The 137,716-nt window shown below is 42.9% G+C and overlaps 5 protein-coding genes across 7 annotated transcripts; 1 reads left to right on the top strand and 4 right to left on the bottom strand.

The window, feature by feature from the left end:
• Nucleotides 1–15,976: 15,976 nt before the first annotated feature.
• On the bottom strand, nt 15,977–29,358 carry LOC106564179 (oocyte zinc finger protein XlCOF6). 3 transcript variants are annotated; one of them, XM_045690695.1, is made up of 4 exons: nt 29,185–29,358; nt 27,907–28,034; nt 21,402–22,153; nt 15,977–18,646 (listed from the first exon to the last, which is right to left on the bottom strand). In XM_045690695.1, exons 3-4 carry the CDS (start codon nt 22,081–22,083, stop codon nt 17,091–17,093), a joined length of 2,238 nt encoding a protein of 745 aa, XP_045546651.1. In that variant the 5' UTR covers nt 22,084–22,153; nt 27,907–28,034; nt 29,185–29,358; the 3' UTR covers nt 15,977–17,090. The 3 variants fall into 3 exon arrangements, with proteins under 3 accessions (XP_045546651.1, XP_013985690.2, XP_013985691.2); XM_014130215.2 differs by lacking the exon at nt 27,907–28,034; XM_014130216.2 differs by lacking the exon at nt 27,907–28,034 and having other exon boundaries at nt 29,107–29,188.
• Nucleotides 29,359–52,051: 22,693 nt separating this feature from the next.
• LOC106564181 (zinc finger protein 883) lies at nt 52,052–65,442 on the bottom strand. Its single transcript, XM_014130219.2, has 3 exons — nt 65,180–65,442; nt 61,504–62,255; nt 52,052–54,474 (listed from the first exon to the last, which is right to left on the bottom strand). The coding sequence occupies exons 2-3, from the start codon at nt 62,183–62,185 to the stop codon at nt 53,087–53,089; spliced, it is 2,070 nt and encodes a 689-aa protein (XP_013985694.2). The 5' UTR covers nt 62,186–62,255; nt 65,180–65,442; the 3' UTR covers nt 52,052–53,086.
• Nucleotides 65,443–75,427: 9,985 nt separating this feature from the next.
• LOC106593468 (zinc finger protein 239) lies at nt 75,428–96,595 on the bottom strand. The gene is made up of 4 exons (XM_045690696.1): nt 96,591–96,595; nt 94,954–95,142; nt 93,977–94,090; nt 75,428–77,054 (listed from the first exon to the last, which is right to left on the bottom strand). Exons 2-4 carry the CDS (start codon nt 95,078–95,080, stop codon nt 76,186–76,188), a joined length of 1,110 nt encoding a protein of 369 aa, XP_045546652.1. The 5' UTR covers nt 95,081–95,142; nt 96,591–96,595; the 3' UTR covers nt 75,428–76,185.
• LOC106593438 (zinc finger protein 883) lies at nt 96,277–102,313 on the top strand. The gene is made up of 2 exons (XM_014184774.2): nt 96,277–96,805; nt 97,257–102,313. Exon 2 carries the CDS (start codon nt 97,367–97,369, stop codon nt 99,203–99,205), a length of 1,839 nt encoding a protein of 612 aa, XP_014040249.2. The 5' UTR covers nt 96,277–96,805; nt 97,257–97,366; the 3' UTR covers nt 99,206–102,313.
• Nucleotides 102,314–114,045: 11,732 nt separating this feature from the next.
• On the bottom strand, nt 114,046–131,015 carry LOC123725408 (myosin heavy chain, fast skeletal muscle). Its single transcript, XM_045690689.1, has 39 exons — nt 130,788–131,015; nt 130,271–130,417; nt 129,904–130,060; nt 129,450–129,477; nt 129,091–129,199; nt 128,845–128,937; nt 128,337–128,397; nt 127,895–127,993; nt 127,468–127,571; nt 126,941–127,079; nt 126,565–126,683; nt 126,264–126,413; nt 125,999–126,169; nt 124,868–125,171; nt 124,073–124,137; nt 123,892–123,979; nt 123,659–123,776; nt 123,380–123,503; nt 122,801–122,937; nt 122,072–122,327; nt 121,643–121,885; nt 121,151–121,327; nt 120,912–121,057; nt 120,646–120,736; nt 119,951–120,340; nt 119,701–119,827; nt 119,397–119,515; nt 119,004–119,200; nt 118,684–118,867; nt 118,409–118,574; nt 118,125–118,249; nt 117,656–117,964; nt 117,341–117,544; nt 117,068–117,193; nt 116,759–116,929; nt 115,265–115,369; nt 115,067–115,162; nt 114,533–114,664; nt 114,046–114,178 (listed from the first exon to the last, which is right to left on the bottom strand). The coding sequence occupies exons 1-39, from the start codon at nt 131,001–131,003 to the stop codon at nt 114,158–114,160; spliced, it is 5,814 nt and encodes a 1,937-aa protein (XP_045546645.1). The 5' UTR covers nt 131,004–131,015; the 3' UTR covers nt 114,046–114,157.
• Between the last annotated feature and the right edge of the window lie 6,701 nt (nt 131,016–137,716).

Here is a 137,716-nt window from a genome sequence, read left to right as displayed (position 1 = left end):
TTCAATATATTCAAGGTGTTGAGCGGCACACTCAAACGAGAGTGCTCTGAAATCGGAGTAGATAGCCAGAATTTTGTATTCGATGGTAGCCAACTAACTTTAGGGAACTAGCTAACATACCGGTACGTACTGATGTAATGCTATGCGGTTCGTAAGGATAGTGTAGCTAAGAAATTGTCAGCCAACATAACGTGTAACTTATTTGACAAGTCATTACTTTATTACATTCATCAACATTTTGCATTTACTTTTACGTCATTTAGCAGATGCTCTTATCCAGAGCGACTTACAAATTGGATTTTCTTAACATTTGTCATAATTGGTTAAAGCAATGAATTTGTATCCACTCTCATCGGACTTTGGCTGCATATTTTATTTAATTTTCTTAAAATCTGAAAACATTGAAGCCACGCCCATTTTCGGAAGAATTGCATTATGGGCCCTAAAAGCACGGAAATAGTGTCCACTGCTTGTATAGTTCGTATTTTGGCGAATTTAGTACGACATCTGGGAACTTTTAGCATACTAACTATATCCATACTATGACCAAAAAACATACTACATACTCAATTTACATCGCAAATAGTATGGTTAGTGCGGTTAGTATGAGTATTCAAACAAAGCTCACGTTTGACTCCGTTCCATTGATTCCAGTCCAGCCATTACAATGAGCCCGTCCTCCTATAGCTCCTCCCAGCAGCCTCCACTGGTATCCCACAATTTCATATTATATAACTCTTCTTTAGTAAAATGTCATACACCCATGTAATTCCCTGCAGCTTCCACTTACACTCATTAAAAACCATTCAACTACTTTGACAATATCTGCTCCTGCACCATGCCAACGGCCTGGGAGGACGGGACACTACCTCTCAACACACCCTGTAACTCTTTGGAAGTCAAATCTCATTCACTCCCTCTCTCTAGACTGACACCCCTCCCTCCCTCCCTCCCTCCCTCCCTCCCTCCCTCCCCCTCCTCCCTCTCTCTAGACCGACACCCCTCCCTCCCTCTCTCTAGACTGACACCCCCCTCCCTCCCTCCCTCTCTCTCTCACTAGACTGACACCTCTCCCTCCATCTCTCTCTCTAGACTGACACCCCTCCCTCCATCGCTCACTAGACTGACACCTCTCCCTCCATCTCTCTCTCTCTCGACTGACACCCCTCCCTCTCTCACTAGACTGACACACCTCCCTCCATCTCTCTATCTAGACTGACACCCCTCCCTCTTTCTCTCTCACTAGACTGACACCCATCCTTCCCTCTTGCTCTCTCGACTGACACCCCTCCCTCCCTCTCTCTCTCTCTCTCTAGACTGACACCCCTCCCTCTCTCTCACTAGACTGACACCCCTCCCTCCCTCTCACTAGACTGACACCCCTCCCTCCCTCTCTCTCTCTCTAGATTGACACCCCTCCCTCCCTCTCTCTCTCTCTAGACTGACACCCCTCTCGCCGTCTCTCACTAGACTGACACCCCTCTCTCCATCTCTCTCTAGACTGACACCCCTCCCTCCCTCTCTCGACTGACACCCCTCCCTCCCTCTCTCTCTAGACTGACACCCCTCCCTCTCTCTCTCGACTGACACCCTTCCCTCTCTCTAGACTGACACCCCTCTCTCCCTAGACTGACACCCCTCCCTCTGTCTCTCTCTAGACCGACCGAAACCCACCCCTCCCTCTCTCGAACAAAACCCACCCCTCCCTCCCTCCCTCTCAAGACTGACACCCCTCCCTCTCTTTAGACTGACACCCCTCCCTCCCTCTCTCTAGACTGACACCCCTCCCTCCCTCTCTCAAGACTGACACCCCTCCCTCTCTCTCTCTCTCTCGACAACAAAGTCCTTTCCCATTATTGATGTGTATTCTATTAACTATCTGTGTTGATTGTTGTATGTGTTATCTTGTCCACAGACTTATTACAGTGTAAGGAAACCAGTATGTCATTTTGTTATTAGGGTGAACTAACTTTCTTAAAACTACGTCTTTGTTGATTGTAATTGTGTTATCATAATCTGATGGCTCGTAGAAATTGTTACTTTGTTACTTTTTTAAATTGTTATAAATTGTGTCTTTTCCACAGCAGTACAAGTGAAAAAGAAAAAAATCTGTACTCACAGAAATATCCTTTATAATAATAATAATGTTAATAATATATAATTATAATTATATTATAATAATATAATAATAATATGTTATTATTATCTATAGTGTGTGTCTAATGGCAGGGTATTCCAGAAAGGGGAAGCTCTTAAACTGAAAGCAGATTGACTAAAGGTGGTTGTCCTTAAGGGAACTATACAGTCATCTCTCATGGCGGACCTTGTGGATCTGCGGCTATAAGGTTTGGATTTTCCGTCTAACAAAAGTTCTGAGTGGAGGGGAGCCTGGACATTTAGAATCATGTATACAAGACATGCGTCAGTGTATTGCCTAAGATTTTTTTTCAATTCAGGAGGTCATGATTTTTGAGAATGTAACAGTGATGAGGGCTATGGGACTTCCTATCAAGCACTTTGAGAGACTGTTTGCCGATTGAATGGGTTTTAATGTTGTAAAGCAAGCTTGGGCCAAATTAGTCAAGTAGTATGTTAAGTAGGGGAGTTTAATAGATTTGAAGTACAGTATTGTATCCAAGGGTAGCGCATGTTCAATTAAGTACACATAACCATTGAGGAAGTTTAAAACTAATGATTGGAGGGAGTACAGTGAAATTATCATTATGATTAGGTTTTGTTTGTAGTCAACTTTTGGGGTTCTGAATCAGTGTAGTATAATGAATGCTGACTTTTTGGGGGGATTGGGAATGCTGGGGCTATAAAGTATAGAAAAGCAGTGTTTAGATATATAAAATGCACCAAAAAAACAACAAAACAGTCGGGCAAGGCTAAACACAGAACAATCTCCCACAAATGACAAACACAAACACACCCTAATATATGGGACTCTCAATCAAAGGCAAATAGATAACACCTGCCTTCAACTGAGAGTCCCAACCCCAATTAACCAAACATAGAAACAGACTCACTAGACTAAACATAGAATACATGAATATCAAACAGTGCCCAAACACCCCGGAATACTTAAATCAAATGCCCCTTCAACAGACACACCACCCCGAACCACATAAAACGAATACCCTCTGCCACGTCCTGACCAAACTACAATGACAATTAACCCTTATACTGGCCAGGACGTGACAGTACCCCCCCCCCCTAAAGGTGCTAACCCGGAATCACCTCAAGAAAAACAAAAACCCCGAACAACAACAAAAATCCCCGTAAACTAAAGGGAGGGAAGGGAGGGTGGCTGCCGTCACCGACGGCACTTGTGCTACACCCCCCCTCCCCAACCCACCTATGCAGGTGGTGGTTCAGGCTCCGGCCTATTGTCCTCCAGAGTGCCGACCGACCCGATCAGCCTCGGACCGTAGGCAGACTCCCCCTGCTCCGGATCATGGGCAGACCTCCACCTCTCCATCCTGTATGCAGACTCAGAAATTAAACACTTAATCTCTTTAAGTTCTGAATTGTCAGGCTTACTCAGTTCAAGGTTGCTGCTAGACTCCCTTGGGTTTTGGTCATCGGCAGACTCTGGGCAGATGGGCCACTCTGGCTGATCCTGGCCGCTGGGGCAGTCTGGCAGCTCCGGGCAGTCTGGCCGCTCTGGCGCTCCGGGAAGTCTGGCCGCTCTGGCGGCTCCGGGAAGTCTGGCCGCTCTGGCGGCTCCGGGCAGTCTGGCCGCTCTGGCGGCTCCTGACTAGTGGGCGGCTCTGGCGGCTCCTGACTGACGGGCGGCTCGGGCGGCTCCTGACTGACGGGCGGCTCGGGCGGCTCCTGACTGACGGGCGGCTCGGGCGGCTCCTGACTGACGGGCGGCTCGGGCGGCTCCTGACTGACGGGCGGCTCGGGCGACTCCTGACTGACGGGCGGCTCGGGCGACTCCTGACTGACGGGCGGCTCGGGCGACTCCTGACTGACGGGCGGCTCGGGCGACTCCTGACTGACGGGCGGCTCGGGCGACTCCTGACTGACGGGCGGCTCGGGCGACTCCTGACTGACGGGCGGCTCGGGCGACTCCTGACTGACGGGCGGCTCGGGCGACTCCTGACTGGGATGACGCACTTGAAGCCTGGTGCGTGGTGCTGGTACTGGACGTACCAGACTGGGAACACGCACCTCCAGGCTAGTGCGGGGAGCGGGAACAGGACGAGTCAGACTGGGCTGACGCACTAAAAGCCCGATGTGTGGCGCTGGTACTGGAGGTATCGGCTTGGGAACACGCACCTCCAGGCTAGTGCGGGGAGCGGGAACAGGATGAGTCGGACTGGGCTGACGAACTGGATGCCTGGTGCGTGGTGCTGGTATTATCTTCACCAGACAGCTAGCACGCACCTCAGGACTATTAATAAACGCTACTCCAGGTGATAACATTAGGACACGCTCTGTAGGGCGAATGTCGTGCCTAAAACCCCAACACAGTAGCTCTCTCATCCTTTTCTCCTCCAATTTTCCCATCAACTCCCTTATAGTCTCTGTTTCTCTTTCCTCCACTTTTCCCCTCACTAGCTCTGGTTCCCTCCTCGGCTCCGCCGATCTGTCCGTGTGCCCCCCCCCCAAAAAAAATTATTGGGGCTGCCTCTCCGGTTTAAACGCCAGTCACGTTCCTCGGTAGCGTTCCCGGTCCTCACCGAATTCCCCTTGCTCCTTCCTCTGCTGCTTGGTCCATTTTTGGTGGGAGATTCTGTCACGGTTGTCGTAGACATGAGGCCAAAATGCAGCAGGTACGTTTATGCTCATCTTGGCGTTTGATAAATTCAAAATGAACACCAAAATAACAAAAGAACGAACGATCAACAAAACAGTCTGGCAAGGCACAAGGCTAAACACAGAACAATCTCCCACAAATGACAAACACAAACACACCCTAATATATGGGACTCTCAATCAAAGGCAAATAGACAACACCTGCCTTCAACTGAGAGTCCCAACCCCAATTAACCAAACATAGAAACAGACTCACTAGACTAAACATAGAATACATGAATATCAAACAGTGCCCAAACACCCCGGAATACTTAAATCAAATGCCCCTTCAACAGACACACCACCCCGAACCACATAAAACGAACACCCTCTGCCACGTCCTGACCAAACTACAATGACAATTAACCCTTATACTGTCAGGACGTGACAGTACCCCCCCCCCCTAAAGGTGCTAACCCCGGAATCACCTCAAGAAAAACAAAAACCCCAAACAACAACAAAAATCCCCCTAAACTAAAGAGAGGGAAGGGAGGGTGGCTGCCGTCACCGACGGCACTTGTGCTACACCCCCCCTCCCCAACCCACCTATGCAGGTGGTGGTTCAGGACGTGACAGAGGGAGATAGAGGCATATTTCTACCAAATTGAAAAAGACCTGGAAATGTTTTGTTTGTTTTTAACTAGGGTTAGCAAATACTCACACACAACAAATAGTGTATAACTATTTGTTGGTGTTTTTAAAATACTATGTTTGGGTTTGTGTGTACTATTTCTTTTGGGTTTGGTGAGATTTCCATTTGCTGAAGGGCCATATGGAATTTTAGAATTTTATTTTCTGAGTTTCAATTAAATACGTGAATGTTCTGGGAAACTGGGATCCAACATGTAGAAAATGTGATGTTTTTTTCTTTAATTTGTCTAATATAATAAGAAACACTGTTTTGAAAGGGTGGTAAGACTTTTGACCTCTATCATGGCTCTCCTTTGTGATCTGATCAGCCTCATGGGAGGGCCATTTGGATAGTGAATTTAAGGTCATTTGTAATACTGGTTTTAAGGTAATTTGTGTAAATGATAATTATGATGGAGTTTATAGTTCTTTGACATATTTGTAATTTGAACCAATGAGAAGAAAATGATAGAGCCATAGAGAAAGCAGAAAGAAACTTTCAAGCTAGACACAGGGATACCGGAAATGTTATGGTTAAAAGGAGTGACAGATGTGGGATTTATTAAAGCAGTTTTACCTGTAACTGTTACTCCTAAATATATTTGACACTGACTGTTATGGGAAAGAAAAGATACGTAAGAAAGATAGAGAGAAAGGCAGAAGGAGAAGGGCTCCCCCGCACTAGTAGGAAGAGGAGAGGGGGCCAGGAGGAGAGCAAGATAGAGAGCAGAAGGTAAGAATCTCATAATAAGCCAGGATTGAGAGAAGATAGAAGTGATACAGAATGGTTAGATAACAGTTACTGATTGGAGAGCAGCATAGTTAAGTTATAGGCAGGTATAGATGAAAACTGAATTGTAGAAGCGAGAACTTAACCTGGGGTCCACTTAGACGTGGGCCCCAATTAATGACAGGATGATTTGTTTTTAACTTAGGAACAGGAAAAAGAGTTAGAAGCGGTACCCTCCGTGTTATGGTCCCAAGGACCCGTCGATGTGGGGTTAATTAAAGGAGTTATTTTAGGATAAGTAATCCTGAAGTCAAATTATAGATTTTATTAAAAGTAATTATTAGTAATTTAGGAAAATTTGAGCCCCCAGAGGGAAGCTAAATTTTGATTTATGAAAATGATATTTTAGTGACGAATCCTTCTCAGGAGGGCTGTAAGGCAGATACGTTAGGACTATTAATGTTTTTGGCAGAACAGGGACACAAAGTTAGAAAGATGAAGTTGCGACTATGGAAAAGGGAAGTTATCTATTTAGGACATACCATAGCACAGGAAGGGAGAACACTTAACTCTAACAGAAAAAGCTGCCATTTTAGAAGTACCTAAACCACTTACTAAGAAGCAGATGATGAGTTTTCTTGGAATGATTAACCTCTCTTGGGCAGGTGGGATGCTAGCGTCCCACCCACGGTTCACACTATTCAACAGCCAGAGAAAAATCAGACCGCCAAATTCAAAAACAACAAAATGTCATAATTCAATGTTCTCAAACATACGACTATTTTACACCATTTTAAAGGTACACTTCTCCTTAACCTGTTTAGGATAGGGGGCAGTATTTTCACGGCCGGATAAAAAACGTACCCGATATAATCTGGTTACTACTCCTGCCCAGAAACTAGAATATGCATATAATTAGTAGATTTGGATAGAAAACACTCTAAAGCTTCTAAAACTGTTTGAATGGTGTCTGTGAGTATAACAGAACTCATATGGCAGGCCAAAACCTGAGAAGATTCCATACAGGAAGTGCCCTATCTGACAATTTGTCCTTCTGTAGCATCTCTATCGAAAATACAGCATCTGTGCTGTAACATGACATTTTCTATTGGCTCTCAGAAGGTGCCAGAAAGTTTAATGGGGTGTCTGCAGTCTCTGGGCGAAAAACAGCAGGAGTATTTGTGAGTGGTCAGGCTGGGAACAGTGACACTGGAGATGCGCGTCCACGAGACTACTCCATTTTTTTCTTTCAGCCTTTGAATGAATACAACGTTGCCCGGTTGGAATATTATCGGTATTTTACGAGAAAAATAGCATACATTTATTTTAAACAGCGTTTGACATGCTTCTAAGTACGGTAATGGAATATTCTGAATTTTTTTGTCACGAAATGCGCTCGCGCGTCACCCTTCGGATTGTGACCTGAACGCACGAACAAAACGGAGGTATTTGAATATAACTATGGATTATTTGGAACCAAAACAACATTTGTTGTTGAAGTAGAAGTCCTGGGAATACATTCTGACGAAGAACAGCAAAGGTAATCCAATTTTTCTTATCGTAAATTTGAGTTTGGTGAGGGCCAAACTTGGTGGGTGTCAAATTAGCTAGCCGTGATGGCCGGGCTATGTACTCAGAATATTGCAAAATGTGCTTTCGCCAAAAAGCTATTTTAAAATCTGACACCGCGATTGCATAAAGGAGTTCTGTATCTATAATTCTTAAAATAATTGTTATGTTTTTTGTCAACGTTTATCATGAGTAATTTAGTAAATTCACCGGAAGTTTGCGGTGGGTATGCTAGTTCTGAACACAACATGCTAATGTAAAAAGCTGGTTTTTGATATAAATATGAACTTGATTGAACAAAACATGCATGTATTGTATAACATAATGTCCTAGGAGTGTCATCTGATGAAGATCATCAAAGGTTAGTGCTGCATTTAGCTGTGGTTTTGGTTTTTGTGACATATATGCTTGCTTTGAAAATGGCTGTGTGATTATTTTTGGCAGGGTACTCTCCTGACATAATCTAATGTTTTGCTTTCGCTGTAAAGCCTTTTTGATATCGGACAATGTGGTTAGATTAACGAGAGTCTTGTCTTTAAAATGGTGTAAAATAGTCATATGTTTGAGAAATTGAAGTTATAGCATTTGAGGTATTTGTATTTCGCACCACGCTTTACCATTGGATATTGGTGAGGCGTTCTGTCCCTAACAGGTTTAATGTAACCAAATTGTCCGATTTCAAAAAGGCTTTACGGCGTAAGCATAAAGTTAGATTATGTTAGGACAGGTACAACACAAGAAAAACCACACAGCCATTTTCCAAGCAGGAGAGGGGTCACAAATACCAGAAATTCAGCTAAAATGAAGCACTAACCTTTGACGATCTTCATCAGATGACACTCCTAGGACTCAATGTTACACAATACATGTATGTTTTGTTCGATAACGTTCATATTTATATCCAAAAACAACCTTTTACATTGGCGCGTGATGTTCAGAAAATATTTTGCCGTTGATAAAATATTAAACTGTTATTCAAAGAATTATAGATAACCATCTCCTTATTGCAACCGCTGTGACAGATTTCAAAAAAGCTTCACGGGGAAAGCACACTTTGCAATAATCTGAGTACGGTGCTCAGAAACATACACCAGGCAATACAGATACCCGCCATTTTGGAGTCATCTAAAATCATAAATAGCATTATAAATATTCACTTACCTTTGATGATCTTCAGCAGAAGGCACTTCCAGGAATCCCAGGTCCACAATAAATGTTGTTTTGTTCGATAAAGTCCATAATTTATGTCCAAATACCTCCTTGTTGTTTGTGCGTTCAGTAAGCTACTCCAAATGTAGGAAGCGCGCCCAAAATTTCACGACGAAAAGTTAAAAAAAAGTTATATTTACGTTCGTTGAAACATGTCAAACGTTGTATAGCATCAATCTTTAGGGCCTTTTTAACATAACTTCAATAATATTCCAACCGGACGATTCCAATGTCTTGAAAAACGTTTTGGAACACAGATACCTCATCACGTGAATGCGCGCCACAAAACTCATGTCATTTTCTGAGTCACCAACTTCCCAGCCTTCTTGTTTGCTCTGTTCACTGCAAAAGCCTGAAACTAGGTTCTAAAGACTGTTGACATCTAAGTGGAAGCCTTCGGAAGTGCAAAATTAACCCTAAGTCACTGTGTGTTAGATCGGCAATGACTTGAAAAGACTACAAGAACCAGATTTCCCACTTCCTGGTTGGATTTTTCTCAGGTTTTTGCCTGCCATATGAGTTCTGTTATACTCACAGACATCATTCAAACAGTTTTAGAAACTTCTGAGTGTTTTCTATCCAAATCTACTAATAATATGCATATTCTAGTTCCTGGGCCCGAGTAGTAGGCCGTTTAATTTGGGTACGTTTTTCATCTGGCCGTGAAAATACTGCCCCCTACCCTAGAGAAGTAAACCAAACCCGTATGTCCGAGGTTGTGTCCAACAGGTGAATTACAGGAGAAGGTGATTCACTCAATCCAATCAGGAGACTGGGTGTGGATCCAGTCCCTGAGGAGAAAAGACTGGAAGCAGCCACGGTGGTAGGGGCCATACCAAGTACTTCTGGTGACAGCCTTCGCGGTGAGAATAGCTGAAAGAGCTACCTGGGTGCATATCACACTTTGTAAGAGGGTAAGACACACTGACACTGTCGAACAATCACAGAGTTAGGAGAAAAACCGAATACCAATAAGGTTCGGGGGTTACCTCTCTAACGAAGATTCCCTAACCCGCCCGATCCTCACTGTGTGCGTTCATAGAAGTGAAAGTATGGGTTGGCCTCTAGCCAGTGATATGTTCTCCGGGAGGGAGTGGGGCTTTACAGGGGTACTGGTCAGTCTAAGCTGTCTGATTGTGGGAGCCATATTCCTAATACACCATGAGCCACTCAAGAAGTCAGAAAGTGGTAACTTGACCCGTAGTGTAGAAGAGGAGGATTTTGTATTACCTAAGTACAAAAGGTTACTCGATCTGGATAAAAAGGAAGTGAGAGTAGAGTTAGGGAAGGATGTCTCAATAGAGTTATATGCAGACCAAATGGGGTCCCTAACCTCCTGGCAGTCTAGGACTCTGACTTCATGGGGAAGATATGTGTAAATCCCCATGTAACTCATGGAATCAGGTCATAGCTCACACAGAAAGAGAGGGCTATGTCAATCCACACACCCAATATAGAAACAGATGGAGCATAGTAAAGGTCAGGGTTTTTGACTGCAATCCAGAGCAAGGGAAGTATTGCTTAAAGGTAGGAATTACCATTAAAAGTGTAAAGAAAGAGGATTTAGGGTTATGGTATGTTGGCCTTGACCAGACCAGTGTCGACACTACGGTACCATTCCGAGTAGTAGAGGTTAGGACAGGAGATAGTTCTACCGCCAGCCAGAATACCAGTAGTACCCCTGATTAAACGGACATTACCCGTGTAGTCATCCAGAGCCAAGGACCGGTGAGGATAGTTCAGACAAACAATCTTAAGGAAGTGATTGAGGTGGAGACTGGGTTTGGGGATTCCAACCTATGGCTGGAATGGATTCAGTATACAGCTAGATCAGTAGCTAAAGAAGAATGTTATGCCTGCGCAACAGCCAAACCTCAGTTGACAACTATCCCCTTTCCAATCGATGGAATTAATTTACCAAGGGGAATGGCCTGAATGGTAAAGCTGTTATTGAAGGCAGGGAAGCCAGACAATAACAGTTGCACTGATCTGCATTATCTGTATCCTATGTGCCCATTAGATCCAGACTTCCCCCTTTCACAGTCGCAGGAGAAGACTATTATTGTATGGCTCGACACAACACACACGGACGGGACGTAGGGGAAGTAAGAACATGCAATAGGACAGAGAATGTTACAACTGATGAGACAATGAGGGACCTGACTGGGTGGTTGAGTTCTGAGGACTTTAGTAAGATAAAAAGGCCGAGAGCGGATGTCTGGTGGTTGTGTGGAGGTATGAAGCTGTGGCCTAACCTGCCTGCAAATTGGACTGGTATTTGTGCATTGGTACAGTTAGGCATGCAATTCACCCTTATACAACACAAAGACCTAGTGCCAGGTAAAAGAGAGTGGAGGAGTGCTCCGTCAGGGTCCTTTGACGATAGAGTTTACATTGATAGCATTGGGGTTCCAAGGGGGGTGCCTGATGAGTTTAAAGCTAGGAATCAGATATGGGCTGGATTGGAATCAAGCATCTTCTGGTGGTCAACCCTCAATAAGAATGTGGATTGGATCAGCAACTATACCAGAGATGCGATAAAAGGATTAGCGGAAAAGACAGAGGCAACTAGTTTGATGGCTTGGCAGAATAGAATAGCATTGTATAGGTTACTGGCTGAGGTGGTGTGTGTGATATTCGGATCAATGTGCTGTACTTTCATCCCAAATAACACAGCTCCAGATGGATCAGTGACCAAGGCCCTGGCAGGTTTAACCACATTGGCTAATGAGTTAGCAGAGAATTCAGTGTTATAATCACTGTGTTGTGGGCTTCTTTCACCTGTATGAGTGTGTTGGTGTTATGTGGATGTTGTTTGATCCCTTGTGCGAGAGGTCTCATTTCCAGGGCTCTGGAGAGATCGATGGCGGAGCAGATGGTGAGGTACGGACCGATCCCAAGTTCAGACCAGTGGGACGATAAATACATGCCGCCGAGTCTGGTGGAGGATTCATTCAATTACGAGGAGCCCATGTTAGATGAGACCATATTTTAATGTTTAGGAAGACTTTCTTTAAATGAAGATCATAGCAAAAATCCTAATCCGAAGAGTTATGACTGGATACAGGCCTAGAACAGTCATTGATAAGTATGTGATGAAAGTACATGTATTTGTTTTCTTTGATCTAGTTTGATTTTGTGACATTTCTGAATCCAATAAAAATAGATGTGTTATAGTGTATGTGAAATATTTAGCCAATAGGGTGGATTGTAATGGAAATTATATGATTAAAGGTTTGACTAAATGATTTCACCCTGAAAATGTATAACCGAGTGATTATAAGATGAATGTACTAATGTGTGTGTGTAGGAAAAGTTTAAGCTTAATGATTTAGCAATGTAAGCAAGACATTCAAGGAAAAGGGTAACTGTTAACAGACAGCAGACAACTTGTGACTACTGTGAAACTGATAAACAGGAAGGTCTTAGGCTTGCAGTAGATTATGTAACATGGGGCAGGATATGATAAGCAATGTATGTGTTGGAGAAGACTTGTAAATAAGCATTGACAGTGTTAAAGAAGAGTTTTAGTGTTATCTTGTCCACAGACTTATTACAGTGTAAGGAAACCAGTATGTCATTTTCTTATTAGGGTGAACTAACTTTCTTAAAACTACGTCTTTGTTGATTGTAATTGTGTGTTATCATAATCTGATGGCTCGTAGAAACTGTTACTTTGTTACTTTTTTTAAATGGTTATAAATTGTGTCTATTCCACAGCAGTACAAGTGAAAAATAAAATCTGTACTCACAGAAATATCCTTTATGTTTGAAGGTCTTTTTAAGCAGCAGCGGTCATAGGAAACGGCTGTGTTTCTGCGACAGCCTTCGTCAGACATGAAAACTTAAAGAACAGCCTTTCCAGTATATATATGCCTTTTAAACCCAGCAGCCGAAGACATTTTGTTACTGTATAGTTTTGAGTTGAGCACGCCAGTTCCTCATTCTAGTACAAGTGATGTGCAATGTGATGGATGCTGCCTCTCATAGCTACAGTAATATTGGTTTACACCTCAAATGTTAACATTGATATCGACTGTATGCAGATATGACCTGTATTTACGGTTTGTCTGATGTTCCCGTTCATACAGGAGAGAGACGTGACTATTGTGGGTCCTCTGGGGAGCCTCAACAACATCATGAAGCCGACAAGGCAGAGAAGAGTCTCTCGATTCCCACCTGGGACCTGTATGAAATATTGTGAAAAATGTATGTACTCACTACTGTAAGTCACTTTGGATAAGAGCGTCTGCTAAATGACTTAAATGTAAATTGTAAGCCTGACCTCTGCTCTGTCTGTGGGGAAATTATTTGCTCAATCAACCCATTTTTAAGTACACCAGCGCACACAAGAGAGAAGACATAAGGTTGCCATAGACACCATTGAAAACACACGTGAATTTTGTAATGATTTGGGGGTGAAGGGGGTCACTGGGTACTTACACATCCATAAATCACTTACAGTCCTCATCTTATTTAATGTAAGCCTACTGAAATGTATACATATACACAATGTCAGTCCGGAGTTCACACCAGTCAAACTCAATCAAGCCCAGATAAAGTATTTGAAATGATTTCAGTCACAATGTACACAATGTAATACTAAGTATGTTTAAGCAATGTAAAAAAAACAAATAAAAGCTTGTACATCACAGAATTGTTATCAGTAATTATGAGCTGTCTTTTGCCATGTGCTTTCATTCTTTAATTGAGTCTGCATGTACGTGGTGTGTGCATACATGCATGTTTATGTGTGTGGTTGCGTGTACATGCATGTGTGGTGCAATGCATACATGTGTGCGTGTTCTCTGATATATACAGGTAACTGCCAAAATAAAGGAAACACTAAATGAGGCAAGGTATATAGAAAGCAGGTGCTTCCACAGGTGTGTTTTTTTGAGTTAATTATCATATAAAAATGACCATCATTTTGGCTAGAAGAGATCTCCGTGACTGTGATAGAGGGGTCTCCAAGGAGCACGGGGGGGGGGGGGGGTTAAAGTGTGTGTGTCAGTCATCAGATCACAACCGAATTTAACACTTACAGTGGGGCAAAAATGTATTTAGTCAGCCACCAATTGTGCAAGTTCTCCCACTTAAAAAGATGAGAGAGGCCTGTAATTTTCATCATAGGTACACGTCAACTATGACAGACAAAATGAGGGGAAAAAAATCCAGAAAATCACATTGTAGGATTTTTTATGAATTTATTTGCAAATTATGGTGGAAAATAAGTATTTGGTCACCTACAAACAAGCAAGATTTCTGGCTCTCACAGACCTATAACTTCTTCTTTAAGAGGCTCCTCTGTCCTCCACTCGTTACCTGTATTAATGGCACCTGTTTGAACTTGTTATCAGTATAAAAGACAACTGTCCACAACCTCAAACAGTCACACTCCAAACTCCACTATGGCCAAGACCAAAGAGCTGTCAAAGGACACCAGAAACAAAATAGTAGACCTGCACCAGGCTGGGAAGACTGAATCTGCAATAGGTAAGCAGCTTGGTTTGAAGAAATCAACTGTGGGAGCCATTATTAGGAAATGGAAGACATACAAGACCACTGATAATCTCCCTCGATCTGGGGCTCCACGCAAGATCTCACCCCGTGGGGTCAAAATGATCACAAGAACGGTGAGCAAAAATCCCAGAACCACACGGGGGGGACCTAGTGAATGACCTGCAGAGAGCTGGGACCAAAGTAACAAAGCCTACCATCAGTAACACACTACGCCGCCAGGGACTCAAATCCTGCAGTGCCAGACGTGTCCCCCTGCTTAAGCCAGTACATGTCCAGGCCCGTCTGAAGTTTGCTAGAGAGCATTTGGATGATCCAGAAGAGGATTGGGGAGAATGTCATATGGTCAGATGAAACCAAAATATAACTTTTTGGTAAAAACTCAACTCGTCGTGTTTGGAGGACAAAGAATGCTGAGTTGCATCCAAAGAACACCATACCTACTGTGAAGCATGGGGGTGGAAACATCATGCTTTGGGGCTGTTTTTCTGCAAAGGGACCAGGACGACTGATCCATGTAAAGGAAAGAATGAATGGGGCCATGTATCGTGAGATTTTGAGTGAAAACCTCCTTCCATCAGCAAGGGCATTGAAGATGAAACGTGGCTGGGTCTTTCAGCATGACAATGATCCCAAACACACCACCCGGGCAATGAAGGAGTGGCTTCGTAAGAAGCATTTCAAGGTCCTGGAGTGGCCTAGCCAGTCTCCAGATCTCAACCCCATAGAAAATCTTTGGAGGGAGTTGAAAGTCCGTGTTGCCCAGCGACAGCCCCAAAACATCACTGCTCTAGAGGAGATCTGCATGGAGGAATGGGCCAAAATACCAGCAACAGTGTGTGAAAACCTTGTGAAGACTTACAGAAAACGTTTGACCTGTGTCATTGCCAACAAAGGGTATATAACAAAGTATTGAGATAAGTATTTGGTCAATAACAAAAGTTTATTTTCCACCATAATTTGCAAATAAATTCATGAAAAATCCTACAATGTGATTTTCTGGATTTTGTTTTCTCATTTTGTCTGTCATAGTTGAAGTGTACCTATGATGAAAATTACAGGCCTCTCATCTTTTTAAGTGGGAGAACTTGCACAATTGGTGGCTGACTAAATACTTTTTTGCCCCACTGTATGAGAGATTCTGTAGTGGCGCCTGAGAAAGCATTTTCCACCACCATCAACAAAACCCAAATGATGGAATTTCTTGTGAAAGAACGGTGTCACATCCCTCCAATAGAGTTCCAGACATTTGTAGAATCTATGCCAAGGAGCAGTGAAGATGTTCTGGTTGCTGCAAAGCCTTATGTTAGTGTTTCCTCAATTATACCTGTATATGTACTACTACTACTACTACTGTTCTCTACATACATAAACAATGTATATAACAACATATTTATACAACCATATAGAATTAAGAGGACTGGAGCCTAGGGCTTTAACATGCCATAGACCTAGGCTACACAGGTTACCTATAACATAATTCCACTTGTGACCTATAAAACAGATTCCAGATAAGACATGTATTTTCATTTAATTACACCTTTAAACTTCACATTTTATCCTGGTTAGTTTCATTGATAAAGATTTATGTCTTGCAATAAAGGAATTTATCTCAAATGTTCACATGAAATCTGCATGAAGATTTAAGTTACCATGGAAACATATTTAGTCCTAAATATTCTGAAATAACTTAACCATACTGGTAAAAGAATATAAGGACTTGAAATTGGCATGGTGGAATTGACTCTTGCGTTACTGTGACTGGGAGCAGCGGGGAGTTCCAGAGACCAGATCCTTAAAACCATTTGATCTCTTAAATCAGGGGTTTATTTTGAAAGCTAAACATGAACATGTGTTGCTGGTTTCAAGTTAATGACACCATGCCAATTTCAAGTCTATATTTGTCTAAAAAAATATGATACTTCAGAATATTTAGTAGAGTAACTCAATGAATCTGCCATCTGGAACAGCCCCCAGGGAAGGGGAAAGTGTTGGGTGAAGTTGCCCCTAGATGCTGATCTTGTAGCATTTTTGCCACTAATGCTTAATAATAGGATTTGCGGAGGAGAACCTGATCCTATACCTGTCAGGTGTGTATGCATAAAACACAACACTGTGATTTCAGACAATTTAAAAGCCACAAATCCTTGTTTTGTGATTCAGTCCAATGCGGAGGAAACATAGTAACTACTCTCAAAAACCGTAGTAACCACTCTCAAAAACCACTCTGTGCTCCCAATTCCTCTGGGTGGAAAATAAATTAGGGATAACTAGCCAGTTGCACAACTAAATGCCTTCAACCTTCCGTATCTGAACCCTCTGAATCAAAGAGGTGTGGCGGGCTGCCTTAATCCACTTCATATGTTCCCGGGGAGGAGTTGTCGGGGGCTAACTGGCTTGCTCAAGGCCAGAACAGCACATTTTTCTTCTAACCTTTGCCGGCTCGGGGATTCGAACCAGCGATCTTTCGGTTACCGGCCAAACGCTCTTAATTGCAAGGCTACCTGCCGCCCTCTGGGTTTGTCTGCGTGTGAGAGTGTTTGTGTCTCTCTCTCTCTGGGGGTTAGATTGTAAGTAAAACGACAAATTGATGAGGTCTTCTGCAAGTTACAACACAAAGTTCTCTCTATTCATAAACAGAGCTAGAATCATCCTGAGGCCATTCTGCACAGAGTACATCACCTGCAGGATGTCCATGTCCTTTCTTATGTTTCAACATGGCTACTAAATAGGTGAACCTCTCCTTGCATATATCACAGCTGTAAGGCTTCTCTCCAGTGTGAGTGCGCTTGTGTACAGCCAGTGCGTCAGTTCGGGAAAACCTCTTCCCGCACTGATCACAGGCGTGAGGCTTCTCTCCAGTATGAGTTCTCTTGTGTGCAGCCAGGTTTTGTGACCGACTGAAGCTCTTCCCACAGACAAAGCATGGGTAAGGTTTCTCCCCAGTGTGTGTTCGCTGGTGAATCACCAAAGAATTGTACTGAGAAAACCTCTTTCCACATTGATCACAGACGTAAGGCAGCTCTCCGGTGTGCACACGCTGGTGTGTTGTTAAACCTTGGCGGAATACAAAGCTCCTGCCACAGTCGGAGCAGTGGTACGGTTTCACTCCTTGGTGTATCTTCATGTGTGTTCTGAAGTTGCTTGGATGGTTGAAGGTCTTCCCGCAGAGGTCGCAGACAATGGACTTCTCTTTACTGTGCCTTTTCTGGTGTTTCTTCAGATATATCGGATGAGAGAAACAATGCCCACACTCAGAACAGCGGTAAGTTCTCTCTCCCCGGTCGTGGGTCAGCTGGTGAAATTTAAGATTACCTTTTGTAGTAAAACATGCCCCACATTTAGAGCAGTGGAAGGGCCTTTCGGCAGAGGGCTTGTGTTTATGTTTGTGTGCTTTCAGTAAACTGGCGTGAATGAACCGCATTCCGCAGACGGAACATTGGAATGGTTTTTCTTCAGTATGCATTCTCATATGGAAATTAAAGGATGCCGAAATACAAAACTTCTTCTCACAGAATAGGCATTGGTAAGGCCTTTCTGCAGCAGGCATGTGTGTTTGCTCGTGGGCTTTTAGAGTGGATTTCTGAGCAAAACTTTTCTCGCACTTGGAGCATTGGAATGGTTTCTCTCCTGTGTGTTTTCTTTGATGGTTTTTGAAGGTTGATAAAAAACTGTAGCTCTTCCCGCAGTCAGAGCAGTGGTAAGACCTTTCTGCGGGAGGCTCATGTACCGTTTTCTCATGTATTTTTCGATAGTGGTTGTTTGCAAAACCTTTCCCACACTTGGAGCATTGGAATAGTTTATTTTCAGTGTGGGTGCTTTGATGGATTTTCAAGCTTGATAAAACACTGAAACTCATTCCGCAGTCAGAGCAGTGGTGAGGTTTCTTCCCAGTGTGCATCTGCTGGTGAATCTTAAGAGTAATTTTTTGACTGAAAGTCTCCCCACACTGTGAGCAGCGGTAAGGTTTCTCTCTTGTATGGATTCTTCTGTGCATTTTGAGAGTCGCTGGACAGCCGAAAGTCTTCCCACACTCAGAGCAGCAGTGGTGTGGTTTCTTCCCTGTATGTCTCTGCAGTTGTTTATTGAGGTGTTTTGATGTGGGGAGACTCCAGTCTGTGTTGTCAGCATGAGGTTGTTGTTGAGGCTCCCCAGAAGATCCACGGTTGCCACGTCTCTCTCCTGTGTGAAAGAGACAAACAAACAGTGAATACAGTTTGTCCAACAGAAGAAAGTGACATATTGAGGTATTAGTCCCTTCCAAAAGTATTCCCACCCCTTGATTTTTTCCCACATGTTGTTATGTTACAGCCTGAATTTACACACATATTACGCCATAATATCAGTGGAATCATCTTTTTAGAGATTTTTACAAATTAATAAAAACAAGAAAAGGTGAAATGTCTTCAGTCAATAAGTATTCAACCCATTTGTTATGGCAAGCCTAAATAAGTTCAGGAGTATAATTATTATTTTTTAACATAAAACAGACCTTGAATAACCCTTGGAGCCTGGTGAAGTTATTAAATACACTTTGGATGGTGCATCAATACACCCAGTCACTACAAATATACAGGCGTCTTTCCTAACGCTGTTGCCGGAGAGGAAGGAAACTGCTCGGGAATTGAAGACTTTAATGGCTGTGATAGGAGAAAACAGAGTGAAAAATAGGGACACTGTACAAGGCTCTGCATCTGTCCTCGTGCTCCTAGACCTTATTGCCGCTTTTGACACCGATCACCAGATTATTTTGGAGAGATTGGAAACCCTAATTGGTCTAACATGGACAAGTTCTTGCTTGGTTGTCAGAAAGATATCATTTTGTCTCTGTGGATGGTTTGTCCAATTGACAAATCAATTGTAAGTTTCGGGGTGTTACTGAAGGTTTTGTTTTAGGACCATTATTTATTCTACTTCTTGGTGATGTCATTGGGAAACACAATGGCAACTTTCACTGCTATGCGGACAACACATAGCTATAAATTTCAACGAAACATGTTGAAGCATGAAAATTGCTTACCCTGGAAGCGGATGGTGGCAAATTTTTTACTTTTAAACTGTGACAAAACGAAGATGCTAGTTCTAGGTCCCAAGAAACAAAGAGATCTGCTGTTTGATCTGACAATTAATCTTGACGGTTGTACAGTCATCTCAAATAAAACGGCAGGACCTCAGCGTTACTCTAGACTCTGACATTTCTTTTGACGAACACATAAAAAATATTTCAAGGGCAGCTTTTTTCCCCCCCATCTTTGTAACATTGCCACCCAGATAAGCACTAAATGCACTTCAATTAGTGCTGTTAATCACTGTGGTGGAAATGTAATATTCATTATATACTATACTGTTTAATTAGACATACTATGCTGTTTTACTTAGAGATTTGTCCATTGTTATATGTTAATATTTTTACCGATACAGGCTAGTCTTGTGTGACTTCGTCATTAATCTGAGCGTACAGCTTAATGAGCTGCTTGGGTGCAACCGCATTATGCAACCTCCTGTGTTTACGATCGGCAGGAATTTAGCTATGTGGGAAGTGCAGGGAGGAACAGAGAATGGTGGCGATATCAGCCATCTTGATCTACACAGACAAGCTAAATTACTTTTTACAACTCTGTTCCCAGGGCCTGATTCTGCACATCTGCTAACTGTCACAAAGATAAAAGGATGTACTTTCTTTAAGAGGAGAGAGACAACTTTGTTCATTGAGCTTTCAACTCTTAACTATTCTTAGTGATGGTTGATTGCTTCATTTTTGCAAATCTTATACTAAATATTTTTTTAAGAATCTGCAGTATCTCTTCCAATAGAATGTCTGCGACACCACAGCTGCTAGAATCTTGACTAGAACCAAAAAAATAACTATCATATTACTCCAGTGATAGCCTCTACACTGGCTTCCTGTTAAGGCTAGGTAATGGAGTGACGTGAGACAGAGAGGATAGACAGAGAGATGGGACAGAGGCAGAGAGAGAGGTAATGGAGCGACGTGAGAGAGCGAGGATAGACAGAGAGATGGCACAGAGGCAAAGAGAGAGGTAATGGAGTGATGTTAGAGAGGATAGACAGAGAGATGGGGCAGAGGCAGAGAGAGGTAATGGAGTGATGTGAGAGGGCAGAGGGGTGCATTGCAAGTCGCTGTGCTCTATGTTTAACGATTCTACAATGAAAAAAGGTATTGATGCAACTTACAAAACGTTGATATCAGACTGCACTGTAATGTTAGACAACAACACCTCACACTTCTGATCCCTCCTGTCTCAGCCTCCAGTATTTATGCTGCAGTAGTTTATGTGTCGGGGGGCTAGGGTCAGTCTGTTACATCTGGAGTATTTCTCTTGTCTTATCCGGTGTCCTGTGTGTATTTAAATATGCTCTCTCTAATTCTCTCTTTCTCTCTTTCTGTCTTTCTCTCGGAGGACCTGAGCCCTAGGACCATGCCTCAGGACTACCTGGTATGATGACTCCTTGCTGTCCCCAGTCCACCTGGCCGTGCTGCTGCTCCAGTTTCAACTGTTCTGCCTGCGGCTATGGAACCCTGACCTGTTCACCGGACGTGCTTGTTGCACCCTCGACAACTACTATGATTATTATTATTTGACCATGCTGGTCATTTATGAACATTTTAACATTTTAACATCTTGACCATGTTGTTATAATATCCACCCTGCACAGCCAGAAGAGGACTGGCCACCCCTCATAGCCTGGTTCCTCTCTAGGTTTCTTCCTAGGTTTTTGGCCTTTCTAGGGAGTTTTTCCTAGGGAGTTTTTCCTAGCCACCGTGCTTCTTTCACATGCTTTGCTTGCTGTTTGGGGTTTTAGGCTGGGTTTCTGTACAGCACTTTGAGAATATCAGCTGATGTACGAAGGGCTATATAAAAATAAATTTGATTTGAATGGTACATAGAACCAAAAGGTATCCTGCTGCACTTACTTTGATGAATCACGTCTCCTTCCTCCTCCTCATCTCCTCCAGCAGTTCCTCTCAACCCTGGTGTTTTCCTGCAGTCGACCAGCTGCACAGACACCCTCTTCAGACCCAGCAGTAAGGCATTACCAGGAGAGGACAGAGAGGGGGACCCACTCACGCTCTCCTCCCTCTGCTCTGGTGTGTGTCTCTCTGGTGCTGGTTCTGCCTCCAGCCCTTTGCTAGGCAACAAATCCCTGTCCTTCACACATTCTTCATCGCAGTCAACAGCATCCTCGTCATCAAAGGATTGGCTGGGACTCATGGGTTCCCCCTCCAACCTTTTGCTAGGTAACCAATCCATGTCCTTCTGGTTCCCTTCTTCATCACAGTCTACAGCATTATCATCAATGGATTGGCTGGGACTCAAAGGTGCACCGATACAATCCTCCTGTATCTTTCTGATGTCCTCTTTCAGTCGGAGTAACCAAGACATTCCCTGCTCCTCCGATTCCATTGAATCTGCATTTTTCCCAAGTTCCTCCAGGATTTTACGGCACAATGAGTGATGGTGATTCTTTCCTTGAACATCAGAGCCATCCTTGCCACCTATTCCACTGCGTTCACACAGGCAGCGTAAACTGTCGTTGGTTAAAGTGTATAAACTCTGTTCCATTTCCTCCATCAACGTTTCCCTCTCTCCACTCATATTGTCCTGCTCACGTGGCAACAACAGCAATGAAGTCAATGTCAAGACAGATATAGTTCAGTTAGATGACCTGTAATGAAAATAAAATGAAAAATTAGAACACATTAGCGATTGCATCTGTCATTTCACCCTAAAATGTTGTTTCTTTTTACTTTGAGTGTTAAATTGGTTTAGGAATATTCAGGCATCTTTAAAATTAAATATTCACGTGGGTATAGTCACAAAATGACATGAAAAGGCTATGCATGTCAAGATGAAATGGTGGTTTACGTCTATTGTGTTTTGCCTTAGTTTGATTAATACCTAGGAACTAAGATGACATCATATAGGGAGATCTGTGGAAGGGAGCCATTTCAATTACGGCGGGCATGGGGTCCCTACTTGCAGATCTTCACAGAGGAACCCAGGCAGTGGGAGAGCAGAGTTTGGGATACATGTTCCCCGGTTTCAGATACACCAGGGGAGGCAGATGTCTGATACAGTTTCAGTCTTCTCTGCTGTGTTTTTGGCACTAGTGTGGGCATTGGGGTGGGTGGATGAAGTGGGGCCTAAAAGGGTTACTTTGTGTTCAGACTGCCGCTGCCCTGGTCACGCTGAGAGAAGGGAAGTCTAGAGCACAACCAGACTTGTTAATCGAGCTGTTGATGGCGCTTAATAGGGTGGAAAGCTTCTCTGTCAAATGGCACCTCCCGCTCTCTGCTGCAGCAGATATTTGAAAGGTCCATTGGATTTACTCATATTTTCATCATGGACAACATGCAACGTGTAGCTACAGCTTTCAATACCAGTGTTGTCCTGAATACAGCTGCTGGTATCGACGCAGCTCTGTCTTTTGTGGCTAAAGCAGTCTGGACTGGTTGAAGCCGAGTGGGAAGGATTATTCTGAAAGTGTTTCAGTCTGCCGTGAATCATCATTATCCATAGTTCGCTATATAGCTAGTTAGATAGACAGTTGCATACAGGTAAAGTTATAGCCAACTAGCTAGCTGAGCTGGCCAGCCGCATTCTGCTGTTAAGGTTGATAGCTGATGTGCTATAGCTGCTGTGCTAAGCCCTGCATGACGATCCTCTTTTTCATGTTTGTCATTTTCAACTAGCTAACTACTGAAAATAGCCACTGTGGTGCGAATGCTAATCGATTAGCAAGCTAATCAAACCCCATTTTAAGTGATTACGGACACATGCTAAGTTGATTAGTTAGCGAGCCACAATGAAATGATCGCTAAATAGCTAGCTAGCTATTGGACAATAGATTTCAAGGTCATTTTTCCTTGCATGTTCAACTAGCTAGATGAATACCACTTACATCTAGCCAGCTGGTAATTATGAAGCTAAATGTTTGCTAAATCTAGCTTGTAATCTTGTTTCTGCACTGCCATTGTTGGACTGGAAGCAGGTTAAGTGTGTACAGGACGTTTTAGTACAGCTGTAGAGGTCAACAGGAAATAACAATCTATAAGAGATTAATTCACTGATGTTTCAACACCCTTTTCTGTAATTTGTCTTTCAGCATAAACCTGCTCTCCACCATCAGTACAAGGAGATGATCGAGGGTGAACAAGAAACACTTCAGCTATTTTGTCTTTGTACTTCCCTCTTAGGCCTCCCTCCCCCCATCTGAGATATCTACCCTCATCCTCCACATACAACACCCGTTCTGCCAGTCACATTCTGTTAAAGGTCCCCAAAGCGCACACATTCATGGGTCGCTCTTGTTTTAAGTTTGCTGTGCCTAGCAACTAGAACGAACTGCAACAAACACTCAAACTGGACAGTTTTATCTCAATGTCTTCATTCAAAGACTCAATCATGGACACTCTTACTAACAGTTGTGGCTGCTTTGCGTGATGTATTGTTGTCTCTACCTTCTTGCCCTTTGTGCTGTTGTCTATGCCCAATAATGTTTGTACCATGTTTTGTGCTGCTACCATGTTGTGTTGCTACCATGTTGTGTCGTCATGTGTTGCTGCCTTGCTATGTTGTCGTCTTAGGTCTCTCTTGTCGTGATGTGTTTTGTCCTATATTTAAATGTTATTTATTTTTAATCCCAGCCCCCGTCCTCGCAGGTCTTTTGCCTTTTGATAGGCCGTCATTGTAAATAAGAATTTGTTCTTAACTGACCTGCCTAGTTAAATAAAGGTTCAATTAAAAAACATAATGCTTGGACTTGGGGGTTAATTAATGTTATTTCTGGTATGCAAGGTTTGAATGTCTTGTCTATTTCGTCTGCTTTCGTCCTTTACAGCTTTAATTGTCTGGAGCCTGGTGTTGTTGTGGCCAAGGAGCTTTCACTCAGATGGAACCAGGTTTCAGCTGCTGTGCAATGTTGACGTCCTTCCTCCCAGAGATGTGAAAACATCCCCAGGACTGGACACAACCCGGCAAACATTTGAGAAGATCAGGACTTTTGCAATGAAAATGCCATGGACATTACATGTCCTGCTCCAAAAGGGCAGGACAGAAATATGCTCTCAGGCTAGATTCCTTTGTCCATATCATAACCTTTAGTACTTGAAGTTCATACAGGAAGGCTGTATAGTTTAACACCATCTGTTCTAATTTGCTCACAAAACAGTAATTCAATCAGATCTAAATGCATATGTAAATGCTGCCAAATGGTTTTATTCATGTAGGCTACACTGTTCCACAATTTACCTGCAAAATCATCCTGTTGTCCTGCATGTGGGTATTTTAAATGTGGTCACCCTAGGCATGTGGGTATTTTAAATGTGGTCACCCTAGGCATGTGTCTGTACAGTTTCGCTCAGACACATGAAAGCAATTGAAGTTAAATTCATCGATGGGAGCGGATCAGGCTGTAATTTCATAAAGTAGATGACTCAACTGTTGACTCATTTATACTCGCTTGGGTAACCGATTAGTAGTAATTTATACCCGCGTGTGAATTTTTGATAACCAACATTACCTTTTCTGTAGGCTACAGCAATAACTCGATGGAACCGAAACTTGGAAATTTAAACTTTCTGTCCGGTAGAAGATTTGGTCAGTGCCATTAGTATTGATATGATACAGTGCACTCGTATGTGGGCAATGCACTGCCTTTTGACGTGAGGCAGGTTGGCAGTGCTTGCTGTGACTTGCAGTGCAGCGCATCGCAGCCTAATGGGGGAACTTGAGATAATGTTCAGAGAATCAATTTTGGCAAAAGTATTCATTTTCTCATTTTTTTTACCCACCTTTTTCTCCACAATTTCGTTTATATCCAATTACGATCGAGTCATGAATGCTCCGAAACATGACCCGCCAAACAGCGCTCCTAAACACGCCAGCCACACCAATGTGACGGAGGAAACACTGTTTAGCTGACAACCGAAGTGGTGGGCCACAAAGAGCCACTAGAGCGCGATGAGACCCGGGTTTGAGCCAAGTAACAGCTTTGTATCAACATTAAATCTTATTAAAATCTGTTCATATACAGTCGTGGTCAAAAGTTTTGAGAATGACACAAATATTAATTTTCACAAAGTCTGCTGCATCAGTGTCTTTAGATATTTTTGTCAGATGTTACTATGGAATACTGAAGTATAATTACAAGCATTTCATAAGTGTCAAAGGCTTTTATTGACAATTACATGAAGTTGATGCAAAGAGTCAATATTTGCGATGTTGACCCTTCTTTTTCAAGACCTCTGCAATCCGCCCTGGCATGCTGTCAATTAACTTCTGGGCCACATCCTGACTGATGGCAGCCCATTCTTGCATAATCAATGCTTGAAGTTTGTCAGAATTTGTGGGTTTTTGTTTGTCCACTCGCCTCTTGAGGATTGACCACAAGTTCTCAAGGGGATTAAGGTCTGGGGAGTTTCCTGGCCATGGACCCAAAATATTGATGTTTTGTTCCCCGAGCCACTTAGTTATCACTTTTGCCTTATGGCAAGGTGCTCCATCATGATGAAAAAGGCATTGTTCATCACCAAACTGTTCCTGGATGGTTGGGAGAAGTTGCTCTCGGAGGATGTGTTGGTACCATTCTTTATTCATGGCTGAGTTCTTAGGCAAAATTGTGAGTGAGCCCACTCCCTTGGCTGAGAAGCAACCCCACACATGAATGGTCTCAGGATGCTTTACTGTTGGCATGACACAGGACTGATGGTAGAGCTCACCTTGTCTTCTCCGGAAAAGCTTTTTTCCCGGATGCCCCAAACAATCAGAAAGGGGATTCATCAGAGAAAATGACTTTACCCCAGTCCTCAGCAGTCCAATCCCTGTACCTTTTGCAGAATATCAGTCTGTCCCTGATGTTTTTCCTGGAGAGAAGTGGCTTCTTTGCTGCACTTGACACCAGGCCATCCTCCAAAAGTCTTTGCTTCACTGTGCGTGCAGATGCATTCACACCTGCCTGCTGCCATTCCTGAGCAAGCTCTGTAATGGTGGTGCCCCGATCCAGCAGCTGAATCAACTTTAGGAGACGGTCCTGGTGCTTGCTGGATTTCTTGGGTGGCCTGAAGCCTTCTTCACAACAATTGAACCGCTTTCCTTGAAGTTCTTGATGATCCAATAAATGGTTGATTTAGGTGCAATCTTACTGGCAGCAATATCCTTGCCTGTGAAGCCCTTTTTGTGCAAAGCAATGATGACGGCATGTGTTTCCTTGCAGGTAACCATGGTAGACAGAGGAAGAACAATGATTCCAAGCACCATCCTCCTTTTGAAGCTTCCAGTCTGTTATTTGAACTCAATCAGCATGACAGAGTGATCTCCAGCCTTGTCCTCGTCAACACTCACACCTGTGTTAACGAGAGAATCACCGAAGTGATGTTAGCTGGTCCTTTTGTGGCAGGGCTGAAATGCAGTGGAAATGTTTTTTGGGGGATTCAGTTCATTTGGATGGCAAAGAGGGACTTTGCAATTAATTGCAATTCATCTGATCACTCTTCATAACATTCTGGAGTATATGCAAATTGCCATTATACAAACTGAGGCAGCAGATTGTGAAAATTAATATTTGTGTCATTCTCAATTTTTGGCCATGACTGTACACCCCCAGGAAGAATGACACTTTTTCAATTACAATTCTGACAAGCGAGCACTTTGATATGATCATTTTCATTGCCTGGTTCACCAACTACTTCGCAGACAGATCAGTGTGTCAAATCGGAGGGCCTGTTGTCCGGACCTCTGGCAGTCTCTATGGGGGTACCACAGGGTTCAATTCTCGGGCCGACTCTTTTCTCTGTATATATCAACGATGTCGCACTTGCTGCGGGTGATTCCCTGATCCACCTCTACGCAGACGACACCATTCTGTATACATCTGGCCCTTCTTTGGACACAGTGTTAACTAACCTCCAAACGAGCTTCAATGCCATACAACACTCCTTCCGTGACCTCCAACTGCTCTTAAACGCTAGTAAAACCAAATGCATGCTTTTCAACCGTTCGCTGCCTGTACGCGCCCGCCCGACCAGCATCACTACTCTGGATGGTTCTGACCTAGAATATGTGGACACCTACAAATACCTAGATGTCTGGCTAGACTGTAAACTCTCCTATCAAACATCTCCAATCCAAAATCAAATCTAGAATTGGCTTTCTATTTCGCAACAAAGCCTCCTTCACTCACGCCGCCAAACTTACCCTAGTAAAACTGACTATACTACCGATCCTCGACTTCGGCGATGTCATCTACAGAATAGCTTCCAATACTCTACTCAGCAAACTGGATGCAGTCCATCACAGTGTCATCCGTTTTGTTACCAAAGCCCCTTATACCACCCACCACTGCGACCTGTATGCTCTAGTCGCCAGACCCACTGGCTCCAGGTCATCTATAAGTCTATGCTAGGTAAAGCTCCGTCTTACCTCAGCTCACTGGTCACGATAACAACACCCACCCGTAGCACGCGCTCCAGCAGGTATATCTCACTGGTCGTCCCCAAAGCCAGCACCTCCTTTGGGCGCCTTTCCTTCCAGTTTTCTGCTGCCAGTGACTGGAACGAATTGCAAAAATCGCTGAAGCTAGAGACTTACATTTCCCTCACTAGCTATCTGAGCAGCTAACCGATCGCTACAGTTGTACATAGTCCATCTGTAAATAGCCCACCCAATCTACCTACCTCATCCCCATATTGTTTTTATTTACTTTTCTGCTCTTTTGCACACCAGTATCACTACTTGCACATCAGCCTCTGCTCATCTATCACTCCAGTGTTAATCTGCTAACTTGTAATTACTTCGCTAATTTGGCCTATTTATTGGCTTACCTCCTCACGCCATTTGCACACATTGTATATAGACTTCCTTTTTTCTATTGTGTTATTGCTTGTTTATTCCATGTGCAACTCTAAGTTGTTGTTTGTGTCGCACTGCTTTGCTTTATCTTGGCCAGGTCGCAGTTGTAAATGAGAACTTGTTCTCAACTAGCTTAGCTGGTTAAATAAAGGTGAAATAAAAAATAAATAAAAAATAGAATGTTTGGGAATGATGTAGAATAAGGCATATGTGAACATTCCTAAGCAATATATTCAGCTGGTGTTGCGTGTTGGTAAAGCCATCAACTATTCTGCATCAGGCGCACACACACCAGAGTGCTCTGAAATCCAAGTAGATAGCCAGAGTGACTTTTACGACCGCAAGAGATATGCTAACTGGATAACAGTCGTTCAAGTTCAGCATAGCTAACTAGCAAAGCGAATCACATTTCTTGCTAGCTAACCAAATGACACCTGGATCTAGTTGTAGCCACCGAAAAACGATATGAGGAGTTAAAAATCACTCGCCCACTCCTCCAATGACATGTCATCCTCCCAGCAGCTAGCTAATATGAGGCGCCGTGCTTTCAGCTTGCCACACAAACAGAAGCGCTAGACTATTAGCCACGTCATAACTGATTTGTGATCATTGCCCTTGCTAGTTTGATTGTATTGACATTCCCAGCCTTAGTTACATTCGTCCGTTTTTGTCCAAAATATAGAGTAATTGAAACTGAAACGGTGCATTTCGAATAAAGGCAGCAAACAATGTACCAGGCCAGCTGTGATTTACAGAACATTTGCTAACTACCAGGTACAGTAGAAAGGCTAGCTAGCTAACAGGCTAGCACGTCTCTGTCCAACATGACCAAGTGGGAAAGAAGTATACCTCGCTTGATGTTCCTTCGATAACGTTGTTTTGAGATCAGTTTTACGCTGTATTTTGGAGATTGAATGTAGAAATTCCGACAATGTTGGAAGACTAATCTAGTTAGGGCTAGCTCCTCATTCTTTGCTTGCTTCCAATGTATGCTATGCCCGTCATCACAGACAGACCAGACCAATCGAGTATCGATATATCAATGGTAAACTCTATTGCTAGAGCAGTTGTGGCTGATGATGCTTCGCGTAATCTCACTTCAGGATACATTTTTGGTGCATTTAGAATGTTCTCAGGCAAATGTAAATTGTGATGAAGTTCAGATGAGCTTTTTCTGTGATTTTATTAACATACAGGCTTAGTTGTCTAAGGCTTACTACGCACTTCTTAACATGAAAAAAAGGCGTGCACAGTTAAAAAATGTAATCAAAACACTAACATATTACTCAATTATACCTTATAGATGTTTTCTATTGAACCTTTATTTAGAGATCTGGAACCCACCACTAGTTGTTTTCTGTCAGGTGGATGGATTATCTTGGCAAAGGAGAAATGCTCACTAACAGGGATGTAAAAAAAAAAAGTTGTGAATAACATTTTAGAGAAATAAGCTTTTTGTGTTTGGAACGTTTCTGGGATCTTTTATTTCAGCCCATGAAACATGGGACCAACACTTTACAAGTTAAGTTTATATTTTTGTTCAGTGTAGATCACAGCTATAAGGTTTCTCTCCAGTGTGTACACGCTTGTGTTAAATCAGCACTCTTGTATGAGCAAAGTTCTTCCCACAATCAAGGTGGGCTAAGGCCTCTATCCCCTGTATGAAGTCTCTCAGATTAGATTTTATGGTGTTAGATGCAGCGAAACTATTCCTTTGCTGAGAGAGTCTAAGGTTTCTCTCCTGTATGGATTATTCGTTGTACTTCAAGATCCGCTGGGCTGGAAAAATAACCCCTCTCCACAGTCAGAGCAGCAGTGAGGGTCCTTCCCTATACGTCTCCGCAGATGCTTCTTTGGGTGTCTCTGACCACATCGTTATGTTGAGGCTCCCCAGAGGGTAAGCCCCTCCCACTGAGAGAGCGAAGGCTAGAGCTGTCTCCTATGACACAAAGACAAAGACTTCTGCAAATATGGGCCCATGAACAAAACATGATGGTCAGTCTCGTTGAGATAAAAAATATTTTTTTAATAGAGACCTGGACCTAGTAGGATCTTATTGTGAAGGACAATAAATCTAGAAAATTAATACATTTCTACTGTCCAACCATTTAAAATTGGGCGCAGAGAGCAATCAAGCATTGATCCTGTTGTCTGCTATCATCTACTTTTACCTGACAGCTATACTGAACAAAAATATAAACGCAACATGTAGTTGTATTGGTCCCATGTTTCATGAGCTGAAATCAAATGTCCCATAGATTTTAGACACACAATAAGCTAATTTAAAATATTGTGCACAAATTTGTTTACATCCCTGTAAGTGAGCATTTCTTCTTTGCCAAGATAATCCATCTTCCTGACAGGTGTGGCATATCAAGAAGCTGATTAAACAGCATGATCATTACACAGGTGCACCTTGTGCTGGTGACAATAAAAAGGCCACACTAAAATGTGCAGTTGTGTCACACAACACAATGCCACAGATATCTAAAGTTTTGAGGGAGCGTGGAATTGGCATGCTGACTGCAGGAATGTTCACTAGAGCTGTTGCCAGAGAATTGAATGTTCATTTCTCCACCATAAGCCGCCTCCAACGTCGTTTTAGAGAATTTGGCAGTATGTTCAACCAGCCTCACAACCGCTGACCATGTGTAACCACGCCAGCTCAGACCCTCCACACCCGGCTTCTTCACCTGCGGGAGCGTCTGAGACACTTCAAAACTGTTTTGACATTGGGCAATTTACCAAAAGTTATTGTCAATGGGAAGCACCAACAGCATCATTTTCAAATTATGTTAGAGGAATATAAATGGATCTTTCAACATTAATTTCCAATAGAATTCTACTTAATTAGGTAAAAACTACTGAATGAGTCCAAAAACGTGTTGTAATTTATTTATTTTGATGATCTATCAGGAATCATAAAAACGGGTTGGACTTGCCTATAATAAAAGGCAGATATATTTAGCGATAACAAATAAGATAAACATTTGTCATCTGCAATAACAATAGTGACAAAAAAATAAACTCAAATGGCTATAACTTAGCTAGCTAGTCAGCTGACAGGCAACATGTGTCTAACAGTAGTTTCTTAGTTAGCTAGCCTATCCGCTGACTGGCAACGTGTCTACCAGTAGCTGACTAGCTAGCTAAGAACCTGACAGGCAACATGTGTCAAACAGTAGTTTCTTAGCTAGCATAAACACTAGTGCATAAAATGCTATACAATGACGAAAATTTGACAAATCAAATTATATTTGTCACATGTGTAACAGTATAGCTTCCGTCCCTCTCCTCGCCCCTACCTGGGCTCGAACCAGGGACCCTCTGCACACATCAACAACTGCCTCCCACGAAGCATCATTACCCATCGCTCCACAAAAGCTGCAGCCCTTGCAGAGCAAGGGGAACAACTACTTCAAGGCGAGTGACGTCACCGATTGAAACGCTATTAGCGTGCAAATAGTCTGGGTAGCCATTTGATTAGCTGTTCAGGAGTCTTATGGCTTGGGGGTAGAAGCTATTTAGGAAGCTCTTGGATCTAGACTTGGCGCTCCGGTACTGCTTGCCGTGCGGTAGCAGAGAGAACAGTCTATGACTAGGATGGCTGAAGTCTTTGACAATTTGTAGGGCCTTCCTCTGACACCGCCTGGTATAGAGGTCCTGGATGGCAGGAAGCTTGGCCCTGGTGATGTACTGAGCCGTATAAACTACACTCTGAAGTGCCTTTCGGTCGGAGGCTGAGCAGTTGCCATACCAGGCAGTGATGCAACCCGTCAGGATGCTGTCAACAGTGCAGCTGTAAAACCTTTGAGGATCTGAGGACCCATGCCAAATCTTTTCAGTCTCCTGAGGGGGAATAGGTTTTGTCGTGCCCTCTTCACGACTGTCTTGGTGTGCTTGGACCATGTTATTTTGTTGGGGATGTGGACACCAAGGAACTTGACGCTCTCAACCTGCTCCACTACAGCCCCGTTAATGAGAATGGGGGCGTGCTCAGTCCTCCTTTCCTGTATTCCACAATCATCTCCTTTGTCTTGATCACGTTGAGGGAGAGGTTGTTGTCCTTGCACCACACGGTCAGGTCTCTGACCTCCTCCCTGTAGGCTGTCTCCTCGTTGTCGGTGATCAGGCCTACCACTGTTGTGTCATCAGCAAACTTAATGATGGTGTTGGGAGTCGTGCCTGGCTATGCAGTCATGAGTGAACAAGGAGTACAGGAAGGGGCTGAGCACGCACCCTTGAGGGGCCACTGTGTTGAGGATCAGCGTGGCAGATGTGTTGTTGCCTACCCTTACCACCTGGGGGCGGCCGTCAGGAAGTCCAGGATCCAGTTGCAGAGGGAGGTATTTAGTCCCAGGGTCCTTAGCTTAGTGATGAGATTTGAGGGCACAATGGTGTTGAACCCTGAGCTGTAGTCAATGAATAGCATTCTAACGTTGGTGTTCCTTTTGTCCAGGTGGGAAAGGGCAGTGTGGAGTGCAATAGAGATTGCATCATCTGTGGATCCGTTGGTGTGGTATGCAAATTGGAGTGGGTCTAGGGTTTCTGAGATAATGGTGTTGATGTGAGCCATGATCAGCCTTTCAAAGCATTTCATGGCTACAGATGTGAGTGCTATGGGTCGGGAGTCATTTAGGCAGGTTACCTTAGCATTCTTTGGCACAGGGACTATGGTGGTCTGCTTGAAACATGTTGGTATTACAGACTCAGACAGGGAGAGGTTGAAAATGTCAGTGAAGACACTTGCCAGTTGGTCAGCGCATGCTCAGAGTATCCATCTGGCCCTGCAGTCTTGTGAATGTTAACCTGTTTGAAGGTCTTACATGCTGACCACACCACAAAATAAATGTAAACGTACATTTTATTCAATTATTGCGTGCCAACGAGCGTCTGCGTTGCCAAGAGCTAAAATAGAAGTCAGTTCTATTTGTGACGTCGAACACGGTGCAAGTCCTGCCTCTCCCATCTCCTCATTTGTTTATAGAAGCAGATACCCACGTGCCATCTCCTCATTGGTTATACCCACGTGGGTGACTGAAAGATTAACTGAGTTTGGTCGGTGGTCGTGGTAACACCAATCACCATATAAAGTCCAAAGAAGAAAAGCCTGGAAGGAGGAGAGATGACTAGAAACGATTCGGTTGACCGTTTCATGTGTGGATTAATTGTCGGAGTAGAGGACCTTGTGCATTTCATGTAAAATAACAACTCAACGTTTTTAACCCAGGACAAATTAGCTAGCAACAGCAAGCTAGCTAAATAGGACAAATTAGCTAGCAACTGCAAGCTAGCGAGCTAAATTGCCATACATTTTTAATGCTTTTCGACCTGTCCCCAAATTAATATAATTTGTTTAGAGTTTGTTTTGATATTTTAACCTGCGTGTTGTGATTGCGTTTGATTTTGTCCCCCAACACCAATTTGTGCACAATGGTGCACACGCACGGCTGGTTTGGGTAAGATGTTCCTCACATCGGCTGCAGAGAGCGTGATCACACAGTCGTCTGGAACAACTGATGCTCTCATGCATGTTTCAGTGTTACTTGCATATAATTTATTTAGCTCGTCTGGTAGGCACGTGTCACTGGGCAGCTCTCGGCTGTGCTTCCCTTTGTTGTCTGTAATAGTTTGCAAGCCCTGCCACATCCAACGAGCGTCGGAGCCAGTGTAGTATGATTCGATCTTAGTCCTGCATTGATGCTTTGCCTGTTTGATGGTTCGTCGGAGGGCATAGCGGGATATCTTATAAGCTTCCGGGTTAGAGTCTCGCTCCTTGAAAGCAGCAGCTCTACCCTTTAGCTCAGTGCGAATGTTGCCTTAATCCATGGCTTCTGGTTGGTGTATGTACGTACAGTCACTGTGGAGACGACGTCCTCGATGCTCTTATTGATAAAGCCAGTGACTGATGTGGTGTACTCCGATGCCATCAGAAGAATTCCGGAACATATTCCAGTCTGTGCTAGCAAACTTTTCTATAGACCCAGTCACTGGTGCTTCCTGCTTTAACTTTTGCTTGTAAGCAGGAATCAGGAGGATAAAATTTTTGACAACTTCGTCAGGAAACAAAAGCTGTATTCACAGTTCTTGCATTCACGCACAGTGAAGGATAAAACACTTATAAAACCAGAGATTCTCTGTACAGCCACAGATAGCTAGCTGAACTTGGGGGTCAATTAACACTGCAAGCCTGTGCCAGCTGTGACTCTTAAAGAGACAGGCTTTTTTACAGGTGAATAAAACAGAAATTAATATAGGACTATTGTTTCCGATCAACAAAAATGCTGTTATTCATGTTGTTGTATTGTACTGGAATTTATGACAAAAATATATAATTGAATGGGTTCAATTTTTATTTATTTTCCCTTTATTTAACTAGGCAAGTCAGTTAAGAACAAATTCTTATTTTCAATGACGGCCTAGGAACAGTGGATTAACTGCCTTGTTCAGGGACAGGACGACAGATCTTTACCTTATCAGCTCAGGGATTCGATCTTGCAACTTTTTGATTACTAGTCCAACGCTCTAACCACTAGGCTACCTGCCACCCCCCAATTAAGAAACAATATTTATAGGATTCTGATTGCGGTGACTTATCAAAAACATAAGATCCAATTGAATTACTTTTGATTCGCAATAAGAAAAAAGTAGTCTAATAGGATTCTGATAGGGGTGACACAAAATCCTATAGAATTGTGAGAATCCAATTGGAAAAATCACTAATCCTATACAATATTTTGACTAAGGCAATTGAATACATTCCTACTATTGTTAAAACATAATCTACATTAACCCTATTTAATTAATAATAGGAGAATATGAAAGAAGATAGTGCTGAACAACTTGAACTTCCCTACACTGTTACAGTAATCTTCCATCATGTTGTGTGCCAGACCAGACAATGACCCTCACACGGGTGTGAATATGCAGCTGCTTACACAGGATAGAAGGCAGAGAACATAACATATTGACCATATAAGGCAGACATCTGAGCTCCTGTAACAAGAAGTTCATGTTTTATGACAGAAAGATTGATACACCACCCCAGGCCATAGAGATCGAGGAAACTTCACTTTGTACTAGTCTTTGCATCCTAATGTGACGGTTTGTACCCACTGTGAACGCACCTTGGATCCTTAACAGCTTCTATCCCCAAGCCATTAGACTGCTAAACAGTTAATCAAATGGCTACCCTGACTATTTGCATTGACCCCCTTTTTTACGTTGCTGCTACTCGCTGATAATTATCTATGCAGTTACTTTACCCCTACCTCCATGTACATATTACCTCAATTACCTTCACTAAACTGTAACCCCACAAATTGACTCAGTACCGGTACTCCCTGTATATAGCCTCGTTATTGTTATTTTATTGTGTTAATTTGTAGCAATTTAAAAAAACAATTTTTATTCTGCCTTGTTGGTTAAGGGCATGTAAGTAAACATTTCATGGTAAGGTCTACATCTGATTTGATTCACGTCCCATCCTTTAGTCAAAGTCAACTGGAAAATTGTGGTCTTCAGGTAAGCTATGTACTGAAAATTGGTGCTCGATTACTCAGGTCTACAGGACAGTACCCAATCACAGAAGAGACAAAACATTAGTACCATTAGGCAACTTCATCTGAACATAGCAGAGCAGTAGCCTCTAACGGAGGAGTGCGATATCTTCTGTCACACGGTCGAAGAAGGTTGAATTCAATCACTTTTTGACAGCACTCTTTTAGATTTGAACAAAATCTTCCATACATATACTAATGTTCAAAGTTTGGGGTCACTTAGAAACTTCCTTGTTTTTGAAACAAAAGCACATTTTTTGTCCTTTAAAATAACATCAAATTGATCAGAAATACAGTGTAGACATTATTAATGTTGACTATTGTAGCTGGAAATGGCAGATTTTTGGGGGAAACAGACACCTCACAAGTCCTCAACTGGCAGCTTCATTAAATAGTACCCGCAAAAAAAACAGTCTCGATGTCGACGGTAAAGAGGCAACTCCGGGATGCTGGCCATCTGGGCAGAGTTCCTCCAGTGTCTGTGTTCTTTTGCCCATCTTAATCTTTTTTTTTTTTTTGGCCAGTCAGATATGGCTTTTTCTTTGCAACTCTGCCTAGAAGGTCAGGATCCCAGAGTCGCCTGTCCACTGTTGACGTTGAGACTGGTGTTTTGCGGGTACTATTTAATTAAGCTGCCAGTTGAGGACTTGTGAGGCGTCTGTTTCTCAAACTGGACACTCTAATGTACTTGTCCTCTTGCTCAGTTGTGCACCGGGGCCTCCCACTCCTCTTTCTATTCTGGTTTGGGCCAGTTTGTGCTGTTCTGTAAAGGTAGTAGTACACAGCGTTGTACGAGATCTTCAGTTTCTTGGCAATTTCTCGCATGGAATAGCCTTCCTTTCTCAGAACAAGAATAGACTGACGAGTTTCAGAAGAAAGTTCTTTGTTTCTGGCCATGTTAAGCCTGTAATCGAACCCACAAATGATGATGTTCCAGATACTCAACTAATCTAAAAGCCAGTTTTATTGCTTCTTTAATCAGAACAACAGTTTTCAGCTGTGCTAAATCAATTGCAAAGGGGTTTTCTAATGATCAATTAGCCTTTTAAAATGATAAACTTGGATTAGCTAACACAACTTGCCATTGGAACACAGAAGTGATGGTTGCTGATAATGGGCCTCTGTACGCCTATTAAAAATCATTAATTTCCAGCTACAATAGTCATTTACAACATTAACAATGTCTACACTGTATTTCTAATGAATTTGATGTTATTTTAATGGACAAAAAAGTGTTTTTCTTTAAAAAACAAGGCAATTTCTAAGTGACCCCAAACTTTTGAACGGTAGTGTATATATGCATAGGAGGTAATGACAAGAGAATCGTTGACGATGCATACAAAGTAATAAAGGAGATTACAGAGTGTGTTTGGGAATAGTACTGAGTGAATGTGGACGTGAGTATTGTGTGATTGTGGGACTGACTAATATACTGAACAGACGTTTAGTCACGGTGTGAGAGTTCTGTGAGTGTGATATGATGTGTTAAGGTGGACGTTTTTTTATGAGTTCAACAAAGGATTTAGTATGGGCAAGGGAAATAGTAAGAGTAGGATGGAGGATCCGTGCTGGGAATCAAAAGGGCCATGTAGTCTAATGGCAACAAAACAAATTGGTAGGGAGGTACTGAACCAAACAGAAGACTGGAAAAGATGGAGATTTCCCTGCTGATGGGACACTTAGCACAGAAAAACTGGAGTCCGTGAGAGGCCAACTTGAAAGAAAATACAAAAAAGTTAAAGTGAAGTGGGACAATTTCAGGAAGTGGGAGAGAAGGACAAAAGAAGCAGCAGCCTGGCTGGCCTTTCTCCCTGTGGAACCCTTTCATGGGACCCCCCTTTGTATTCGCCACTGCCAGATCCTCCACCAGCAGTCGGAGATGGTGGGCTCCCACCCCCTCATAACCCACTTGGGGGTGGGCCTGTGCCAGGTGGAGGCAGCGTGGGATTAGGGGCTCGTGGAGGGGCTGGAGCAAAAGACGGAAGGCAACTAGCAAAGGCAAGGACCAGAGCAGACAAACAGAGAGAAAAAGAGGAGAGAGAACGTGAAGAAGAAGATGCAGAGGAAGAGATAGATGCAAAGGGGCCTCTGCTGGAGCTGACGGAGGGAGACACAGGAGCTGCTACAAAAGTGGGAAGTTAGGGAATTTCTCAAGACATTGTCCTGGAGCAGAAGGCCAAGGGAGAGTAGCCGTCCCCACCTGTTGGCACCTGTTGGCACCCATTTGGAAGAGGAGGTGGATGAGGGGCTATGAAACATAGGAGGCGAAAACAAAAGAAAAAAACGAATGAATAAAACAATGATGAAAAACCAGAAGAAACCTATCAAATGCTACAATTGACCACCTTGTCAACCCAAAACCCCCTTATTGACATTTTTTGTTTCTAAACATAGAATTCCATAATTGGTGGACACTGGTCACAGTGTTGAAAATATTTGACCCGTTTGTCTCCCCCCAAAGAAAACGCACACAGTTGCAGCATCTGGAATTCCCTCTGAAGAATGTTTTTTTTTTTACCTTTTCCCTGGACGTGGAGTGGGGAGAGGGCAAACGGAAACACCAATTCCTATACTCCTCTGCCTGCCCAGTGAATTTATTAGGAACAAATTTGATGTAAAATTAATTTCTGTTGCCTGTACTGAAGGACTGTCATTGGGATCGAGAGAAAATGGAATCTTCCCGTACCTGATGAACTGTTACTATTGTTGGATTCGGGGTGAAACTTTGAACATTGCTATACTACAGACATTGTTATACTCAGAAGCATAATATATAAAGGAGAGAAGGAGACTGGTTTTTACATCAGAAGTTAATGGTTATCTGTAGGAGACAGATGGCTGTGGAATGTGTTGGTGGAGATCTTTGGATTAGGCCTCAAGGTGGTTGAGGTCAGGTCAGTTTCCCTTAAGGGAGAAACAATGGTTTATTATCCTATCACTTGGTCTTCCTGTCAGACCATAACAGATGTAAGGATTGGAGAGAAGGAGGAGTGTCTAAATTGGAGTACATATACTTGTGGTGGTGGAAACGTGATGTCTGAATACAGCTGCGTCGACCCTTTGGGAAGAATTAAACTTGGTTAAGCTTCTCTAGTGTCCGTCGAGTTATTTACTCTAAAAATTAGAACCTAACTGATGGCGTTGTCGGCAGGATTCACCACGATTTGTAGTCAAACCAGAGAGTCCAGATCAGTGGAGCAGGAGCTGGCAACAAACAAGGTAGGCAAAGTTCCTATACCCGTTTCCACTCATTTTGACATCTTGAGGAGATGAGAATCGTAGGCTGAACAATTATAGGATACAGACCTGGAGAGCCTGAGTTCAATTTGGTAGGCCCATTGTGTAATGACCGGTCAAAAATATCTGGTATAGGGTGGGTTCCATAAGGATAGGTCCTGAGTGGAGGTTTTTCTCTGCGAGATCCAGGAGTGACAATGCAGTGGAGGGTAGGTTCCGTATTAGCATAGGTCCCTAGTGGGGGTATTCCCCTGCGAGATCTGTAAAAGGGACAAAAGTCCCAGTTGCAGAGTTTTTGTAAGATGAGAGTTCTAGAAGCTAGTGAGTTAAAAAAACAAAAAGGAAAAATAAGATATTCGAACACTGTTTGATTTACGTGTAGTCGCAGTATCAATACGAGAGAGTTGGTTTATGCCCTATGGGGAGGGGGGAACCATGAAAGATTATGTGGAAATAGGAAGACAAGTGTGAATACTTTTGGTATTGTGGGTTATCAATAATAGTGATATTTGAAGAATACTGGAATAAGACATTTAGTCATCCGTATTCTCCGGTAATACATTTGCAGACGCTATAGGATAGGTTCTAATACAAGGTATTAAGTGCCGTGACCAATTAATTATTATCCGGGGAATTGGGTAGTGCTACCTTGGAAAATAGTTAATAGATGTTGTGTATTATAGACAGGAGTGAAGAAATCTAAAATACCCTGAACACCGTCGGGAGAGGTTAGGGAATAATAACTGTTGATATGGCGACAGACGGCCCTGATTCTCCCTGTAAAATGGAGCTAGAGGTTCAATGGCCAAGGTAAACCAAAGAAATGTAGCGGAAAAACATCAAAGCGTAGGGAGACAGTCCTGTTTTAGGTGTGGGGCTATTGGTCATTGGAAAAGGGAGTGTAAAGTGGGTATGGTGCCTGCTGTATTCGGAGGAAATGTTGCTAGGAAAGCGTTTGTATCTTGTTCAAAAGAGCAACAACAAATCCTTTTGAGATGAGCAGGAGAGGAAATGTCACATATTGGTGTATAGCCTCGGTTTGATCGATAGTGGTTCATAGAGATTACAGTTTCTGTGTGAAGGAAGATGTATGTGATCACATCTTACCTAATTTTTTAGTAGAGGCCAGGGATCAAATATCGTGGATTCCTTACTATGAGAAATTGGCTAAATCTGCCACAGGAAAACTTATTTTGGGTTGAATAATCTAGGCAAAAAGCCAGGGGAATGTATTCTAAAGTTAACAAATTTAAATGACATGGCCAAACACTCGAAAACTCAGAAAGCCTTGTTTTATTTTTGATCTCATGAAACATTTTATGTCGTCTTATTCTGAAATGGATTTCTAAAATGGACGAAAGGGTGGAGGGGTCACGAGGAATTAGTATAGGGGTTACCAAACTTTAAAAAAAAATGTATGTGGTGCGGTGGTTACTTACTCTAAAAATTAGAACCTAACACTATGCTTGGCACCTGCATGACCAACATGTTGAGGGACAGCTGAGAGAGCAATCGCTTCCTTCCCTGTTGTATGTGTCATGACGTTGGCCTGTGGGTAAGGTTTATGACCCCCCCCCCCCATAAATACCTTTCTCCCTTCCCCTCTCTGACCCTACTGAAGGACTTGAATAGCCTGTGTTAAATATAGAGAGTCTGGGAACATCAAACAAATGGGGAAAGGAACCATATTTTGGTAATAAAAACAGTTGGAAATATGCTTTCACGTAATGAGTATGTATGTCAGGTTCGGTTGTCATCTGAGACATTATGACTGATGACAGGACGACATAAACTGTACCTGAGAAAGTATACACCCTCTAGTTATCAGAGTAACATGGAATTGTTATGCAATTGAAATGTTTGATATTGAAATTGTTTGTTAGGAGATTAAATGTAATTTTAGCTTCCAAATGAGAGAATTGGGTTTTCATAAGGAAAGTGCCCTGCTTGATCAGTGGCCCACCCCTGTGAAGAGGAGGGGTTATAAACGATGAAACACATCCTTCCCCCCTCTCCACTATATAAGCCTTTGACGAAAAGATAACCAGGTTGTTCCAGTACGTGAGGTCTGCAGCCTCTACATTAGAAGGACACACATGTCAACTAAGCCAACCTCGGCGTGAGCTATGGTATGAACTGGTATGAACTTTGAGCTTATTCACTACAGAAGTGCTACTTCCTAGCCGTTGAGTTAGCAGCGGCCGCTGTAGACGTGGGCTAGGAAAGGACGGACGACGGATCCAGTCTAACAGATGGACGAAGATACCACCACGTATCCAATTTACCACCAGAGACATTCTTCCGAGTACAGGAAGATCTGTTGGCCAACCCGGCCAGCATCTACGACCAATCTACCGAAGCGCAGCTCAGAGTAAATATTTATTGCATTTTCCTTTTCCAAATGGGCGGTAATTTAGAATGCATAAGATAATGTATTTACGATAGCATAGCTGCTGTTTCTTTGTTCCTAAATCTTCCCGCTCTTTCATTCAAGCCCAACCCCCTTTCCTTTGTGTAACCAGCCATGATACAGGTTCCGTCCACCAGGACGTTTTTGTATGACATCATATGTATTCGGTGTATTTGTAATTCTGTGTGATAAGTTTAGGTATTTAGTAAATAAATAATTAAACCCAATTTTGTATTGCTGATTCAACTTGTTAGCCAGGGTTCGTGAAGATAGCCAAGAATTTACAACTTTCATTATGAGACTGAAAATAAGATATGGGTTAATATTGACTGCTACCGATGTAAAGTATTACTAAGTATTTTAAGAGTTTATTCGGAAGATAACGGCTCTATAAACGTTCTTCCGTGGTGCCCCGACTTTCTAGTTAATTACATTTACATGATTAGCTTAATCAGGTAATATTAATTAGAGAAAGAATTTTATAGGTTAGCATGTCATATCACTTAATCCGGCATAGCCAAAGACACGACATATGGTAACTGGGAAGTGTCTGAATACCTACATTGTACTGCTGCTGTTCCCTCATGCGAAGAGGAGCCTGAATACCAACAGAAATGGTCAATACAAAAAGAGAAAGTTGAGATAACCATGAATGGGATAAGGAGACTTCGTAGCAGTTGGAGTGTCGTCTGTTCCCCATTGTCGCTTATAAGAAGCTCCTGGAACACAATGGAAAGATGTGGGTGTTTGGATGAAGAAAGTGATGGAAGCAACTGATTGGGTGACCTGGGAGGGGAGAGGGAAAGTGGTCAACTTCCACAGCAACTTTCTATTCCCCATACTGGGCTACTGCAATGACAATACCAAGAAAATAACCAATTCCCGTTGAAACCATGCCTGTGTTATTACAAGATAATTCACACATTGATTGTCTAACAGATATACCTGAATAACTGTGGGCTAGATCAAAAACCGACAATGGACGTATGAAAGGAGCTGCGCCTGTTGTGGTCGTTCCAAAAAAGCACCCACAGACCTTTACGAAGCTCAGTACCCTCTTAGCAAAGAAGCTGAAAAGGGTATCATTCCCATTCATAGTGCGTTAGTTGAAAGAGGCGTTCTGGTTCCCTGCCCTGTAACACACCAATTTCACCTGTTAGGAAATCATCTGGTGATTAGCGTTTTGTGCAAGACCTTAGAATAGTAAACGATGCTGTAGATGCTAAAGCACCCCTGGTGCCTAACACTGTTAGCATGTCATCCCAGGTGGCTCCAGTTAGTTGGTGCCAAACACTGTTAGCATGTCATCCCAGGTGCCTCCAGTTAGTTGGTGCCAAACACTGTTAGCATGTCATCCCAGGTGCCTCCAGTTAGTTGGTGCCAAACACTGTTAGCATGTCATCCCAGGTGCCTCCAGTTAGTTGGTGCCTAACACTGTTAGCATGTCATCCCAGGTGCCTCCAGTTAGTTGGTGCCTAACACTGTTAGCATGTCATCCCAGGTGCCTCCAGTTAGTTGGTGCCAAACACTGTTAGCATGTTATCCCAGGTGCCTCCAGTTAGTTGGTGCCAAACACTGTTAGCATGTCATCCCAGGTGCCTCCAGTTAGTTGGTGCCAAACACTGTTAGCATGTCATCCCAGGTGCCTCCAGTTAGTTGGTGCCTAACACTGTTAGCATGTCATCCCAGGTGCCTCCAGTTAGTTGGTGCCAAACACTGTTAGCATGTCATCCCAGGTGCCTCCAGTTAGTTGGTGCCAAACACTGTTAGCATGTCATCCCAGGTGCCTCCAGTTAGTTGGTGCCAAACACTGTTAGCATGTCATCCCAGTTGCCTCCAGTTAGTTGGTGCCTAACACTGTTAGCATGTCATCCCAGGTGCCTCCAGTTAGTTGGTGCCAAACACTGTTAGCATGTCATCCCAGGTGCCTCCAGTTAGTTGGTGCCAAACACTGTTAGCATGTCATCCCAGGTGCCTCCAGTTAGTTGGTGCCTAACACTGTTAGCATGTTATCCCAGGTGCCTCCAGTTAGTTGGTGCCAAACACTGTTAGCATGTTATCCCAGGTGCCTCCAGTTAGTTGGTGCCTAACACTGTTAGCATGTTATCCCAGGTGCCTCCAGTTAGTTGGTGCCAAACACTGTTAGCATGTTATCCCAGGTGCCTCCAGTTAGTTGGTGCCTAACACTGTTAGCATGTTATCCCAGGTGCCTCCAGTTAGTTGGTGCCTAACACTGTTAGCATGTTATCCCAGGTGCCTCCAGTTAGTTGGTGCCTAACACTGTTAGCATGTTATCCCAGGTGCCTCCAGTTAGTTGGTGCCAAACACTGTTAGCATGTTATCCCAGGTGCCTCCAGTTAGTTGGTGCCTAACACTGTTAGCATGTTATCCCAGGTGCCTCCAGTTAGTTGGTGCCTAACACTGTTAGCATGTTATCCCAGGTGCCTCCAGTTAGTTGGTGCCTAACACTGTTAGCATGTTATCCCAGGTGCCTCCAGTTAGTTGGTGCCAAACACTGTTAGCATGTTATCCCAGGTGCCTCCAGTTAGTTGGTGCCAAACACTGTTAGCATGTTATCCCAGGTGCCTCCAGTTAGTTGGTGCCAAACACTGTTAGCATGTTATCCCAGGGGCCTCCAGTTAGTTGGTGCCTAACACTGTTAGCATGTCATCCCAGGTGCCTCCAGGTAGTGGTTGTTGATTTAGCGCATGCTTCCTTTGTTTTCTCTTCTCTTCTTCTGTTGCTCCTGGAGGGAGTATTTTGGTTCAGTATGTTGACCATTTGTTGGTTTGCTCACAATCAGAGGAGATATGTCACGAGGACGCTTGGGCATTGTTGATTTTTTTGTCATAAAGTCTCCCCAGTTTCATCAAATCTAATTTTATTTTTCACATGCTCAGAATTCAAGTTGTAGACCTTACAGCAAAATGCTTACTTACAAGCCCTTAACCAACAATGCTGTTTTAAGAAAAATAGTGTTAAGAAAGTATTTACTTTAATTGCGTCTAATTTATTTTTGGAGAGGGCATAACAGGTTTAGGGAAAGCTTTAATTGTCTGTAATCTATTTTTGTAATCTATCAAAATGCAATTCTGCCGGAGCGCCGTTAAATATTTGGGTCATGACATTACTTCTGAGGGTCGAGCCCTCTCCAAAGATAGATTTAGAGGCAATTAATTAGTTCAATCGCTGCTGGACTGTGTTTATGGGAGAAAGATGGAGACGAGTGAAGTTGTGGTCTGGACTGTTTGACCATGTTCTAATATTGTGGCAATGTCTCCTCTGACCGTACATGTGCCTCATGCTGTGCACACAATTATTACACAGGCAAAAACCTGCAAGACTGCAAGATTATCCTGTTGACAATGTCCCATGTTACTCTGAAACGATGTACAATTCTTAACCCTTCAACTCTTCTCCCTACAGTAGATGCCGGTGAAGACCATGACTTTAGTTGACTGTAGCCATAGGTTGGACTCGAGAGACACCCCTTTAGACAATCCAGACTTAATTTCTTTGGTCGATTGCACAGGCAGCAGAACTATTTGGCTTGACTAGAGCTTGTGTATTTTGGCCAAGGACAGCTCTGTTAACATTTACACTGACAGCAGATACAGCTCTGTTAACATTTACACTGACAGTAGATATACATTTGGTATGTATAGTGCATTAGTTTGAAACATTGTGGAAGAATAGAGGGTTTTTGACCTCGTCTAGAAAACAGATTGCACACAGTAATCTTGTTTCGTCTCTCTTACAGTCTGTCCAGCTGCCGTCCTCTGTTTCTATAATCAAGCCAGGCACATTCTTCCTCTAACGTTAACCTTTCTCTGAGGAACGCTAAGGCTGACTGCACAGCTAAAATGGCTGCTTCATCTTCTACTCCCCTCCGACAGATGGCAGCAGTTCCTGCTTCCACTAATGACGTCATTGCTTTGCAGGCAACGACCGATGCATCAGAGAAGGACGCCTCGGGTGTATGGCTAGACCACTGGAGCAGACCATCCATGCCATGTTGTACTTTCCAATTACTTGCCCCATGGTCAAGACCATGTGTCAAAAGGAGGGATGGTGGATCTTGTAAATAGATATTTATGTACAGTACGTTTTACTGTGTTTGCAGAACATTTCCCTGGTGGGGGGGTTGTACATGACTAAGAACGTTGAACCAAATGCTTAAAATAAAATAGATTCAACTAATTGGTGAAACATGCCTGACATGGGTAAAGGTGCTTCCATTGGCACTGATGAGTATGAGAGGCAGATTCCACACAGTCCTGAGCCAAAGGGACCAAAGCAGGCCCTGAGTAGTGGCCCAGAAGTGCATTGTCATCGGAGGAGAGCCCTGCTGGGCCCTCATAACCAAGAGGACTGATGGAATGGAACGTTTTCTAACGAGTATGACCGTCTACAGGGTCTGGGGGAAAAGCCTCAGAGAAAGATTGGCACATTTTCTGTGCTTTTAAAACAGCTTCCAATGCAAAATATCATTGCCACATTAAATCAGAGGCGTTTATGGTATTTCCTCCACCCCAGTAATACAGTGAGGGAAGAAATTTGATCCCCTGCTGATTTTGTACGTTTGCCCACTGACAAAGAAATGATCAGTCTATAATTTTAATGGTAGGTTTATTTGAACAGTGAGAGACAGAATAACAACAAAAAAATCCAGAAAAACGCATGTCAAAAAGGTTATAAATTGATTTGCATTTTAATGAGGGAAATAAGTATTTGACCCCCTCTCAATCAGAAAGATTTCTGGCTCCCAGGTGTCTTTTATACAGGTAACGAGCTGAGATTAGGAGCACACTCTTAAAGGGAGGGCTCCTAATCTAAGCTTGTTACCTATATAAAAGACACCTGTCCACAGAAGCAATCAATCAATCAGATTCCAAACTCTCCACCATGGCCAAGAGCAAATAGCTCTCCAAGGATGTCAGGGACAAGATTGTAGACCTACACAAGGCTGGAATGGGCTACAAGACCATCGCCAAGCAGCTTGGTGAGAAGGTGACAACATTTGGTGCGATTATTCGCAAATGGAAGAAACACAAAAGAACTGTCAATCTCCCTCGGCCTGGGGCTCCATGCAAGATCTCACCTCGTGGAGTTGCAATGATCATGAGAACGGTGAGGAATCAGCCCAGAACTACACGGGAGGATCTTGTCAAGGATCTCAAGGCAGCTGGGACCAAAGTCACCAAGAAAACAATTGGTAACACACTACGCCGTGAAGGACTGAAATCCTGCAGCGCCCGCAAGGTCCCCCTGCTCAAGAAAGCACATATACATGCCCATCTGAAGTTTGCCACTGAACATCTGAATGATTCAGAGGACAACTGGGTGAAAGTGTTGTGGTCAGATGAGACCAAAATGGAGCTATTTGGCATCAACTCAACTCGCCGCGTTTGGAGGAGGAGGAATGCTGCCTATGACCCCAAGAACACCATCCCCACCGTCAAACATGGAGGTGGAAACATTATGCTTTGGGGGTGTTTTTCTGCTAAGGGGACAGGACAACTTCACCGCATCAAATGGATGATGGACGGGGCCATGTACTGTCAAATCTTGGGTGAGAACCTCCTTCCCTCAACCAGGGCATTGAAAATGGGTCGTGGATGGGTATTCCAGCATGACAATGACCCAAAACACACGGCCAAGGCAACAGAGGAGTGGCTCAAGAAGAAGCACATTAAGGTCCTGGAGTGGCCTAGCCAGTCTCCAGACCTTAATCCCATAGAAAATCTGTGGAGGGAGCCGAAGGTTCGAGTTGCCAAACGTCAGCCTCGAAACCTTAATGACTTGGAGAAGATCTGCAAAGAGGAGTGGGACAAAAATCCCTCCTGAGATGTGTGCAAACCTGGTGGCCAACTACAAGAAACGTCTGACCTCTGTGATTGCCAACAAGGGTTTTGCCACCAAGTACTAAGTCATGTTTTGCAGAGGGGTCAAATACTTATTTCCCTCATTAAAATGCAAATCGTTTTATAACATTTTTGACATGCGTTTTTCTGGATTTTTTGTTGTTGTTATTCTGTCTCTCACTGTTCAAATAAACCTACCATTAAGATTATAGACTGATCATTTCTTTGTCAGTGGGCAAAAGTACAAAATCAGCAGGGGATTAAATACTTTTTTCCCCTCACTGTATATTGTGAAACAAAACCTATGCCCTATTCCATAGGCTCAAAGAATGTTTAAAATGCTTTTCTGTATTCACCCACCCAACTGTAATTTGTTAGGTAGAGACTTGTTAACTAAACTTAATGCTACAATTTAATGCTACAATTTACTGTATCCCAGGTGGAGTTTTCATTGATATCCCAAACGATGAGATATTAAACCAATGAGTAAGCAGGCAAATTGAATCACTCCCCCAGGAGGAGTGGGGACTGTTTCCCAGTCTATTCTGTCTCAGGTGCCAGACTCATTATGGACAGAGCCCTCCAATGACAGCGGACTGATAGGCAGTGCTAGCCCAGTTATAATAACTGTTGATCCCAGAAAGAAACTCTAGTCCCGAGAGTTACCTTAAAAAGGAAGCTCCCTCCAAAGTTCTGAATTGGCAGGTGTATTTTATAATTTCGGTACATTACATATCAATCTCAAAATAAGACATTTAATGAGTGCGAATCAGAAAGTAACATTGTTAGGTTAGACTAAAATGCAAACAATGCCTTCCAATAAGGAGAAAGTTATGTTTGTTTTGAAACCATACAATAGGGGTAAAAGCAGAACATAGTTTGAGTGTGATCTATGTGCATTAGCAGTAGTGATTGAGAGGGTCTTTCCTATTGGGAAGAAAGGGAGGGTCCTAGTTGAAGGAAAAATATATGGAGACTAGTGACTACTCGGATGGTATTGCGCCGTCCCAACCTTCGCTCTCTCTCTCCCGCTACTCTCTCCTCTTCCATCCTATCATCTCTTCCCTCTGCTCAAACCTTCTCCAACCTATCTCCTGATTCTGCCTCCTCAACCCTCCTCTTCTCCCTTTCTGCATCCTTTGATTTTCTCTGTCCCCTATCCTCCAGGCCGGCTCGGTCCTCCCCTCCTGCTCCGTGGCTCGACGACTCACTACGAGCTCACGGAACAGGGCTCCGGGCAGCCGAGCGGAAATGGAGGAAAACTCGCCTCCCTGCGGACCTGGCATCCTTTCACTCCCTCCTCTCTACATTCTCCTCTTCTGTCTCTGCTGCTAAAGCCACTTTCTACCACTCTAAATTCCAAGCATCTGCCTCTAACCCTAGGAAGCTCTTTGCTACCTTCTCCTCCCTCCTGAATCCTCCTCCCCCTCTCCCCCCATCTCCTCCCTCTCTGCGGATGACTTCGTCAACCATTTTGAAAAGAAGGTTGACGATATCCGATCCTCGTTTGCTAAGTCAAACGACACCGCTGGTCCTGCTCACACTGCCCTACCCTGTGCTTTGACCTCTTTCTCCCCTCTCTCTCCAGATGAAATCTCGCGTCTTGTGACGGCCGGCCGCCCAACAACCTGCCCACTTGACCCTATCCCCTCCTCTCTTCTCCAGACCATTTCCGGAGACCTTCTCCCCTACCTCACCTCGCTCATCAACTCATCCTTGACCGCTGGCTACGTCCCTTCCGTCTTCAAGAGAGCGAGAGTTGCACCCCTTCTGAAAAAACCTAGACTCGATCCCTCCGATGTCAACAACTACAGACCAGTATCCCTTCTTTCTTTTCTCTCCAAAACTCTTGAACGTGCCGTCCTTGGCCAGCTCTCCTGCTATCTCTCTCAGAATGACCTTCTTGATCCTAATCAGTCAGGTTTTAAGACTGGGCATTCAACTGAGACTGCTCTTCTCTGTGTCACAGAGGCTCTCCGCACTGCTAAAGCTAACTCTCTCTCCTCTGCTCTCATCCTTCTAGACCTATCTGCTGCCTTTGATACTGTGAACCATCAGATCCTCCTCTCCACCCTCTCCGAGTTGGGCATCTCCGGCGCGGCCCACGCTTGGATTGCGTCCTACCTGACAGGTCGCTCCTACCAGGTGGCGTGGCGAGAATCTGTCTCCGCACCATGCGCTCTCACCACTGGTGTCCCCCAGGGCTCTGTTCTAGGCCCTCTCCTATTCTCGCTATACACCAAGTCACTTGGCTCTGTCATATCCTCACATGGTCTGTCCTATCATTGCTATGCAGACGACACACAATTAATCTTCTCCTTTCCCCCTTCTGATAACCAAGGAGGACTGCCCGTTCCATGATCTCGCCATCACGGTTGACAACTCCCTTTTGTCCTCCTCCCAGAGTGCTAAGAACCTTGGCGTGATCCTGGACAACACCCTGTCGTTATCCACTAACATCAAGGCGGTGACCCGATCCTGTAGGTTCATGCTCTACAACATTCGCAGAGTACGACCCTGCCTCACACAGGAAGCGGCGCAGGTCCTAATCCAGGCACTTGTCATCTCCCGTCTGGATTACTGCAACTCGCTGTTGGCTGGGCTCCCTGCTTGTGCCATTAAACCCCTACAACTCATCCAGAACGCCGCAGCCCGTCTGGTGTTCAACCTTCCCAAGTTCTCTCACGTCACCCCGCTCCTCCGCTCTCTCCACTGGCTTCCAGTTGAAGCTCGCATCCGCTACAAGACCATGGTGATTGCCTACGGAGCTGTGAAGGGAACGGCACCTCCATACCTTCAGGCTCTGATCAGGCCCTACACCCAAACAAGGGCACTGCGTTCATCCACCTCTGGCCTGCTGGCCCCCCTACCTCTGAGGAAGCACAGTTCCCGCTCAGCCCAGTCAAAACTGTTCGCTGCTCTGGCACCCCAATGGTGGAACAAGCTCCCTCACGATGCCAGGACAGCGGAGTCAATCACCACCTTCCGGAGACACCTGAAACCCCACCTCTTTAAGGAATCCCTAGGATAGGATAAAGTAATCCTTCTAACCCCCCCCCCTTAAAAGATTTAGATGCACTATTGTAAAGTGGTTGTTCCACTGGATATCATAAGGTGAATGCACCAATTGTAAGTCGCTCTGGATAAGAGCGTCTGCTAAATGACTTAAATGTAATGTAAATGTAAATTTAGTGAAAGTAACAAAGTGAATGGTAATATTAGCGGCTTTCAGATCGCACTCTAATAATGCAATATCTTACTAATTTTAATAAGTAAATGTTTCAATAGAAGGTCACATGACAAACAGAGGGATTGAGCGTTGGGACTGATATTACACTAGAGGCTGCCATCTGGTGTTTGGGTTAAAGATAAGCTTCCTGTGGACAAATAGATAAGCCGCCAGTGAAAGTGAATGGTACTTACTGAACTCAAACAGGCTGTAAGGAACAGTGGGAAAATTTGGGGCAGATAAAAGATACGTTTTTGACCATTTCCAATTATTATTATTCAATTTGATAGTTTGAATATACTAGTGATTTAAATAAGAAGGTAACGTCATCTAAAACAAGAATCTGTTTCCGTTACATGGAACAGTGTCCAGAACTGGAGTAGATCCAAGTAAATGTTTTAGTACCGAATACTGAGCTGATAAGTCAGCACCAACTTTTTGAAGGCCCAATTTTATTTGGTAAACAACAGGTTTTACATTTTGACTAGTTGACGTCACAGGGAGTTAAGTACAGAAGAGTTCAATGCAAACCCGATTGTGGTAAGAGCTATGGAAACAAGACATTCCCTGCTCCTCCGATTCCATTGAATCGGCATTTTCCCCAAATTTCTCCAGGATTTTACAGCGCAATGAGCGATGGTGATTATTTCCTTGAACATCGGAGCCTATCTTGCCACCTACTTACACATCCATAATCACTTGCAGTCCTTATCTTATTTTACAACTATACATACACCAGTCAAACTCAATCAAGTCCAGATAAAGTATTTGAAATGATTTTAGTCACAATGTCCACAATGTTAACAATGTAATACTAGGTATGTTTAAGCAATGTAAAAACAAAAATAAAAAGTTTGCTCATCAATTAATTGTTATCAGTAGTTATGAGCCAGCTTTTGCCATGTGCTTTCATTGTTTAATTGTGTGTGAATGTACAGTGCATTCGGAAAGTATTCAGACCCCTTGATTTTTTCACATTTGTTATGTCACAGCCTTACTCTAAAATGGATTAAATAAAATATATATCAACCCACACACAATACCCCATAATGACAAAGCGATAACAGGTTTTAGAAATCTTTGCAAATGTATAAAAAAATGTTTTAAAACAGAAATACCTTATTTACATAAGTATTCAGACCCACTGCTATGAGACTCGAAATTGAGCTCAGGTGCATCCTGTTTCCATTGATCATCCTTGAGATGTTTCTACAACTTGATTGGAGTCCACCTGTGGTAAAATCAATTGATTGGACATGATTTGGAAAGGCACACACCTACCTATGTAAGGTCCCACAGTTGACAGTGCATGTCAGAGCAAAAACCAAGCCATGAGGTCAAAGGAATTGTCCGTAGAGCTCATAGACAGGATTGTGTGGAGGCACAGATCTGGGGAAGGGTACCACAAAATGTCTGCAGCATTGAAGATCCCCAAGAACACATTGGCCTCCATCATTCTTAAATGGAAGAAATTTGGAACCACCAAGACACTTCCTAGAGCTGGCCACCTGAACAAACTGAGGTCGGGGCAGACTGGCGTTGGTTTCGGAAGTGACCAAGAACCTGATAGTCACGCTGACAGAGCTCCAGAGTTCCTCTGTGGTGATGGGAGAACCTTCCAGAAGGACAACCATCTCTGCAGCACTCCTTTATTTTAGAGTGGCCAGATGGAAGCCACTCCTTCCGGTATATGTACTACTACTACTACTACTCCAATTTCAAGTCTATATTTGTCAAAAAAATTATGATAGTTGAGAATATTTAGGACAGTACCTCAATGAATCTGCTATCTGGAACAGCCCCCAGGGAAGGGGCAAGTGTAGGGTGAAGTTGCCCCTAGATGCTGATCTTGTGTCAGTTTAGCATTTTCACCACTAATGCTAGAAGACGGGATTTGGGGGAGAGGAACTTGATCCTACACCTGTCAGGTGTGTATGTATACAACACAACACTATGATTTCAGACTATTTAAAGCCACAATCCTTGCTTTCAAAAACTACAGTAACCACTCTCAAAGACAATAGTAACTACTCTAAAAAATCATAGTAACCACTCTCAAAAATCACTCTGTGCTCCCAATTCCTCTGGGTGGAAAGGAAATTAGGGATAACTAGCCAGTTGCACAACTAAATGCCTTCAACCTTCCGCATTTAACCCCTCTGAATTATAGAGGTGCGGGGGGCTGCCTTAATATCCACATCATCAGTGCTCAGGGAGCAGTTTTGGTCGGGCTTGCTCAAGGGCAGAACAGCAGATTTTCGTCTAACCTTTGCCGACTCAGGGATTCGAATGAGCGATCTTTCAGTTACTGGTCGAACGCTCTTAACCGCTAGGCTACCTGCCGCCCTCTGGGTTCTTCTGCATGTGTGTGAGTGTTTGTGTCTCTCTCTCTCTGGGGGTTAGATTGTAAGTAAAACAACAAATTGATGTCTTCTGCAAGTTAAAGTTTTCTCTATTCATAGACAGAGCTGGAATCGTCCTGAGGCCATTCAGCACAGATAACGTCACCTGCAGGATGTCCATGTCCTTTCTTATGTTTCAACATGGCTACTAAATAGGTGAATGTCTCCCTGCATATATCACAGCTGTAAGGCTTCTCTCCAGTGTGGGTGCGCTTGTGTACAGCCAGTGCGTCGGTTCGGGAAAACCTCTTCCCGCACTGATCACAGGCGTGAGGCTTCTCTCCAGTATGAGTTCTCTTGTGTGCAGCCAGGTTTTGTGACCGACTGAAGCTCTTTCCACAGACAAAGCATGGGTAAGGTTTCTCCCCAGTGTGTGTTCGCTGGTGAGTCACCAAAGAATTGGACTGAGAAAACCTCCTCCCACATTGATCGCAGACGTAAGGCATCTCTCCTGTGTGCACACGCTGGTGTGTTGTTAAACCTTGGCGGAATATGAAGCTCCTGCCGCATTCGGAGCAGTGGTACGGTTTCACTCCTCGGTGTATCTTCATGTGAGTTCTGAAGTTGCTTGGATGGTTGAAGGTCTTCCCGCACAGCTCACAGACAATGGACTTGTCTTTACTGTGCCTCTTCTGGTGTTTCTTCAGATATATCGGATGAGAGAAACAATGACCACACTCAGAACAGCAGTATGGTCTCTCTCCCGGGTTGTGCATCAGCTGGTGAAATTTGAGACTACCTTTCGTGGCAAAACCCGTCCCACATTCTGAGCAGCTGAAGGGCTTTTCTTCGGTGAGCTTGTGTTTAAATTTGTGTGATTTCAGTAAGTAGGCTTGAATGAACCGCATTCCACAGACGGAACATTGGAATGGTTTCTCTTCAGTATGCATTCTCATATGGAAATTAAAGGACGCCGAAATACAAAACTTCTTCTCGCAGTAGGAACATTGGTAAGGCCTTTCTGCGGCAGGCATGTGCGTTTGCACGTGTGCTTTTAGAGTGGATTTCTGAGCAAAACTTTTCTTGCACTTGGAGCATTGGAATGGTTTCTCTCCTGTGTGTATCCTTTGATGATTTTTGAATGTTGATAAAAAACTGTAGCTCTTCCCGCATTTAGAGCAGTGGTAAGACCTTTCTGTGGGAGGCTCATGTACTGTTTTCTCATGTATTTTTCGATAGTGGTTGTTTGCAAAACCTTTCCCACATTTGGAGCATTGGAATGGTTTATTTTCGGTGTGGGTGCTTTGATGGATTTTCAAGCCTGATAAAACACTGAAACTCTTTCCGCAGTCATAGCAGTGGTGAGGTTTCTTCCCTGTATGTCTCTGTGGTTGTTTGTTGAGGTGTTTTGATGTGGTGAGACTCCAGTCTGGGTCGTCAGCATGATGAGGTTGTTGTTGAGGCTCCCCAGAAGATCCACGGTTTCCACGTCTCTCTCCTGTGTGAAAGAGACAATTAAAAACAAACAGTGAATACAGTTTGTCCAAACATAAGTGACATCATATTGAGGTATTACAGTGCCTTCGGAAAATATTCAGACCCCTTGACCTTTTCCACATTTTGTTACGGTACCGCAATATTCTAAAATAGATTCAATAAATAAACAATCCTCAGCAATCTACACACACAATACCCCATAATGACCAAGCGAAAACAGGTTGGCATTTTTGCACATTTATCTTACTTACATAAGTATTCAGACCCTTTGCTATGAGACTTCAAATTGAGCTCAGGTGCATCCTGTTTCCATTGATCATCCTTGAGCTGTTTCTACAACTTGAAGTCCACTTGTGGCAAATTCAATTGATTGGACATGATTTGGAAAGGCACACATCGGTCTATATAAGGTCCCACAGTTGACAGTGCATGTCAGAGCAAAAACCAAGCCATGAAGTCGAAGGAATTGTCCGTAGAGCTCCGAGACAGGATTGTGTCGAGGCACAGATCTGGGGAAGGGTACCAAAAAATGTCTGCAGCATTGAAGGTCCCCAAGAATACAGTGGCCTCCATTCTTAAATTGAAAAAGTTTGGAACCACCAAGACTCTTCCTAGAGCTGGACGCCCGACCAAACTGAGTAATCGGGGCAGAAGCGCCTTGGTCAGGGAGGTGACCAAGAACCCAATGGTCACTGACAGAGCTCTAGAGTTCCTCTGTGGAGATGGGAGAACATTCCAGAAGGACAACCATCTCTGCAGCACTCCTCAGTAAAAGGCACATGACAGCTTGCTTGGAGTTTGCCAAAAGGCACCTAAAGACTCTCAGACCATGAGAAACAAGATTATCTGGTCTGATGAAACTCTTTGGCCTGAATGCCAAGTGCCACGTCTGGAGGAAACCTAGCCACATCCCACGGTAAAGCATGGTGGTGGCAGCATCATGCTGTGGGGGGGATGTTTTTCAGCGGCAGGGACTGGGAGACTAGTCAGGATCGAGGAAAAGTACAGAGAGATCCTTGATGACAACCTGCTCCAGAGCTCTCAGGATCTCAGACTGGGGTGAAGGTTCACCTTACAACAGGACAACGACCCTAAGCACACAGCCAAGACAATGCAGGAGTGGCTTCGGGACAATTATCTGAATGTCCTTGAGTGGCCCAGCCAGAGCCCGGACTTAAAAAAATAAATTTGCCAACATTTCTAATAAGCTGTTTTGCTTTGTCATTATGGGGTATTGTGATGTCAGTATGGGGTATTGTGTGTAGATTGATGAGGGGAAAAATGATTTAATCAATTTCAGAATAAGGCTGTAACCAAACAAAATGTGGAAAAAGTTGAGGGGTCTGAATACCTTCAGAAAGTATTCACACCCTTTATCTTTTCCACATTTTTTGTGTTACAGCATGAATTTACACACAATACCCCATAATGACATCACAATACCCCATAATGTCAAAGTGGAATTATCTTTTTAGAGTTTTTTACAAATGAATTTAAAATGAAAAGCTTAAAATGTCTTCAGTCAATAAGTATTCAACCAATTTGTTATGGCAAGCCTAAATAATTTTAAGAATAAAAATAAATAAATAATACCAGTAATTGAATATCCCTTTGAGCCTGGTGAAGTTATTAATTACACTTTGGATGGTGTATCAATACACCCAGTCACTACAACTATCAGTGGTGGAAAAAGTACCCAATTGTCATTCTTGAGTAAAAGTAAAAGATACCTTAATAGAAAATGACTCAAGTAAAAGTCACCCAGTAAATTACCACTTCAGTAAAAGTCAAAAAGTATTTTGTTTTAAATATACTTAAGTATCAAGAGTAAAAGTATGAGTAATTTAAAATTCCTTATTTTAAGCAAACCAGACGGCACAATGTTTTTTTTTTTTTTAATTTACGGATAGCCAGGGGCACACTCCAACAGTCAGACTTTACAAACGATGCATTTGTGTTTAGAGAGTCCGCCAGATCAGAGGCAGTAGGTATGACCAGGGATGTGTGAATTGGACCATTTCCTGTCCTACTAAGCATTCAAAATGTAACAAGTACTTTTGGGCGTCAGGGAAAATGTAAGGAGTAAAAAGTACATTATTTTCTTTAGGAATGTAGTGAAGTAAAAGTTGTCAAAAATATAAAATAGTAAAGTACAGATACCCCCAAAAAACGACTTAAGTAGTACCTCAAAGTATTTTTACTTAAGTACGTTACACCACTGACAAATATACAGGTGTCCTTCCTAACGCGGTTGCCTGAGAGGAAGGAAACCGCTCAGGGATTTCACCATGAGGCCAATGGTGATTTTAAAACAATGGCTGTGATAGGAGAAAACTGAGGATGGATCAACAACATTGTAGTTACTCCATAATACTAACCTAAATGACAGAGCGAAAAGAATGAAGCCTGCACAAGTCCTCGTGCTCCTAGACCTTATTGCTGCTTTTGACACCATCGATCACCAGATTATTTTGGAGAGATTGGAAACCCTAATTTGTCTACATGGACAAGATCTTGCTTGGTTGTCGGAAAGAATTGTAATTTTCGTTGTTCCTCAAGGTTCCGTTTTAGGACCACTATTTTTTTCACTATATATTCTATTTCTTGGCGATGTCATTCGCAAACACAATGTCAACTTTCACTGCTATGCGGACGACACACAGCTGTACATTTCGATGAAACATGTTGAAGCTTTATGTAGTACTGTGCGCCTCCCATAGTCTGTTCTGGACTTAGGGACTGTTAAGAGACCTCTGTTGGCATGTCGAGGGGTATGCATGGGATGTCCGAGCTGTGTGCTACTAGTTTAACCTGTTAGGGCTAGGGGGCAGCATTTGCACGTCTGGATAAAAAAATGTACCCGATTTAATCTGGTTACTAATCCTACCCAGTAACTAGAATATGCATATACTTATTATATATGGATAGAAAACACTCTAAAGTTTCTAAAACTGTTTGAATGGTGTCTGTGAGTATAACAGAACTCATTTGGCAGGCAAAACCCTGAGACATTTTCTGACAGGAAGTGGATACCTGATGTGTTGTATTGACTTTAAACCTATCCCATTGAAAAACACAGGGGCTGAGGAATATTTTGGCACTTCCTATTGCTTCCACTAGATGTCACCAGCCTTTACAAAGTGTTTTGAGTCTTCTGGAGGGAGATCTGACCGAACAAGAGCCATGGAACGATGATGTCCCATTAGACACCTGGCGCGCGAGTTCATGTTGGGTACCCTCGTTCCAATACGTTATAAAAGAGTATGCATTCGTCCACCTTGAATATTATTCATGTTCTGGTTAAAAAAGGCCCTAATGATTTATGCTATACAACGTTTGACATGTTTGAACGAACGTAAATATATTTTTTCCCCTCGTTCATGACGAGAAGTCCGGCTGGCTTAGATCATGTGCTAACAAGACGGAGATTTTTGGACATAAATGATGAGCTTTTTTGAACAAAACTACATTCGTTATGGACCTGTGATACCTGGAAGTGACATCTGATGAAGAGAATCAAAGGTAATGGATTATTTACATAGTATTTTCGATTTTAGATCTCCCCAACATGACGTCTAGTCTGTATCGCAACGCGTATTTTTCTGGGCGCAGTGCTCAGATTATTGCAAAGTGTGATTTCCCAGTAAGGTTATTTTTAAATCTGGCAAGTTGATTGCGTTCAAGAGATGTAAATCTATAATTCTTTAAATGACAATATAATATTTTACCAATGTTTTCTAATTTTAATTATTTAATTTGTGATGCTGACTTGACTGCCGGTTATTGGAGGGAAACGATTTCCTCAACATCAATGCCATAGTAAAACGCTGTTTTTGGATATAAATATGAACTTGATAGAACTAAAAATGCATGCATTGTCTAACATAATGTCCTAGGAGTGTCATCTGATGGAGATTGTAAAAGGTTAGTGCATCATTTTAGCTGGTTTTATGGTTTTGGTGACCCTGTCTTTGACTTGACAAAACATTACACACAACTCGTAAATGTACTGTCCTAACATACTCTAAATTTATGCTTTCGCCGTAAAACCTTTTTGAAATCGTAAAACGTGGTTAGATTAAGGAGATGTTTATCTTTCAAATGGTGTAAAATAGTTGTATTTTTGAAAAATTTGAATTTTGACATTTATTTGGATTCAAATTTGCCGCTCTTGAAATGCACCTGCTGTTGATGGAGTGCACCACGGGTGGCACGCTAGCGTCCCACCTAGCCCATAGAGGTTAAAAATAGACACCTCAGTGCATTCAGCACGTCACCAATTCTTACAAAAACAAGTAGTGATGAAGTCAATCTCTGTGAACAGTAGTCCAGGTGCCTTACCAGGAGGGGGGGGCAGTGGCAGAAAGGGAGGGCAGACCGAGTCACGGTAGAGATATAGAAAGTGGGAGACAATGGAGCAAACGTGAGGGAGGATAGACAGAGAGATGGGGCAGAGGCAAAGAGAGAGAGGTAATGGAGTGATTTGAGAGAGGGAGGATAGACAGAGATGGGCAGAGCCAAAGAGAGAGGTAATGGAGTTATTGAGAAAGGGAGGATAGACAGAGAGAAGGGGCAGAGGCAGAGAGAGAGGTAATGGAGTGATGTTAGAGAGAGGTAATGGAGTGATGTGAGAGAGGGTAATGGAGTGATGTGAGAGAGGGTAATGGAGTGATGTCAGAGAGAGAGGGGTAATAGAGTGATGTCAGAGAGAGAGGGGTAATAGAGTGATGTCAGAGAGAGAGGGGTAATAGAGTGATGTCAGAGAGAGAGGGGTAATAGAGTGATGTCAGAGAGAGAGAGAGAGAGAGGTTGTCACGTAGAGTAGGCCAGAAGGCTAAACTGGAAAACCTAACCTCTATAAAAAATAAAAAGATGGCGGAGCCGCAAAAGTTCTTCTGTGCAACGGTGTTTATTTACATAGTGATTCCGGAACAAAACAACAGTACTGCCATCAAACGTATACCTTATGGGACAGCTTAAAAACAAAGCTGCCCCACCCACAGCTCAATCCAAAATGCCTCTCCTTGAACTGAAAGAGAGGCTCCTTTTGTAGGGGTAGCCCCTCCCCTCAGAACAATTAACACTAATTAATTAAGCAATTACCTATTCAACATACAGTTTCCATTTATCTAAACATACCAAAATATTTACATTGCAACACGTTTATGAAACAACATCACAATATAACATTTACAAAATTACATCACTACTGACAGTGTCTTCCAATATGCCCGTTTACATTAATGAGCCATTCCGGACAGGCACTACAAAGTAAGCCCAATTCCCTTAGCTCGGGTCCTTATCCAGCATACCTGGAAGCTACAGAGATGGAGAGAGAGAGGAACAGAACAAACAACCGCGCTCATCCATAACATCGATAAGTATACTAAATATTGCTTATATTAAATATGAACACCTGTCTTTATTTCTTTATACCCTAAATGGTTACTGAAGTAAGTGTGAAATGTATGTACTAAGATAGAGACGTTAACTTGTGTGTCGACCCACATTGTTAACTTATCTGATAACGGAGCAGGGAGGAGTGATGAATGTGTGCGTGCGTTAAAGTACCAAATGCTGCCCGCGGCCAGTGACGGACTTCTACGTCACAGAGGTAATGGAGTGATGTCAGAGAGAGAGCGAGAGAGAGGTAATGGAGTGATGTCAGATAGAGAGAGGTAATGGAGTGATGTCAGAGAGAGAGGGGTAATGGAGTGATGTCAGAGAGAGAGAGGGGTAATGGATTGATGTCAGAGAGAGAGAGGGGTAATGGAGTGATGTCAGAGAGAGAGAGGGGTAATGGAGTGATGTCAGAGAGAGAGAGGGGTAATGGATTGATGTCAGAGAGAGAGAGAGGTAATGATTGATGTCAGAGAGAGAGGTAATGGAGTGATGTCAGAGAGAGAGAGGTAATGGAGTGATGTCAGAGAGAGAGAGAGGGGTAATGGAGTGATGTCAGAGAGAGAGAGGGCTAATGGATTGATGTCAGAGAGAGAGAGGGGTAATGGATTGATGTCAGAGAGAGAGAGAGAGAGAGAGAGGTAATGGATTGATGTCAGAGAGAGAGAGAGAGAGAGGTAATGGATTGATGTCAGAAAGAGAGAGGGGTAATGGAGTGATGTCAGAGAGAGAGAGGTAATGGAGTGTTGTCAGAGAGAGAGAGAGAGGTAATGGAGTGATGTCAGAGAGAGAGAGGTAATGGAGTGTTGTCAGAGAGAGAGCGAGAGGTAATGGAGTGATGTCAGAGAGAGAGAGAGCGATGTAATGGAGTGATGTCAGAGAGAGAGAGAGAGAGAGAGGTAATGGAGTGATGTCAGAGAGAGAGAAAGGTAATGGAGTGATGTTAGAGAGAGAGAAAGGTAATGGAGTGATGTTAGAGAGAGAGAAAGGTAATGGAGTGATGTTAGAGAAAGAGAGAAAGGTAATGGAGTGATGTTAGAGAGAGAAAAGGTAATGGAGTGATGTTAGAGAGAGAGAGAGAGGTAATGGAGTGATGTTAGAGAGAGAGAGAGAGAGGTAATGGAGTGATGTTAGAGAGAGAGAGGTAATGGAGTGATGTGAGAGAGAGAGAGGTAATGGAGTGATGTTAGAGAGGTAATGAAGTGATGTTAGAGAGAGAGAGGTAATGGAGTGATGTGAGAGAGGTAATGGAGTGATGTGAGAGAGAGAGAGAGAGGTAATGGAGTGATGTTAGAGAGGTAATGAAGTGATGTTAGTTTGCAGGGGGAGTGCATTACATGTCGCTGTCCTCTATGTTTTACGATTCTACAATGAAGGCATTAAATGAAAACCATTGCATTTTAAGTAAGCATTTCACAGTAATACCTGTTGTATTCGGCGTGTGTGAAAAATACATTTGATATGTCACTGTCCTCTTAAAGATTCTACAATGTTACACACAAAGGTATTGATGCAACTTACAAAACGTTGATATCAGAGGCCCCTGGACTGCACTGTAATGTTAGATAACAACAACTAAACCTCACAATGGTACTTAGAACCAAAACAAAAGGTATCCTGCTGCACTTACTTTGATGAATCACATCTCCTTCCTCCTCCTCATCTCCTCCAGCAGTTCCTCTCAACCCTGGTGTTTTCCTGCAGTCGACCAGCTGCACAGACACCCTCTTCAGACCCAGCAGTAAGGCATTACCAGGAGAGGACAGAGAGGGGGACCCACTCACGCTCTCCTCCCTCTGCTCTGGTGTGTGTCTCTCTGGAGCTGGCTCCACCTCCAGCCCTTTGCTACGCAACAAATCCCTGTCCTCCTCATCCCATTCTTCATCACAGTCTGCAGCGTCGTCATCAAATGATTGGCTGGGACTCATGGGTTCCCCCTCCAACCTTTTGCTAGGTAACCAATCCATGTCCTTCTGGTTCCCTTCTTCATCACAGTCTACAGCATCATCATCGATGGATTGGCTGGGACTCAAAGGTGCACCGATACAATCCTCCTGTATCTTTCTGATGTCCTCTTTCAGTCGGAGTAACCAAGACATTCCCTGCTCCTCCGATTCCATTGAATCTGCATTTTTCCCAAGTTCCTCCAGGATTTTACGGCACAATGAGTGATGGTGATTCTTTCCTTGAACATCAGAGCCATCCTTGCCACCTATTCCACTGCGTTCACACAGGCAGCGTAAACTGTAGTTGGTTAAAGTGTATAAACTCTGTTCCATTTCCTCCATCAACGTTTCCCTCTCTCCACTCATATTGTCCTGCTCACGTGGCAACAACAGCAATGAAGTCAATGTCAAGACAGATATAGTTCAGTTAGATGACCTGTAATGAAAATAAAATGAAAGATTAGAACACATTAGTGCTGACCCCATTTAGTCGACTGGTCCATTGTTTGGCTGTTGGTCAACAGAGATTTCTTTAGTTGAGCAGTAGCAAAAAAATTATAATCATGGTGTATAAGACACCTTTCTGATTGGCTCCTGTCTGAGTGGACTGATCTATTGATTGTGGGGGCCGTGAGGATGGTACAGTCCATCAGTCTAAGACATGTGCTACTGTAATTGTATATGGTTATATTGTCAGAACAACGGAACACTAAAAAAAATGTTATTTTATAACAAATGCGGTCGCTCTCCGCGGTTCTGAATCAAATCAGTGCGGTGTTGAATTGGCTCCTTTTCTTTTAACCAGCATTTTTCAAGCAGCCATTTTGGTGTTGAGAACAATGCGGTGGAGTTAGATGAGAAAACAGCCCTTTCGTTAATGCTTTAAGAACAGTGACGAAACCCCAACTTAATTAGGTCTATAATCAACAGCCTAAATGTTAAATGTGCCTGGCTTTATACATCATACATATACTTTACCAGTCAAAAAGTTTGGACACACCTACTCATTCAAGGGTTTTCTTTATTTTTATTATTTCCTACACTGTACAACAATAGTAAAGATATCAAAACTATGTAATAACACATATGGAATCATGTAGTAACCAAAAAAAGTGTTCAACAAATCAAAATAGATGTTATATTTGAGATTCTTCTAAGTAGCCACCCTTTACCTCATAAAGCTGGTTGAGAGAATTCCAATAGTGTGCAAAGCTGTCATCAAGGCTGTCACCTGGAATGCATTTCAATTAACATGTGTGCCTTGTTAAAAGTTAATTTGTGGAATTTATTTCCATCTTAATGCGTTTGAGCCAATCAGTTGTGTTGTGACAAAGTAAGGGTGGTATACAGAAGATTTGGTAAAAGATCAAGTCCATATTATGGCAAGAACAACTCAGATAAGCAAAGAGAAACAACAGTCCATCATTACTTTAAGACATGAAGGTCAGTCAATTCCGGAAAATGTCAAAACCTTTGAAAGTTTCTTCAAGTGCAGTCGCAAAAACCATCAAGCGCGATGATGAAACTGGTTCTCATGAAGACCGCCACAGGAAAGGATGACCCAGAGTTACCACTGCTGCAGAGGATAAGTTCATTTAGAGTTACCAGCCTCAGAAATTGCAGCCCAAATAAATGCTTCAGAGTTCAAGTAACAGACACATCTCAACATCAACTGTTCAGAGGAGACTGCGTGAATCCGGCCTTCATGGTTGAATTGCTGCAAAGAAACCACTACTAAAGGACACCAATAATAAGAAGAGACTTGCTTGGGCCAAGAAACAATAGCAATGGATATTAGACTGGTGGAAATCTGTCCTTTGGTCTGATGAGTTCAAATTTGAGATAATTTTTGTTGTTATTCGGCTCGCAAGCATCCCCCTTTTTCCTCCAAACATAACAATGGTCATTATGGCCAAACAGTTCTATTTTTGTTTCATCAGACCAGAGGACATTTCTCCAAAAAGTACGATCATTGTCCCCATGTGCAGTTGCAAACCGTAGTATGGCTTTTTATGGCGCTTTTGGAGCAGTGGCTTCTTCCTTGCTGAGTGTCCATTCAGGTTATGTCGATATAGGACTCGTTTTACTGTGGATATAGATAATTTTGTACCTGTTTCCTCCAGCATCTTCTCAAGGTCCTTTGCTGTTGTTCTGGGATTGATTGGCACTTTTCTCGCCAAAGTACATTCATCTATTGGAGACAGAACGCGTACCCTTCCTGAGTGGTATGACGGCAGCGTGGTCCCATGGTGTTTATACTTGCGTACTATTGTTTGTACAGATGAACGTGGTACCTTCAGACGTTTGGAAATTGCTCCCAAGGATGAACCAGACTTGGCTAATATATTTTGATTTTCCCATTATGTCAAGCAAAGAGGCACTGAGTTTGAAGGTAAGCCTTGAATAAGCCTTGAAATAGATCCACAGGTACACCTCCAATTGACTCAAATGATGTCAATTAGCCTATCAGAAGCTTCTAAAGCCATGACATAATTTTCTGGAATTTTCCAAGCTGTTTAAAGGCACAGTCAATTTAGTGTATGTAAACATCTGACCCTCTGGAATTGTGATACAGTGAATTATATGTGAAATAATCTGTCTGTAAACTGCTGTAAAAATGTGTTGTGTCATGCACAAAGTAAATCTCTTAACCGACTTGCCAAAACTATAATTTGTTAACAAGAAATGTGTGGAGTGGTTGAAAAATGAGTTTAAATGACTCCAACCTAAGTGTATGTAAACTTCTGACTTCAACTCTATACTCTGGTCATTATTTGAACTGGCTAGCCAGCTAGTAACGAACCTGGCTGACATTGACTGAATTAGTTTTTAAACGGATGGTTTTATTGGTGTTAAAATAGAGAAAGTATGTTATTTGGAGCACAGGGCTGCTGATGTCATGCAGAGGCTGTCGTTTTGTGTTTACACTTTTTCAGAACGAAAAGTTTGATGTCGGACGACAATAGAATGTTCATGATGTTGCTACGACAATTGTCTACACAGACATGTCGATAGACGGACTGTAATCCAGCCTTTATGCTTTTGGCAGATTTCATAACATAGCGTTCAACAATGTAATGTCGACATGAAAATAAAAGTTATTCGTTTCAGCGTAAAAGTTTAAATAGAGAATTTTCCAATCTTCTAGAGTTATTTGGATAGTTATCTACGTTAGCTAGCAACTTTCAACAATACTTTTCGGGTGATTGTCGGCACCTCACAAACCGGGAATTAAACAAGTTATCAAATGAAAGCCCTGAACATTAGCTAATCGTAAAAGGGGTTAATAATATGATTCGTGGTGTACAAAAACATAAACTCGGCTGCAGTATAACTGTGACCGTAACCTTTGCTACCTACCTGATACAGTAGCTAGCTAGCGGGTTAGCACGTCTCTGTCCACGTGGGAAAGAAGTATATCTCCTGACTTTCGTTTGATGTTCCTTTGACAACGTTGTTCTAATGTCAGTTTTACGTTGTAGTTTGAAAGTAAAGTAGAATATCCAGCTATGCTTGAAGACTAATCTAGATAGCTAGCTTTTCCTTGTCTAACGTTACTTCCAATTTAATCACACACAGACCAGAGTAGTCGAGTATCGATAGCTATAACCATGATTAAAAGCTTCTTCTTTGGGTTTTACGACGAACTACATGCAAAAAGGTGTGTTTTTGCCACAAACTGGATGAAAATAAAATTTCACAAAATTGATATGGATAAAATCATACTGACTACCCAAAAATCACTCATTAACATACTCCTTGCTTTATCTGTTAAATCATTCCTACCATATGGTTGCTTTTGGACCTCATAGAATATATATATGTATGTGTTATCTGAAAAAAAGACCTTTGACTTTCAGAAAAACATATTGGTCAAGCTCAGGCACTTTTTATTATTTTTATTTACTTATTATGTGCATAATACTAACAGGCTGGAAATTTGGAGCCCAAATTAGCCATAGCACTGAGTAAGCAAGATTGAGCTAGCATAATGGTGAACACTTGAACATGATTTTAACTTCTCTATCAAACATTTGGTTAATTTTCTCTATAATTGAGAGTAACAGGGTGAAAACATATGAGTTGGATGTACAGACTAACATCATGAAACATGGACAAATACATACAACTGAGTGTTTATATTTATTTAGTTTTGCACCATTGTTTTCCCACCAAAGAAATAATAACACTTTCTGAATGTAGTGTCATTTTAGGAAGGGTTTGCTTTCTTAAAGGAGAATTACAACACTTCCTGAATGTGGTGTCATTGTAGGAAGGGGTTGTTTTACATTTACATTTTACATTTAAGTAATTTAGCAGACGCTCTTATCCAGAGCGACTTACAAATTGGTGCATTCACCTTATGATATCCAGTGGAACAACCACTTTACAATAGTGCATCTAAATCTTTTTTGGGGGGGGTTAGAAGGATTACTTTATCCTATCCCAGGTATTCCTTAAAGAGGTGGGGTTTCAGATGTCTCCGGAAGGTGGTGATTGACTCCGCTGTCCTGGCGTCGTGAGGGAGCTTGTTCCACCATAGGGGTGCCAGAGCAGCGAACAGTTTTGACTGGGCTGAGCGGGAACTGTGCTTCCTCAGAGGTAGGGGGGCCAGCAGGCCAGAGGTGGATGAGCGCAGTGCCCTCGTTTGGGTGTAGGGACTGATCAGAGCCTGAAGGTACGGAGGTGCCGTTCCCCTCACGGCTCCGTAGGCAATCACCATGATCTTGTAGCGGATGCGAGCTTCAACTGGAAGCCAGTGGAGAGAGCGGAGGAGCGGGGTGACGTGAGAGAACTTGGGAAGGTTGAACACCAGACGGGCTGCGGCGTTCTGGATGAGTTGTAGGGGTTTAATGGCACAGGCAGGGAGCCCAGCCAACAGCGAGTTGCAGTAATCCAGACGGGAGATGACAAGTGCCTGGATTAGGACCTGCGCCGCTTCCTGTGTGAGGCAGGGTCGTACTCTGCGAATGTTGTAGAGCATGAACCTACAGGATCGGGTCACCGCCTTGATGTTAGTGGAGAACGACAGGGTGTTGTCCAGGGTCACGCCATGGTTCTTAGCACTCTGGGAGGAGGACACAATGGAGTTGTCAACCGTGATGGCGGAATTACAACACTTCTTGAATGTGGTGTCATTTTAGAAAAGGGTTGTTTTCTTTAATGAAGAATTACAACACTTCCTGAATGTGGTGTCATTGTAGGAAGGGGTTGTTTTCTTAAATAGAGAATTACAAAAAAACTAACAGCGTGGAAAGTGATATCAGGGACACATAGAACATCTTAAATAAAATGATAATAAATACAATAATTATGATTAAAATAACTATTGATGAGCGAGAATTTAACTAGCACTATAAAATAATGAAGAAAGATTTTAAGTATGTTATTATTTTAAGGCTTATATTTCTCGTGGAAGTTGATTAATAACACCGGTGGCAAAAACACCTACGTCCACTGAAAAAACGTTTTCAAAATGCATAAAATTCACTTTTAAGGTCCATATTTTTGTGTTTTTAAGGTAAAGGACACCTGACCTTATATTTAAAGCCTTTTGGAATCCTAATTTTACACTAAATAAGAAGTGATATTTCCTGAGGACAGAAAAGGCACTGCATTGTAGGAATGACCTTATCCATGTCTGATCCCTAAACAGGCTCAGGAGCCTGCGAGGGAGGCACATCTTCCATCACCTATAATCCTTGTAAATGTTCCGATGTGAATTCCTGAAGCCCCAGATACTTTCCTGCTGCAGCCACAATGAAGTCCAATTTCTTTGATTTCCTTTCTACTTGAGCCGTGCAGTTTATCACAGTTGCAATGAACACCACTAAATCCACTTTCTTTACATACAGCATATCCGGTTCTCTTGGTTGACAAATAGGGCTATTCACTATGGGCATTCACTACCATTTCTTCAATTTCACCTGTTCTTCTTTTGATTGCTTCAGCATAGGATATATCCAATGGACCGCCCTCACTTTTGCCCACTCAACCTCCTTCACCCTTACAGGGCACTCCAGGAACTCTGGGTCATGATCCCCACCACAATTGCAACATGGCCGTTCTTCAATCCGATCTTCTGTATACTCCACCCGTCTACACACACTTGAAACACGGCCAAATCCTTTAAAAGTTGTACACTGTAATGGTTTGGTTTCTGCGTACCTCATACCTCAGCTTGACATGTGTAGGGAAGTGCTCATCATTAAAAAAAAAACAATAGAACCACATTTTTTGTTTTCCTTTCTTCCTTCTACCATGCAGGTCAAACGATGGGCACTAACCACACCAGGGATTCCTGTCGAAAGGTTTTCCTCCTTAACTTCCATTGACACCCCGGAGATGACTCCCTTATCAGGTGCCCTACTCCGGAGCTCAAAGCACGATACTTCAGTTGACTCGATTATAATCGCGATGATGTTTTACAGGCTCCTAACCAAATGTGCTTTTTTTTCACGTTGTTTGTAACTTTTTTTAAAACTTATTTTGTAGATAATGTTGCTGCTACCGTCTCCTATGACTGAAAAGAGCTTCTGGACATTTTTTGTTTAACGAATCCGACGCGAAGGATATACTGCTTTCTAGAGACCGGGTCCAAGAAAAGACAGAGAAAAAGGGGTAGGAGGTCAGGCTGCCTTCTAAGAATTCGTAGGCGAGTGAGTGAACCTCCACCACCACGCGAACTATTGGCCAACATGCAATCATTGGAAAATAAAATGGATGATCGACGATTAAGACTATCCTACCAACAGGATATTAAAAACTGTAATATCTTATGTTTCACAGAGTCGTGGCTGAACGACGACACAGATACTATAGAGCTGGCTGGGTATTCAGTGCATCGGCAGGACAGAGAAGCTACGTCTGGTAAGGGGTGTGTGTCTACTTGTAAATAACAGCTGGTGCGCAATTTCTAATATTAAAGAAGTCTCGAGGTATTGCTCACCTGAGGTAGAGTACCTCATGATAAGCTGTAGACCACACAATTGTTTTATTTAACTAGGCAAGTCAGTTAAAAACAAAATCTTATTTACAATGATGGCCTACCCCAACCAAACCTGGACGACCCTGGGCCAATTGTGCGCCGCCCTATGGGACTCCCAATCACGGCTGGACGTGATACAGCCAGAATTCGAACCAGGTACTGTAGTGACGCCTCTTGCACTGAGATTCTGTGCCTTAGACCACTGCACCACTAGGGAGGCCAATCTATCTATCAAGAGAGTTCTCATCTATATTATTCGCAGCCGTCTATTTACCACCACAAGTCGATGCTGGCACTAAGACCACACTCAACGAGCTGTACAAGGCCATAAGCAAACAAGAAAATGCTCATCCAGAAGCTGCGCTCCTTGTGGCCCGAGGACTTTAATGCAGGCAAACTTAAATCCATTTCACCAAATTTCTATCAGCTTGTCACATGTGCAACCAGAGGGGGAAAAAAACTCTAGACCACATTTACTCCACGCACAGAAACGCATACAAAGCTCTCCCTACATTTGGCAAATATGACTATAATTCTATCGTCCTGATTCCTGCTTACAAGCAAAAACTAAAGCAGGAAGTACCAGTGACTCGCTCAATACGGAAGTGGTCAGATGACGCGGATGCTACGCTACAGGACTGTTTTGCTAGCACAGACTGGAATATGTTCCGGGATTCATCCAATGGCATTGAGGAGTATACCACTTCAGTCACCGGCTTAATCAATAAATGCATCAACGACTTCATCCCCACAGTGACCGTACGTACATATCCCAACCAGAAGCCATGGATTACAGGGAACATCCGCATCAAGCTAAAGGCTAGAGCTGCCGCTTTCAAGGAGTGGGACACTAATCCGGACGCTTATAAGAAATCTCACTATGCCCTCAGACAAACCATCAAACAGGCAAAGCGTCAATACAGGACTAAGATTGAATCCTACTACACCGGCTCTGATGCTTGTCAGATGTGGCAGGGCTTGAAAACTATTACGGACTACAAAGAGAAACCCAGCCGCGAGCTGCCCAGTGAAGCGAGTCTACCAAACGAGCTAAATGTCTTTTATGCATGCTTCGAGGCAAGCAACACTGAAGCATGTATGAGAGCACCAGCTGTTCCGGATGACTGTGTGATCATGCTCTCGGTAGCCGATGTGAGCAAGACCTTTAAACAGGTCAACATTCACAAAGCCACGGGGCCAGACGGATTACCAGGACGTGTTCTCAAAGCATGCGCAGACCAACTGGTGAGTGTCTTCACTGACATTTATAAACCTCTCCCTGACCGAGTATGTAATACCTACATGTTTCAAGCAGACCACCATAGTCCCTGTGCTCAAGGAAGCGAAGGTAACCTGCCTAAATGATTCCCGCCCCGTAGCACTCACGTCGGTAGCCGTGGTAGCCATGAAAGGCCAATCCTTATTGTGGCTAGCTACGCATAGGTTGGGCGTTCTAAGTTACACTAGCTAGCTACAACAACAAGAGCTGTCAACTTTCAAAATCAAATGTTAAGGTAAACTCAAGCATTTAACATATTATACAACGGGTGGGTGTAATCCTGAATGCTCATTGGTTGAAACCGCATACCAGCCGGTGCTATTCCACAAGTTACCACCGGCTAAATCTAAGACTCTATGACGTTACAATTTTCTCTGTTCCATCTGACTGCGCAATCCACTGTCTCATCAGCCCAGCCAGGCAATTTATAAACTTGATCTCCACTATAAATAGCATCTAGACGTTACCTCACATTTCTTTTAGCCTAACATTTCGTTTTCAATAGCTGAGATTTGTATAAACATTGCTGTCTGTCTCTCTGACATTTGCAACATTGTTTTTATATTCAAATTCGTTCTCCAGCTGTTGCATAGTAATCTTGAAGTGTCAGGCAGGAGTCGGGATGAGACAGACAGGCAGGCAGCTTTTCTCACCCAGTAAAAATCCTGAATCAGTGTAATTTATATTGAGATATATACAAAGAAATATCAATAGAACACGGTAAAATGAAACGAAGTCCAGCTAGCTTGCAGCCTTTCCAGCTTCAGTTTGAAGTTATTGTGTTAGTTGTGTTGTTGGCTAGCTCCTCTGAACAACAGTGTCCTGCCGAGAGAGCTCTTTTTCAATGCCAGGTGAAATCGCGCATCATTAGCTCATTGTCATGGATGTATCCAAATACATTTCACTAGAAAACAGCTTAAACAAATGCAAATGCAGCTACTTTGCTCTTATTCTGGCTGCACTGTTTGACTTGACTGTAAGTTAGCCGAAGTTGGCTAGCTAGCAAGCAAGAGATAAGAACCTTTCCAGCCAGTATGGCAATAGAACATTCACACCAACCTCAAATCACACCAACAGACACACAAAAGAAAGAAGAATACCAACCTTTATTTAACTAGGCAAGTCAGTTAAGAACACATTCTTATTTACAATGCCGGCCAACCAATGCTCCCAGTATGGTTATGCTTTTAGTCAGTTATTAACTCGGAAGATACATCAGCTATCTCACACAGGAGAGAAGCATTTCCACTGCTCCCAATGTGGGGAGAGTTTCAGGCAGTCATCAGCTCTGAAGAAACGCTAGGGAACTCACAACAATGTTCCCCAAACACTGAAGTAAGACGTTATAATCATTCAGTATCCTGTAATAAACCCTGGATGTCTGGTAATAAATAGTGGTAGTGAAAGAAGAATTTCCGTTAAAATCATGTATATTTTATAGGGTGACAACCTTCTAAAATTGCTATCATGTAGCTATTATAAAATAAAAATGATGGTGGTGAAAGAAGAGTCAAAGTCATGCTCTGGAGTTGTGTTTGAATGTTCTTTATTTAAATAAAGTTGGCACAGCTATCGCATGGCCCGTGGGGCAAAAGCGGTATGAGAGGAGTACCCTTCTCAATCGAACAGTAATCTGTGCCACATGTTGTCATCAAGGCATCATGATGCATCGTTCAGAAACATACATCTCTTTTCCATGAAATGTGTTTGGATTTTCAAACTAGTTTTCATTGGGAAGGCAGACAAAGCCTTTTATCAAAAGTAATCACTTTTGCATGTGAAAACCCGGAATCCTACTCATTACTCCACTTTCTTATCCTACCTCACTTTTGTTTTGAGCAGACTTCACCCTCGGCCAAAACCGGGCACCCGGCTTACTCCCGGGAGGCAACCCGGTTCAAAAACGAATGCAATCAACGCTAACCTGGTTCATCCAGGTGCATTAATCAAATCCCCTCATTGTTAGTGCTCTTGCCCTATGTCTAGGATTTTCCGAGACTAGTTTAGCACCGCAGCAAGCAAAACAAAAGCCCCGCACCTATGCTAAAACTGTCATTTTCATAGAGTAAAGCTATTTTGTTATCTAGTGTTCTGGTAGTGGCAGGAATGCTTGGCTGAACAATGTATCAAGTATATATCACTTTCAATTGCTTTATATATTTTCTTTATTGGTAAAACGTTGCGTTGCTAGCTACATAGCTAGCTCACTGATGGCAGCACAAAAATGTCACTTCTGGTTTTAGAACGCGGGCAGAAGTTTATATTACAGATGTTTTTTCCTGGAGCATCCTTTACGCAGTCAAACAACTGACGAGAAGGACTTTTATTTGAAACTTTTAAAGGTGAGTTTATGGTCTCGTTAACTACTTGTTAGGGTGACCAAAGGCATGACTTCCATTGTCAATTTTCAGGGATTCACACAAAAACAGTCTCGAAATAAAGAAGACTTACCCGTGAGGTCAATGTGGGAAGATTTTTTTAGACACCAAGAAAATGAAATAGACACAAGGTTACTCTTACAGGAGAGAAGCCTTTCCACTGCTGTTTGTGGGATGAGTTTTTCTCTTTTACAAACCTTAAATAGACACCAGTTTACTCACAAAGAAGCCTTACCACTGCTGTCAGTGTTGGAAGAGCTTCAGCCTGTTACATAAACTAAAGACTCACCAGCTAACTTCTACAGGCAACAAGCCTTACCATTGCTCTCTGCATGTGGTTAGTTTCAGTGATGTTTGAAACTTAAGATATGTTCTGGAACTTTTTAGCCAATAGTTATGAAAGTAGCTCTTGAGCCAAAAGTGGTCCCCAAAAATTGCATACTACGTCACATATGTGCACAAAGTAATTTCGCTCTCTCGCTTTGCTGTGTGTGCATCTTGCTAGCTGTCACTCAAATGGCGAGGGACAGAAGCGTATTGGCTGGAACTCGAATTGCTAGGGGGCTGGTCCACATGGGGGGAAATGTAGAGAAAACAGTTTCTTTCCAACTAGGACAGTAATTATTCTCATAGATTAAGCATGTATGAACTACACATCCAGCCCATAGTGGGATGTTTAATAAATACTTATGTTGTCGCCAAAGTTCCGGAGCATGTCTTTAATGGCTCACCAGAGAACTCACATAGGAGAGAAGCCTTTTCACTGATTCCAGTGTGGGGAGCGCTTCAGTCATACTGAAGACCTAAAGAAACATCAGCTAATTCAGCAGAGAAGCTTTACAACTGCTCTTAGTGTGGGAAGAGTTTTAAATTACTGAAAGAACATCAAAAGGCAATACACAGTGCAGTGCCACATACTGGGACCGTATCCACAATGTGTATCAGAGTAGAAAATGTGTCGTAAGTGCTGAAAATAGAGACATTTTACTCCTACTCTTATGGGTAAAAATCATATCTATGCATGAAGCCTCTTTAGTCATGAGTTCCACCTAGTGGACAGATATTTAGGAGACCTCATGAGCTGTCCTGACCAGTTAAGAGTTACCAGCAGGTGTCTTGGTAATAGAAAAAGGCAGTGGGTCAGTGGTTCCTGCACCACATGCAATTGGTTTGGAGTTGTTCAAAGAATGTTTTGATATTTCTATATGATCAATCCAGAAATAATCTAGACCTACATGCAACAGTATTTCTTGCTCTTTATACAATGATTTCACAAGGCCTATTTCTTTGTTTTTGTAAATTTCACATGATATGCCTAAATATTTATAACCACTAGGCTAATTAAACATGGTTTTCTTTCGATCATTGAATTACCTACATCATGTTATTTATTCCAAGTAATCCCTTTGGAGCACAATATCACATTATTTAAAAATATATGCCTATAAATTGGGCAATTGAAGGCATCTAGGGTTTATGTTAAAGACGCAATATGAGTTGATTTTGTATCCACAATGTGTATGAGTTGATTTTACTCTGGGCTCAGTTTGACTGGGCAGTGTCCTAACATCATCCTAAAACTTCCTCTGAGCTGGGAGTTTTTAATAGTCTTAACAGGTTTTAAAAGGATTCCTAGGACATTTTCTGAGATGTCTTGTGGATACAGACCCTGATCTCATAATGGTGTTTGTTGCCAAGCTGGTCAATTATGTGCGTATCTAACTAATGTTGACAGACCATTTTTTTCCTCTTCATGAAACCTGAAGTACCTTTTTTTTTCTCTAATATGAAAATGTACTAAAAAGAGTGAATTACGACGAGGGTCACATTTGAATTAAATTGTCTTATTCCTCCAGAAATCCATTCACTTTCTATCTGCATAAATCAACACTTTCTAAACCAAACTTCAATTGTCGCAATTTAACCAGCCAGACACGCTCCTCTTGGAAACATTTTATTTATGCATATTGCTGTCCATTTCACCAGGGTTGTGGGTTAACTTGTCAGTAACATAATGTGGTACAATAATATTATTACTTGAATCAGTAACAAGGTATCATAACTAATTACACTTTGTATTTGAGTAACAATAACTATAGTTAGCAATGCGTTACTTTCAGAATATACAGTGCATTCAGAAAGTATTCAGACCCTTTCCCTTTATGCAGATTCTGTTATGTTACAGCCTTATTCTAAAATTGATTAAATGTCCTGTTTTTCCTCACCAATCTACACACAATACCCCATAATGACAAAGCAAAAACAGTGTTTATAGATTTTTGCAAAATCTGAAAAAAATAAACTGAAATACCTTATTCAGACCCTTTGCTATGAGACTTGAAATTGAGCACAGGTAAATCCTGTTTCCATTTATCATCCTTGAGATGTTTCTACAACTTGATTGGAGTCCACCTGTGGTAAACTCAAATGATTGGACATGATTTGGAAAGGCACACACCTGTCTATATGAAGGTCCCACAGTTGATAGTGCATGTCAGAGCAAAAAACAAACCGCGAGGTTGAAGGAATTGTACGTAGAGCTCCGAGACAGGATTGTGTCAAGGCACAGATCTGGGGAAGGGTACCAAAAACATGCCTGCAGCATTGACGGTCCCCAAGAACACAGTGGCCTCCATCAATCTTAAATGGAAGAAGTTTGGAACCCTCAAGACTCTTCCTAGAGCTGGCCACCCCGGCCAAACTGAGCAATCGGGGGAGAAAGGCCTTGGTCAGGGAGGTGACCAAGAACCCGATAGTCACTCTGACAGAGTTCCTCTGTGGAGAACCTTCCAGAAGGACAACTATCTCTGCAGCACTAGACCAATCAGGCCTTTATGGTAGAGTGGCCAGACGGAAGCCACTCCTCAGTTAAAGGCACATGACAGCCCACTTGGAGTTTGCCAAAAGGCACCTAAAGGACTCTCAGACCATGAAAAACAAGATTATCTGGTCTGATGAAACCAAGCGTCACGTCTGGAGGAAACCTGGCACCATCCCTACGGTGAAGCATGGTGGTGGCAGCATCAAGCTGTGGGGATGTTTTTCAGCAGCAGGACTGTGAGACAGGCCTTTTTGCTTTGTCATTATGGGGTATTGTGTATAGATTGAGGGGGAACAATTTATTCAATTTTAGAATAAGGCTGTAACATAACAAAATGTGGAAAAAGTCGTGCTTAAATGATCTGAAGAGACTTTGCTTACCAGGAGAGGCCGAAACTGTGGTTTACAGGTAACTAACTACATTAGAAACCTTACTTACCAGAGCTCTCACATTATGAAAACCACCCAAAAAGTTCAGGACAAAGACACACAACATATATACATACACACACACACACACACACACACACACACACACACACACACACACACACACACACACACACACACACACACACACACAACAACCTGCCAAATAAATTCTATACAATGTTTTGATTAAAACAGTGGAACAGGCCAATGGGCACCCTCTGCTCTATGTAGGTTTGACCTTTGACCCGGTAGTGCACCATATAGGGAACAGGTAGTCATTTGGAACAAAGTATGGAAAGAGGAGTGTTGAGGGCGGAGCTTCACGGGGGAGCTTCCCTTACCCTCACTCTCTCAGGACTTTTACCATGTCTTTTATTTTTTGTTCTTCAGCCGTTTCATTGTAGTTCATGATTATATGCAAATTAAATATACTTCAGTAAGCTCATGAGTGTGTCCCGTGTGTGTTATCCTAAGTGTTGTTTTTTGGTATGTGTGTTTTCTGGTGTCTTCCGAGGTGCCCGGATAGAATAAACCTCTTGCCGCAGACGGGGCAAGGGAAGGGTCTCTCTCCCGTGTGAATGCGCCGGTGTATCTTTAAATAGTTAGAATGGGCGAAGTTGGCCCCGCAGTCAGCACAGCTGTAAGGCCTTTCCCCCGAGTGAGACCGTTCATGAGCCCTCATGTTCCCCCTCTGCGCGAAACCCTTCCCGCACACGGAGCAGCAGTGTGGTTTCTCTCCGGTATGGGTCAAGTGGTGGACTTTCAGGTCCCCAGAGCTGAAGAAGCTTTTCCCACAGTCGGAGCAGAGGTATGGTCTCTCTCCCGTGTGGCTTAGCCAGTGAGTCTTTAGGCCTCCTGATCGAGCAAAGGTCTTCCCACATTCGGTGCAGCAGTACGGTTTCTCACCTGTGTGTGTGCGTTGGTGCCGTTGCAGCTTGGACTGGTTGAAGAAGCCTATCCCGCAGTCATCGCAGGTGTACGGTCTCTCTTCATTGTGCGTCAGCTCATGGCTCTTCCGGTGTCCCGGCTCGGCGAAGCACTTCCCACACTTGCAGCAAGAGTAGGGTTTCTCTCCGGTGTGTCCTCGCTCGTGCCGAGCCAGCTTTGACGGTTTAGCGAAGATCTTGCCACAGTAAGAACAAGTGTAGTCGGGGGCCAGCTTCTTGATTCTGGTGTGGGTATTCTCATGTCTCTCTAGGTGTGATGGTCTGTCAAATGTCTTCCCACAGTCAGGACATGGATGAAGCTTCTTTGCGGCCTTCTTCTTCTGGTGTTGTGGTTTCCCTGTTGCCACGGTCACTTTTGGAAGATAGTCTGGGTCCGACTTTATCCTCTCTCCTATACAGATTGAATAAGACAGAGAAATAGATAAATACTTCATTTTTATTGAAGACCGTTCAGCAAGAGGAGACTGACAAGCACCTGGGGAGAACACTGAGAAAGGATTGTCGCGGGTGGGGATTAAACCCTGGTCTCCATTGGGGAGAACAGGGAGAGAGAGGGGATTAAACCCTGGTCTCCATTGGGGAGAACAGGGAGAGGGGATTAAACCCTGTTCTGGAGAGGGGATTAAACCCCGGTCTCCATTGGGGAGAATTTTAGAAAGGGGATTTAACCCTGGTCTCCAGTGGGGAGAATTTAGAAAGGGGATTAAACCCTGGTCTCCAGTGGGGAGAATTTAGAAAGGGGATTAAACCCTGGTCTCCAGGGGGGAGAATTTAGAAAGGGGATTAAACCCTGGTCTCCAGGGGGGAGAACAGTGAAAGGGGATTAAACCCTGCTATCCAGGGGGGAGAACAGTGAAAGGGGATTAAACCCTGGTATGACTCCCCACTCGAGACATGTGAGGTCCCGGGAGTTTTGCCACTCAATCACGGCTATGCACAGATTATTACTTTATTGTTCCTAGAGGAGGGTAATGTTGTACGGTGTACAGAAACTTCTGTACTATATGAAAAACGGTTCGTTACTAGAATTTTTTGACCTTTCGGTACTTTTGCCATGTGTTTCATGTGTGTACTGATTGAGAGGGTTGAGTAGTAATGTGTCTGAATCTTCTCACGGCCTCAGTAGCTAGCTAGGCTACTTGCGCATGTGATGGGGAGTCACCTAACACCGCGCAAGCCACTTTTGAGAAGCGGAGAGAGAGAGAGAGAGAATGCCAACAGCATGGCTTCTTTTAACAAAACGGTATCTCCACGCCCACAACTTGTTGACAAAACTGACTCTGGACTCAAACTATGGGAATCCTTTGTTTACACAGCAGATGAGGGCCAGCCCAACGAAACATCTAAGCAAAAAGTGTTTACTTCCAAAATGACCAGGGGTTGAATTGGGCTGGGTCCCACCTATGATCCAAATGAGAGCCAGATGGAGCTGAGACCCTTGGGTACCAGGGGACAACTGGCCACCTGGGGTAACTGGCCCCGCCCCCTGTAATTCACATTAAGACCATAAGATGTCACCAAATTATTTTCCCACTGCTCTTGCTCAACAAAAAATGTCCTCTGTCATCACAACTTTGAGATACTTAAACAAAAATGATTTTGTGGTAAGTTGATCTATTTTTTTTTTTTAAGTTGCAGATATATTCCAATGTTAGATCTATAATTAAAAAAATAAAAAATACAAGTAGGAAAGCCTAGAGATATAGTGCCCTCCACTAATATTGGCACCCTTGGTAAATATGAGAAAAACGGGCTGTGAAAAAGAAAGGAATTGTTTATCCTCTTGGTCTTTCATTCAAATTATTCACAAATCTAACCTTTAAAGTAAAATAATTGAAAGAAAAAATACAATTCTTATCATAAAACAAATATTCTCAAATATGTGTGCCACAATTATTGCCACCATTTCATTCAATACTTTGTGCAACCTCCCTGTGCCAAGATAACAGCTCTGAGTCTTCTCCTATAATGTGTAATGAGGTTGAAGAACACATGGCAAGGCATCTGAGATCATTCCTCCATATAGAATCTCTCCAGATCATTCAGATTCGAGGTCCACGCTCATGGACTCTCCTCTTCAGCTCATCCTACAGGTTTTCTATGGGGTTTAGGTCAGGAGACTGGTATGGCCATGGTAAAACCTTGATTCTGTGGTCAGTGAACAATTTGTGTTGATTTTGAGTTGTGCTTTCGATCATTGTCCTGTTGGAAGATCCAACCACGGCCCAGTTTAAGCTTCCTAGCAGAGGCAGTCAGGTTTTTATTTAATATCTGCTGGTACTTGATGGAGTCCATGATAATATGTATCCTAACAAGTGGTCCAAGGCCTTTGGAAGAAAACCAGCCACACAACATCAAAGATCCACCACCATACTTCACAGTGGGATGAGGTACTTTTCTGCATGGATATCTTTCTGTCTACGCCAAACCCATAGAACTCAGTCCCACTGAAAGTTCCAGTAACTTTTAGCAAATTGTAGGCACTTGAGTTTGTTTGATGACAGCAAAGGCTTTTTTATGGCAACTCTCTCAAACAACTTGTGGTTATGTACAGTGAGGGGAAAAAGTATTTGATCCCCTGCTGATTTTGTACCTTTGCCCACTGACAAAGAAATGATCAGTCTATAATTTTAATGGTAGGTTTATTTGAACAGTGAGAGACAGAATAACAACAAAAAAATCCAGAAAAACGCATGTCAAAAATGTTATAAAATGATTTGCATTTTAATGAGGGAAATAAGTATTTGACCCCCTCTGCAAAACATGACTTAGTACTTGGTGGCAAAATCCTTGTTGGCAATCACAGAGGTCAGACGTTTCTTGTAGTTGGCCACCAGGTTTGCACACATCTCAGGAGGGATTTTGTCCCGCTCCTCTTTGCAGATCTTCTCCAAGTCATTAAGGTTTCGAGGCTGACGTTTGGCAACTCGAACCTTCAGCTCCCTCCACAGATTTTCTATGGGATTAAGGTCTGGAGACAGGCTAGGCTACTCCAGGACCTTAATGTGCTTCTTCTTGAGCCACTCCTTTGTTGCCTTGGCCGTGTGTTTTGGGTCATTGTCATGCTGGAATACCCATCCACGACCCATTTTCAATGCCCGGGCTGAGGGAAGGAGGTTCTCACCCAAGATTTGACGGTACATACCCATCCATCGTCCCTTTGATGCGGTGAAGTTGTCCTGTCCCCTTTGCAGAAATACACCCCAAAGCATGTTTCCACCTCCACGTTTGACGGTGGGCATGGTGTTCTTAGGGTCATAGGCAGCATTCCTCCTCCTCCAAACACGGCGAGTTGAGTTGATGTCAAAGAGCTCCATTTTGGTCTCATCTGACCACAACACTTTCACCCAGTTGTCCTTTGAATCATTCAGATGTTCATTGGCAAACTTCAGATGGGCATGTATATGTGCTTTCTTGAGCAGGGGGACCTTGCGGCGCTGCAGGATTTCAGTACTTCACAGCGTAGTGTGTTACCAATTGTTTTCTTGGTGACTATGGTCCCAGCTGTCTTGAGATCTTTGACAAGATCCTCCCGTGTAGTTCTGGGATGATTCCTCACCGTTCTCATGATCATTGCAACTCCACGAGGTGAGATCTTGCATGGAGCCCCAGGCCAAGGGAGATTGAGAGTTCTTTTGTGTTTCTTCCATTTGCGAATAATCGCACCAACTGTTGTCACCTTCTCACCAAGCTGCTTGGCGATGGACTTGTAGCCCATTCCAGCCTTGTGTAGGTCTACAATCTTGTCCCTGACATCCTTGGAGAGCTCTTTGGTCTTGGCCATGGTGGAGAGTTTGGAATCTGATTGATTGATGGCTTCTGTGTACAGGTGTCTTTTATACAAGTAACAAACTGAGATTAGGAGCACTCCCTTTAAGAGTGTGCTCCTAATCTCAGCTCGTTACCTGTATAAAAGACACCTGGGAGCCAGAAATCTTTCTGATTGAGAGGGGGGTCAAATACTTATTTCCCTCATTAAAATGCAAATCAATTTATAACATTTTTGACATGCGTTTTTCAGGATTTTTTTTGTTATTCTGTCTCTCACTGTTCAAATAAACCTACCATTAAAATTATAGACTGATCATTTCTTTGTCAGTGGGCAAACGTACAAAATCAGCAGGGGATCAAATACTTTTTCCCCCTCACTGTAGGTGGTGTCTGATCGTAATTTGAGACTTTCTGACCCCAAAACCAAATTAAGGTCTGCAATTCTCCAGCTGTGATCATTGGAAATTTTTGGGCCACTCGAACCATCCTCCTCACTGTGCGTCGGGTCAATTTAGAAACACGTCCTCTTCCAGGCCGATTTGTTAACATTTCCAGTTGCTTTAAACTTCTTAATTATTGCCCTGATAGTGGAAATTGCCATGTTCAACCGTTGAGCTATTTTCTTATAGCCATTTCCTGATTTGTGCAGCTCAACAACCTTTTGTCGCACATCATTACTGTATTCTCGGGTCTTTCCCATAAGTGGTGGATGACTATGGGGACTTGGCCGGTGTGTCACCTCCTCATATTTATACCCCAGTGAAACAGGAAGTCATGGCTTACCACTTAAGTGTTCCTAATCACTCAGGTTAACTTAAATGTAACATATGAATGGCAATATACTTCTGTTAGATTTTACTCATAAGAATTTCTAGGGGTGCCAATAATTGTGGCACACGTTTCGGAGCAAAATATTAATTTCACATTTGAATTTTTATTATTTTACTTCAATTAAAGGTTTTTGTGAATAATTTGAATGAAAGACCAAGAGGAAAACCGCAAATAAATGTTTCTCAAAGCCCTTTTTGCTCATATTTACCCAGAGTGCCAATATTAGTGTAGGACACTGTAAATAATCCACTTGTTAAAGAGAGAAAAATGTAGATAATAACAAAAACTGTTGCGTTAAATAGCAAATGTGTCTACTCTGGAATTGGCATGTGCGCTCTAGCCAACAGCTAGATACAGTGCGGGTAAACTGTGTGAGTAGGGTAGTCTACAAGATTAAATTATTATGGATAAGAGCGAGAATATTTGTATTTGTCAAACGGCAGTCAAGTATTCACCAGGATAAGACCCTCTACATGTATTGGAAAGGAGCATCAAGCTCATCACCGTGCACTTTCACCACCCTGTTCATAACATACCTAGCCTAATAAATTGCATGGTTTCCTGAGTCATAGTGAGAGGACCACACACCATATCATCACGTGACTCCAAGTTTACTACGATATGGTTATTATATAAATATTTGCGCATAAAGGCGTTTCCATTGCCATTTATCACATAATTAACCTCTCTGGGCCAGTGGGACGTTAGCGTCCCACTCTATTCAACAGCCAGTGGAATCGCGTGGCGCGAAATACAAATACCTCAAAAATGCTATAACTTCAATTTCTCAAACATATGACTATTTTACACCATTTTAAAGACAAGACTCTCGTTAATCTAACCACATTGTCCGATTTCAAAAAGGCTTTACAGCGAAAGCAAAACATTAGATTGTCAGGAGAGTACACTGCCAAAAATAATCACACAGCCATTTTCAAAGCAAGCATATATGTCACAAAAACCAAAACCACAGCTAAATGCAGCACTAACATTTGATGATCTTCATCAGATGACACTCCTAGGACATTATGTTATACAATACATGCATGCTTTGTTCAATGAAGTTCATATTTATATCAAAAAACAGCTTTTTACATTAGCATGTGATGTTCAGAACTAGCATACCCACCGCAAACTTCCGGTGAATTGACTAAATTACTCATGATAAACATTGACAAAATACATAATTATTTTAAGAATTATAGATACAGAACTCCTTTATGCAAACGCTATGTCAGATTTTAAAATAGCTTTTCGGCGAAAGCACATTTTGCAATATTCTGAGTACATAGCTCGGCCATCACAGGCTAGCTAATTTGACACCCACCAAGTTTGGGGCAACCTAAACTCAGAATTACTATTAGAAAAATTGGATTACCTTTGCTGTTCTTCATCAGAATGCATAATATTCCAACCGGACAACGTTGTATTCATTCAAAGACTGAACGAAAAAAATGGAGAAGTCTCGTGAACTCGCATCTCAGTCTCACTGTCCCCAGGCAGGCCACTTACAAACTCTGCTGCTATACTTTGCCCAGAGACAGGAGAGACGTCATTCCGCTTTCTGAACGCTTTAGAGAGCCAATGGAAGCCTTAGAAAGTGTCACGTAACAGCACAGATGCTGTAATATCGATAGAGATACAACAGAAGGACAACAAATTGTTAGACAGGGCACTTCCTGCATGGAATCTTTTCAGGTTTTGGCCTGCCATATGAGTTCTGATATACTCACAGACACCATTCAAACAGTTTTAGAAACGTTCAAATGTTTTCTATCCAAATCTACTATATGCATATTCTCGTTTCTGGGCAAGAGTAGTAACCAGTTTAAATGGGGTACGTTTTTTATCCGGCCGTGAAAATACTGCCCCCTAGCCCCAACAGGTTAACTTTACCGACACAAAAAGATCCCACCATGTCGAAAGAACAAATTATCTGTCTGCATTTATAAAATTGTAACAAAACTTCCTGTTTCCATCAGAGCTGTCGTGGGGCTAAATGTAACGAGGGTCAGGTGTAACAGGTAGAAGGGTCAGGTGTAACAGATAGGTCTATATTATATTCACTGTCCTTGGTTGGCTGAGTGCCAGTGGACATTTTTGGGGGGGACATTCAAGTCATCAATATTTATTTATTTTTATTTTACCTTTATTTAACTAGGCAAGTCAGTTAAGAATAAATTCTTATTTACAATGATGGCCCAGGCAAAAGGCCTCCTACGGGGACCTAGGCTGGGATTAAACATTAAAAAAAATATAGGTCAAAACACACCAAGACACCACAACTCTACATAAAGAGAGACCTAAGACAACACAGCATGGCAGCAACACATGGCAACACAACATGACAACAACATGGTAGCAACACAACATGGTAGCAGCACAAAACATGGAACAAACATTATTGGGCACAGACAATACATCACATGTAGCAACAAGACCCCTTGACTTTTTCCACATTTTGTTATGTTACAGCCTTATCTTAAAATTGATCAAATAAATAAAAACCTCAGCAATCTACACACAATGCCCCATAGTGACAAAGCGAAAACAGGGTTATACATTTTTGCAAATGTATTAAATAAAAAACAGAAATACATTATTTACATAAGTATTCAGACCCTTTGCTATGAGACTTGAAATTGAGCTCAGGTGCATCCTGTTTCCATTGATCATCCTTGAGATGCTTCTACATCTTGATTGGAGTCCACCTGTGGTAAATTCAATTGATTGGACATGATTTGGACAGGCACACACCTGTCTATATAATGTCCCACAGTTGACAGTGCATGTCAGAGCAAAAACCAAGCCATGAGGTCAAAGGAATTGTCCGTAGAGCTCCGAGACTGTGTCGAGGCACAGATCTGGGGAAGGGTACCAAAAAATGTCTGCAGAAATAAAGGTCCCCAAGAACACAGTAGCCTCAATCATTCTTAAATTGAAGAAGTTTGGAACCACCAAGACTCTAACTAGAGCTGGCCACCCGGCCAAACTGAACAATCAGGGGAGAAGGGCCACTCTGACAGAGCTCTATAGTTCCTCTGTGGAGATGGAAGAACCTTCCAGAAGGACAACCATCTCTGCAGCACTCCACCAATCCGGCCTTTATAGTAGAGTGGCCAGACGGAAGCCACTCTTCAGTAAAAGGCACATGACAGCTCTCTTGGAGTTTGCCAAAAGGCCCCTAAAGACTCTTAGACCATGAGAAACAAGATTCTATGGCCTGATGAAACCAAGATTGAACTCTTTGGCCTGAATGCCAAGCAACACGTCTGGAGGAAACCTGGCACCATCCTTACGGTGAAGCATGGTGGTGGCAGCATCATGCTATGGGGATGTTTTTCAGTGGCAGAGACTGGGAGACTAGTCAGGATCGAGGCAAAGATGAACAGCGCTAAGTACAGAGAGATCCTTAATGAAAACCTGCTCCAGAGCGCTCAGGACCTCAGACTGGGGCGAAGTTTCACCTTCCAGCAGGACAACGACCCTTAGCACACAGCCAAGACAACGGAGGAGTGGCTTCGGGACAAGTCTCTGAATGTCCTTGAGTGGCCCAACCAGAGCCCAGACTTGAACCCGATCGAACATCTCTGGAGAGACCGGAAAATAGCTGTGCAGCAATGCTCCCCATCCAATCTGACAGAGCTTGAGAAGATCTGCAGAGAAGAATGGGAGAAACTCCCCAAATACATGTGTGCTAAGCTTGTAGCGTCATACCCAAGAACACTTAAGGCTGTAAATCGCTGCCAAAGGTGCTTCAACAAAGTACTGAGTGAAGGGTTTGAATAATTATGTAAATATGATATCATTATTTAAATTTTTTAAATTTTTAAACAGTTTTTTCTTTGTCATTATGGGGCATTGTGTGTAGATTGATGAGGGGAAAAAAGAGTTTAATACATTTTAGAATAAGGCTGTAACCTAACAAAATTTGGAAAAAGTCAAGGGGTCTGAATACTTTCCGAAGGCATTGTATGTGCTTTTGTCAGTATTATATTGTTTAGGCTAGTATATTATATCATGAAAATAAAGGAGAGCCGCACACTCTAGGAGCTCAGATGCAAAAATTGAATTACCAACGTTTCGACAGCCAAGCTGTCTTCATCAGGGTATAGTGCATGCTCTTCAACCGATCGCTGCCTGCACCTGCCTGCCCGTCCAGCCTCACTACTCTGGACGGTTCTGACTTAGAATATGTGGACAACTACAAATACCTAGGTGTCTGATTAGACTGTAAACTCTCCTTCCAGACTCGCATCAAACATCTCCATCCAAAGTTAAATCTAGAATTGGCTTCCTATTTCGCAACAAAGCATCTTTCACTCATGCTGCCAAACATACCCTCGTAAAACTGAACATCCTACCGATCCTCGACTTCGGCCATGTCATTTACAAAATAGCCTCCAATACCCTACTCAATCAATTGGATGCAGTCTATCACAGTGCCATTCGTTTTGTCACCAAAGCCCCATATACTACCCACCACTGCGACCTGTACGCTCTTGTTGGCTGGCCCTCGCTTCATACTCGTCACCAAACCCACTGGCTCCAGGTCATCTACAAGACCCTGCTAGGTAAAGTTCCCCCTTATCTCAGCTCGCTGGTCACCATAGCAGCACCCATCTGTAGCACACGCTCCAGCAGGTATATCTCTCTGGTCACCACCAAAGCCAATTCCTCCTTCGGCCGCCTCTCCTTCCAGTTCTCTGCTGCCAATGACTGGAACGAACTATAAAAATCTCTGAAACTGGAAACACTTATCTGCCTCACTAGCTTTAAGCACCAGCTGTCAGAGCAGCTCATAGATTACTGCACCGGTACATAGCCCATCTATAATTTAGGCCAAACAACAACCTCTTCCCCTACTGTATTTATTTATTTATTTTGCTCCTTTGCACCCCATTATTTATATTTCTACTTTGCACTTTCTTCCACTGCAAATCTACTATTTCAGTGTTTTACTTGCTATATTGTATTTACTTTGCCACCATGGACTTTTTTGCCTTTACCTCCCTTATCTCACCTCATTTGCTCACTTTGTATATAGACTTATTTTTCTACCATATTATTGACTGTATGTTTGTTTTACTCCATGTGTAACTCTGTTGTTGTATGTGTCAAACTGCTTTGCTTTATCTTGGCCAGGTCGCAATTGTAAATGAGAACTTGTTCTCAACTTGCCTCCCTGGTTAAATAAAGATTAAATAAATAAAATAAATAAAAATTATCACAAACACTGCGGGATGACTCGTTTTTATAGTGTCAAAAGACACACAGGTGTCTGTAATCATGGCCAAGTGTGGCCTAATATCATTGGTTAATTCTCAAATATTAAAATGGCATACAAACAACAGCATAAAAAAACAAATGGATAGCATACGATCATAGATTCATTTTAGACTACACAAGCTTACAAACAATTACAATGGCAAAGTGACAATAATCATAAGAATGGCTTCAGATCAAAGTCTACGTTGAGACCGAAGGGAGCAAGGGTCTTTAAATTAAAGATCCAGGCAGCCTCTCGTTTTAACAATAAATTATCAAGGTCACCCCCTCTCCTAGGGAGGGTGACATGTTCGATGCCAATATAATGCAGAGGCGAAATCGAGTGGTTTGCTTCCAAAAAGTGGGCCGCAACTGGGTAAGTCGAGTTTTTTGCACCTAATGGTGCTACGATGCTCTGAGATACGTACTTTTAATTCGCGCTTTGTTTTACCCGCATAATTTTTACCACAAGGACAAGTTATAAGATAAATAACTGCCTTAGTGGAGCACGTAATAACACCTTTGACAGGGATCGATTTCCCTGTTTGTGAGTGTTTGAAGGATCTACATTTATAAGTGCCATTTGTAATGGCATCCAGTAGGGGCGCAAATAGACGTTGTTCTGGAATATCTTGGGGTGGTAAATCAGAGTGTACCAATTGGTCTCTGAGATTTCTGCCCTGTGAGAATACGACCAAGAGAAGGTCCGAAAACACATTACCGAGACTATCATCGGATTTTAGAATGTGCCAATGTTTGTGAACGATTCCCTTAATTTGTTCAGAGCGCTTTGAATAGTGGGTAGTTAGAACGCAAGAATGCGTCTTTTTGCGAGACTGACCTTAAAAGGTCATGTTTTGTTTAGAATTTTCTCAATGGCAATATTAATCTGATCATTTTTGTACCCCCTCTACTTGAATTTTCTTTGCGTCTCAGCCATATTTCTGCCGAAATCTGATTGTTTAATGCAAATTCTTTTGATTCGACAGAATTGGCTGTAGGGCAAACAATTTTTCAAGGGAAGTGGGTGACAACTGTCAGCCCTCAACAAACTGTTAGGATCAGTAAGTTTCCTGTAAAGATTAGTGTATAGAACATTGTCTTCACACAAGATCAGAAGATCAAGAAAACTGATTTGACGTGTATCAGATTGCATAGTAAATCTCAAATGTTCAGAATAGGAGTTAAGAAAAGCATAAAACGCCTGGAACTGTTTTGCATCACCCCTCCATAGAACAAAAATATCATCAATATACCGTTTCCAAATAATGATGTTAGGCAAGAAAACATTTGAGAGGATTAAAAATAGACTGTTTCTCCATGTAACCCACATACAAATTAGCATAGTTAGGAGCCATGGGGGATCCCATAGCAGTACCCTTTGTCTGAATAAAGAAGTCATTTAGAAACATTAAATAGTTATGTGTGAGTACTATTTCAGCCAATGTTATAATGCAGGCACTGGAAGTTAGTTCATTCGGGTCACGTTGCAGAAGAAAATGTTCCATAGCTTCAATACCGCCCTCGTGTGGAATATTTGTGTATAATGACTCAACATCAAAAGTAACTAACAAAGTATTCTCAGGGAGAGGATCAAGAGATTCAATGATAGAGATCATACTGCTGGTGTCCTTTACAAAGGAGGGGAGCTGTTCTGAGATCATACTGCTGGTGTCCTTTACAAAGGAGGGGAGCTGTTCTGAGATCATACTGCTGGTGTCCTTTACAAAGGAGGGGAGCTGTTCTGAGACCATACTGCTGGTGTCCTTTACAAAGGAGGGGAGCTGTTCTGAGATCATACTGCTGGTGTCCTTTACAAAGGAGGGGAGCTGTTCTGAGATCATACTGCTGGTGTCCTTTACAAAGGAGGGGAGCTGTTCTGAGACCATACTGCTGGTGTCCTTTACAAAGGAGGGGAGCTGTTCTGAGATCATACTGCTGGTGTCCTTTACAAAGGAGGGGAGTTGTTCTGAGATCATACTGCTGTTGTCCTTTACAAAGGAGGGGAGCTTTCGGGCAAAGTATAGAAAGTGGCAATTTTGGGGTGTTGAATAGCCAAAAAGTTGTGTTCTTTTTGGTTGTCTGACCAGAACTTACATACCCGTCTAGGACAGTAAAGATAGTATTCTGAAATTGGGAAGTGGGATCACTTCTGAGTTTCTTGTAAAAGCTGTTGTCAAGTAGTTGTCCATGACACTCATTTACATAAGCTGTCCTATCCATGAGTACAACCGACCCACCCTTATCAGCAGGACGAATAAGGACTGACGTATCGTACTCTCTTTTGGAAGAAGCTAGCTAGCTAACGAAGAACAACAAAGAATATCTAGTTAACAGAAGAAAAGAAAGAGAAAATCTGGACAGAAGAAAAAGGATATCAAAGTGAAACAGTTCTCTAAAGACACAAGAGACAATAATACAAGAAACAACACTTCTGTAGCTTGTCAACTATATGTCTGTCTATCCCTGTTCTCTCCTCTTTGCACAGGCCATACAAACGCTTCACACCGCGTGGCCGCTGCCACTCTAACCTGGTGGTCCCAGCGCGCACGACCCACGTGGAGTTCCAGGTCTCCGGCAGCCTCTGGAACTGCCGGTCTGCAGCCAACAAGGCTGAGTTCATCTCAGCCTATGCTACCCTCCAGTCCCTAGACTTCCTGGCGCTGACGGAAACATGGATTACCACAGATAACACTGCTACTCCTACTGCTCTCTCTTCGTCTGCCCACGTGTTCTCGCATACCCCTAGAGCATCAAGCCAGCGGGGTGGTGGCACTGGAATCCTCATCTCTCCCAAGTGGACATTCTCTCTTTCTCCCCTGACCCATCTGTCTATCTCCTCATTTGAATTCCATGCTGTCACAGTTACCAGCCCTTTCAAGCTTAACATCCTTATCATTTATCGCCCTCCAGGTTCCCTTGGAGAGATCATCAATGAGCTTGACGCCTTGATAAGTTCCTTTCCTGAGGATGGCTCACCTCTCACAGTTCTGGGTGACTTTAACCTCCCCACGTCTACCTTTGACTCATTCCTCTCTGCCTCCTTCTTTCCACTCCTCTCCTCTTTTGACCTCACCCTCTCACCTTCCCCCCCTACTCACAAGGCATGCAATACGCTTGACCTCATCTTTACTAGATGCTGTTCTTCCACTAATCTCATTGCAACTCCCCTCCAAATCTCCGACCACTACCTTGTATCCTTTTCCCTCTTGCTCTCATCCAACACTTCTCACTCTGCCCCTACTCGGATGGTATTGCGCCGTCCCAACCTTCGCTCTCTCTCTCCCGCTACTCTCTCCTCTTCCATCCTATCATCTCTTCCCTCTGCTCAAACCTTCTCCAACCTATCTCCTGATTCTGCCTCCTCAACCCTCCTCTCCTCCCTTTCTGCATCCTTTGATTTTCTCTGTCCCCTATCCTCCAGGCCGGCTCGGTCCTCCCCTCCTGCTCCGTGGCTCGACGACTCACTACGAGCTCACAGAACAAGGCTCCGGGCAGCCGAGCGGAAATGGAGGAAAACTCGCCTCCCCTGCGGACCTGGCATCCTTTCACTCACTCCTCTCTACATTCTCCTCTTCTGTCTCTGCTGCTAAAGCCACTTTCTACCACTCTAAATTCCAAGCATCTGCCTCTAACCCTAGGAAGCTCTTTGCTACCTTCTCCTCCCTCCTGAATCCTCCTCCCCCTCCCCCCCTCCTCCCTCTCTGCGGATGACTTCGTCAACCATTTTGAAAAGAAGGTTGACGATATCCGATCCTCGTTTGCTAAGTCAAACGACACCGCTGGTCCTGCTCACACTGCCCTACCCTGTGCTTTGACCTCTTTCTCCCCTCTCTCTCCAGATGAAATCTCGCGTCTTGTGACGGCCGGCCGCCCAACAACCTGCCCACTTGACCCTATCCCCTCCTCTCTTCTCCAGACCATTTCCGGAGACCTTCTCCCCTTCCTCACCTCGCTCATCAACTCATCCTTGACCGCTGGCTACGTCCCTTCCGTCTTCAAGAGAGCGAGAGTTGCACCCCTTCTGAAAAAACCTACACTCGATCCCTCCGATGTCAACAACTACAGACCAGTATCCCTTCTTTCTTTTCTCTCCAAAACTCTTGAACGTGCCGTCCTTGGCCAGCTCTCCTGCTATCTCTCTCAGAATGACCTTCTTGATCCTAATCAGTCAGGTTTCAAGACTGGGCATTCAACTGAGACTGCTCTTCTCTGTGTCACGGAGGCTCTCCGCACTGCTAAAGCTAACTCTCTCTCCTCTGCTCTCATCCTTCTAGACCTATCTGCTGCCTTTGATACTGTGAACCATCAGATCCTCCTCTCCACCCTCTCCGAGTTGGGCATCTCCGGCGCGGCCCACGCTTGGATTGCGTCCTACCTGACAGGTCGCTCCTACCAGGTGGCGTGGCGAGAATCTGTCTCCGCACCATGCGCTCTCACCACTGGTGTCCCCCAGGGCTCTGTTCTAGGCCCTCTCCTATTCTCGCTATACACCAAGTCACTTGGCTCTGTCATATCCTCACATGGTCTCTCCTATCATTGCTATGCAGACGACACACAATTAATCTTCTCCTTTCCCCCTTCTGATAACCAGGCGGCGAATCGCATCTCTGCATGTCTGTCAGACATATCAGTGTGGATGACGGATCACCAGCTCAAGCTGAACCTCGGCAAGACGGAGCTGCTCTTCCTCCCGGGGAAGGACTGCCCGTTCCATGATCTCGCCATCACGGTTGACAACTCCCTTGTGTCCTCCTCCCAGAGTGCTAAGAACCTTGGCGTGATCCTGGACAACACCCTGTCGTTCTCCACTAACATCAAGGCGGTGACCCGATCCTGTAGGTTCATGCTCTACAACATTCGCAGAGTACGACCCTGCCTCACACAGGAAGCGGCGCAGGTCCTAATCCAGGCACATGTCATCTCCCGTCTGGATTACTGCAACTCGCTGTTGGCTGGGCTCCCTGCCTGTGCCATTAAACCCCTACAACTCATCCAGAACGCCGCAGCCCGTCTGGTGTTCAACCTTCCCAAGTTCTCTCACGTCACCCCGCTCCTCCGCTCTCTCCACTGGCTTCCAGTTGAAGCTCGCATCCGCTACAAGACCATGGTGATTGCCTACGGAGCTGTGAAGGGAACGGCACCTCCATACCTTCAGGCTCTGATCAGGCCCTACACCCAAACAAGGGCACTGCGTTCATCCACCACTGGCCTACTGGCCCCCCTACCTCTGAGGAAGCACAGTTCCCGCTCAGCCCAGTCAAAACTGTTCGCTGCTCTGGCACCCCAATGTTGGAACAAGCTCCCTCACGACGCCAGGACAGGATAAAGTAATCCTTCTAACCCCCCCCCCCCCCCTTAAAAGATTTAGATGCACTATTGTAAAGTGGTCTTTCCACTGGATATCATAAGGTGAATGCACCATTTTGTAAGTCGCTCTGGATAAGAGCGTCTGCTAAATGACTTAAATGTAATGTAATGTAAATGTATCGGATTGTACAACCGACCCACCCTTATCAGCAGGACGAATAAGGACTGACGTATCGGATTGTACAACCGACCCACCCTTATCAGCAGGACGAATAAGGACTGACGTATCGGATTGTAAATCAAGCAAACTTGTTTTTCATCCTGATGTAAATGATGGAAAGATGTGGACTCCTGTTTGTTAAGGAGATGAGCAACATCTTTTCAACAAGTCTGCAATACGTTTCAATAGAGTGACTGTGATTGGCTGGAGGTACAAAATAACTCTTGCTTCTAAAAGGAGTCGGAGTATGTGCAGGTAAGTAACCTACTGGTTCAATAGAAGTGTCAGGATTAGGGGAGCTAAAGTATTCCCTTAAACGGATGTTTCTAAAAAACTTAAACATGTCTACCTTAACATCAAAATCGTTGCACTGGGTTGTAGGCACAAAAGATAACCCTTTATTAAGCAAAGAGACATGGGCAGGGCTCAATATCTTGCTTGATAAATTAAAGACACTCAGTCCCGTGGGTTCTGGGACCGTGTGAACGGTCTCCTCTGTCTCTGATAGTCTTTTCTTCTTACCCCGTTGGGTGCGGCATCTCGTCGATGCGCGTGCCTGCAGCCACCACCGCCCTTCCGTCGGCCCAGTCTCTCGTTGAATAAAAAAACTGCCACTGGAAGCCGATGAGGCGCTGGTTGTAGACTGTTGGTCAGACGGGGGTGGATGGAAGTAAGCGTCATCCCTCCTGCGTCTGCCATGGAGAGGAGGAGCAGGACCTCCTCTGTCAGGGTTTCTCCAGAAGTAGACTTTATCCTCGGCCTTGTCTTTTTTGTCTTGGTTGAATTTCTTGATTTTAAGTTCCTTTATTTCTGTAGACAACTTGTCCTGGAGCGCTTGGTTAGTTTTCATCAGTTCATTGAATATGCCATCATCATTAACAGCTATTTGTACAGCTGTGCGTTTGTCTTTAATCGTGTTATCCATTTCAATAAAATCTAACAGTTTTTTTTTTTATTGCAGACAGCACCTTGCTGTTTGTATTTCAACGAACATTGCATGGAAAATATGGGAAAATCTAACTGACGAATCCCACTGTCATTCAGTGGAGGCTGCTGATGGGAGTACGGCTCATAATAATGGCTGGAACTGAGCCAATGGAATGGCATCAAACACATAGAAGCCATGTGTTTGATGTATTTGATACCATTCCACTGATTCTGCTCCAGCAATTACCATGAGCCCATCCTCCCCAATTAAGGTGGCACCAACCTCCTGTGCTGTCATCGTATCTTTGGACTCCCTGACGATGGCCATGCTGCCAAAACACGCCAAGGTTTTACATCTTTGTTCTATTGAACATGCCGTAACAATAAATGCATTTTAATGATATAAAGAGTGCTTTGGTCCTTCTTGTTTCTTTGATGACAAATGATCCGCTCTACCAAAGAGCGCCTATCTAACCGCTCTACCAAAGAGCGCCTATCTAACCGCTCTACCAAAGAGCGCCTATCTATAGAAACCTACTATTGGGTATCCTAGCAACCCTTCCTTCCTTCGTCACAAATCACACTGTATCGGGCAGATCATGATGTTGTTGTGATATGAACATTATTATGACACTAACTTTCTCCCGACACCCCACAGGCCCACCTACAACGGGTGGATTCAGTGACATAAAACAATCTGAACATTGCAGATAGAAATGGAATGAAAGGAGCTGACGTGATTCCCTATTCCCTCTCAAGGTCAACTCTGGACCTCGAAGCCAGTTCAACTGCTTGTTTTCATTTTCCCCCTCTAACCAGGGCTGCTGAATTATCCGGTAGAACAGAAGACCAGCAGGCTCCGGACCTCGTAGGGTAAGAGTTGAATACCCCTGCTTATTCAATCTGACAGGCAATCATTTCTGTTCGACACCATAGATTTCTACCTGATCCGAACTTACATCCTCTGAACAGGCCTCTGGACTTACCTGGGTAAACCATTTCATCTTCCTCCGCTTCTGCTTCATCATCTTCCTCCTCCTCTTCTTTGATAATCATATTAAATCTGGGTCTTTCTGCCACGGTGAGACCTGGGAGGTGGTCTGAAATAACCAAACCAATATAATTAATTGCCAGCTAATACTGTAATGGTGGAGATGCACCGTTGGGGCCCTATGTTCCAATAGGAACTGAAGGGAATAAGTAAGGGAGAATCTCAGTTTAATTTGCTTGATTCCTTGTGTCCTCCTTGCTTCTTTCTCAAAACCCATTGGATGAGGTCAGAGGTCCCTCCCCTCTGACCTTTACATCCGATAATTTTTCAGAAGGAGAGAGGATGTGAGGAATCAAGGAAATGCAATTGAGATTCTCCCTAAGTCAACATAATGCTCTGGTTAGGCCTACCTCTAGGTGGGATTCTCCCTAAGGCAACATAATAATCTGGTTAGGCCTACCTCTAGTTGGGATTCTCCCTAAGTCAACATAATGCGCTGATTATTTATTTATTTAAGTCAGTTATGAACAAATTCTTATTTACAATGACGGCCTACACCGGCCAAACCCAGACGAAGCTGGGCCAATTGTCTGCCGCCCAATGGGAATCCCAATCACGGCCGGTTGTGATACAGCCTGGATTCAAACCAGGGTGTCTGTAGTGACGCCTCTAGCACTGAGATGCAGTGCCTTAGATCGCTGCGCCACTCGGGAGGCCAAGTGGTTAGGTTTACCTCTAGGTGCCTCTACTGTTATCTTTGATCAGTCCCGGATCCAACTCTTTTTTTCATAGTATTCCATTCATAATCATTTTGTTCACTGCTTTATATTTTTTACACTACTAACCTCTCTCTCCCATAGGTACAGATCTAGGATTAGCCTAATCTCCCCCAAGCCTCTCTCATTGGTGGGAGAAATGCAAAACTGACCCAAGATCAGCGTCTAGGGCCAACTTCACGCAACATGGACTCACCTGGGTCAGCCATGTCACTATCTCCCTCCTCTTCCTTCACAGTCACACTGGGTTCAGGTTCTGGGGCAGTGGGACTAGGAAGGTAGTCTGATTCTGACTCAGACCCGGGATTCTCGACAAAATCCATTTCTGAATCCTGCTCTGCTTTTGGGCTTGTAATTGTGTATTCTAGTGTAGATCCATGATTATCTGTGGGTTCAATGACACGTACACACAATGATGTGAGGTTATTTAACACAGGCTTTCCCAACTGGGTCCCCCATGGGGGCACGTTTAGATTTTTTTGCCCTGGCACTACACAGCTGATTCAAGTATTTGTGCTAGGGCAAAACCAAAACCTGCACCCGGGGGGCCCCAGGACCCAGTTTGGGACAACACTCTTAAACCACAGCCTCATGGCCACAGGTGTGCCTTATTGTTAATTAAGGGCGTGGCATCAGGTATAAATGTTTGGCCATCAGTTCAGTCAGGGGATCCCCTTGCTGGTGTAGGTTGGTGTGCCCTGGAAGGATGGGAGTGGTGATGGCATGCATTCAGTTGTTTTATAGCAATGCTCTTATTCCACCTAGAACCGGTCTTCTGTGGACACGGCCTGGACACTGTCAAGGCTGCTAATAAGGACTACTTGCATTGACTGTGTTTTTTTTTTTTTTTAACTAACTCCCTTTCACTGACTATACACATGTAACCGATGTGAAATGGCTAGCTCGTTAGCAGTGGTGCGCGCTAATAGCGTTTCAATCGGTGACGTCACTCACTCTGAGACCTTGAAGTAGTTGTTCCCCTTGCGTTGCAAGGACCGCGGCTTGTACATAATTTACATGGTATCCCTGCACATCGACTTGGTACTGGTACTCCCTGTATATAGCCATGTTAATGTTATTCACTGTATTTATTCCTTGTGTCACTATTTTTATAGGACCCCGTAAGTAAGCATTTCACTGTTAGAGACCGGTGACGAATCACATTAGGATGTCTTGTTTGTTGATTAAAGCAAATTGTCAGCAACTGTCTCTAACCTTGGTCATTGTCTTATAGGCATACTACAAAAATGTATTTATTTTTATTTTACCTGGTAAATTGAGTGAGAACACATTCTCATTTACAGCAACAACCCGGGGAATAGTTATAGGGGAGAGGAGATGAATGAGCCAACTGTAAGCTGGGGGTGATTATTGTGCATTTGAGAATGCACAAAAAACGAAAATAAATTGTTTTTGCAGCATGAATTCTCATGATCCACCCCTGATGAGAACCTGTTGTGCAATTGCTTAGTGCTAGTTATTTACCAGAGGACCTCGCCTCATTAAACAGGGGGCGTAGATCGGCTAGTCTCAAAGATTCACAGTGTTATAAATGCAGGTTTTTGACCGTCACACTCTAGTTTACATGTGATTGTATTATCATAGACACAAGGAGAGAAAAGACGCTAAACAAGATTTATAGTGGTGATGCTACACAATATTAGCTAACTGAGCTAGCTCTCGCCGAAACTGACCCGTCCTTTTCGTAGCATTAGCCACCTAGCGTTCTGGTATATAGTGCTAGCTTGGGTGAGCACCTTTTCAATATAGCTGCGTACATTTAATTGCCCGTTAAAACAAAATGAGTTAACTAGCCAGCTAGCTGTTACTCACCTCGACTTCTATAGCGGATGTTTAGACTGGAGATCTACGTCGACATTCGATTGCTCTGGCCTGAGAGCGCAGACAAACAGGAAGTTGTTGCCTTATCGTCGATTCATCAAGACTGCAACTGTATTTTTCTCTCAATATACAATGTAAAACGCAAAAACTTGAGCAACAAGACAACTTTATTTGGACGCACAGAAGAACCACTAAGCGAAAATAAGGTGATAATATTTTAATGCCACGCAATATAGTCGTAGAGATAATTGCTAGCTAGGCTGGCTAGCTATCCAGCTAACGTTACCTAGCTAGTTATAACTACCGACAATGGGTCCGGGTAGCTATAGCTACCAACGTTTATAACCGATATCTAGCTCGAACCCTACATTGAATCCCGAATGAACCCATAGCTCCTTATGCACTTAGCTATGTAGCTAGAACTGAGAGGATTGGATAGGAGTCTGTTTGCAATGCAGCAATAATTCCACCAGCCTGGCCTTTCGAAGGGCGAGATAGAGTACAGTAGTAGAGCTACTAGGCTATATTGCTTAGCTTTAAGATCAGATCAACACACGTCTAAGGGGTATCTTGTCTAACAATCACCTGCAGTTGAGCCCTTGACAAAGTATTTATTTAATGGTAATTAAAGGAGTATCAAATTATTTTATTCTTCAGGAACAGAGGACAACGAGTGAAAGACCTTGGAGTAGCTTACTAGAGAGCACCGAACGAATTTCAGCTGTTCAACAACTTCATCGTTTCTGATACCGCGTGAGCAGGACAATATGAATCGTGAAAGAGAAACGTTGATGGATGAAATCGAAGAGAGTTTATGGACTTTAACAGAGGACAATTTACGCTCCCTTTGTGAACGCAGTGGAATAGGTGGCAAGGATGGATCCGAAATGAAAGGAAAGAATCAAAGAGCACTACGGCGTAAAATCATGGAGGAAACATGGGAAAATGAGGATTTAATGAAATCTGAGGATCGGGGAATGTCATGGTTACTCCAACTGAAAGAGGACATCAAAAGGATACAGGATGCCGGGGTTGTAGCCTCCAGACAATCAGCGTCAGCGCATGTGGACGACGGGGCACAAGGAAGCTGCGATGCAGAACGTAAAGAGGATGGAGGGAATCTTTATAGTTACCAGAACAACCCTCGCCTGTCCCCCTTCCCAGAGTCCCCGGGTAGTGCTTCACTTGGACTCGAAAGCAGGAAAACACCGGGGCTGAGTGGAACGGTGAAAGGAGGAGAAGAGGAGGAGGAGGAAGAAGAAGATTTGATTGAGGCAGCAGAGAAGAATGTTAAAAAACGCCAGCCGAAACGCACAGTGAAGAAACCCCACTGCTGCTCAGACTGTGGCAAAAGCTTCAGTCACAAAAGTCATTTGACTGTCCATCAGCACACGCACACCGGAGAGAAGCCTTACCACTGTACGCAGTGCGAGAACAGTTTCTACTGCTCGTCTTATCTGATATCACACATGCGAACGCACACCGGTGAAAAGCCCTACCGCTGTTCCGACTGTGGGAAGAGGTTTGGCCAATCGAACGCCCTGAAGCTACACCGCATGCGAAGGCACACCGGCGAGCTGCCATTCTCTTGTTTGGAGTGTCCGAAACGTTTCGTCACGTCGGCACACTTGAAATCCCACCAGAGAGTCCACACGGGAGAGAAGCCCTACCACTGCTCAGACTGCGGGAAGAATTTCTCCCACTCGAGCGCCCTGAGACTCCACCAGAAAACCCACAGCGGAGAGAAACCTTTCATCTGCGAATGTGGAAAGAGCTTCATTAACTGGGCCCACTTAAACTCCCATCAAAGATCCCACACTGGTGAGAAGCCTTACTGTTGCGAGCAGTGTGGCAAGTGTTTCTCTGAATCTGGCACCCTGTCAAATCATCAGAGAACCCATACTGGGGAGAAGCCTTACAGCTGTGATCAGTGTGGGGAGAGGTTCGCTCAGTCGGGATCTCTGACGATCCACCAGAGGACACACACAGGAGAGAAGCCCTACGCCTGCGATCAGTGTGAGAAGAGGTTCATTACCTCTAGCCACCTGAGACGCCACCAGAGGACTCACACTGGAGAGAAGCCTCACCTCTGTGATGAATGTGGCAAGAGCTTCACGCGGGCCGGAGCCCTGGCGAGCCACCGCAAAACACACACCGGAGAGAAACCCTACAGCTGTGATCTGTGCGGGAAGAGTTTTGTTCAGTCTGGACAGCTGACGAGCCACCAGCGCACACACACAGGAGCCAAACCGTATGGCTGCGATCAGTGTAGCGAAAGATTCACTCAATCAGCCACCCTGGCCAATCATCAACGAACACACACGGGAGAGAAGCCCTACGGATGTAATCTATGCGAGAAGAGCTTCGCTCAATCAGGGCACCTAAAAAGTCACCAGAAAGCCCACGCCAGAGGAGGAATGTGTCCTCTTCCAACCCTCTCCTCTCCGGCGTCTGTTCCGGTACCTTCTGTAAGTTCTAAATGGTCCAAAACTCAGCTGCCGGACTCCTCAGCCACACCAAGTTCTGAAACCACATCACCAGTGTTCTATGTGAACACTGGCTACCCACTACACACAGCACCTTCTACTACTAAACCCCCTTATTGACCTGTTTTCTGCACCAGTGGTTGTCAAACCTCTCCTCAGGGACGTTTCGTGTATTTGATCTATTCCAGAACTAGCACATCTGATTCAACTAGTCAACTAATCATCAAGCCTTTGACTAGGTGAATCAGGTGAGCTAGTTCAGGAATACAACAAAGTTGTGAAACGTCTGGGAGTGTCCAAGGAGAGGTTTGAAAAACACTGCTCAACACTGTGGACACTATGGGGCAGTTTCCCGGACACAGATTATAATTTAAAAAATAATTTAATAGAGATTCTCCATTGAGCTTGTTTTTTTAGTTTAGGGCTAGTGTAGTGGGGTAATATTTATCATATATGCATATATTATATATACCTCACATGCGACTCGTAATAAGACCACAACAACAACAAAACATTAAATTAGTTATCTGACTCCATAAGATAAATGGCAATATGCAAGAGACTATAGTTAGTGTTACAAGACATTCTTCTAGGCATGGTCAGAGAGAGAAAGAGGGAGACAAAGAAACCATGGCCCATAGCTCATGGGAGAGAGAAAGAAATTGAGAGAGTATCTCACCACAGCAGTTCAGGAACCAAAAAAGAGAGAGGCAATGAATGTAAGACCTTTTATAATGTCAGAGTTGTTTGAATTCAAAATCTGAGTTGTTCACCATTAAAGGAAACTTATTCACTTCCTCAATGCTCTTTATTAAAGAGTGTTTCTTTTAGCTTTTTGTAAAGCTAACCTCCAATCGGATATCATATCTACAGACCTGTAAAGACAACAGAACCTCTGCTTGTCAGAGGTCTGACAATGGGGTTGGAGAATAACACAGAAGGTAACACAGAGGACATTCTGGCTTACAGTTGATAAGAAGGGTCTCTTCTGGGGCTGGCCTGCCCTGAACTAGTATTAAGCGTTGTCTCGGAAACCGGCTGTATGGGCTCATCAACATCATACTGACCTGTTTCAATGTCATAGACCATGTCATAGTGAACTGTGTGTGTGGAGTGGGGGTTATTTGGGTGAGTGAGTGGGGAGGGAGGGGGTTGTATCTTTCATGTACTCCCATTATCAATTAATTTGTTATAATGTAGAATGTTTTAACAATAGTAGGTATGTATTCAATTGATCAATAAATTCAACCCATTATCTTCTCAACAATGTCAGCTTATCACCTTAATTGTTTAGTATACTTAAAAAATATATCTGTTTTAATATAAGTGCATTGAGTGTGGGAAATGTGCTCTACAAAATATAATTATTATTAAAAAATTATGAATCGACTCGTAAAACTGGAATAAAGGATACATCTCATAATTACATACAAGGTCAAGCACTTTTCATGCTTTATCTTCACCCGATAAAAACGTCAGGACTCTGAGACGTTCGTGTTCCAAGTGGGTGTCAGGTAAAAGTAGACGATGGCAGACAACAGGATTCTTAGTGAAAGGGCTGTTGTTGAATGTGTTCTTGACTTATAGATCCGGTAAAATCTTATCCAGGATCTTTCTGAAGTAAGATTAGCCTTTATGAGACACTTATTTGTCACAACTTTAATCAAGTTTTTATATCTAAATCAACGTTTGATTGCTCTGCTATTTGAGCGCATCAGACTTGAGATCATGGAATTATTTCCCAGAAACCCCCTAATCTTTATCTAAAGGCTGTGACTAACAAAGTAAATGTAGCCTACTTACTTCTTTGTCATGTGAATAAACTCTGAAGAAACAATATCTTCCACAATGGATCAGGTGAGTTTGTATGCTTTTCAACAGCATAGGCATGCTGTTCTGTATAAAATATTGTTTCAAATATGTTTATTTGTAGAGCAGAGGAAAAATGGATACAAATGTACATTTTGTTGTGAGCAATTATTTGTACATAAATTACATGAACATACAAAACATCAGTATAATACAGCTGGAGATCAAAGTTAACACATTTAAACAAAATGGATACATCAAAAACGGAATGAAGAGAAAAGGAAAAACTGAGACAAGACAAAGTCACTGAAAAGAAACCTCTTGCACCTTGTTCTGTGGACAATAAAAGGCCACTCTACAATGTGCAGTTTTCACACGCAACACAATGCCACAGATGTCTCATGTTGAGGGAACGTGCAATTGGCATGCTGACTGCAGGAATGTCCACCAGAGCTGTTACCAGATAATTTAATGTTAATTTCTCTACCATAAGCCATGGTAGAGATTGTTTTATCTTTTTGTTCAGTATTCAATAACATTTTCGGTAACAGTTACAGAAATATTTTTTTCTTGTTAACTGTGATGCTGTTTATCTACATTAGTTGAATGCGCTGACTATGTCACTCTGGATAAGAGCTCCTGCTGAATGACCAAACTGTAAAAGTAAAAACAAACATGTTCAAAGCGTGCTGGGTATTATTCTAATGTACTCCGCCCCCCCCAAAAATCTAAACATTTGTTCGGTCTGGACCAGACCAAATCTGAACGAATTATAGACGTCTTGGCTATGTTTCACAAGTTTCAACAGCACAGTTCAGGACGGTAGAGTTTGAGCCAGTAGAGTACAGTACGGTACAGTAGAGTTTAATTCATTTGTGTACATTAGAGTAAAGTAGTGTACAATACAGTACATTATACTGGACTATTCTACTCTACTGTACTGAACTATACTTTACTTTCATGTACTGTGCTGCTCTCTACTGGACTGTGCAGTACTGTGCTGTCCAAACTTGTGAAACATAGACGTCTATGTTTGGGTCAAATCAAGGCCGGACCGCACCAAAAACACATGGCCGGAAGACATTGACGTCGGTCCGTGCTTAGTGGAATAATCTATCCAGCCTTGTCTAGCGTATTTTGTTTTGTTGACATTTGGAAAGTCTACTGACAAATGTTCTGTTTCCATCAGGGTTGTTATTACATGCATTTTATTCGCATAAGGTTAGATAGGAACCTGGTTACTGACTTGCAGTGGCAACCCATCATTCAGGGCGGAGCCCCACATTTTTAGCAACATTTAATTATATTTTGGGGGCTTGCCTATTTTGCATGTTGTTTTTCCATTAATATGTGTTACATATCTGTTTGCAAACAATGTTAAAAATATATATATATAATTGAGTTAATAAAACCTCATACAAACATGGTCTCTTTTGTTTTCTTGAGTAAGGCAGCTCCAAAATGCAGGAGTTTCAGCCTAGCTCAGTGCTTTCTGTGGTGGTGGCGCAAGTGTTCTGTCGCTCAGTGTTCTGTCACTCATTGGGACACTACGTCACCACCAAGTCTAAGGGTAGAGCTAGAAAATTCAAGCCCCTTGGAGGCTGCCATAGAGTTACATTAGAAGTGGCCATCCAAGAAGGCTCAAGGTCATTGACCACAGAGATAATGACGTTAAATCACATTATATCTATAGTAGCTTTGATTGGACTGATCATGTCAACATCATACTTTCGAAATCTTAGCTAGCAGTCATCATCATGTATCAAGTCGACAATCTACTGGCAAATCCTTTTTAATCCTTGTCATATGAAGAGAAATAATGAAGAGAAATTATAGATAAAACGTATTGGTTCTCATCGGCTATTGGACATAAACATTACACAACAAGTTGGAAATCGCAAATTCAACAATGAGTGCTTTGGAAGGAATAAGTGGCTAACTGCAAGCATTACAAAGCAATCATTAGCCTGCTATTTAGTGGAGTGGCTGTGTGGTCCCAAGTCTAAGATTAAGGGTCTCTTTTCCTAGTTTAAAATGATAAACATTCAACATTGGCCATGCTGTCAATGAAGCATGATTTGTGCCACGCTCAAAACAACTGTTAACTCGGAACTACAAAATCTGACTTTAGTGAGCTCAAGACAACTGGGAACTCGGGGGAAAATGAGCTACGACTGGGAAAATACGTTTTGAACTTTCATCACCTCGGAATTGTAAATCGGGAACTCGGGCCTCTTTCTAGCGCTACGACCTGAAGATCACTGACGTCATTATGATTCAACCTTTTTTTCTTTCTTCGAGTTCCCAGTTGTCTTGAAAGCACCATAAACCCAGAGAATGCCAGACTTTGATTACAAAGTTTGATGACAAAATTTGCCCACGAAGGACCGCCGCGCCACCTTCCTGTTCAAGTGAGCACAGCACAAGGTGAGTCCAAAAATGGATTGTATGCTGCTGCATAAATGATGTAATATGCCAGGGAGATATGTATACTGTAGCTATGTTGGGTTGCGTCAATCGAATCTGGTATTAGGATATAAACAAACCATGCAACTTAGTTTTGCAATGATTATTTAATTCATCTTTAAGTAAGTAGAATGATAGTACAAATGGTAAGTATGATGTTCGTATATACGGGCTCACTGCACCACCTCGCAGGGTATACAGAGAACTCACTGTTTAAGCACAAAGTTCTTCTTTAATACTCTGACAGAGATAGGCCCGCTCTGAGCGGGAACTATCAGAGTAGAGGCTGAGCGTGGTTTAGACTTACTTACAGGCTAGTCCAAGCCTCCTGGCACATCACATGTTGCCAGGCGTTGGATCTTATCTTCTTAGTGTATACTCAAGAGGCAGCAACCACTCAATTTCCAGTGATTTACTTATACAGTTGTTTCTCCACTCTCTGTTCCTCACATTCTCCCCTTGTGATGGGTTTCACAACCTCCTATCACTAAGTCAGCTGCCTACACCTTGTTACACAATGTTCTCTTTGTCTACCCATTATGCTGTCCTGTTTAAGTTCTGATATATTATAAACCATAATTATAGTTGCACATTCAATATCTGCAGAAGCATAAAACCGAAAAATAACCCCACAGCTAAGAAAGTAATACTAAGTGTATGTTGTGTAGTAAGCTGTTAGTAGACCATGTGCCTCACCCTAATTTGGTCTATCTTCACCTCTTAATTTTGCCTACTGTTCTGACTTGGTGGTGCACATGTAGCCTATAACCTGTTTTTGAGAAATGTAATCATTGAATATTGTAAGAGCTTTCATTGTCTGCTTATGTGCCCCCTTTATTTATCCTACGATTCTGACTTAGTGTACAGGGAGAACACTGTAACAACGGCCCATGTTCTGAATTCTGTCACTGTACATTTCAAAAGTGCTGAACAAATTGTTATATTGACTATGTCCGTCCTAGCTCACTCAGTATTGTCTAAATTGAAATTACGGATTGCCTCTTATCCACTTGTCATCCGCTTATGCCATAGTTTGTACATCTCAATTGCCTGTTTAACCCACATTTGTTTAAGCAAGTCAGCCATATCAGCTATGTTTTTTTAAAAGGCAGTAAATGAGGCTGAATGTTTTGCTGCCAGACAAGGCTCTGCTGATAGCCAGGTGTAGCAGTGGTAAGGTGTTGGGACTGCTGTTGGGACTCTGTTGTTGGGACAACTTTATGTAGGCCCTAACAGTTTGTGGGAACAATTTGTCACCGTTATAGTGCAATTAATGTATTGTTTAGTGTTGTATTGTGTAGTGCCCCACCAAGATGTACATGCTAAAATCGCCACTGCTGGAAAGGTAATGATTGGTATTTAAAATAAAAAATAAAAACTCCCACTAGCCCATGTCTCCACCAATCCAATGATTTTAGATTTGTGGGAAGTAGAATGATTGCACACTTAAGGAGATATTATAACAATGCACCCAATCAAGCAGAGGTTTGAATTCTTCCTGTGGTCACCAATCTTCACCCAATGATAACATCTGTACTCTCAACGAGAACTTTGTAGTCCAAGTATACGGAAATATAAACGCAACATGTAAAGTGTTGGTCCCATGTTTCATGAGCTGAAATAAAAGATCCCATACATTTTCTAGACCCAAAAAGCTTATTTCTCCAAAATGTTGTTCACAACTTTTTTTACATCCTTGTTAGTGAGCATTTCTCCTTTGCCAAGATAATCCATCCACCTGACAGAAACACCTAGTGGTCGGTTCCAGATCTCTAAATAAAGGTTCTATAGAAAACATCTAGTGAAGAGGTTCCAGATCTCTAAATTAAGGTTCTATAGAAAACATCTAGTGAAGAGGTTCCAGATCTCTAAATTAAGGTTCTATAGAAAACATCTAGTGAAGAGGTTCCAGATCTCTAAATAAAGGTTCTATAGAAAACATCTAGTGAAGAGGTTCCAGATCTCTAAATTAAGGTTCTATAGAAAACATCTAGTGAAGAGGTTCCAGATCCCTAAATAAAGGTTCAATGCACTGGTTTACAGGACACGTTGAAAGGGGTTGGTGCTCCCGATGGGTTATCTTCTTTCATATACTTTCCCATACGTAAAAATAATATATTGACATATTTTATATGTTGAATTCAATTTTATGGAAATATATTCCAATATATAATTTTTCCATATGGGTTTATCATTTGATGTATGCTATAAAGTTGAATTTAGTAATATATGTTAGTGTTTTGATTACATTTTTTACCTATGCACGCCTTTTTTCATGTTAAGAAGTACGTAGTAAGCCTTAGACAAGTAAGCCTCGTAATGTTAATAAAATCACAGAAAAAGCTCTCTCCTCTGAACTTCAAAATTCATTTTTTTCACACTTTATATTTGTCTGAGAACATTCTAAACGCAGCAAAAATGTCTCCTGAAGTGAGATTACACGAAGCATCATCAGTCATATCTGCTCTAGCCATAGAGTTTAGCATTGGTGGGGAGAAAGAGAGAGCGGTCCCAGCTAATGGTGGATGACGTACAGAGCTGGTGGAAGGAAGTCAAAATTGGAAAGTGTCGCAGTAGCTTAAAATAAAAATTAACATCAAGACTAAGAAGCTGCATTATAAGTGGGATGCGCTGTTGAGCGCTACATCCCGAGGGGTTCGTGCTGATTGTACGGAGATTGTGACAGTTGGTTAAATGGCGTCCCTTGAGAAAGCAAGAACTAGATGTATGTCAGGAGAAGTGCAGTATTATCATAAGGAGACTTATACTTGGAATAAGGAGGAGGAATGGAGGGAAATAGAGAGGCAAAGGAGGTCTAAGAAAGAGAGAGGGAGGAAGATGGTGAGCTTGAGTCGGTTAAAAATGGCGGGAAAAAGGGAGATTCTTTGTTAAAGAAGAATGGTAGAAAGTGTAAGCAGAGGGAGCTGAAGACAGGGGCAGAATTGGAAGTGAATGAGGGCGAAGTATCGGAGGTGGTAGGTGTGGTGAAGTTCTCAGGCGCCCGAGGCTTGAACCGAGGGTCAGGATGAAGATGAGTCTATGACAGTAGGAGTGAAGTTTTTGGAGAAAGTGGACCCTTGCCTTTTTGCTGATCCATTTGTGGTTTCATTGTGGGTGAAAACAGAGTTGGGTGCCTTGAAATCGGTGAGGGTAACGAGAAGTGGTCTTGTGATAATTGTTTGTGTTTCTGCTGGTCAGAGGGAGAAGGCGCTCGTAGTTAAACGAATGGGGGCAAGAAATTGGAATTGTTTTGCTCTCAAGAGAAGGGTGCCATTGAAAGGAGTGATTACTGGGGTAGCAGTAAATGTAAAAGTTTACCAACTGAAGAGGAAGATTCCCGGTGTTTGTGATGCTCGTTGTTTGCTGCGAGGCAGAGTGGTGAAACAGAAGAGTCATTGTCTGTTCTTTTGAGTTTTAATGTTGAGTCTTTGCCCGATAAAGTGATGTTAGGATATATAAGTTAACCTGTGCAAGCTTTTGTACCGAATACATTATGTTATTACAGGTGTCAAGCTTATGGGCATGTGGCAGCAGTGTGTAGGAGGGAGGTTCCTAGGTATGAGAAGTGTGCAGACGGGCATGAGACAAAGGAATGTGTAACATTGGGGAAAGTAGTGGTATGTGTTAATTGTAGGTGTCCCCATGGGGCTGGGGATCAGAAATGTCCCATGCGAGAGAAATATTTATATTTTATTTATTTGTAGATTTTTTTTTCGTGAGTCTAGTGTTAGATGCAAATCAAGCAAAGTATAAAGAAGTTGTACTCCAGTCTAGTAAGTTGCGGTAATGCAACATATTGGATGCCAACCGCCGTTAAATCTCATCGATTAAGAAGTTTACCATTGATATACCGATACTCGATTGGTCTGGTCTGTGTGTGATGACGGCATAGCATACATTGGAACCAAGCAAAGAATGAGGAGCTAGCATTTACATTTACATTTTAGTCATTTAGCAGACGCTCTTATCCAGAGCGACTTACAAATTGGTGCATTCACCTTATGATATCCAGTGGAACAACCACTTTACAATAATGCATCTAAATCTTTTAAGGGGGGGGTTAGAAGGATTACTTTATCCTATCCCAGGTATTCCTTAAAGAGGTGGGGTTTCAGGTGTCTCCGGAAGGTGGTGATTGACTCCGCTGTCCTGGCGTCGTGAGGGAGCTTGTTCCACCATTGGGGTGCCAGAGCAGCGAACAGTTTTGACTGGGCTGAGCGGGAACTGTGCTTCCTCAGAGGTAGGGGGGCCAGCAGGCCAGAGGTGGATGAACGCAGTGCCCTTGTTTGGGTGTAGGGCCTGATCAGAGCCTGAAGGTATGGAGGTGCCGTTCCCCTCACAGCTCCGTAGGCAAGCACCATGGTCTTGTAGCGGATGCGAGCTTCAACTGGAAGCCAGTGGAGAGAGCGGAGGAGCGGGGTGACGTGAGAGAACTTTGGAAGGTTGAACACCAGACGGGCTGCGGCGTTCTGGATGAGTTGTAGGGGTTTAATGGCACAGGCAGGGAGCCCAGCCAACAGCGAGTTGCAGTAATCCAGACGGGAGATGACAAGTGCCTGGATTAGGACCTGCGCCGCTTCCTGTGTGAGGCAGGGTCGTACTCTGCGAATGTTGTAGAGCATGAACCTACAGGATCGGGTCACCGCCTTGATGTTAGTGGAGAACGACAGGGTGTTATCCAGGATCACGCCAAGGTTCTTAGCACTCTGGGAGGAGGACACAAGGGAGTTGTCTAGCCCGGAGGATGTGATGTCATGTCATTGAAGGAGTGGGGGAGTGACCGACTTTTCCCCCCTCATATCGTTTTTCGGTGGCTACAACTAGAAGCAGGTGTCATTTGGTTAGCTAGAAATAAATTGGAATCGCTTTGCTAGCTAGCTATGCTGAACTTGAACGGCTCTTATCCAGTTAGCATGTCTCTTGCGGTCGTAAAAGTCATTCTTGCAATCTACTCCGATTTCAGAGTACTCTGGTCTGTGTGCGCGTGATGCAGAATAAGTGAATTTACCAACACGCAACACCAGCTGAATATATTACTTTTGAATTTTCACAAATGCCTTATTCTACATCAGGAGTCGCCAACGCGTCGATCGTGGTCGACCAGTCGATATTGGAAGCATTCCAAGTCGATCGGGAGGAGTTTTCAAAATCAGAGAAAGAAAATCATAAATGTTTTAATTAATTCATTATTTTTTAAGGAGGCTTTTATCACCTTGTTACTATTAAAAGGGAGGACAAGAGGTGAGAACATTTACAACGAGTTTAAACGTTAGGTGCATGATAACAGCATTCCCATTCATAAGCTGGTAGCGAGATCACTACAGACGGGGCACCAGCAATGCGTGGGGTTCATTCGGGCTTCGTTGCAGTGTGCCGTAGTGATCCCGATTTCTCCGAGTTTTTGAACTATCACTGTGTGATCCATCAGCAAGCACTAGCTAGTAAAGTAGTGGACTTGTCTCATGTCATGACACTTGTTGTTATGATTGTTAATTCAATTTGTGCAAATGGACTTCAGCACTGCTTGTTTAACCTGTTATGGCTAGGGGGCAGTATTTTCACGGCCGGATAAAAAAACGTACCCAATTTAATCTGATTATTACTCCTGCCCAGAAACTAGAATATGCATATAATTATTAGCTTTGGATAGAACACACTCCAAAGTTTCTAAAACTGTTTGAATGGTGTCTGAGTATAACAGAACTCATTTGGCAGGGCAAAACCTGAGAAGATTCTGTACAGGAAGTACCCTGTCTGACCATTTCTTGGCCTTCTTGATTATCTCTATCTTCCTACGGCTCCCATGGGCTCACAGAAGGCGGCAAAAAGCTGAATGATATCGAGGCAGCCCCTGGCTGAAAAACATTAGCGCGTTTGGATAGTGGCCAGTCACAGTACTATGAGACTCAGGCTCATGCACGAGGGGATCCCATGCTTTTATTTTCTCTCTCTTTTGTACGTAAACACACTTTCCCGGTCGGAATATTATCGCTTTTTTACGAGAAAAATGGCATAAAAATTGATTTTAAACAGCGGTTGACATGCTTCGAAGTACGGTAAAGGAATATTTAGAATTGTTTTGTCACGAAATGCGTTGTGCGCGTGACCCTTATTTACACTTCGGATAGTGTCTTGAACGCACGAACAAAACGCCGCTATTTGGATATAACTATGGATTATTTTGAACCAAACCAACATTTGTTATTGAAGTAGCAGTCCTGGGAGTGCATTCTGACGAAGAACACCAAAGGTAATCAAACTTTTCTAATAGTAAATCGGAGTTTGGTCAGGGCTAAACTTGGTGGGTGTCTAAATAGCTAGCCGTGATGGCTGGGCTATCTACTCAGAATATTGCAAAATGTGCTTTCACCGAAAAGCTATTTTAAAATCGGACACCTCGATTGCACAAAGGAGTTCTGTATCTATAATTCTTTAAATAATTGTTATGTTTTTGTGAACGTTTATCGTGAGTAATTTAGTAAATTCACCGGAGGTTTGCGGGGGGTATGCTAGTTCTGAACGTCACATGCTAATGTAAAAAGCTGTTTTTTGATATAAATATGAACTTGATTGAACAAAACATGCATGTATTGTATAACATAATGTCCTAGGTGTGTCATCTGATGAAGATCATCAAAGGTTAGTGCTGCATTTAGCTGTGGTTTTGTTTTTTGTGACATTATATGCTAGCTTGAAAAATGGGTGTCTGATTATTTCTGGCTGGGTACTCTGCTGACATAATCTAATGTTTTGCTTTCGCTGTAAAGCCTTTTTGAAATCGGACAGTGTGGTTAGATAAAGGAGAGTCTTGTCTTTAAAATGCTGTAAAATAGTCATATGTTTGAAAAATTGAAGTTTTTGTATTTTTGAGGAATTTGTAATTCGCGCCAAGCCTATCATTGGATATTGGAGCAGGTGTTCCGCTAGCGGAACGTCTAGATGTAAGAGGTTAATCAGGTAATATTAATTACAGAGAAAGAATTTTATAGGTTAGCATGTCGTATCACTTAATCCGGCATAGCCAACTTTATTATGCATATTATTTGATTATTGTGGAAATAAATTAAGATATGCAAGATGTTTTAATAAATATGCATATTTTTAAATAACTATCTAACTCAACCGAGGGGAGTGCGTTGGAAATGCTTTTGTCAGTTAATCTGTTTCTGTTCTGTAGGTGGCACTGTGTGCTCTTTATAAAGGATGGGTGGGCCATGTCCTAAACACACACTATATCAAATTAAAACGTTTATTTGTCACATGCACAGCATACAGCAGGTGTAAACGGTACAGTGAAATGGTTACTTGCATAGTAGCAATATCAAAAACAGTAAGTGTCCAGATAAAAATATTTTGTAATTGTTAGATGACGCTTACCCGACACATTTATCTAAATTGACGGGTCATGTGAAAGAAATGCTAAACCACTCCCCAGCCACATCTAGCTAAGTGGATGGGTCACTTTTGTCTAGACATGTACACATGTTTATGAAATACAATAGATGGCCATAATCACCCCCAGACACACCTGGCTAATTTGATGGGTCGTGTAATAATCCGGCTGAAGTGGAGTCTTTTGTTCAGACATGTAGCTAGCTGTGGTATGAATCGGCAGGAAGCTAAAGCTAACAAACTAGGTTCAATGTTAGCTAGGTAGCATTAGGCTATACCTAGCAATGCAAATGGTTTTCTGATTCGAATAATGTTACTTCACAGATCATACACGTAACGTTAGCTAGAGAGCCAGCAAGCTATCGTTCGCTAGCGAACTAACGGTACGCTTTAACTTGCTATAAAGCGACTTTCTGACAAAATTAGAAACTTGTGTCTGAAAATGGAGCTAGACTACTACCCGTATACATAGACGCTTCACGGCCGACTGGAACCATTTAACTCCCTTTTATTTGTAACTACATCCTGTTTGGCCAGCGTTGTGTCAAGATAAACTCACGATAAACGTTCACAAAAAGCATAACAATTATTTTAAGAATTATAGATACAGAACTCCTCTATGCACTCGATATGTCCGATTTTAAAATAGCTTTTTGGTGAAAGCACATTTTGCAATATTCTAAGTACATAGCCCAGGCATCACGGGCTAGCTATTTAGACACCCGGCAAGTTTAGCACTCACCAATATCAGATTTACTATTATAAAAGTTTGATTACCTTTTGTTGTCTTCGTCAGAATGCACTCCCAGGACTGCTACTTCAATAACAAATGTTGGTTTGGTCCAAAATAATCCATCGTTATATCCGAATAGCGGCGTTTTGTTTGTGCGTCCCAGACACTATCCGAATGGTAAAGAAGGGTCACGCGCATGGCGCAATTCGTGACAAAAAAAAATCTAAATATTCCATTACCGTACTTCGAAGCATGTCAACCGCTGTTTAAAATCAATTTTTATGCAATTTATCTCGTAAAAAAGCGATAATATTCCGACCGGGAATCTCCTTTTCGGCAAACAGAGGAAAAATCACAAAGACGGGGGCGGCCAGGGCATGCGCCTAAGCCCACAGTCCCTTGATCGGCCACTTGAGAAAGGCGATAATGTGTTTCAGCCTGGGGCTGGAATGACGACATTCGGTTTTTTCCCAGGCTCTGAGCGCCCATGGAAGACGTAGGAAGTGTCACGTTAGAGCAGAGATCCTTTGTAAAAGATAGAGATGGCAAAGAAGTTCAAGAAATGGTCAGACAGGCCACTTCCTGTAAAGGAATCTCTCAGGTTTTGACCTGCCATTTGAGTTCTGTTATACTCACAGACACCATTCAAACAGTTTTAGAAACTTTGGAGTGTTTTCTATCCAAAGCCAATAATTATATGCATATTCTAGTTACTGGGCAGGAGTAGTAACCAGATTAAATCGGATACGTTTTTTATCCAGCCGTGAAAATACTGCCCCCTAGCCATAACAGGTTAACTGACTAGCCTAGTTAAAGGTTAAGTAAGGAACAGCAGGGACTGTGAAGCAACACAAAAAAGGCACAAACACATGCATACACATGTAACCCTCTCACCAGGCTCGAATATGACTCTCACAATATTAACTTATGCAGAGTATCTCAGCAGCATGGGATGTTAGGTGAGAAGGACATCTCCAATAAGAATTCCTATTGTAAACTATCTAGGGTTATGACAATAGGGTATTAACTTCAGAATAAATGATTATAGGTTTCTGTTATTGAATCAGGATAGACCATCCCATGCATTAAATTAAATTGAGACAATCAATGACTCCACCAACTCAATATACATAACGTTCCATATGTGTATTAAAACATTTTCAAACACAAATACATTTTCAGACACAACAAAAGAAATAGAAAATAATAAACCCCAATGAGTCCAAATTATTTCAAGTTCGCTTAAATAAACCGTTGGCGCGCGTTGGAGCTCAAAAAATGATGACACCCAAAAATATCCTGAAGCACCTCACGTTGTGGTTACTCACTGCTTGGTAGATATTCCCTCAGCGAAGTATGGCAGTTCCATGCAGGTTTCCTCACAAAGTCCAAGGCAAGCACAGCTACCCATGCAGACAACACTCCTTAGCCGTAACCGATATCCCATGGGAACACGATCTCGTTATGCTTCCCAAGCAATTATCTCCCAGTGTCCCACGATGCTAGGCTAATCTCAATGCTGACAAATACCTCCACGACGAGACGGTAGCTTCAGTCTTTACTAAGTTTTAACACAATTATAACAACTCTTTTATAAAATAAAACATGTATTTCCCTTCATATCCTAGTAGTTATGGGGTTTGTTCTAGTTCTGTCGTCTTCTTTTATAATTTCTTTACCAACCATCCTAAGGTAAAAACGTCCATTCTTTTCATCAACGTCTTTTTCCCTCTCTTTTTTCCCAGGCCTCCTGTTAACCAGGTCAACTCCCATTGGCCACAACTTAACGAGCGACCTTATTGGTCAAAACTTACAATTCAAAGTAAAACAAACTATTCACTTATACATTAAATAAATATTTCTTCAAAAGCATAATGCATTAACAACATTACAGTTCAATTATTCAATTATCTTTTAAATATATAACCAATTAATTATAACAAATAAACTCAATACCTGGTTCAAACAAGGGTATTACACACACATGATAACAGATTTTGTGTCGGAGATATGTGGTAGTAGAGTAGGGGTCTGAGGGCACACACTTAGTGTGTTGGGAAATCTGTTATGAATGTATTGTAATGTTTTTTAAATTGTATAACTGTCTTAATTTTTGCCAGACCCCAGGAAGATTGGCTGCTGCCTGGGCAGGAACTACAAAATAAACGGCTGGGGGTAAGGCTCAAAATTGACATGCATATTTAGCCAGTGTCAGATTTTTACACACTAGAGTCATTATTTCCAATGGCAATCTACCAGCATTACCTTGTATAAAGAAGCAGCTTAAATGCCGAGGCTGGCTGAACTACATTGAATTCAATAAGTGTGACTAAGCAAGAACAAAGTTGCAGTCCTTGCATCCATACCTCAGTCTGATAATTCGAGAGTGGTTCGATTTTTCCAGCCTCATCCCTCAGCCTTTTACACAAAAAACGGACTGCTTTTTCGGGGTGACCACTTTTGCTGTTGGAATCCCAGATTGCTCCATTATTTAAAGTACAATATTTTATGGTATGAAACATCTGTTTGCTGAGAAAGAAGTCCACAGTCACAAAGGAAGTGTATGTAGATCCACATGTTTTTAATCAATGCTCAACATTTCACCATGAAAATCATATTTTATGCAACACAGGAAAATGGTAAGACTTTGATCTTCAATACTTTGGTCTTGTTTATTCAGCAACTTCTTTTCCCTGTAAGAAGAATATAATGGGTCAGTAATAATAATGAACATGATAAATATATGGATAGAATATAATGAATCAGTAATAATAATGAACATGATAAATATATGGATAGACTTGAAGAGAATATAATGGATCAAGTCTTTTATGCTCAGTGCTCAGCTTGGATTTTAATGTTGAAGTACTAACTGAATTACTCTTATTAGATTGTTTAGCCCTTCCTGAAATGTTCTTCTTAGAGATCTTCAATACAGTTGAGTGTAAAAGGTCAGTATTGACCTCTGTGAAGACTGAATCATAGGTGGTGTTGATGTGGTCATATCTGAACATGAGTCAGGTACAGGTTTAGCAGCAGTTCTGTACCTTTCCAGAGTCACGGGTCTTGGCTCTGAGCTTGTTGACCTGAGTCTCAGCGATGTCAGCACGCTCCTCAGCCTCCTCCAGCTCATGCTGAACCTTCCTGAACTTAGACATGTGCTGGTTTGCTGCTTCCTCCTGGGTGAGGAAAAGAGAGGGAGAGCAGAACATCAGCATTTAAAGTTTGAAGCTTCAGGTAGCAAATTAATATTCTGTTTTTAAAGGTATTTAAAAAAATAAATACAAAAAAAGGCAGCTTTAGGATAGCAATGTATACAGGGAGATAGATGATACAGCAGAGGAAGTGAGTTAGCGGAAACGGGTGATCAAACCGCTGCCTCCAGCACTACCACTAGACCAGCCCCCAGCGCAGCAAACACTCAGAAATGTTGAGAATTTCTTAAGCAATTACTTGTAATATCAATTGAGTCATTGCTGACTGGTGTGCTCTAGCAACACTTCAACTAAACCACATGGACATTACACTTTGTAGGGGAACAAATATTTTTTTCAGAGTATTTGACTATGTCTGTGACTCACCGCTTCCTCAGAATGCCTCTTGTAGGCCTTCACTTTCATCTGCAGCTTATCTACCAGGTCCTGAAGTCTGCCAATGTTCTTCTTATCCTCCTCAGTCTGTGGGAGAAGATCAAAGAATCAATGTCAGTATAGTTTTATACACAAACCTGTCTGTGTTAGTGTCAAGTGTGTGAAGATAACACTTTCTCTATCTCTTACCTGGTAAGTGAGCTCCTTGACTCTGCGCTCATACTTGCGGACTCCCTTGACTGCGTCTACACCTCTTCTCTGCTCGGCCTCCACCTCAGTCTCGAGCTCACGCACCTTTGAGGAGAAATACATGTAGGCATTTGTTTGAAGTGGTGAAATCAGACGTAACGTCTATTTGTAAAACAGAGGAATAGTCTTCTACTCAGTCAAGTCATTTTATTATTTTATTTGAAGGGGGCTGTAATAATAACATCAACTTTTCATTATCTGGGTCAGTGGTTCCCAAAGTGGAATTTACATTTCAATTTGTTTATGTATATTTCTAGCAAGAATAGATTAAACAGCCAGGGATCTTTTGGGAAAAGTTTAGAGGGTGCAATACAGTACAATGTAATATTATTCATCCACAATTTATGTTATTAACTCTTAGATAAACAACGGGTCTGGGAGGCTCACAACTCAATTCTTCTTGTGTTAGTAATATGACTGTCGATGTTGTCATGCGTTTAGTGGTGTATGGTGCAGTACCAGTATGGCCAGTAGAGGCCGCCACTCGCATATTTTAATGATGTGACATTTCTTCTATTATGGAGCTCGCGCTATGACAGTTGAGAGAAGTTCGCCAAATGAGCTAACAGCAGAGAGAAGCACCGACATAAATACATTTCTATATCTTTATTTTGAAGGTAAGCAAGTGGAAAAGCACCATATTTAAGACGGCAATGTTTCTGGAGTGTGTACATATGTTTGTTAAGATGTTATGTTGTGTTTTTAGGTTTTATGAACTTATTAAAGTCCCCTAGCCAACAAGCTAATTCAGCCATTAGCCCGCTAGCTGGTAGCCCCGCATAGCAACGCTAGCTTCCCTAGCAACGGCCAGTGAACGAGAGGTAACAAGAGAGATAAATTATTACTATGACATTAATCGGATTAATGTATATTATATTGTGTGTTGATATTTATTGTGAATTATTATTATGAATGAAATGGCAGATTAGAAGAAGTCTGCTGAGACAACAGTTTAAGCCTGAAGGAAGCAACTAGATTTTTTAAAGGTCTTTGATCAACTCCACTAAATAAGTGTAAAATTGTTATAATTGGTTTTGTTGTGATCATAAATGCACTGTAATGTAAGCTTTAAAACTGCAACATTTTCTCTCTGATGCAAAGAGGGGGGACTTAAAATGTTTATTTCCCAGGGCCTGAGACTTGATTAGTCCAGTCATGCACTACAGAAGTCATAGTAAATCTGAGTGGATGCTATTTTTATCGCACTTTAAAGTAGGAGTTGTGTTCTGATATTAATAAGAGGGGCGTCCCTGATGAATTCACTGTCACAAAAGGGGTGGTCCCCGATGCAAAGAAGTTTGGGAACCCCTGATCTAGGTGGGTTATTGAGATAAAAAGTAATTACAAAATGCTCCTGTGTATTTTCACATGATGAAATACATTTCCAGCAATCCGTCTTTCAATCCACCCTAATCCCCCCTGCTGATAACTCACCCTGGACTCCAGTTTCTGGAGCTGCTTCTTGCCTCCCTTCATGGCCAGATTCTCAGCCTCATCCAGGCGGTGCTGCAGGTCCTTGACTGTGACCTCCAGGTTCTTCTTCATCCTCTCCAGGTGAGAGCTGGTGTCCTGCTCCTTCTTCAGCTCCTCAGCCATCATGGCCGCCTGGAATAGTAGTTTCTTTAATTTATGCACCAACTGGCACCGATCATAACGTTCCTCTGAGATCTTTGTTGTTCGTAACCAGTCCAGCTACCATTGGCCCTTAGGGACAAATCAAGATGATGTAATTCAAGGACTCACGTCAGTGATGGCCTTCTTGGCCTTCTCTTCTGCATTCCTGGCCTCCTGGACGATGTCATCCACCTCTCCCTGCACCTGCACCAGATCAGTCTCCAGCTTCTTCTTGGTGTTTAGAAGGCTGGTGTTCTGAAGAAGGAAACAAGATAATTTGTTTGACTCTCAAGAGAACTTGCAAGTCACAAGACTGAAAATATGAAAATCTAAGGCAAATTCCAGGTGTGTTTAAACTGTATGCTTGGTTGAGTGTCATAAGAAATGGCTTTTGACCCATACCTGGGAGTGCAGCAGTCCAACACGCTCGCTGGCGTCTACCAGCTCAGTCTCAGCCACTTTGCGGCCTCTCTCTGTCTGCTCCAGAGCAACTCTGAGCTCCTCAATTTCAGCCACCATCAGACCGTTTCTGCGCTCCACCATGGCTGCCTGCTCCTTCATGTCTTCTGCGACACGGACGGCGTCATCAAGGTGCAATTGGGCATCCTGTGGTTCACAATGACATACGTTCATTAGGACTTGTGGAAGTAGGGGCTATTCACAAACAAATTCCTCTTCATGTTAAGGTGTTTGAACCTGATGTCCCAGTCCCTTTACCTTGAGCTGTCCCTGGACGTTCCTCAGCTGTTTCTGGGCCTCAGCGGCCTGCCTGTTGGAGTGGCTCAGCTGGATCTCCATCTCATTCAGGTCTCCCTCCATCTTCTTCTTCACCCTCAGGGCATCATTCCTGCTCCTGACCTCAGAGTCCAGGGTGCTCTGCATGGAGTCAACCACCCTCTGGCTGTTCCTCTTGATCTGCTCCATCTCCTCGTCCTTCTCAGCGATCTTCCTGTCCACCTCACCCTTGATCTGGTTCAGCTCCAGCTGCACACGCAGAATCTTGGATTCCTCGTGCTCCAGTGTTCCCTGGACAAACAGAAGGGGTCAGGAAAGTTTTGTTCAGTACATTTGGATGTAGGAATTAAATATATATGACTACAATAAACACCAATACAGAGAGCCTTTCACTGTAGCTGGCATTGGTTAGTTAACACTGCTTTTCCCATCAGACAGCTGTAGTTTGTACCTCAGCCTCCTCCAGAGCGGTCTGGATCTCAGACTTCTCTGTCTCCACGGTCTTCTTGGCCTTCTCCAGCTCATGGATGCTCTTGCCAGTCTCTCCGATCTGCTCAGTCAGGTCAGAGATCTCCTCTGCACACACACACAAGAGCAGTTTAGACCTGGGGGATTTTAAGTGGATATGTCAATGTACTGAAGTTGATATTGAATCAGGATAACACTTAATTAATTAACAGCAATTCATCTTGCTAATCAAACATAAGCCAAATAGAATCGCTGTCAAATAATCACGTTGCAGGTTCTTGTTCTCTCTCTTCAGAGTCTCCAGATGATCCAGAGCCTCCTCGTAGGAGTTCTTCATCTTGAAGAGTTCAGTGCTCATAGAGCGAGCCTCCTTCTGAGCTCCTTCCAGCTCAGCCTGGCCCTCCTCATACTTCTGCTTCCACTCTGCCAGAACCTAGGGGAATCCATGGGATTTTTATCAGAAGTCTTTGGTAAAGAGTTTTGAATTATAAATATGCAACAATTATAAAATTGATAAAAGATATAGCTTTATTCATTTTCACCTTGTCAAAGTTTCTCTGCTTCTTGTCGAGGTTGGCGGCCAATGCGTTGGCTCTCTCAACATCAATCATGAGGTCCTCCACCTCTCCCTGCAGCCTCTGCTTGGTCTTCTCCAGGGAGGCGCACTTGGAGTTGGTCGCCTCAATGGTCTCCTCAGCCTCCTGCAGACGCTGGGCCAGCTTCTTCCTATTGGACAATAGAGGGAGGTTTTATGGAGTGAAAGATATGTTACAATACATATTGATGTAACATTTTCTCAGAGCCCCCTACCACCCTCATCATCCACACCATATCTGAGTTTTTTCTGTTGCGTGTGACTCACTTGGCCTCCTCCAGCTCCTCTGTGCGCTGGATAGCATCAGTTTCATACTTAGTCCTCCACTGAGCCACCTCACTGTTGGCCTTGGACATGCCGCGTTGCAGCTCTGCCTTGGCCTCCTGCTCCTCCTCAAACTGCTCCCTCAGGAGGTCACAGTCATGGCGGGCAGACTGGACACCGTGGGCCAGTGCGTTTTTAGCCTGTGAGAAAGAAAGACAAAGAGAGATTAGAGAGATAGTCAAACAAATTATGGTCGAAGTCTCTGAGGGTGGAGAGACAGTAGGAGTCTCTGACAGTGGATAGACATTAGGAGTCTCAGAGGGTGGCGTAGTTACCATCTACATGAAGATATAGCTCTAAACTCTGTGGACGTGGAGTCCATTTTGGGTCCCTTACCTTGACCTCCTCCTCAATCGCCCTCTTCAGCTCCTCCACCTGCTGGGTGAAGGCCTGTTTTCCTCTAGTCAGCTGAGACACCAGGGCTTCCTTCTCCTCCAGCTGGCGACCAAACTCACCTGCAGGGACAGAGGGACATTTTGTTAATAGGGTCTCTGTTCTCTAAGATTGAAAATCTATTTTGAGGTATTGTAGGGCAATTGGGCAGCAAATAGTACAGTAGAATCTGTGTGGATACAGCCCACAACAAGTTTTGTTTTCTACTAAAGGAAAGCATTGGCTTGTTGTTCATTGTTGATGGTACCATTTTCTGTCAGGAGTCTGGCTCTCTGTCCGCTGATGTCGTTGACCTGGCGAACATTCTCATCATTCTTAGTCTTGAGCTCACTCAGTTGGTCCTCAAGAGTACGGCACATCTTCTCCAGATTGCCCTGTTAGTGTAACATGTTCCATCATTACTTTATATATATGTGACTGCTGTCAACTTCAGTTGACTTGAATGGTAATGTAGTTGACCACCCTCAACACTGCTTGATCAAAACGTTACTACTCACCTTAGCCTTGGCGACGGCCTCCATGTTGCTGGAGAGGTCATCAATCTCCATCTTGTATTCGCTCTTCTCCTTCTCCAGCTTCTGCTTGACGCGCTGCAGGTTGTCGATCTGCTCCCCAAGCTCAGCCACACTGTCGGCCTGCTTCTTGCGCAGAGCGGCGGCTGTGGCCTCATGCTGCAGGGTGGACTCTTCAAGATCACGACGCAGCTTCTGGAACTCAGCCTCACGCTTCTTGTTCATCTCAATCTGAGCAGCAGTGGCGCCTCCGGCCTCCTCCAGCCTCTCGCTGATCTCCTCAAGTTCCCTGGAGAGATCGGCCCTCTGCTTCTCAACCTTAGCCCTGGCAGCACGCTCAGCCTCAATTTCCTCCTCCAGCTCCTCAATACGGGCCTAGAACAGGGGTAGGAGCAGGGGGGATGAACACTACAATATAGTTGAAACAATTGAACTTCACAAAATAATAATAGTATGTATATTTTGCATAAATGTGTTTAATACGAAGCCAGTTACACTAATATATTCAGTAGACAGTGTCCCATGCAGGAGCCAAAACCACAATGTTAAGAAGCACCATCTTCCAACCTACTCAGCTATCAGAAGCCACCTGGAAAAATGTGTGGTACCAGAATAATGTTTTTCAAGAAATGATTCAAGTCTGTGCTTTTCTTTACTGGAGCTTATATCCTCTACTGTACCTGGAGTTCCTTGATCTTCTTCTGCAGCTGAGCTCCCAGAGACTGCTCATCCTCAACCTTGCTGAGGAGCTGGGTGGTCTCAAACTCCTTCCTAAGAAACACAAACACGTTCATTGCAGAGTTGGTTTTGCTTTGATGTGTAAAGGGAGAGGATCATACCATTCACTTTGCTTGTAAGAATCTCCATGTAAATGCTAATTCATAATTACAAGAATTAGTCAAGAACAACCATTATAGCAGGTAATACTGTAGTCATTTGTGTTTACTTCTTGATTTTCTCATCAGCTTGCTGCTTGTCATTCTCCAGGTCCATTATGGACTCCTGGGCCAGTTTCAGATCTCCCTCCAGCTTTCTCTTGGATCGCTCAAGGTCCATACGAAGCTTCTTCTCTTGCTCCAGAGAACCCTCAAGCTAGAAGATAAAAACACATATATTGTTAAAATCTAAACAACTGAAGATATCGTTTTACATACTTTCATGGCCAAAATGTCAAACTCCACTCACGTCGTCCACTTGCTGTTCCAGCTTGGTCTTGGCCTTGGTCAGAGTGTTGACTTTGTCCTCCTCTGCCTGCAGGTCATCCAGTGTCTGCTGGTGGGCCTCTTGGAGGGCTTTCTTCTCCTTGGTCAGCTTGGCAACACTCTCATCCATAGATGCCATCTCCTCAGTCAGGTTTTTAACCTGAAAACGGCAACATCAAAATTAGTCTTTGGTCACTTAAAGGGGAGATTTAGTTTGTTATATATTGCATTCATTTCATTTAGATTCGCACTGCATCAACAATTACTATACTATATATTCAACACTAGATGTCAGTGTTCATCATGCCAGTGTACTTAATGGCAGTCATAAATGAGGGGGAGCAGAACATGCAATGAATGTTGGGAGTACCCCACAACTGAAATTCTACTATTGTACAAGTGAATTCCATTTCTGTTAAGCTATGTTTTGAGTTGATTATTGTTTGGTTAGACTGTCTATGGTAAAACACAAGACCTTGTTTTCAGTGGCATGCTTCTCCTTCTCCACTTTGGCCAGGGTGAGCTCCAGGTCATCAATGTCCTTCTTCAGCTCAGAGCACTCATCCTCCAGCTTCCTCTTCTTGGCAGTCAACTCAGCATTGATCTCCTCCTCATCCTCCAGCCTCTCGGTCGTCTCTTTGAGCTTGGCCTCCAGCTGGATCTTGCTCTTGATGAGCCCCTCGCACCTTTCCTCAGCATCGTTCAGACTCTCTCCTTCCTGGTTTCAGAACAGGGGGAAAAAAAATCTGAGGCCTCACTTTGTATATTGAAGGTCAGAGTAAATCAATCAAAATTCATGAGATATATAAAGTATATAACATTGGCAATAAAAAGGTGTGTACATATATACGTTTATTCATGTGAATGTAAATTTGACAGTAATGAAGGTTGTTTTTTCACTCACAGATGCGACTTGGAGCGCCAGGTCATTCTTCTCCTGCATCAGGGCCACCAATTTCTCCTCCATTTGCTTCTTCGTGGACAGAGCCTTGGCCAGGTCTGCTGTCATCTTATCATAGTTCTCCTTCATGTTGGCCAGCTCCTTCTCAGTCTCAGCGCTCTGCAGCAGGGGCTTGATCTTGAAGTACAACTTCATCCATGGCCACGTTTTCACATTCATGAATGAGCGGATGTTGTACTGGATGGCGTAAACTGATTCTCTGGTCGACAGAAAGGATAGAATGGCATGGTGAGTGACATGCTTAAAGCTACAGTCTGTGACTCGAAGAACAACAAAATGGTCCCCCCACCACTGTTTGTTTACAGCTGAGGCATGGGGCTGGGGAAATGTAACCCCTCTTAAATTCATATACAGCTCTCTAGATGCAAGTACTGACAGGTCGTGCGTGCTAAGCTCATGAGGCATTTTATATACTTCAAGAATGAATGTGTAAATTCCACACGTTTAAATGACAATTGAACAGCCAAATCCCAAACTGCAGCTATAAAGCTAGAATCCTTAGTTGCTACATCCATTTCTGGACTAAATGAATTAACCCAAAAGCTTTAGTAGACCATTATAAGATGTACTTTTTCATTCTGAACATCTCACAGCATATACAGTATGTAATCATAATCCATTAGATACAGGTGGTTGACAGAAAGCTTTGCCAAGATGTCTACTATTCCTCACCTCCTCTCCATCATCTTGCTAAACTCTCTCCTCATGAGGAATCCACGGCTGAGAGCCTGGACCATGCCGACTAGAGAGGCCAGCTTCTCATCTCTCATCTCCTCCAGGACACCCAGCAGACCGGCTTTGAAGAACACCTGAGAACAGGTTAACATGGTCAATGGAACCACAGATGGTGACAGATAGAAAGGGTTGAATCAAAAGAGGGGAACAACACCACTAGATTGATTTAAACAACATTAACTTTGCAATGGTTACAAACAAACCATGGGATAGGTTGTTTCTAAGTTGTTAGTTATTGTACAGTTGTAGATTAATAATGTACACGTATACAGATAACTGCAGCCATACCACTCTAACACAATGTACATGATAATGAGTTTAGTTTCTCTTCTATACTTGTGATGAATGACTTTGAAGAAAAAAACAGTACAATGTTTTTCCAGCTTTTCCATTAGTGAAATGAAGAAGAAAGAACAAAAGGATGGATAGATCACCTGGAGAGATTTTATATGGTACGGGTTTAAATTATCATTCAAGTTGTGTTTTGTCACCTTTTATTGGGGGTATTTGACTGACCTTGGTGTGTCCAAACTTGTAATCCTCATGATTCACATCAATGGACCCAAGCAGCTTCTCAGAAGCCTTCTTGTTGTCCATGAACTGGCCCTCAGGGATGACACTGGCATTCAGTACTTTGTACCTGAATGAGGAGACATTTTTAACATGTCAAGTTGTAATATGTTGGTTATATTTCGTAAATGGTAAGCCTATTCTAATGCTGGGAAAACCCTTGTAGCAGATCTTTTCTGTGGTGTGTGTGTGTGTGTGTGTGTGTGTGTGTGTGCGTGCGTGTACCTCTGCTTGAAGTCAGCATAGATGATTCTGCTGGGGAAGCCCTTTCTGCAGATCCTGATACCCTCCAGTACACCATTACACCTGAGCTGGTGGATAACCAGGAAGTTCTCCATCAGACCTGGTAAAACAAACCAAGTCTATTTAATACTCATAAACAGGTTAAAGATTGGAATGGTTGAGGTTACTGATACTGTACTGATTAGATTACATATTTAACTGAATATTTCTTGTACCTGGAGTCTTTGACTCGTTGGGGATCAGGCAGCGCACAAAGTGAGGATGAGTGCTCCTCAAGTTGGTCATCAGCTTATGTAAGTTCTCCTGTGAGAGTGTTACAAACCATTTTCTCAGAAATCATTTATGATAATCAATGCACCTTTTGAAGGACTGAATATACACATTTCAATAGCTCACCCTGAACTGGGAGGACACAGTCTGCATGGAACCACCCTTCTTCTTGCCTCCTTTCTTGGCTTTATCTGTTAAAATGGGGAAAAGTAAAAGATAACTAGAAAAGTACATTTCCTAGAGCGGGTGGAATAAATAGAATAATAACACGATTACGTAAGAAATCTAGAGTGGTCTTGTCTTCAGCAAGCACACTAATTATAAACCAGAGAATCTCTGGTTATGTCATGACTTCCGCCGAAATCGGCTCCTCTCCTTGTTCGGGCGGCGATCAACGTCATCGGCTTTCTAGCCATCGCCGCTCCATTTTTCATATTCCCATTTGTTTTGTCTTGTTCCATACACACCTGGTTTTCATTCCCTAGTCACACTGAATGTATTTAGTCCTCTGTTCCCCTCCATGTCTTTGTGTTAAATTGTTTTGATGTTATGTGGGTATTGTTATGCGCCAGACTTTTGTCTATGTTCCGTGTTTTGGACACGTTAAATGTACTTATGTGCTTTCGTTTGGACCGGAATAAAAAGTGTGCCTGTTAACTACACTCTGCTCTCCTGCACCTGACTTCGCCTCCAGTACACACCCTTAACATGTTAACTTCACACTTATCTAGAGGCAAATGCTGCCAATGTCATTGTGTGAAATAACACATATTGTATGATTTGAAAAAAACAAGTGTATGAATAAATTAACCTGGTGAAAACACCCTGAGAAATTGTTATACATTCAAAGACTTTAAAGAACATTCGGTCTAAGTTATAAGTAGTACTTAATTAAATCATTTGACGCTATTCTATTCTTACCCTCAGGTGGGGGAGCAGGATACAGGGCAGCCAGAATTTTGACTCCAGACTTCTGGTACAGCTGACAAACTGAGTCGTTCAGGGGATCCTTGTTCTTCTCCAGCCAGCCAGTGATGTTGTAGTCCACAGTTCCGGCGTAGTGCACCAGGGAGAAGTGGGCCTCTGCCTTGCCTTTGGCAGGCTTGGGCTTTTCAAATGCATTTGTTTTGCCAAGATGCTGGGCGTACAGCTTGTCCTTGAAGGTAGTGTCTGAAGACTTGGGGAACATGCACTCCTCTTCAAGGATGGAGAAGATGCCCAATGGCTTTACGAAAAGAGATGTATATGAAATTAGTGATATTTCCATTTAGGATCACATTTAATCCTTTAGTAAACATGCTATTATAGGATTATATTCATTTAGAGGCACATAATAGGAAACATATTGTGTTCTCAACAGTCAGATAACTTGTCAGTGGCATGTATTCATGGGTGCCAAGGGAAGCCAGGCTTCCCCCCCAAAAATGACACATTATTTTATATCTTTCGTCTCGCTTAGCAAGAGCCTGAATGTATTTCACCAGGTAAAACAAAACTGCGCCCCTCTTTCTCTGTATGTGTAGCTCTTCTATCTGATGCTTTCTGTCAAAACTAATATGATATTGTAACATTGAATGCATGGGAAGAAGACGATGAGCATTTGGCCTCCATTGATATTTTATTATACAATAACAGCAAATCAAAGTTGAGCTAAACTGAGTGAGCTTATCTGTGAATGGTCCTGGTGCACCAAAAAATGTGTGAAATGAAGCCAGTTTGAATTTGGCTTCACAACAATCCAAACATCATTGACAGAAAGAAAAACTTAAATTGTTGCATCTCATTGTTGTTGTCCTCCGGTGGATAGCTAGCTAGCTAAAATGGGCCCTTTCCTAAATTAGTAATGGATAGAGATAGGGATTTGTACTCGAAGTATTACTTAATTTGCCGTCCTGGCCAATGATTCTAACAGCAATTCTGATTCAACCATAAATTCATACATTGTTCTTTTGGTCTGAGAGTATGGAAGTTCAATATGTAGCAAGGTGTAGAAGGCGAATGTTAACTAACTGGCTAATCGTTGGTCCATTATAATCCCCACAGACAGCTTACCTTCTCAATAAGCTCAATGCAGGCAGCCAAGTCCATGCCGAAGTCAATGAAGGCCCAAACGATTCCCTCCTTCTTGTACTCCTCTTGCTCCAGGACGAACATGGTGTGGTTGAAAAACTGTTGCAGTTTCTCATTGGTGAAGTTGATGCACAGCTGCTCCATGCTGTTGTACTGTTGATGGAGTTTTAAAAGGGATCATTTCATCATACAAGACTGTAATCCATCTCAATCACAACTAATTGTCTTGTTCTGTTCTCATACTCACATCAAAGATCTCAAACCCGGCAATGTCAAGCACACCGATATAGAACTGCCTTGGATTCTTGGTGTCCAACATCTCATTGATACGGATGACCATCCACAAGAACATCCTCTCATAGATAGACTTGGCCAGAGCACTGACTGAGTTATTAACCTGTAATGATAATACCTCAAATTAATATGTGAGATATTGACCATGTCTAGTGATAAGGTGATACAAGCTTTGGAAAATCAAAAGTAATGCACTCGTACCCAAAATATTCCAGTGCTCAGAAAATGGTAGATTCTGTGTTTGGCCGCCTTACCTGAGGCACAGTCTGTCCCTTGGTCACATACTCATTGCCGACCTTCACTCTTGGGTAGCACAGAGCCTTCAACATCTCAGCTGAGTTCAGGCCCAGCAGGTAGGCGATTTTATCAGCCACTGGAGTGAGAACCAACAACAACAGACTCAGGGACACAAGATCACTTGTTTCTGATTTCACACTGACACAATAGTTTGGTTAACTTCTTTGTGAGCTAGGTTTTGATTCACCCACATTTGTGGAGGTTGTAATTTGTTCTCCAAAAATGATCTCCTGCCTGACTTTCATGTGTCTGTCTTAGGTGTTCTATTTCTATGTTGGGGACTGGGAATGTGACTAATGCTCTACATATTGTGTATCTATGAGTGGGACTCACCCTCTGTGCCGTCTGGCTCGGCCTGCTCCTCACGCTGCTTCTGCTTGAATTTCAAGTTTCCATGGTGCAATACAGCTCCTGTCAGCTTGTAGATGCCAATCTTCTCTTCATTAGTGAAGCCCAGGATGGTAATGGCATCCTGGCATTAAAGAGGAAGTACAACAGTGAACTGAACTGAATGGTAGTTTGGTCAGTTACACTACATTTCTGTGCTGCTCACTGCAGAACAAATGGGATAGATAGCATTGACTTGCTTCTCTGTTCCACATGATAACGCTTGGCCACACATTAGTAGATGGCAGCACAGTTACACAGTTCCACAGGGCACTTAGTGGTGCTCTCTTGTGGAAGGCATGAAGAGTTCCTTGAGGCACATGCCTAACTAACACAAGGCATTTAGAATCAAACAAAAACATAGATGAAAATTCTCAGCTGCCACCAAGTTGGAATTTCACAGTACATTCAGTGTGTATGGTGGTCCTATCAATTCCATATGTAGAGTTTGGTTAACCCTTTGTTTGACTCACATCTGTGGCATCCAGCTCTTCATTGTCATTGATGCTGGCCACAGTGATCTGACCCTGGCTGCACATGGGGAAGTCGTAAGGGTTGGTGGTGATGAGCGCCATTTCTGTGGACAACGGAGAACAGCTTGTCAGTTAAATCTCTTAGAATTCTGCTGTCCTACCTTTACAGTATCTCTCCCTCCTTTACTCATCAGATAGACTCAATGATACATGTAGTATATAATAAATAGCATCAAAAGAGGAGACTGAGACTTGTGGACTAGTGCATCACAGTGCATTACTTGATAGATATTTCCCAGAGACCTTCCAAATGTCTAAATGCCTTGTTACCTTGGATGTACTCATTGTAATATTATTATTAGTGTGTACTATGAATATTCGATATATATTCCATAGATGGGGATGGCAATAATTTCCTCTGGCGTACCAACTAGCTCAGGTTTGTGGCCTGTCATCATCTGGAAGAAGATGTGGTAGCCTCTCTCATCGGGCAACTGGAAGGACACTCTGGACTTCTCCAGCAGGTCTGAGGGAGAGGGAGAGAGAGTGAATGACACAAAGAGAAAGAGTAGAGAGAATGACACAAAGAGAAAGAGTAGAGAGAATGACACAAAGAGAAAGTAGAGAGAGAATGACACAAAGAGAAAGAGTAGAGAGAGAGAATGACACAAATAGAAAGTAGAGAGAGAGAGAGAGAATGACACAGCGAGAGAGAATGACAAAGAGAAAGAGTGGAGAGAGAGCGAGAGAATGACACAAAGAGAAAGAGTAGAGAGAGAGAGAGAATGAGAACATCTGTTGGATATCATTACATTTAAATGTAACTGTGAATTTAGGAAAGCATTGAGACACAATCAAAACCAACTCACAGGTCTCAATGTCAGCTTTAGCCAGTTTGCCAGCTTGGAAGTGAATCCTGATGAATTTACCCTAGAGTTGAGCATGGGGGTTAGAAATAGGTCAACAAATAAATCTAACATTTTACTTTGATAGACCCCTTTAAATGTTACAGTTTGTTGGACAGATGTTGGATCTATTGATACAGATGTAGGATATTGATGTAGGATCCAGTTTGCTACAGCAGGAAAACAATTCCTGCAGCAACAGGAAATGTGAATTATTATGTGGATTATAAATAATGGATTTGATGATTTTTTTTTTTCTTTTGTAGGGGTTGATGAAACAAAAATAATACAGCAAATCAAATCTGACATTTTAAAGAGGAAATTGCAAACTTTAGAACCTTGAAAACACGACAAGTTTGAATTTCAAATTTTCAGCAATGGAAAATATCTTAAATGTGTATAACAAAAGGGAACTACTGAATTAAAATGTTTCAATATAAGGTAACTTCCACAGTATGCCCTTCATACTTACAAAGCGAGACGAATTGTCGTTCCTCACTGTCTTGGCATTACCATAAGACTCCAGCAGAGGGTTAGCTGCAATGATCTGATCCTCAAGAGACCCCTGATTGAGACAAACACAAGTTGCTCAAAAACTGGTAACATGGTCAAGTTAGTTTTTCTCAATTGCTTGAAACAGGATTCACCACTGGAAAAAAAGTTTACACAACCAACCAAACTGAAATGTGATTTAAAGGCAAACATAACAACAACCTACCTGCATTTTGCCAGGTTCTGCTTCCTTCTTGGCACCAGACACTGCAATGGTGGCAAAGTACTGGATGACACGCTTGGTGTTGACAGTCTTTCCTGCACCGGATTCTCCACTGGTTTATATGACAGAGAAAGAGGGGTTTTAGTTACATGTTTGAGTGTCAGATTGGCTTTAACTAAGAAATAGCATAGAAAAATACACTGTTAACCTGTCTTTAACAAATACTCCTTCTCATCAACTCGTTATTACACATAGCCTAATGCTCTAATCCATTCATATTGTCATGTATTTCATCACACCAAGTGACCCAATTTATTACAATAGAAACACTTTCTCAAGTGACATTTTAGTAAACAACTTACGTAATCAGGACGGACTGGTTCTCCTTATCTGGAACCCAAAAACACATTGCTTATCATACTCAGAACACATGGGGACATTATTTAATTCATAGCCTCATCATGAATTTCACTTTGGAAAATTTTCCATTCAAGGGTAGTGAGATCAGATTTTCCCAGTAAACTGTTCTAACCTAGACTAGAAAACAGTAGATAACTCTCTAAAGCATATTTGAAATCCTATTGATAGATCCATCCATCCATCCATCTATAAGCACTTATGGACTTTGAGATCCATGCGCATTTATGAACATCCCTCCCTCCCTCCCTCCCTCCCTCCCTCCCTCCCTCCCTCCCTCCCTCCCTCCCTCCCTCCCTCCCTCCCTCCCTCCCTCCCTCCCTCCCTCCCTCCAATCATCTGTCCCTCCCTCCATCCAACCAACCAACCATTTATCCATCCATCCATGAGAGCTCGTACCAATCATCATGAACTGAAAGGCGTTGTCAGAGACGGAGAAGATATGGGGTGGAGCCTCCACCCTCTTCTTCCCTCTGTAGGCGTTGACAACCTCTGCGTCGTACACTGGGAGCCATTTGTAGGGGTTCACCGTGGCACAGAAGAGCCCAGAGTAGGTCTGGATGAAAGAATAATTATATTAGGGGATTAGTAAAGTCAGATTGACATTTACCTGGATTTATGTGAGGATGTGGGTGTACTTTGGTATACTGATGTGGGTCTACTGTATTGATATGTTTTGGTTTCTACCATTCATTTATGTTTAGTACTGTATGTGTGTATTTCTTATGTTCATGTATGTGTGTGTTTGTATGTGCAGGTTTCTTACATAGATCATCCATGCTGCATAACGCTCTTTGAGGTTATACAACACAGAGGCTTCATTCAGGTAGGTCATCATGGCCATGTCCTCAATCTTGTCGTACTTAGGGGGGTTCATCTCATAGATGTCTGCATCTTTGAACTCTTTTCCTTCCTGAAACAGTCAGAAATGTAGTTTACACGCAGATCAAACTGGACATGACAGAATGCTTTTTGCTCATTAAATACAAGTTGAATCATTTAAAAAATGCATATCCACATCAAATCCAACTACTTTGTTATCACCCACTGACACACAACTGGTGGTTCTTGACTAGTCAACATTCTATGTCATTTTTAATTAGCAGCAATAATGTGTTTGTGTTTGAAGGTTATATAATGTCTGCAAAAAATAATGAAATGCTTCTTTATATATTTTCTGTTAGGGATTTCTTATTGCCTATAGACATTGTTTGGATCATTTCAATGATTTTTCAAGAATTAGAGTAATTGCACAAACTTGAAACTTTTCAGATCAGGCTTACCTCCTTAGTGCCGTCAGGTTTCGTGACTGTTACAGTACACTTCCCGTCGGCCCTGGCAGTGACCAAACCCTTAAGGTACAGCTCCACCTTGTCTGCCACATAGCAGGCGTTCTTTGAATCAAAGGGTGCGGCTTGTGCCTCCATCCTCTCCTTCTCAGATTTACGGAGGTATATGGCAGCCTTGCCGTAGACTTGCATCTCAGCGTCCGTACTCATGGTGACGGATAACTAGGAAAGAGATGAAACAAGAAACATGATTGACTCTGTGGTGCTTCCTCCCCAGTCAACAGAGTTAGGTGAGCGGTATCTCTCAGAATAATCTCATCACTTTTTATGTGGAGACTCAAACCATGTCTCACCTTCTTTTTCCCCTCCTACAGATGAATGTGTACTTCTTGGAGGACCCTGTGAAACATGAGAGTGTTGTGAAAACACACAAGTCTAAAGCCTTATCATTTATCCCCTAAAGGGCTAGAAAACATTGAACTAAATAATTACAGCCATGTCAAATTCAACTACAGGTGTAACTGATAACCTTCATTTTCCAAGTGGCAACTCACTTTACTACACATTCTGTAAATAATTCAAATAAATACCCCTGAAAACCCAGTTACATTCCAGAACACCACCTCAATTTACAAACAAGTGCAGGAGCACCACTTTTGACTGTAAATGGAAGTCACAGATTTAAGGTAAAAAATATGTCATTTTTATTTATTTTTTACTTATTAAACCAATGCCACTTGATTGCATATTGTCAAATCTTACAAGAGACATGCAGAAGTCAATTCAAACAGTGCAGTTAGCTGCTGCCTCAGTTGCTGAGTGCAAAGATGAGACAAATATACAACTTTAAGGAGGTGGAGAGGTCTTACCACAGAGGAAGAAGGTATCTGACTTATGGATGCTGGGGCCTCAGCCTCCTTATATCTGGTTGGAAGTGCCAACCAAGCAAAAGTTAATTATGGACCACTCTGGGTAAGGAAATAAATTGGATGAGAGACCTGTTTATTTCTGTGTCTCACTAGCACCTCCCACTTCCAGGAGCACCACACTCCATTACTTTTTAATGTCATATTTGTCTCTGAATTGAATTTCACTGAACTTTACGTAAATGAGAGATGTCATTACTAATAATTATGACAATATCAAAAGTTTTATTCATCCCAATGCTACTTCTACTGAACCTCATATACTGTGATGAAGTGAGTCCATGTTGCCCCACTACAACTAAAATAGTTTTCATTAAATCTAATCTGACTTTATTTAGTTCCATTTTAGTGGCATTAATCCTCATCAACAACTTTATATATATGGTCACCAGTTATTTCTATTATTTAGCTTGTAAACACATCTGAACTGTCTCCTCACCTCATGCTTATAACGTAGTTGGCCGTTACCTCGTGCTTTGCTCACTTTGATTTATCACTCTGGTGGAACCATATCAAATTAATATTTAAAATCTAGAACAGAAACATTTAGGCTTTCAATAACAGCTTATAAAACTGTTCAATCTAATGTGTTATTTATCTACAGTATGATCTATTAAAAAGATTCTTGAGACGCTTTTATTTGTCTCACATTTCAGTTGGCTAAAACGGTCCAGTAGATTCTTATTACTTACATAAGTCCAGTACAGTATTTCAATAATCTTATCCACTCATATTGCTGACAGTGATATAGCTGCCTCAAACTTTAATTACACTTTAAAGTTAACCACTTAGAAGCTGAGCTGGCGTCAATAAAACTGATATAAAATTAATAGTTACAATAAAGTCATTCCTTTACATTTACAATACGTTTAAATGAACCCGTTACATTACAGTGTTTATATCCTTCTAAAAGACAGCTCTAGCAACTTGTAGAGAAATTGGTTTATATCATTTTTAATACATGTAATTGAACAAGTTTCACATTCTTCAGTGTCGATCCCATCTCTTCTGCTTTCAAACCTTTGCGTTCAAATCATTGTTTCAATGCTATTTGTGTCTAATATGGTGCAGCTAAATTAATCTTTAATAGGGTGAATCCTTACAGAACATTCAAATAGAAATATATTGTGAAGAACAGATATGACTGTCTGTCAGGTAGAACAAGGAATCATGTCAGCTCTATTCAATACATTTCTATCAGCAATGTTCAGAACATTTCACCTCCCTGAATACACCCTGTTTGTTCAGGTTCAGTGTCCACCCAGCACATCAGTACAAGAAGCCCCATATCTGCTGGATACACTAGTACACTGACCATCTGGAAGGACCCCATCAAGGCCTTTTCATTTCTTGGACTGTGCTCTCGTCTTCACTGCAGCCAAGGTTTATTGTTTGGTATATCTGCCAACACAGCCTAATTCTGGCACCGATACCACTGTTATTAGACAATATATTTACTTGCCATGTTTGTGGGTTGATAGAACATTAGCACCATGCAAACATTCAAGTTATTTTAATGTGCAAAGATCTTGCATGATATATGACCTGTGTTTTTGTATTTGAGGGACATGTTTAGTTCCAAACTTTCTCTGGGCAGAAGTTACCCTCCAGGATAAAACTGACCTTAGATCAGTGTCAGAGGAATATGTACAGCTGTCATACCCAACTAGACAACTGTGCATTTTTCCCCAAAGACCTCAACTGACTTTACAGCCATGGTCTCCTCACAATGCAGTGATCACTGTATCGAGATCAGGGCTGGGGTCATTCCAGGTCAGTTCAGGAACCAAACTGAAATTATTTCTCATTTAAAAGCCTAGTGAACATTTTTCATTTCAGTTTACTTCCTGAATTAACTGAATTGTATTTCTTCCACTTCAGCACTAACATACTGGACTTGATTATGATCAGTTGTAAAATGAAGGAAGTATTAGGATGTTTTCTATAGAACTGACTGGTTTAGGATTTCTGCTGGAGTTGGGGCTTGTAAAGGAAACATATACAACACTCCTTCCGTGGCCTCCAACTGCTCTTAAACGCTAGTAAAACCAGCTGCATGCTTTTCAACCGTTCGGCGCCCGCACCCGCCCGCACGCCTGACTAGCATCACTACTCTGGACGGTTCTGACTTAGAATATGTGGACAACTACAAATACCTAGGTGTCTGGCTAGACTGTAAACTCTCCTTCCAGACTCATATTACACTTCTCCAATCCAAAATTAAATCTAGAATCGGCTTCATATTTCGCAACAAAGCCTTCTTTACTCACGCCGCCAAACATACCCTCGTAAAACTGACTATCCTACCGAACCTCGACTTCGGCGATGTAATTTACAAAATAGCTTCCAATACTCTACTCAGCAAACTGAATGCAGTCTATCACAGTGCCATCCGTTTTGTCCCCAAAGCCCCTTTTACCACCCACCACTGCGACCTGTATGCTCTAGTCGGCTGGCCCCCGCTACATATTCGTCGCCAGACCCACTGGCTCCAGGTCATCTATAAGTCTGTGCTAGGTAAACTCCGCCTTATCTCAGTGTAACCGATGTGAAATGGCTAGTTAGTTAGCGGTGGTGCGCGCTAATAGAGTTTCAATCGGGTGACGTCACTCGCTCTGAGACCGTCACTCGCTCTGCAAGGGCCGCGGCTTTTGTGGAGCGATGGGTAACGATGCTTCGTGGATGTCAGTTGTTGATGTATGCAGAGGGTCCCTGGTTCAAGCCCAGGTTGGGGCGAGGAGAGGGACGGAAGCTATACTGTTACATCAGCTCACTGGTCACGATAACAACACCCACCAGGAGCACGCGCTCCAGCAGGTATATCTCACTGGTCACCCCCAAAGCCAATTATTCCTTTGGCCGCCTTTCCTTCCAGTTCTCTGTTGCCAATGACTGAAACGAATTGCAAAAATCACTGAACCTGGAGATTTATATTTCCCTCACCAACTTTAAGCACCAGCTGTCAGAGCAGCTCACAGATCACTGCACCTGTACATAGCCCATCTGTAAATAGCCCATCCAACAACCTCATCCCGATACTGTATTTATTTATTTATCTTGCTCCTTTGCACCCCAGTATCTCTACTTGCACATTCATCTTCTGCACATCTACCATTCCAGTGTTTAATTGCTATATTGTAATTACTTCGCCACCGTGGCCTATTTATTGCCTTACCTCCCTTATCCTACCTCATTTGCACATACTGTATATAGACTTTTTTCTCCTGTATTATTGACTGTATGTTTGTTTATTCCATGTATAATTCTGTGTTGTTGTATGTGTCGAACTGCTTTGCTTTATCTTGGCCAGGTCGCAGTTGCAAATGAGAACTTGTTCTCAGCTAGCCTACCCGGTTAAATAAAGGTGAAATAAAAAAATAGTATAGGATACAGTATATACATATGAGATGGGTAATACAAGATATGTAGACATTATTAAAGTGACTAGTGTTCCATTTATTAAAGTGGCTAATGATTTCAAGTCTATGTATATAGGCAGCAGCCTCTATGAGCTAGTGATGGCTATTTAACAGTCTGATGGCTTTGAGATAGAAGCTGTTTTTCACTCTCTCGGTCCCAGCTTTGATGCACCTGTACTGAACTCGCCTTCTAGACGAGATATAAATCTCTTGGCTGAGGTCCATATCTGGATGTTGATATGCTTTATGATATGCTGACAATGAGGAGGATTTCTGAGTTGTTAGCACTTGCTCAGTAATTTGACAAATATGAAATCAAAAAGGTCTACATAGTATATTTTCTCAGCACATGTACAATGCATATGCTCTTGGCTGAGGTCTATATCAGGATCTTGATATGCATTTTGATATGGTAGATAAGAACAATTTCTGCTGCTTATTTGAGTTTTGAGAACATGCTCAATAATTTGACAATTATTTAATCCATATCATTCCTTCTAGATAAAGGTGCACGCAAACCGCAAGCTATAAGCAATGTAACTGATTTATACATTGGATTGTTTACAGACATATTCAATCTTTCCCTATCACAGTTTGATGTCCCCACTTCAAGATGTCCACCATTGTTCCTGTATCCAAGAAAGCGAAAGTAACTGAACTAAATTACTATCACCAATTAGCATTTCTGTCATCATGAAATGCTTTGAGGGGCTAGACCATATCACCTCCATCTTACCTGACACCCTAGACCCACTACAATTTGCATACCGCTCCAACAGATCCGCGGAATCGCCATTAGGTCATATGTCTGAACCCCTTCATGTGCTACTGGGTCCTAAACTTGCTGATGGGCTGACCCCAGGTGGTGAAGGTAGGCAACAATACCTTCACCACGCTGATTCTCAACACAGGGGCACCACAGCGATGAGTTCTCAGCCCCCTCCTGTACCCTCACATGACTGTGTGGATATGAATGACTCCAACTCAATCATCAAGTTTTCTGACAACACTACAGTGGTAGGCCTGATTACCAAAAACGGCAAGAGTACAGGGACGAGGTGAGCGCCCTGGCAGAGTGGTGCTAAGGAAATAATCTCTCCCTCAACATCAACAGAATGAAGGAGATGATTGTGGACTACGGGAGACAGCAGAGAGTGCAGGACCTGAAATGGTCCCTCAACCCGACACCAATTTTCGGCTTGGTTCCTACTCACAGACTTCTATAGATGCACCATCGAGATTATTCTCACCCTCTCACCGTCACCCCCTACTCACAAGGCAGGCAATACGCTTGACCTCATCTTTACTAGATGCTGTTCTTCTACTAATCTCACTGCAACTCCCCTCCAAGTCTCCGACCACTACCTTGTATCCTTTTCCCTCTCGCTCTCCTCCAACACTACTCACTCTGCCCCTACTCAGATGGTATTGCGCCGTCGCAACCTTCGCTCTCTCTCTCCTGCTACTCTCTCCTCTTCCATCCTATCATCTCTTCCCTCTGCTCAATCCTTCTCCAACCAATCTCCTGATTCTGCTTCCTCAACCCTCATCTCCTCCCTTTCTGCATCCTTTGACTCTCTATGTCCCCTATCCTCCCGACCGGCTCGGTCCTCCCCTCCTGCTCCGTGGCTTGACGACTCATTGCGAGCTCACAGAACAGGGCTCCGGGCAGCCGAGCGAAAATGGAGGAAAACTAGCCTCCCTGCGGACCTGGCATCTTTTCACTTCCTCCTCTCTACATTTTCTTCCTCTGTTTCTGCTGCTAAAGCCACTTTCTACCACTCTAACTTCCAAGCATCTGCCTCTAACCCTAGGAAGCTCTTTGCCACCTTCTCCTCCCTCCTGAATCCTCCTCCCCCTCCTGCCCTCCTCCCTCTCTGCGGATGACTTCGTCAACCATTTTGAAAAGAAGGTTGACGAACTTTTGATCCTCGTTTGTTAAGTCAAACGACACCGCTGGTCCTGCTCACGTTGCCCTACCCTATGCTTTGACCTCTTTCTCCCCTCTCTCTCCAGATGAAATCTTGCGACTTGTGACGGCCGGCCGCCCAACAACTTGCCCGCTTGACCCTATCCCCTCCTCTCTTCTCCAGACCATTTCCGGAGACCTTCTCCCCTACCTCACCTCGCTCATCAACTCATCCTTGACCGCTGGCTACGTCCCTTCCGTCTTCAAGAGAGCGAGAGTTGCACCCCTTCTCAAAAAACCTACACTCGAACCCTCCGATGTCAACAACTACAGACCAGTATCCCTTCTTTCTTTTCTCTCCAAAACTCTTGAGCGTGCCGTCCTTGGCCAGCTCTCTTGCTATCTCTCTCAGAATGACCTTCTTGATCCAAATCAGTCAGGTTTCAAGACTGGCCATTCAACTGAGACCGCTCTTCTCTGTGTCACGGAGGCTCTCCGCACTGCTAAAGCTAACTCTCTCTCCTCTGCTCTCATCCTTCTAGACCTATCTGCTGCCTTTGATACTGTGAACCATCAGATCCTCCTCTCCACCCTCTCCGAGTTGGGCATCTCCGGCGCGGCTCACTCTTGGATTGCGTCCTACCTGACAGGTCGCTCCTACCAGGTGGC

This window comes from Salmo salar, chromosome ssa12 (assembly GCF_905237065.1).
Source record: "Salmo salar chromosome ssa12, Ssal_v3.1, whole genome shotgun sequence".
In the NCBI taxonomy this organism is placed as follows: domain Eukaryota; kingdom Metazoa; phylum Chordata; class Actinopteri; order Salmoniformes; family Salmonidae; genus Salmo; species Salmo salar.
This window is presented reverse-complemented; position numbering and strand designations above follow the sequence as displayed.

Coding starts and splice junctions, on each gene's coding strand:
- LOC106564179 (XM_045690695.1), bottom strand. CDS start 22,083: ATGAGTGGAGAGAGGGAAACGTTGATGGAGGAAATGGAACAGAGTTTA. Junction 18,647..21,401: donor AGGAGACGTGATTCATCAAA/GTAAGTGCAGCA, acceptor TCTTTCACACAG/GAGAGAGACGTGGCAACCGT.
- LOC106564181 (XM_014130219.2), bottom strand. CDS start 62,185: ATGAGTGGAGAGAGGGAAACGTTGATGGAGGAAATGGAACAGAGTTTA. Junction 54,475..61,503: donor AGGAGATGTGATTCATCAAA/GTAAGTGCAGCA, acceptor TCTTTCACACAG/GAGAGAGACGTGGAAACCGT.
- LOC106593468 (XM_045690696.1), bottom strand. CDS start 95,080: ATGGATTTTGTCGAGAATCCCGGGTCTGAGTCAGAATCAGACTACCTT. Junction 94,091..94,953: donor TAGTGACATGGCTGACCCAG/GTGAGTCCATGT, acceptor TGGTTATTTCAG/ACCACCTCCCAGGTCTCACC. Junction 77,055..93,976: donor AGATGAAATGGTTTACCCAG/GTAAGTCCAGAG, acceptor CAATCTGTATAG/GAGAGAGGATAAAGTCGGAC.
- LOC106593438 (XM_014184774.2), top strand. CDS start 97,367: ATGAATCGTGAAAGAGAAACGTTGATGGATGAAATCGAAGAGAGTTTA.
- LOC123725408 (XM_045690689.1), bottom strand. CDS start 131,003: ATGAGTACGGACGCTGAGATGCAAGTCTACGGCAAGGCTGCCATATAC. Junction 118,868..119,003: donor GAGGAGCTGGAGGAGGCCAA/GTGAGTCACACG, acceptor ATTGTCCAATAG/GAAGAAGCTGGCCCAGCGTC. Junction 115,163..115,264: donor TCAAGGAGCTCACTTACCAG/GTAAGAGATAGA, acceptor CTTCTCCCACAG/ACTGAGGAGGATAAGAAGAA.